The 144179-nt window shown below is 40.4% G+C and overlaps 3 protein-coding genes across 5 annotated transcripts; all 3 read left to right on the top strand.

The window, feature by feature from the left end:
- Nucleotides 1-18052: 18052 nt before the first annotated feature.
- On the top strand, nucleotides 18053-21051 carry klf17 (Kruppel like factor 17). The gene is made up of 3 exons (XM_085255335.1): nucleotides 18053-18212; nucleotides 18366-19491; nucleotides 19601-21051. Exons 1-3 carry the CDS (start codon nucleotides 18147-18149, stop codon nucleotides 19774-19776), a joined length of 1368 nt encoding a protein of 455 aa, XP_085111461.1. The 5' UTR covers nucleotides 18053-18146; the 3' UTR covers nucleotides 19777-21051.
- Nucleotides 21052-32804: 11753 nt separating this feature from the next.
- On the top strand, nucleotides 32805-112806 carry slc6a9 (solute carrier family 6 member 9). Of its 2 annotated transcripts, XM_085253308.1 has the most exons (14): nucleotides 32805-33127; nucleotides 48399-48738; nucleotides 90286-90442; nucleotides 95809-95940; nucleotides 96096-96369; nucleotides 99454-99586; nucleotides 99697-99831; nucleotides 99953-100056; nucleotides 101286-101523; nucleotides 103949-104083; nucleotides 104257-104356; nucleotides 105374-105474; nucleotides 106008-106178; nucleotides 107569-112806. In XM_085253308.1, exons 2-14 carry the CDS (start codon nucleotides 48709-48711, stop codon nucleotides 107827-107829), a joined length of 1971 nt encoding a protein of 656 aa, XP_085109434.1. In that variant the 5' UTR covers nucleotides 32805-33127; nucleotides 48399-48708; the 3' UTR covers nucleotides 107830-112806. The 2 variants fall into 2 exon arrangements, with proteins under 2 accessions (XP_085109434.1, XP_085109433.1); XM_085253307.1 differs by lacking the exons at nucleotides 32805-33127; nucleotides 48399-48738 and adding an exon at nucleotides 65810-66096.
- A 14775-nt stretch (nucleotides 112807-127581) lies between these two features.
- Nucleotides 127582-143713, top strand: LOC146554161 (leucine-rich repeat-containing protein 24-like). 2 transcript variants are annotated; one of them, XM_085254562.1, is made up of 5 exons: nucleotides 127582-127714; nucleotides 137249-137443; nucleotides 139069-139347; nucleotides 140353-140521; nucleotides 141622-143713. In XM_085254562.1, exons 2-5 carry the CDS (start codon nucleotides 137282-137284, stop codon nucleotides 142866-142868), a joined length of 1857 nt encoding a protein of 618 aa, XP_085110688.1. In that variant the 5' UTR covers nucleotides 127582-127714; nucleotides 137249-137281; the 3' UTR covers nucleotides 142869-143713. The 2 variants fall into 2 exon arrangements, with proteins under 2 accessions (XP_085110688.1, XP_085110687.1); XM_085254561.1 differs by lacking the exon at nucleotides 127582-127714 and having other exon boundaries at nucleotides 129992-137443.
- Nucleotides 143714-144179: the final 466 nt, after the last annotated feature.

Genomic DNA, 144179 nt, shown 5'->3' with positions numbered 1-144179 from the left:
CATGCTATCATCCACAGAAATACAGTGACAAGGTTAGCAAACTGCATCAATAAAGTGCATGGCTGGGCACAGCACTAAGTAAAAGACCTTTTTTTAAAATCATTTTTGATGTTCTGATATTGGATGGATTATATGTTAGGACCCTCCTTTTATTTTATTTCTTTCCATGACAAAGAAATTGCTAAAGCTAGACAAATTTCTGGTGAGTTGTGTCAGTCATGCAATTTCCTAAGCATAAGGGCAGATTTTACGCAAAGATGCATTCAGACAAACAGACAGAATTACATCCACCCCATCTTGTGAGAGTTCTGCAACTAGGTTCAGTCCATATCCTGTTACAGTGGTTTATTTCCAGTATATTTAAGGCAAGCCTAATTTATCTTCTTAGAAAGCTCTTTGTAAGCTAACACACTGTGCAAGAAAATTCATGTTTGTATCATTCTTTTCCTATTTCTTACTTGGGATATTTACCGAAAATAGTGACTTTCCACATACTGGATGACTCATCACTGACAGAGGAAATGAGATAGACGAGATAAAACGGGGTAGGCATTCATCAAATGAAGAGTCACAGAGTGTGAGAGAAAACTGTGTTGTAATTTAAGTTATGAAAGGTAACATAACAGTGCCGCAGTGACCTCACAAGAAATCTTCAATCCTTGTTTGGTATAAACACTGTCATTTGTTGACCAGTAATTCTGTGAGCGACTGTCATCTAAATGTCTTTAAATGAAGTGACGGCTCCTTTAAAAACATGAGAACACTTTGTGAGACTTTGTGCAGGTGCAAAAGCTTGTGAGACTGCTACTATCTTTTTGTGTGTGTCATTCTAATATGCTGTTAAGATGTTGTGTTCCTTCACTGCTAATGGTATAATTGACTGTCGGTTTTTTCTCTTCATGTGGTTGCAACAAGCGACGCTATCAGCAAACCATCGGCGCCATTTCAGGACCCAACCAATAGAAGGGAAGAAAAAAAGAATAGGGGGAAAAAAGAAAAGAACACAACACCAGCAATGTGCTTTTTAGCAAAATGTGTGGTTTGCTCTTGATGTGAGTTACGCACCGTTGAACTGGCAAAGATGGTTGTCACTATTAGTGTGTGGGTGTGCAAGAGAGTTGCAGTATATTGCTTGAAAATAACATCAAAGACCACAAAGTGAGCCAGACCCCACTCTGGATAAAATAATTAAGTACCCTGTATATCTCAGCAGGATTAAGAAAATAAATGATTAAATAAGTATATAAACAAATAAGGCAAATGCAGTTTATTTAGAACGTAGCTGTGCACTATTTCCCACACCTTTACATTCTCTTCCCCGTGTGGTAAAGACATGCCTCACACGAAGCACTCAGAGCAGAGTGCTGCTCTGCCAAAGCAGCTCACTCTTTGCCCAGTATGTTGTATATATGTATGGAATAGTATTGTATTTTCTATATATTCATTTTGTTTTCTTTTAAACATGCTTTAAGAATTTTACAGTGCAGTAAAAATCAGGAGCAGCCTGACAGATGTTACTTTGATTACATAAACATTATGTAGGAGCAGATAATGGATAATTGGTTGAGCTGGTGTGTAAATGAACAGACATGAATAATTTGATCTTATTATCTAATAATATACTACAGTACATTTCTAATTAACTTGACAGATCATTCTCTTTCTCACAATTCCTTCTTCAAAGATTCATACAGTCAGTCTAGTAAAACTTAGCAATTGCTGTAAAAACTTAAAAAACTTAAAAAATGGAATTTACCAAATTGAAACAAGCACCATAAACAGTTTTTTGGCTCACTCTTCTCTTACTGATTAACACTACAGTGCTGTTTCTTTTATGCACACATAAATTTTTAAGTAGTCAGATCAGGCAAATGATGCACATTTCTTGCTTTAGTGTTAGTCTTGTTCTTAGGTGTTGCTACAAGTGGCTGATTAAACACCAGACAAATCCCAAAATGTTAAACTGTATTAAAAGATTTTCATCAAGCCTTCATATTGGTTACATAACATTGTTTCATTACAACCATCACTGTGCAGCTACACCTATGAACACTGGGCAAGGCAGCATAATTACTCTGATACATTCATTTGGAATCACGAGATTGATTGTGACAAACAGCCTGCATGTGTAGCCAAAACAATTAGACATGTCCAAGCACATGCTGCAGTACAAAATCATCCCATCAAAGTGACAGAAACATGTCCAAGAGAACTCAAGCATAAAATATCATTTAATTTGGTTTAGCAGCCAAATTAAGTAGACAAGTAAGAAAGGAAGTAACGAAGAATTGACATAAAGTTGCCAAAGTTTGCTAATCACAATAACCACCATCCTAACTACTCTCCAAGGTTTTGGAGACTCACTATCATCTTCAAAACTGAACTCTCAGTTTAAAAATAAAGAACCCCTTTACAATTACAAGAAGGCAAAACCCAAATAATAACACGTGAAACATTTGCTCACAGGAGAAAGACAATAGTCACTTTTATGTTCAAATCTTGTGATATCACCATATTTTCAAAAATGAAAATCTTTCAGAGAATTCCCTCTAATGATAGGAAGCTCTGGGTGAAGTGCAAAACTGAGCTGTGGAAGACTAAAGAAAGAAAGAGTAGAACAAAACCAAGCAGCGCACAAATAAAACTAGAATTCCAGCAGCCAAAAGGCCGACTGAGTACGGAAGAATATTTGTAAAGTGGAGTTATCTCCACTAATCTGTGGTGGACAGACTGGACAGAATAGAGGGCTAGGTGAGATAGTGCCTTCTCTCTAACGGACACACAAGAGGTCAGAGTGTGATAAGAGCTGTGAGGAACTGTCCAGGCCTCTACGTGCACCTCATGGATGAGGCGATAAAACATCAGCACGTACGAATCTTAGAAAACATGACAGAGCATCTGCTCACAAGCAGAAACCTTCTAACCTACAGGATGGTCAGAAATCCAGTCATACTGTGAAGAATTACAGGCCACAGTTTACTATTGCACTTAATATGATGCCGATCGGGCACATTTAGCACATGCAAGAGAGGAAGATAACTGTGACATCACGGTGTTTGATGGAAGCAGTGCGGCTGTGGGAGACAGGAGAACTGCAACCAGGAATCTAATTAAATAAATATTTAAAAGCTAACTAATTAAGAGACAACTTTTAGAAAAAATCTTTGTGTACATTCACAGAACATCACTCCATCAAAGGAGACAAAACAGCTCTTGTTTGTATAGAAATAAATGAATAAAGTAAAATTAGACTATAAAGATATTAATAGATTTTGAAGAGAGTAAGAATTGAAATCTATAAACTGACAGCTAAGGAACTGCTAAACGCTACCAGTCAACGACCACAAAAATCTGGAAAGTCGAACATGGAAAACATGGGCAAACCCAGAAACGTTACAATTGAAAGTTCAATATTGTAGCAGAAAAAATGCAGAAATGTTACCGATAATTAATTATGATTCTGTGCTTGTTCCTGGGAAGCATTGTGCAGGTATGTCGTAGCGCGGGTAACCTCTTTGTTCAAATTTGTTTTGGGTGCTCTGCTTGTTAAAACAGAGGTATGAGACAGACCTGGTCAAACAACAGTTATCTCAAGTGGACCCCATTAGCCCTCTGCATGTGACAGGAGAGCAAGGGTGAGTGATTTAGCAAAGTCAGCGGGCACATATGATGATAAATTAGAGGGAGAGAAAACTTGTCAGCCTCATTTGAAAAGCCAAAAGATGAATGCGTGGCAACTAAGCCCCGCGGAAAACATCCAAAGACCACCTGAGGGTTCTCAGGGAAGTTCACAGAGGCAGAGAGGATTTAGCCTGTCTGTAGAAAATTACACCATTAACCAAATATAATGACAAATTAAGACTAAACAGCTGGCTTTTCAGAGAAAAACAAACAGATAAATGAGCTCAGATACCAGAAGATGACTCCACAAAGCAAGTCTCTTTTTCATGAAGTGGATACATGTTTTCTCTCAATGACAGCGCACATAAAAGTCTGAAATTTCAATTTCCTCATGGCAAACACAACAATGGGAGGTATGGGAGCTGCTTTCTGTGAGAGAGGAAAAATAGCACTGAAAAAGCTTTCCCCATAAAACAGTCTAGACTTGGAGGGAGCAAAAACTCCAGCAGCCGTGGCTCTGTGCCATGCTATAAAGATGCATGTACACGTCACGTGAGGTACATGCCGACTGTCTACCAGAATGTGAAACATCCTTTCTACTGGTTGAGATTGCATCTAATAATATTTTATTCATACACATGCTTTCCTAGCATTTCATGTGTGCATAATTGCACCACAGTAGGTGTTGGATAAGTCATCAGACAAAAGTGACACTACAGGGGGGACAGTGGAGGGGACACTGAAAAGGGTGGTGATGTGCAGTTTCAAAAATTCCTCAGAGATGGCTGCACGACAAATACCGAGGCTTTCAGCCAGCAGCTGGTCCTGTTCTTCTGCTCGCAGCCTCCTCCCCCCACATACAATATAAAGATGCAAGTGCAGGCAGGTTATAAATGAGAGGGAAAAAAATAGAATAAAGGTTAATAAAGATCAACCGTCACCAAAACACCAAAGGGTGAGGAACATTTTGCGGGAATAGTGGAGTCCAGAACCTTTAAACAAAAGGATCCAGAATTTTGTGGTGGACCAAAAGGCTCTTTATAATGGCAATTTTTTAAATGTGCATTCTTATTTTAGCAGCATACTTTAAAATACAAAGCATATGAGCCGAGACACATGCAGGACTTTAACTCAGGTGACTGAGGTTCTTGTTCTGTACAATAATATTCTTTAATATTTTTAATACAATTTAAAAATTCTTACTTTTTGATTACCAACTTGATGTTTGACTTGATTTTACCTTTTCTTTAGGCCCTTACCTTCCATGGTATATGTGTGCATCCATACACAAACACAGAGATGCATGCCTTTATGCATTGCTCTGCATTTAGAGTATCTTTATTTGCATGTGTGTGTGAGAGAGATAGACTGGATGCGTGTCAGGATCCCTCCTTGCAAGAAGGTAGGACTTGCTCTCTTTGATCGGGGGCCCTGCGGCTGTTCGGTCCTTTAATCTTATAATGGCTTCAATAACTGCAACGTTTCGTCACTTGGATGAGCGAGGAAACATTTCTCCCACTCAAAACACAGAACAGAACAGAATCAATAACGCTTCTCAATGGTCTGGCATCTACGTAAAAGATATTCTACTTTAGTGTTTCATCTGTTCAACTGAATTTTTTGTCGCGTGTAGAAAAAAAAAAACCAACCCAAAAACCACAGCTGTTAAATATACGCAGTGCTGTTAAAACCACAATGTCAGGATGTTGTGCAATGACAGCAAAGTTCCTTAAGTTCATCCTTTAGATAATGTTTCAGACGCTGCCTTAAAGGCTCAAGTCAGGGTTCAAAAAGATGCTGAGATCAAAGTCATATTTGTCCGTTGCTATTTTTAGGTGGATACAAGGTAAATCCCTCTTTCCACGGGGAATCACACGCTGTACGCCAGCATGAAAACACCGCTGCGCCTCAGCAGTGCCGTCAGATGTGGTCTTTTGTCTCGATATCAGAGCAGAAATGAAATGAATTGATTTGGGAGTAACAGCGTAGACAGTACTCCAAACAGTGTTCCCTATCACTTTTAAATTGACTCAGTCACTATTTGTTTGTTTTTTTAAATTGATCTTTAATATGACATTTCATTGGCAGGCTTGCACAAAGAAATGCTGCACTCCTTAATTGATGATGCGAAAGTCTTTCGCAATGTTTTTCTTGGATAGAAGTCACAGCAATGCTGGCATGGACTGAACGATTGCTTGCGTCAAGCTTTCGAGCTTTCGAGAATCACGAGAGTAAGGAGTGACATCAGGTAAAAGATGAAAAGTTACTTCACTAGATTTTTCATCAAAATATACATTTTTGTTTCTGTCTATGAGGTAAAGTGTGAGCACCATCCATGCGGGCGTGTGTGTCGTCCACATAAATGCTTGCGTGAGATTAAAAACAAGCAGATTTAATACCAGTTTCGGGGTTAGGTGTTAGAGTATTCACATGATTTCACAATCACAGCCACACACACACGCCACTGAGGAGGGATCTGGATTCTCTGCCCGATTTTTGTATGAAATCGCACAATGTGATCTGAAGCCAGCTGACGCCTGCAACAATGCCAGATCTGTGAGTAAAGCCGTTCAGTGCAAGTGCTTGAGGACGTGCTCGAACATGTTCACGCACCTCAAGGCATAGAGGAATGTCATTAAATGCTTGGATGCTTTTATTACTTTCAATTAAATGAAAGAAAAAAAACAATAAGTATGTTCTTTTAAGTTCTTTAAAGTTTCAGCTCCTTTCAGAAATTCCTCCCTCTCTGTACTCACAGATGTACACACCTGACCCCTCCTCCGCTAATGAAGAGCCTCCCAGCCTGGTCCCGGTCACTCATCCTACTCGACTCCCCTTTGTCTCCGTTGGTGGCGCGGGGGTGCGGGGTGGGGGTAATTGGCCGAGCCTGCTCAGGTGAAAGCAGGCCTCTTGTCTGGGGACACAAAACCGTCTCTCTGTGTGTGTCTGCAGTGCTGCAAGGTCAAAAGGACATGCCATGTTCAGACACACACACCACACACACACAAACACACACACACACACACATACATTGAGGGACCTCTTCACTCATCCACTAACGCCCGACAATCAGTGCAGCTACCTGGGAAAGGTAATTATTTGCTCTTGTGTCTGTCTACTGGCTTTCAGAGCGCTCAGCTGCCGGCTCTGAGGGGAAACAGAGACAGTGGCAAGTTTGTTGGATTCACTTTTACTGGGTTTTACAGTAATATTACCAGATTATCAAACAAACATGATTCCACTCCCTCAAACATCAGATTTTAATAACTTATTACAGCTGACTGATATAGATCAGGTGAGGAAACGTAGGTGGTTCCAGTCACTTTTCTTCTTCCTTTCCTAACCCACAAGCAAAGCGTGTCATGCTCACTAGCTGTTGCTCAAAAGCTTCTCTGCTATGTCATGTATGTGTCTATTGTCCCTGAGGCTAAGTAACCATAACATTTTAGTAACTTCAAGCCTTAAGTTCATCATAAACACTGGATTGCCCAATTACTTGTATGCAAATACTTCAAATATTTCCCATCCATCTTATTTGCAAACACATTCATCAAAGAAGTAGGTTGACTATTTCTGTTTGCAAGTAAAAACATCAACTTCACTGACTATTTGTTTTCAGGGTCTTTGGTTTCAATAAAAATATGCATTTGAAATCATCTCAGTGATGATCACAGTCCACTGAAGGCATCTGTAAAGATAAAGATATATCACCAAAGAGCTGCTGATCTTTAGAGACCTCGCTCTGTTTCTCAATCCAACAACTCTTGCCTAAAAACCTCAAGGGGCTTTATATGTAACAAAGACCCTGCCATGTTAGAGAGAAACCCCAACAATCAGACCAACTCCTATGAGCAAGCACTTGGCCACAGTGGGAAGGGAGAACTCTCTTTTAACTGGAAGAAATCTCCAGCAGATCCAGCCTCAGGGAGCGGCAGCCATCTGCCGTGATCCGCTGCAGGTGAGGGGAAAGAGAGAAAGGCAAAGCAGAGCGATGCATCACATTGCATCAGAGTTGATCACAGGAAGTCCCACAGCAGCCTAAACCTACAGCAGCATAACTATTGGAAGGTTCTGGGTCATCTGATCCAGCCCCAACTATAAGCGCTATATTCTGCTTTTAAGATTGTAAGCCTCATCTTGAAAGAAGAGATGGCATTTGTCTCCCAAATCCACACTGGGAGCTGGTTCCACAGAAGAGGTAGATGAAAGCTGAAGGCTCTGCCTCTCATTCTACTTGGAGAAACTCTAGGAACCACAAGTAAACAAGAAGTTTGAGACTGAACTGCTGTATTGGAGTTATGGTACTATAAAGTGAAGATAAGAGGGAGCCTTGTATGTGAGAGAATACTTTTTATTCATTTTGTGGATCTAACAGGTAGCCAGTGAAGAGAAGCCAGTATGGGATAAATATGCTCTCTCTTTCAAACATTCAGGATCAACTGAAGCCTTTTTATGAAACTTTTATATCAAATCAATAACAATGAATTACAGTAGTTCCACTCAGAAGCAATAAATGTATTTAGTAGCATTCCTGCATCTCTCTGAGATGCTGTAGTTTTAGAGTTACTGTGTAAATGCACAAACAATCACTGGGGTTTGGGTTTGTTTATAGTTTCTTACATACATGTCAGTGACTCTTTAACAGTTAAAATGCTCAGTGTTCACCCTCTTTACTTTAACATGGGCCGTGCGTTACTCATTGCAAACCATCCACAGATGTGAAGACATTTCAGCTAAAATATCCATTACCATTCTTGTGGAGATGCCAAAGGAAAAACCTCTCAAAAACTCATCACCGTCATTTGGGTACATTCTCAGGAAATCTTGAATGTTGGAACAAAAATTAATGTCTATATGGTCAGTGTTTAAATGTAATCCTGGTTATGCTACGAGAAGTCAGGAGATCACCAAAGTCATTAGCTCTCTCTTCTCTTTCCCTCACCCCCAACCAGCCACTGAGAACGACTGCCCCTTCCTGAGCCTGGTTCTTCCTGCTTGCTCACAGGGGGTCATCTGATTGTTGGTGTCAGTGCGTCCCAGGGCAGCTGTGGCTACAACGTAGCTTGCCATTGCCAGTGTGTGAATGTGTGTGTGAATGGGTGAATGACTGAATGTAGTGTAAAGCGCTTTGGGGTCCTTAGGGACTGAGTAAAGCGCTATACAAAAATGCAGGCCAATTTAAATCACCTTGCAACTGTTGGTATGACTTGATTGATATATAAATGAAATTGAACTGAACATGGTTGCCCAGTCAGCCTTATAATGCCACAATAATCATATTTTAAGCATAATTTAACAATTAACAACTTTTATCCTCTCAGGACTGTGAACATCTTGAACAATCATAAAGCCAACAGAACTGATATAGAATATGGACACAAGTACTGGGCAGCCTACACATTATAATTACAGGAGCTATTCAGCCATGGAAACCCATGCCATGTAGCTCAGATTTCTTTACTGAGTCAGCAGAACCTCTGTCACCTTTCGGCTCTATGTGCCTCAGTATGATTAAAGATTCCACTGTAACATTATGTGATCTTCATGACTGAGTTTCTATAGTTCCTAAACACTTCTTAGTACTACTTAGAGCTGATTGTTGAATATCTAGAAAAGAAAGAAATTCACAGACTGACTTCTTATAACAGAGGAATCCCATTACTGTACTAGGTCCTTGATTTTATACACCTGTGGCAATGGGACTGAAAACTGAATTCCAGGATTAAGTGAGTCCCAATTCTTTTGCCATCATTTTAGTACGCACCAAGGAAGTGGCCTGATAACATAGCTGCACTGCTAGTATAGCTAAAAACAAGCACAGCACTGTTTGCTTTTTGTCAAAACTCATACCAACGAGAGTCTTGCAGTGACAAAATTCTTTTCTCACAGATTTATGGTCTGCATGGGTGGCCCCACTGGGAAACAAAATCAGCACGTTACCATGAGACACTATACTGACACTGAATACACAAAGTTACACACAATGCATCACCCTTTGGCCTCTCACTCGCCCTTGTGGAGCACCAGCTTTATTTAGCTTCTCCACTGGCCGTGACAGAAGGCAAAGACCTGAATTTTTTTAGTTCTCACTACACCACTTGACATCCATCACACTGAAGCTGATCAGGTTGAATGAATCATTTCTGGTGAAAACACAAACCCACAAATTTGGTTTCTGATGCCTCATGTCAGAGCAGAAAAAATTGCTGGTGTGAATATGAAACTGTTACACAAACAGTGGATCAGCATCTTGTAATCTACCGTAATACTCTCTCAAACGAAATCAACACTGTGATGTGTCAAATAATAACCAGGAATTTTAAGCATCATATGTTTTTCTTATGCCTCTTTCAAGAACATAACAATGGGTGTAATTTTGTCCCTTTTGTCATGTCTCCGGCTAGAGTATCATTGCTGGACAGGAAGGTAACACAGCTTAGCTACAGAAAGACGAGCTAAGTGGGACAGGCAAACTGGATGAACTATCGCTTATTACCCAAGAGCACAGTGATTGTACCTAAACATATCACATATGCATCAACAGCAACACTACACCATCTTCTCGTTTTGCACTTTTTCATATTTTCATATAACTTCTTTAATTGCGTTATTTTACCAAATGCAATTTATTATTTTACCAACAGCAATAATGTAGCTGTAGCGTAGTTGTTATTATTTTCACCTGGTGAGTGTCTGTCGTTATGCTAAAAAGTGGACCTGACAGGTGTTTGTACACCTGTGTGCACTGTCTTTGTTAACACCGCAGTGTTACAAGCTGCAGACATAACTACACCGGCATGCTGTGGAGGCCAAAATAAATGTTCTTTCCCATTACATTTCCTGAAACCTTCCATTCTATTTAAAAAACTTTAAAAACTTTAAATCTGAAAGATTTCAAACTGCATTCAACTACTTTGCCTGTGCTCAAAACCACATCATGTTGTCAGACCGTGCAATTAAAATAATGAATGCTAATGAGCACTGCAGCGCTTTGGTTTGACAAAACTGAAAAAAAAAAAAAAAAAACTGAAGGACAAGCTGAAATAGAAGGAAAACATGCTTCTATGTCACCGTTGCTCAGATTTAAACTGAAGTTCCTGCTCTTGCACTTCTCCCCCTGCCTCTCAGGTTGTTTCCTGAACAAAACAATGCTTAATGAACGAAATAACCAACACTGGCACAAACTACTGATCAGAGGTTCATAATGTTGCAGACTAATAAACAGACTGAAAGAAAACAAAAATAATCCTTTAGTTTGTGGCTGATTGCAAAATTGGGAGAAAAGCAAAAGTTCACCCACAGATAAAAGCCAAAGGACTCCACCACAGGCAGGAAACACACAAAGGAGAGGAGCAGACACTCAGACAAATACTAAAGTGAAAGGCAGGGCTTAAACACTCACACATGATGTAATAAAAAGAAGGAGACACGTGATGATAATGAAACATTGATGAAACTGATCAAATCAACACAGGGAACTAACAAAATAAAACAGGAAGTAACTCAACAGGTAAACACTGAACAAAGAGAAAAGGGCATCACAAAAAGACTAGGGAGGTTAGCACAATACATCAAATCACTCTGGAATATTAATAAATATGAATAGCTCAGTGTACTAACAACACTCATTGTGTTCAAATAATCGTGGAAATGACATCAAAATCAACCAGTCATAAATCATAAAATTAGGAAGCGTAATAAAGCCAAAGTAAAAGTCTTCAAGAAACACAAAAAGCTCTAATCAGGAGGTCAGACTGAAAAATCTAAACTAAAGACTCAAAACAAAACTCACAGACCATGACACTCACCCTGAATGGTTGAGCACTCTGAACTGGCCTATATCAGTTTCATCACATCATTAGCAACAAGTGTGAACAGTTTTAAGATGCTCAGTTTACCCTCGCTCTGTGACAGCTGGGATGGGCTCCATCCTGCCTGACACACAGAATTAGATGAGTGATTAAGAGTATGGATGGATGGGTTCATGGAGACTAATTTTTATTTTGATCATGAAATAAAAAAAGTTGAAAGGTGTGGGAGACGATGTAACGGTGTGATTGGACTGCAAGGTTGCCTCTAGTTTTTAACACTGCTTAACAAAAAGATACTTTCTCCCCAACCAGTTGCTGCAGATGGCCCCGCCCCTCCCTGAGCCTGGTTCTGCGGGAGGTTTCTTCTTGTTTAAAGGGAGTTTTTCCTTCCCACTGTCGCCAAAGTGATTGCTTATAGGTGATCATATGATTGTTGGGTTTTTCTCTGTATGTATTATTGTAGGGTCTACCTTATACTATAAAGCGCTTTAAGGCGACTGTTGTTGTCATTTGGTGTTGTATAACTAAAACTGAATTGAAAGTGAATTGAACACCAATCCAAACGCAGTGATATAAACTGGGTTTTTTGGCAAGAGAACAAAAGTTTTTTTGGTTTAAGATCCATAAAAGTCAATAAGTAAAGAAGTTATCATTTATTATTATTATGTTTATGAATTAAGTATCCTTATAGGACTTGTAGGAATATTTTAATCTTAGCATAAAAGGAAATAAACCTAAAAAAATAGACATGAACATTTAGAGACCAAAATAGTTCACAGGAGCTATGGTAATGTAAAAATATTGGCTAAATGATAATAAAACTAATAATAAAACCATCATTTTCTTGGATTAGTAAAGGAGCACACTACAAAGCCAGCTAAGACATTTAGGATACAAAGGGAAAGTAAGTCTCACAGTTTAAAAAAGTTGAACTTCGTAACTACTGGGTGAAATGTATATATAAATGATGAGTTTCAGTAACGTTCTCTGTGGTTTCTGATCTGGGTTTTGATATGTTAGCTGTATCAAAGCCAGCAGACAACTTGGAGGACAGCTTGAGAGCCTGGCTGCCTTCCTGTCTCACATACCAGGAAGATGCTTGAGGTAGATACAAGTATCAGGAGTTAAAAACACAGAGGAAAGCTTATTCAAAAAAAGAAACTCTTTTAGTTTTACTGCCACTGACTTTTCCTGAATCATTCCCTATTTACACATTTGCTGAATTACTTCACAGTGTTGGCTTTTGGTACAGTTATATTGTTTTGGGAGTGACTGTGAGGTTTTTTTTTTAAATATATATAATTTTGGCTCAGAACACCACCGCAATAGATTTAAAAGGAAATAATCATATAATATATTCATAGAAACAATAATCTTATCAAATACCACAAACTCTGTATTTTTTAACACATGTCATACAGCCTACTGATTCTGATTGGCATGACTTTACACAAAAGTGATCTCAACAGGTGGAACGGGTGAATTGCCCTCGAGGCACTGAGTGAATTGGTAGCTGACACTCAGCTGCTGTTACAGGCTGAGAGACATCAGCCTGAAACTAAGACGAAAAGAAGTGAGACCGGTTCTTCCCATCCCACATGAATAAAAATGCGAGGATTATAGATGACGTTAAATAAAACCTGCCAGCCTTTAAGTCAGCAATTTAGTTACTCAATCAAAACCTGTCCTCTTTAATCAGACTCACTGTGAAGTCTCTCCATACAATTAGTTTCTTTCATAAATCGTATGAATATTTTCACATTTTTCAGAAAGTAGATAAAACTTTCTCTCTCAGAATTTTAACTTTTTTCCTTTTATTGTGTCCAAGATTTTTAAACACCACAAAAGTTCCACAGAAATCAGAAGCTTTCAGTTACTACTGAGCTGGATCCGTTTTCTCCACAATATCAGAGGACTGATAATTAAACCATGATTAATGAAAGAAACGTCAACTGTGATATCACGGATCAGCGGATCATCATTACTACTCAAGTTCCTCATTACATCTGATCCTGAATACACACAAAAGATATGTAATCAGCCAATAATCTGCTCAAGAGCAGTCAAATGTGGAGCACCCTTATCTCATTAGGCTGTCACCTTGATGCAAATGACTTCATTAGTCCTGAATGCTACTAAACCATTTAGCTAAAATGAGTGTGAGTAAACCTTTTAGCACTGCTGGTAGCTAAATACTCTAATACAGCAGGGATGTAATCTTTTGTTTCACATAAGGAGTGCCTAAGTGGGGTGATGCTGGGCCGAACATGCGATTCAGGCATTTCCAGATTTGTAACAAAATATAAAAACTCTTTCAGTTTAGGTTTGTGTCATCTTAGAGTTGCTGTGTTTCTGGATTTGAAAGGATTCGGTGCTACGGTACTTTAAAAAGTCCCAGTCTAGCCAGGTCAGAGGTAAAGAGTCTTCTACCCTTGTAATCAGACTGTTTAAGCCAACAGGCGTCAGTGTCTGGCCTCAGGAAGAGCAGAATTAAAGATTAGAGGGTCTCGGGGCAATGTTGTTGCCATACCTCTTTCCCATGATTCTCCTTGTTGGTTTGCGTTTGTTCTTATTTCCTCTCCTCCCCGACTCCTTTAGATATCTTTCTAGAATATAACTAGCCAGTCTCTGTGCTATCGTTATGCTTTCTTTTTTCTCTCTAACCACTTTGTTGCTTATTCATGCCATGCATGGCAGCGTATTTATCCAAGATAACAGCTGGGTTTCCCCTCAGTTTGTGGGTGATGGAGGATAATTGCTGTTAGTGTGTGTGTTTGTCTGTCTCTCTCTCTCTCTCTCTTTCTCCCTCTTGTGTGTGTGTGTGTGTGTGTGTGTGTGTGTGTGTGTGTGTGTGTGTGTGTGTGTGTGTGTGTGTGTGTGTGTGTCCCCAAAGACTACATAAGTAAATTGTTCCTGGCTGCTCTGAACACAGCTACTGTTTGGACAGGAACAGAAAAACAATGTGTATTTATGGTCATGCGTGCGCCTCTAAATGAGAAAATGACAGTGATTGTGAAACATATTTTGTCTCAAGCCTGACTGCACTCAATAGCATAGAAGAAATGTTTTCAGAGGATCAGGTTTTGATATGATCTTGAAAATCTATGTCTAACATATCCCCCATAGGCTGTCGATCAAAGATGAACTTCAGTATTCTTTTGGCACATGTCATTCTCTGAATTCTCGGATTTTATGTCACACAAAATTAACAATAATTGTTCTTTTTTAAAACATATCTACATTGGTCTTTTACTTACTGTTGAAACGTTATCCTTTGCAGCTATTAACTTGTTGTTGTTCTTGTTCTTGTTGTTAAATCCTTTACTTGTGGCATTAAACAGCTGTTCAGAGTTATTGCAACCATGCATCAGTTTATTCAAGCCAACTGTATCGACTGACATTTTAACTAACTGTGACAATTTAGCTCAAACACAGTTCCTTTAGTTATTGCAGATCGTTAACAATGGAGCTACTTTCAGTGAGTTACTTCCACTGTCAATTTAGTGAAACTACTCCTAGCGAGAACTGTGGTTTCTTTACTGGACTATCTTAACAATTTTTGCTTGTTAGCAGTTAGCGATAATTTGTTATCAAATCGATCTACATTTTACCCAAACTGAGAGCCAACAGTTGCTATGTTTGTCTGTTTTAATGCTGTTCCTTGCTTGCTAACTAATTTTAAAAGATCAAGCTTATAGTCAGGACTGGAACAAGTGAGTCTGAACTAGCTGCAATAGGTTTAGGCTGCTGGGTGGCTTTATGATGCACTGAGCAGTTAACCCATTATCATTCACATACACCACTATTGCATTAATCATTACTAATTATCCAACTCTGGCTGTCTTCCATAATGTGTCATCCCCCAACCCCCCGTCATGGTTCTGCTGGAATTTCATCCTGATAAAAGCGAGTTTTTCCTTCCCACTTTGACCATGCGCTTTCTCACAGCGAGTTATATGATGTTGAGGTTTTCCCTCTAATTTTCTATTTTGAGCTCTATCTTACAATATTAAGCACCTTGAGGCGACTGTTGATGTGAATTGGCACTAAATGAACAAAACTAAATTAAAATAGTCTGTTATGTGTATTTAAAGGACGCACACCCACAGCACCACACCACAACAAAATAAAACACTTTTCTAAATGACAACAAACAAAATGAGATATCCATCTTTTAGCAATGTTTTTAAATCAAGTAACATGACAAACCAGACACAAACAAAGGGAAAAGAGGACAGCTTTGAACTTAATTAGAAACGCAAAGAGCTGACAGTGAAACAGCTTTTTGTGTTTTCCGAGTTAACATGTTTGTGCATCCAGGGTAAGATCTGTCTGTCTGCTCAACTGTAATCTTAAGTAATTGTGTTTAGAAAGCACTCAAACTGAAAGACTTCCTCCCTTTTAAAAACCGTGACAAAAGAGAAACCTGAGCCCAGGGCAGTTCTTTATCTGTATCTGTCTCTCTAGTCTCTGTTACTTGTATTTTTCATGACGTAACTGTAATAAGGTCTTTGAGGACCCAAGGTAAATCGCTGATTTTTGCACATCGTGTGGGTTTGTTTTTTATTGTTTTTCTTAAGCAAAATTCAGCAGAATTCAGTGTGTTAGTGTTATGGACAAATTCAGTTATATTAATCAGCTATAAACCTCTAAACATCTATCATAATCCCACAAAACACAAAGTAAAGCAGACATACTTTTCTTTTCCAGCACAGGAACATAATAAGTGGTTTAAAATGCAACAGGCCCAGAGCACCTCAACACGTCTGTATGCTTTCAAGCATCTGAAGGTGATTGAGAGTGAAAGCAAGGGAAGCAAGTGTGAAGTTTTTCCTCAGGAAACAGAGTCCATTTCCACTTGGCTCACAGACAGAACCGGAATTTGTTTTGCGTAAGCTCAGCAGGTCAAAAATAACAGAGTATAAAAGCAGAGTGCTGCAGGACGCCGCCTGTGACAACACCTGCAGGAGCGGAGAGGGGTGGAACAAAAGTAACACTGCTTTGTGTGGCTTAGCTGCAATTTACGAATTTACAGAAACTAAACCCAATATCTGAGATACGGGCAAGTGAAATGTTGTGCTGCAATATCAGTTATCTGTAAGAATATTAGACTACTGTTATCTTAACATCAAATCATGTAATGTAATCTATGCATACAGTCTGTATTTATAAGTGTCTCCACACTTACTGACATACTGTAACGGACGCATGCAGCCACTGAACATACTGCTGTACCTTCTTCTTTCTGTGCGTTTCTTCTTTAAATACTGAGTAAATTTCATTGGCTTTGTATCAGTTCTCTGCTCAGTGACAACAAAACTGAATACAAAAATGTAAAAACATTTTTTAAAAACATTTTTCAGTAGACAAGAACTCCTTTTCTATATATCTGCAGAGCAAACTAAAAGTTTGAAAGGTGAATTCATCCTCCCACTCGAGAGGGAAAGGAATATAATGTGTGTATATCGTTTGTAATCTGTATCTCAACATTATTTTAGAAAGTATGCAACTAGTTTGCCATGGAATATTACTCTAATGGGGTGATAACAGGCATGCAAAAAGACAGAGACAAATGGTGGTTGGAGGGGGGGTCATTATTCATGGATCTGTTTTCCTTCTTTTCTTGGAGTCTTCAGTTGTTTTTTTTTTTGCTTTTCCCACCACGAAACCCAGTCAACCTGTGCATTATCATAAGAATGACTGCAGGGTGCCGTATCGTGCCCTTTTGCGGGGGAAGACCGTTTCGAAACATGTAGCCCTTTGTTTACCATCAGATTAACCGGTTGTTCGGACTGGCCTCGGGAATGAGCAGCTTCACACGCAGAGATCAATGTAGGACAAATAAGTATGTCAGAGATTGGAAAGAAACTGGTAAGATGCCAGATTTGCTGAGTTTAAAGGCACTCAATGTTTTGTTCTCGATTTCAACAATATCAGTTATAAAACACACAAACACATTACTTTAATCACTTCATTGTACTGAAGGGCACCTCAGCAAAGCATATATGCCAAATATATCTTGGAATATTTGATACACAGAGTTAAAATTCCATTCCTAAGCTGCCCTCTGTAGCTTCCTCACGGGAAATGTTCGGCTTCCCTGGGAGATACACTAGATTTACTGCTGTAGAGGTGAACTCGATGCTTTTCCACGCGTTTATGTTATGTTCAAGTAGGAAAGTCATCGCAGAAAGCTGAAGAATAAATAAATAAATAATCTACAAGCACAGTGAGAAAGGTTAGTTTTATTGTTATTAAGCCTCGTCATTATTTACCAGCATATTTGTGATGAGTGAAAACAAACCAACATATTCACCACATTAAATCAAAAATTATAAAATCCAGTCAATTCAATCAAAATAATTATTTTTGGTTTTGGAATTTATTTAAGTTTTCATTCATCTTATTTGTTTTCCTCTTTCTGTTTTACATTTATAGCAGCGGTTACCTGACACGAACCCGTGCTTGGTTTAACCTGTTTGCACTATTTGCTGTGTGAATGTGCAGGTGATGGGGGAGGTGTGTACGTGTGTGCGCGCAAGAGGAGGGGTTAACCCACACTTCCGTATGCTCAACCGTAGACCACTATAAAAAGTCCATCAGTCGGGCTGTTACTCATATCCTGAATCCTGGTTTCACTCAGAGAGCACACGGACGCGGAGGACAGCATCTGCAGGACTTCGGCGTTTTAAACTCTTTTTAAAAACGGTCAACATGGCTGTGGCTGAAGCAGTGATGCCTGCCTTAATCTCGTTTCCGAGTCTCAAAGGACTGGATAATGTAAGTAGAGAACATTTAAGTATGGCACATTGTGGTAACTCTAGTGTGTTATCATAATATGTTTGTAGATCTATTTCTCACTGTTGACCGACTATGCAGCTTGGCTTTCTTCTAACTTTTTTTTAATTTTGCGCTCCTTTACATTTCTAAAAGGTGGATGAGGGAGTGCAGAACAGCGCAACAGGTGATGCAAATAACCCGCCGTGGGAAGTGGAGTTCAACATGGTGCGTTCTCCTGCTTTACCCTCCAAAGAAGACGACGAACTGGGAAAGTTTTTGGATCTTGATTTTATTTTGTCCAACACCATCGGCCGCGATGCTCTAAGCGACAGCGACGGCAATGGGAACATCCCACCAACGCAGCAGCAGCAGAACTGCATGTATTCTCTCCCGGATTCGCCGGAAAGCTGCAGCGGTGGTGCTGTGACGGAGTGCAGCGATCATCCTCCCTCTCACCTGGGCTGCCACGGAACTGCAAACGTCGCAAAGTCGAGCCCAGCTCACAGTCTTATGGTGGAGCTTCTCAGGCCTGAGATAGGTTACCCGGCTGATGCTTCACCGGACTGCGCGGGCAAGGAGAGAGATGACCGGGAATTCACCGAACTGCGAGCTTTGAATTCAGCCTCAATTCCATCGGCTCCCCTTCACCGCCCAGCTGCCACCGCACCGATCCCGCTTGGATATAAAATCAAAACCGAGTCTGGGGGTCCATCTTGCATGATGGCCGCCAGCGGTGAGAACTTTATGGAACACGTTCACGAGAAAAACCTAATGCAGCCAGTAACCTTTACGCACCACCAGGCTGCATTTCATGGTGGGTTGCAGGCTCACGGCACGCATCCCATGCAGCACGCTGCATCCCACGGACATACGGCACACTACCACTTAAACGCGCACATGAGCTCTCACCATCCCAGTAATCAAAGCCATCTCCAGGGTCAATATATGAACGCGCCATATCACTCGATTTACGCACACCAGGGTGTGCCATCGTTTCAGGGACACTACAACGCGCAGAGAGAGCAGGTCCACGTTCACCAGCAGCAACAGCAGCAGCGTCCACTGTCGATGCAGGGGATGGTGCTCACTCCTCCCTCTTCTCCTTCTCCGGTTCTGCTCGAGTTTTACTCGCAGGATGAGACCGGGTGCATGAAGCAGAAACGAGCCCGCAGATCGTGGGCTAGAAAACGCGCTGCCACGCACAACTGCGAGTTCCCCGGCTGTGGAAAGACTTACACAAAGAGCTCCCATCTCAAAGCGCACATGAGAACACACACAGGTGAGAATCTAAAATCTAATATAATTTTTGTTTTCTTCTGCTTTTTTTTGTTTGTTTTGTGAACATGTCATATAAAATATGTTAATATGCTTCTGTTTACATCTTTCAGGTGAGAAGCCCTACCACTGTAACTGGGAAGGATGCGGCTGGAAGTTCGCCAGATCAGACGAATTGACCCGCCACTTCAGAAAGCACACCGGACACAGACCCTTCCAGTGCCACCTCTGCGAACGTGCCTTCTCCCGTTCAGACCACTTGGCTCTCCACATGAAGAGGCACATGTAGGCCACAGTTCTTCTGGACTCTTGCATCCATAAGAATCCACCCCTCAGAAGAGGACCGACTTGGTTTCTCCCTGCTGGACTGTCCAAAATCAGTGTAGCATGAACTGTTTCCCCCTGACAGACAGTTGCAGTTGTCCTCTTCCACTCCACTCTTATTTTTTTATTACCACTTGTATACTGCCAAATTAAGTGCCTCTGGTGGTTACTGTACATACAGAATCTGTGCATACATGTATAACACTGCCTAAATTCTAGTTCAGTAGTATTTAAGACACTTCCTCACACTGTCTCTAAAATAAGTTATTGACGTGAGTGCCTTACCAGAATTACATAGGCCTATCTGCTCATCCTGAGCAGTTTTTGTATTTTTGTAATGTTTACATCTTGTATCTTTGATACTATAATCAGTCAGGGTGGTAATTATTATTATTATTTTTTTTTTGGTATTCTGTTTTCTTATCGTAGATTGTAAACATTTGCTAAGCATTGTAGACTGCTGTGGATCTTTATAGTCTGGTTCAGCAAAGATTCAGGTACTAAATTGTTTATAGGATCCCAAGAAACTGGTGCAGTGTGAAATGTATTTTTTTTTTTGTTAATGAGAGTTTTTGGCAAAGTTGTCCCTGTGGTTTTGTTTTTTGTTATGTTTTTATGTTTGCTGTGAGAAAGAATCCACTGCAACCAATGGTCGATTTGGTGAACTTGAAAAGTGTCATTCTCCTAACATGCAGTTGTTTTAAATTGCGCTCAAGGGCTCCAAAATAAAAGTTTGTTTACAAATGCACCAAGTTTGTTATTGTGCATTTCTCACTCATGTAATCTCTCCAGAAGCAGGTTTGTCTGGTCATGGTGTTTTATCCTTCCTTCTGGCTTGTGTGTTCCCACAATCCCAAGAACGGGCAAAATATTAGTAGGTGCATGTGTTACTCTAGTCCATGGTTGGAAATGTAGGGGACAAAGTTTGTGCCTAACATCCCATCAAACATTAACAAAAAAATAAGAATCAAGGTGAAATCTTACTGAAATTGCTGGATGTAGAAGCATCAGTAAGCTCTTGTTGCTTTACTTTACCTGCACAAAATGTACTCATTTAACTCTGCTTTACTTCCTGTCTCCTGGCTTCAAACCCCACAGTTTAAAACCATGGTTTACCCTTAATGGCCAGGTGTTCCTGTAATAACAGAACACATGTTATTGAACAAGGATGTTGCTACCATATTTTTCAAGTTGAAAAAACTGAAATGCTTTCATTTATTTTATATGCTTAGATATCCTGACATGCTCTGTACTGAGACCTGAAATCACAAAATTTCTAACTACAATAAAGCCACTTTTCATAGAGGATTAATGACTCAAACAGCTTTGGATCACTACTTATGAAAGACTGCCATCTAATGTCATTTCAGATAATAACATTATCTTTAACAGGGCGTTCAATGTCTTAAACTATCCTCTTGCATGTATGTAATGTTCATCTGTCTAATATTTATTTAGAGATGGTGAAATCTGGAATCAGGAATATGTTCCACACTGCTTTGTGATACAATGACTTCTCTTTCCTTTGTGATCACTGTTATACTTAAGAATCAGAATATTTTAATCCCAGAGGAAAATTATGTTTAGAAACGACTTTAGAGTCAGTTGAAAAGATATGAAGAGAACCCAGAGTAAATCATGAGACAGAAATTCAGCCAGGACAGTCACAGCACTGTGCTTCTGCCAAGAGGAAACTTGATATACAACAGTATGCTCAACGTGTTCAATTTACAACCAACATTCAAACGGACCACTACTTAGCGTGGGAGCAATAAAGGACCAAACGGTCAAAGAGGACTGCTTTGTTGTTCCACCTCAGTTTCATTGATCAATTAACCGTGTGAAAACACTGGGGACTGGGGTCCTGCTTCTGTCTGCCCTGGAACATGTAGAGAAACCTGTTTTGCACTGTGCAGGTATCCATATGCTAATTCCCCACAAGCACCCGTGCTTTACAGCTCACAGGTCCTCCTACACAGGAAGGCGGACCTGCCCATGTATGAACTGGGGATCTATTGTGAAGCGATTTCCTGATAATAAAACCAACCGTCTACAATAAAAATGCATCCCAGGCGCCGGCGCACTGTCACCACACCCGGACATTTCACGAGCTTTTCATGTCTGCTTAAGCAACACTGCCCTCTATTGTTAATGTATATGATAATCTCCATCTGTTTGTGGGCGAAATGCGACGAACTGCCATTTACTACAAATATTTAAATGTTGGTTGTGAATGGGAAATGGTACTTAAACCATGAAAGGTTGCCGGCGAAGATAAAGGAGCCAAGCTGTTAGTTTTCCCACATCAGGCAGTTGAACAACAGCGCCCGTTGACTGTCTCACTCGTCCCCTGTTTTAATAACCTTTCAGTAAAAATGTTAGCAAAGAGCCAGTTATGCCACCTAGCCCTCACGGACTGATTTTTGGGCTTCTTAATTAAACACAATTCATTTTCTGTTGTAAATGTTTATTAATTGTTCTCCTTTGTCGTTTTGAATCATACATTGCTAAATTGAGGGATTTTACACATATGGAATCAAGGTTATTATAGTTCATTCAAACTAAACTAAACTAAGACTAGATGTGGGAAAAACGTAACATAAGTTAATCGCATTAAAAATAAAAACTAGACTTTAGAATAAAAAATATACAAATTGAAAACTAACTAAAATAAAATAAAGTGTTTTAGTATCTGTTATCACTCTACAAGTCTCAATAAACATGCTTACTGTGTTGACTGTGAGCCAACTGCTTTCATTTCATGCTCCTGATGTGTATAAAAGACTAAAACTAAGAGGAATTAAACTGAAAGTAAACACGTTCATAAAAACCAGAGTGAAACAAGAAAATCAACTATGGAAACTAAACCAGATTAAAAAGTCAAAATGAAATATGAATAAAAGCTCATTAGAAAATACAAAATTTAATAACTCAAATAAAATCTACGTGTACCAGTACTTTAGTTGCAATTAAGACATTTCCTCACACTCTTTAAAATAAGTCACTGACTTAAAATAAATGTTTTACCTGGATAATAAGCTAAGGAATTTTTGTAATGTTTATTTCTCACATCGCTGATACTCTTATCATGCATTATATGAATCTGTATTCTTTGCCTGCAGATTACTTAGTGGATTATTTCTGGTTTGGCAACTGTTTTCTTGTTCAAGACCAAGAAATAATGTTGCTAACAATTATTTTCAGGATCCCAGTAAGGAGGCACGGTGTGAAATGGATTTCTTGTTTCTGACAAATTGTCTTTTTACTCATTTAAAACATAATTCAGAATAAAGAAATCTGTATAAATATTCTATGTGCTACACTTTTCTCCTGAAAGTTTTTAAAACTGAGCTCAAATATATCTGCAGGACAATGAAAAACAAAAACAAAACGTATAAATGATTGGTATTAAGCCAACAAACTGAAAGATTAAAGTGAATTCTGCCCTCACTCCAGAGGAAAAAAGAAATGAAATCTCTGCACTAACAATTTGTATTTCCAAATTGTTTAAGAATATACACAACTAGTAAGTGACTATCTCGAAGATGATACTACACAGACAAAAAGACAGAGCCAAAGGGGGACTGGGGGAAACATTATGTAACCTGCTTTTCTTCTTTTGGAGCCCCCTCCTCCTTTTGTTATTGATGAAAAATTATGTAGGCAAAGACTAAAACTGGAGCACCGCTGTTTATTTTAAAATGAATACATGATAGTTCAATAAATTTCATCCGAAATTGGTGCACTGTACATGTTTGCAAAACAAGGGTAAATAGTAGTAGGGAAAGTGAGAGCACAGGTAAGACTGGAAGGAGGAGAGAGGGTAGAGGTTGGGGTTTAGATCCTCTGCTCGAGCTAATCTCTTTTCTTCTTTCTTGCTGCTTTGCGTCTGCCACCTTTTCTCGTTTCTTCTCAGCTGTTATTTTGATCTTCTATGTTCTCATCACATCTTTCTCTCACTCTCAAAGTTTTCTTCACTTTCTTCTTCTGTTCTTCGTTTTTCATCCTTTTCCTTTCTGCTTTCTTTTGTCCTTTCTTTCTTTGTTCATTTCCTCCTCTTCTGCCTCTCTGATTTTCCAGTTTTTCCTCACGAGAACTTGTTTCTAGGGTTTGTTCCTGATGTTTGGCATTGGGTGCAAGCTCCTGGGTGGAAAGACTACAAATTATTTTGTTAAACTCAGTCTAAAAAAGATGTTAAGACCAAAAATGACATTATGATGGAGTGACACAATCAGCTAACCTGAAGCAAGGTTTCCCATTCAGCCTCATTTTCCTTTAATTTCTCACAGAGAAGGGTTTTCTTAATTTTAAGCTCATCCATAGGCCCCCTCAGACGTCTGGTAGGTGCAGCTCCAGTGTTGTTTCCTGCTGTTCATCTTTGTGTCTTTTTTAGTTAATGCTGGTCTACGCAGGCTGGGGTTTGAGCTCTCCTTTTTAAGGCATCTTTGAAAAGCCTCATCCTTGCGCTTGAGACAGTGCAATGAAAAACATCCATTTGTTCATATGAGTAAATTAGCCAAAGCATAAGTAATTTTTTAAAGACCCCTGTAGTGCATCCTTTTGTCAGATTAGTTTTATCAGATTAACCATTTGTTCTAATGAACAGCTTCACACCAAGGTATTTGTGCTTAGACTGCCAGAAATATTATTCACCAGATTTCTGGGTACCCAGTTGGGGTTTTTTTTTTTCACATTTGTAGTTTCAGAAGATTTCAAAAATCTTTAAGCATACGACACACAAATTTCAAAAATTTCCCGAAATCAATTTCGGAAATCAGAAATTTTGTTTTGGATAAAACGTGATGATTACACTATGAAATAAGTCACTATCTAAAGATTTATAATTAAAACAACCTACATGGATTAAGCTACAGTACTACAGTGAGAGCCAACACCAAGTGTAGCAAGAAACACTCAGCAGAAAGTATAATTAAAGCAAATGTTGCACAAAAAATCATTTTAGTCATTATGGATCAGAGAAAGTGTCTAGGTATAAATAAACCAGTCAAACGAGTCACAAGTTTATACATTGCAATTGCTGCCAATTTCAACTGCCATAAGACTTGACTGCAACGTAGATTTAAACTGTTTTTACCATTTACCACGAAAGTAACAGTTGTTAAAGGTTTTAAAAGGAACAAAAAGTACTAGTTTTTAGCTCTGTTAGTACTTTTCATGTTGTTGGAAACATCTTAGAATTAGGTTCTCCTTCTGTTTCAGGCCCCATGCAATAAAACCTGTTTTGCATTGTACAGGTATGCATATGCAAATTCTCCCCACAAGCACCCGTGCTTTACATCTTTAAGGAAAGTGTTGAAGGGTGATTCTCACATGTCAGCATTGTAAACATTTGCCAGTTTAGGAGTGCCTGAAATGAGTTCTTAACAAGTGATCTGTTTCCCAGCGAGCAATATCACTGCTGCAAGTCCAGCTTTGTTAGCTTTGTTTGGAGAATTAACTGCCCCATCTAACCTAATGAGATATATAATGAAATAGGAATGTAAAGTTGTTAACTAGTGTTAAGGTTTATTCACACAGAATGATTTATCATTAAATACAACATGAGGATACTTGGAAAGTCTGTCAATCCAAACTTCATATGCATGATTGTTTTCCTGATCCCTGGTACAAGCCCCTTTGCCACTTTGTTTCTCTACCTTTAGTTCTGAGCCAAACTTATGAAGATCATTAGATTCATTTTGCCTATTGTGGGTTTGTGACTTCTTTTTGGTTTTAAAGCATGTTAAAGCTCCTTAGCTTCCTGTTTATGATGTTACTTTTACTTTCCTTGTACTTTTAAATTGCTTGTTTCTCTCTGTCTTTAGTTCCTTCTTTAGTTCTCTTTAAATCCATAACTGTAACATTAATTACACAGAGTGTTACACATTCTACCTGACAAATAACCCTTGCCACCAGGGCATTACACTGATATAATGATGCTGAGGGCGTCAGCATGCAGACACACTAAGTGAAACGACTTTGCAAAAATACTGGGAAGAATGGCTTCATTTCAACATAGCAGACTCAGTGTCAGATTTGATAACTCCAGTTTTAGGTGTATGAGTAATCTTCATGGAACAATAGGGGTAAGATTTTCCCTGTCAACTGGGGAACTGTTTTTGAAGTCAAACACAGAAACAGAAAAATCAAAACATAAAAGAATGTCACTGGAGGGAATATCATAGACCAGGGGCTTCAGGATGAGAGATTCAGACTAACAAAACTGATTGCTACACTCCTGTTTTACTCATCTTTCTACCATTTTCTGCAGACACATTATCAGTACAGTCATTTAAATCACAATCCCTCTCATCTATAATTGCTTTCGGATTACTGACTGTTCGGCTGCACTGTCTAGCCACACTGCTTGAAGGTGTTAACCTCTTACAAACCTGAATGGGAAACGTCATTCCTTTCACTTGGCATGTTAGAATAAATTTTACAAGATCCCAGCTCTCCCGCTAGCTCTTCATAAACCGTGATTTCCTTCTCTTACAAACAGTAGTAATAGTAGTAGTTTGTAAGAGGTTAACACCTTCTAGCAGTGTGGCTAGACAGTGCAGCCGAACAGTCAGTAATCCCACCACCTTTGTTAGAGGACCTGACATCATATTTAGGAGGTAACAATGTTTCGGTCCTTAACACACAGTACTCACCCATCAGAACTAAACCATTTCGGACTTCATGATTGAGTTATTTCATGTCATTGAGATTTGGTTTATTTTGTTTGAGCATATATCTGTGTATGTGTGTATACATATGCAGCTATCTATGTATATATTGGTTGTTTGTTTTATATGTCCAAAATAAAAGATTATCTTCATCATCATCATCATCATCATCAAAAAGGCTGAGTGAAGAAGAAAAACGCAGCAGACTTGTCCTATTGCAGTGTAACTAAGGGATGATTCAGGGTCACTTGAAGCTTTATCAGAGAGGAAGGTTTTAAGCTTAATCCTAAAAGTAGAGTGGGTTTCTGTCTCTTGAATCAAAACTGGGAGCTGGTTCCACAGAAGAGGGGTCTGAAAGCTGAAGGCTCTGCCTCACATTCTACTTTTAACTACTCTAGGAACAACAAGTAAACCAGCACTCTGATAGAGAGCTTTGTATGAGAGGAGAAGGATTTTAAATTTGATTTTGGATTTAACAGCTAGCAATGAACAAACGCCAATATGGGAGAAATATGCTGTCTCGTTCTAATCCCTGACAGTACTGTCACATTTTGGAACAACTGAAGTTTTTTCACAAAGTTTCTAGAAGAACATGAAAATAATAAATTAAAATAGTCCAGCCTCGAAGTAATATATGCATGAACCGTCTTTCAATGGAATGTTGTGTACTTGAAATAAATAGCACGTGATAAAACCCACTGGTATCCCAAAAGCTCTTCTGTAGAGAGGAATAGGCTGAAATTCCTGTTAAATTAATGTTTAGCTGAACCTATTACTGCAGTCACTCTGAAAACAAAGGCTCATACACTGCAGCCTCTCACAGTTGTGTATTATTGGATTTTTTTTTCCTCAGATCATAAATGACCAAGTCTAAATTACTTTGTCATGTGTTGAGTCGAACTTCTCTTAAGATTCTTCCACCTGGACATTACCATAATAATGGGTGCATAACAAAGTAGAGAAATTTTATGTGCTATGAGGTTGTTTTCTGGATTTCCAGCAGCTCACAAATACCTAAAATATATCACCAGAAATCCATGTTACTAATATCGTTTGTGTTTTTAAAAAATAAAAATGAATTTGATCCAAACTGTAGTTCAGTTTCAAGGGTTTTCTCTGCACAGCCATGTAATGTGTGTTTGTATGCAGGAAGAATACTGAAAGTAACCCCAGTACAAACGTCTGGGCATCGTGCTTGTGTTGTTTTAGGCTACTGCCAGTTGAGGGCAGTGTATCAAACATACTGTTAGCTACTTCACTTCAAGTTTTTACTTGAAGTGTTTACTTTTGTTGTTGCTTTTCCCATGTTACTAAGAAGACTAGTTATACAGAGAAAAGGCATGCTGGGATTCAACTAATGCTTGTGTGCAATTATCCAAAAAGCCACAACTTGCAGCTCATCACATGTACACTAATCTGGTGAGAGCGAAAAGTCAACAGATAACTGCTAATCATTAGATTTATATCGCAGGCTGACTATGCTATTACACTTGTATGCAAAAATACACTGCACCCAAAATATTTTGCAGCAATACTGATCTTTTTATTTAAACCTTTAGGAGAACTTTAAATCTTAGTATTTAATAAGTAATTTAAAATGCAATTTTATACTGATTTCAAAAACTCTTTGGTTCTGAAAAAAGAAGTGCAATATCAGCACAAAATGTTTATATTCAACAAGTTCAAAAAAACAAGTTGTAGACTGGACCCTTTTATACTTAAAGCTTAACATAAATAGACATCCAGAGTGGAAAGCAGTGCAAATAAATGAGAAAACAGCTTCATGACACTCATCTTTTATCAAGATGGATGTCAGTGTAAGCTGTTTCTATCACATTTAACCTGAGACTGAATTTTGTGTAATTTCTATACAAAACTTAACACAAGTATGAAAAAAAAGTGTTTTTCATAGTTGTTTTTTTCCTGAACCACAAAACTGTTTAGCCTGCAGCACATTTTTTTTCAAAGTATAACTTGAGTCTATCCATTGTATGGTCAGACTTAGCAACAACAACGCACAGACCTCCGAGCTCCATATATCGGTTGTTAAGATTAACATCAGAATGCTTTAAAAACATTCAGAGATGAACTTAAACACTTGCTTTACTTCTCTGGGATAGCTTGCATGGAGATGTAACGCTGGTTTGGCAGCACGTAGCGAGGCTCCAGGTGCTTTCAGTGTGAAAGCAATATCCCCAATATCCGATCCAGTAATTTAGGTCAGGATCGGACAGATACTCTATATCAGATTGGTCCATCCCTAATAAGAATTCAGGTGAATCTCCAAACTTTGCCATGCCCATAAGTGAGACCAAAGTTTGAGCTACACTAAGGTTAGAAGCTACTTTACCGTTGCTTTGGTAGTGACCAAAATAGTGACTTTGCAATGTACCCCATACAGAAACAGTGTGAGAAGCTCAGACACCCAGAAGGAGCTCAAAGTAGCTGTGGGCATCCATTGCAGATCCCAGATAAAAGACTTCTATCATTGTTTTTTGGGGGCATGTCAAACTCGATAGAGATTGACTGGTAAACTCACAGAACACCCACAGAAAGTGCTGAAAATATTCATCGTGAGAGGGATGGGTGGGTAACCTTCGGTCTGCTGTTACCATGATCCAACATTGTATAAGTGGAAGAAAGTTAATGAACTGATGAATGAATTTAATTATAAACAGAATCCCATAACCTACAGCAAAAAAAAGGACCATTTACTTAATGATACACTTCCTGCGAGGGTGCTCTTATAACTGTATAAATCTAATAAAGAAAGATATGCTCAAAAGGAGCAATGTATGGTGTTGCAAGTCCTCATGTTTTGAAATAAACGATCATGTATTTAAAGTCAGTCTCACTAATTATAGGTTCGTTTTTCAAACATGAGTCAACAATATTATGTATTGAGCCACTCTGTAACACAACTCCTTGCTAGTTCACTTTAGTGGAATATTTGCATTCTGTGTGAGTGTTGTCAAGGAGGTTAAACTATGTATACATCTCTGGCTTTGTTTATCTAACCCAAGGGATTCTGGGCCTTGTCAACTGTCACTAGGTCAGAAGTCACTACCCATCTACAAATGCTAGGCAGGAAATGGTTGATAATGGTAATGAATTCAAATTTTTGACTACTTAATCTTATGTCACCTTTAGTTACACTTTGCCTGAAATTATTGAAGCAGTGAAAAAGTTGTAAGTCACTTATTTTTGTATTTTCTGAAAACATCCTTTTTGACAGGGTTTCCTTTCAGACATGCCATTCCTTAAACACTTAGATGCTATCTTTTGGGGTCAAAGGTCATGAGAAGACTCATCCTTCTGCACCATTCAGTTGAAATAACTTTCAGTTTTAACTAGTTGAAAAACAGCTTAGTTTTACTTACTTTTCAAAGTGACTCACAAAAAAAAATGTCTAAATCTATTTTGTGCATTCTATTTGTCAGCTGAAAAAACTGCACTGTAGAAATCAATGAATATTTAGTGGCTGTACTGAGGTCGTAAAACCGCACTAGGCAGTATGTTTACAGTGGCAAATTCACAAAATCACATAACTAGATAATTGATAAATAAAATCAACATTAAATTAACCCATTAGTGCAGTTCATGAAATATCCAGATAAATATTGTCACTCATCGACACTTTCTAAACGCTTCATACATACATATATATATATATATATATATATATATATATATATATAAAATGGCACTCTGCACGATTCCAGTTTCTTTTTTAAAAGTAACAGACAATAGAAATGCTTTAAATGTCCTGACATAACTTTTTTCCCATTCTTAACATATGTAACCGGTTTTATTTTAAGCTATGTAACAACCATTTCTACGGAAGGCGTGTTTCTTTACAGCAAAAAAAATAACTTCAAAAGCACATTAGACCAAAGAAATTTGAGGAACTGTGATAGACAAGAAATGGAACAGAAAAGTTTCCTCTTGTAACATCTTGTAGAGTTTTATGTAAGTTCCTGTTGCAGAATTATAGCCTCTTATTGTAAAGTATGCTGCCCCTAAAAAAAGAAGCACAAAGCAAGAAGTCTCTCTTTCCTCCTCTTTCGGTTTGAGTGATTTCACACGTGTTTGCATCGACAGGTTACTAGATTTATTTCTAAGAACCTTTTTAGTTGATAGACAAAACATATTTTCTAATGCATGTTTAAAGTACGTCTTGAGTAATGAGTCCAAAATTGTTTGTACTTAAATACAAAGTGTCCAGTACTATTCAAATGGGCTTTAGAGATTGGTGATATTAAGTGAGTGACAAAAATTGTGCTATCCTTGTCCACATTACATACAGATCTACATAGTATAGATTTAAAAATATTTACATCTCTAGGCTAAAGACATGAAGGCTAATTGAATTCAGGAGTTAGCAAGCCTCAAGTCTAATTCACACATCACACCTGCTGATTGAACCATATCTTCCAAAAATCTATTTTACAAGGCTCATGATCATAGAGCTGAAAAGTCTCAAAGATAGAAATGCATAGAATATGTAATATAGACTCAAAACACACAACTGAATGTTTAGCAGAACAGGCCACCAGAGCAGAGCAGACCAAATCTGCAAATGTATCAGATCACAATTTACAAATGGAGAAAATCAATAACTTCATGTACAGTAATGTGCAAAAGTCTTGCACTCACTGCCATTTAAAAAAATATTTTGCAAGGACAATGGGAAATAAGTACAGCAATTTTTCAAAACTTCTTACAAGATACATGGAAATACAGTGTATACGGTAGAAACTGTTTGTATAATTCTAGCACGGCTGAAAGACTAGATTTTGTATGACCACCTTTATTCTTTAACAAAGCCTGAAGTCTCTTTGGCTGGTTTTCTTATAATTTCTTTAAGTGGTCTTCAGGAATAGTTTTTTTAGGCTCTTGTGAATAATTCAGTGTTAGGTGGCTTCCTCTGAAACGGGTTAGGCACAAAGCAGTCAGCATTGAAAGAAAAATTATTGAAACCTTCGAAAACCTGAAGAACTACTGCTCAAAAGTACTTGGAAAAAAATGCATAATAAAATGTGTTTCCTTGGACGCAAATTATAAAGAAATGAGGGGTCGTCCAGTACTTTACTTTTTCTTGATATTGCAAGACTGAAAAGAATTTTTTTTGTAATATTATCAGTACATTGTTGATATGCAATAGATGTTCATATATTTATATATTCTTATGGGTATATATGTGTATTGTTTATTTCCATAGGTTTAAGGTTTATGTCCATAGTGCTCATTCAGCAATTTGATTTTCTGGAAGAAATATAAAGATAAATGAAATTGTCAACTTCAAACTTATCTTTAACTTTACCCAAGAGCCAGCTGAGGTAACTGAGTTGCTTAGAGGTTGTCAAAGCCCACAGAGATTATTCCACAATCCTATTTTGTTATACATTAAAAGAAAAACTTCCGAATCCCCATAATTGCCATATTATTAATTTCTAGATTATATAGTGTTGAAAGAAAGAAAAATGTAAGCATCTATTTGTGGATCCATTTGCTTTCATACCTTTATTGGCATTATAGATAGACATTATTATACGGCGTTCAACATGAACACCTTCACCATAATGTTGTTTACCACCCCGACTGTAGGAAAACCCTCACCTCCCTCCTCTCACTCCAGCCTCTGACCAGCACCATGCCGGCGTGCCTGCTTTCTCCTCGGCGTTAAACCTAACGAGCCTCCAATCTGATCTCTCCAGAAGCAAGGTAGAAGGTAAAGCCCATATCTGCATGCCATTCAAAAAAACCCTCCGGAGTATTATCATTCATTCTTCAGCTGCGTCTTATCATCCGCCACACACCCATCATGTTTTCTGTGGACGCCCAGAAGCTTCATTCTATCAGCAGTGGCTTACTGCACTACACAGCCTATAGGCTACCGCACCTGTCTGGGGCATCGCATGGACTCATTACCTCTGCCTTTATTGGGCTCAATTCGCTTCTTCATCAGAGCACACTAACCCATACCGGACATACAAAATGTCAGAAAACACGCACATGCGGTGAGTCACAATCACACTGATCTGCGAGAGGAACCGCTGCAGTGTAACAAAAGAGAAAGCGTTCAGCACACCGCTGAACACGTGTAGCTTCACTAATTATGCATTATGTAGAGGGGGAGGGAGTGACAGGCACCTACATCGTGTCACAGCAGTTTAAATGCTCCCGTAGTAATCTACAATGTTTCCATGGCACCCAAGTTTGGCTTCTAGTCACCATATAAGGGCTTGTATTCATATATAGAAAAGGCACGTGCTGTTCGGGATCGATACTTAAACGCGTAATTGGTGAGTGTCTGAAGGTGGCCATGCACTACAGTGAGCAGATACAGGGTAGCACCGCCAAACTGACGCAGTAACCCGCATCAATAAGAGCCTCTGACAGGTCTGTTCAGTCAGTGTGCCCCACATGGTCGCCGATTTTGGAGTAAAGCGAAAGAAAGAAAAAAAGGAGGAGCTGCTGTTGGCCAGGCGGTGACAGACGCCGGGGGGTGGACGACAAAACCAAGGTGATGCAACTTCCAATAAGCCAAAACTGGCGGAAAAACTTGTACACAGTGCAGAGTGCGACCAGGTGGCAGGATCACCTCTACACGGCCAGATCTCCTAATGACCGGCAAAAGAAAAAGTAGGTTGTGTTTCAGTTTTTCACCTCAGTGGTCTTTTAACGCGGAGTCATTAAGGAGCAACTTTGTCTTTTACCTCGTTGCGCGTCGAGCGGCTGATGTTAAAGGGAGACAAAGCGTACAGCCGGCGGTCTCGGTTTGAAGTAAGGGTGATGATTGCTCTGGTAACTAAGTGATGTTGAGGAGCTGTTATTTTAACGGCAGCAGGGAACACGTGGCACTGCTTGTAAACCCTCCTTGTTACTACTTGAAGGGGGAAAGGGAGCATTTTGGGGGGGATGCTTGGAGATGATGTGGTGGTGGTGTTTGGGGGCGGGATAAAGAAACTGAAGGGGGAGGAGGAGGGAGGGGGATTTCCGCGGTAGAATGTTCTTACGTCCTCTCCCCTTTCTTCCTGACAGATACTTTGTCTCAAGGGTGAAAGGCTTGTATCACTAACAGAGACACTGTTGAATGAAATCAAACAAGCCCACGTTTGAACTACAGAAACTTAGTTGTAGCGATCTAACATGCTAGATAGGTTTAGAGTTGGCCTCAATCAGCAATTGTCCAACTTGATCAAACACATTTTTTTTGTTCTCATGCAATGACATTGCGGTGACATGGTTGTGGCCTTTGTCAAAGTGGGTGGGAATCAAGTGCAGCGGTCAGACTCTTTTCTTGGCACCGTCTTGATCATTCCTGACAGCTCTGTTGCTGCTATTCTTCCTTTCTTACTTTGATGCTGTCTACCATTACATATCTGAAAATTGCTTGTGCTCATAGTGAACTTCTTTGAAAACTTCACTTTTAGTTACATGATTTGTTATGTACCTTAAAGTGAATAACAAATTATGTACCTAAGGTAAGATGCCAATGTTACATTTATTTAATTCAAGTAATGGTTATTGAACTTCTAGTGTTATTACTGATGATAAATGCTGTAATGGCCTGAAAATCACAAAATTATGCATTTCTTGTAATATTACAGCAAGCCAGGTTGTTGTTGTTGTTGTTATTGTTATTATTATTATTATTATTATTATTATTATTAGTGGTAGCAGTAGTAGTATTTACAGAGAATTTCTATACAGAAAATTAAAAGTATCAAATCCCTGATGATGTTAATTGAGACAACTTTCAGTTTTACATAAACAAAGATAAACATCAAATAAAGAGTTGCTGTTTCATTGATGATAAAATGAATCATTGTGTCATCAATGGTGATTCTCTAGTTTTTCAATGCAGTCTAAGCTTCCCACTGATCAGTAAAGAATTAATGTGTTCTGTATGCTTCAAGTGCATCGTCACAACTTATTCAAATTGTTTGTTGGGCTGAATGATAAATGTGTAGTATGTCAACAGAGACTGTGCATGCATTAACAACAGTCCAGCCCACTATAAAAAGACATGCCACCCTTTTCCATTGAATCTTTACTCCCACAAAAGAGTACTTTTCTTTAACATTTTCTATTTGTTTTCCCGAGGCACTGCTCTCTAGGCCACATGGGTTCCTTTACCGTGATCACAAGTCCAGCCCTCCTTTGAGTGTTTTAAAAGCTAGTGAAAAGTAAATTACCAATAAGAGTGTTATTTCAACAATATAATGTGGTAATTTAATGCTAGAAAATGAAAATTAAGCTTTTCCAACTTTGTTATGTCTCCAACACATCCTCATAGCTAAATAACAATGTTTATAGGTAGTGACTACTGAACTGTCAAATCTAACCATTTACATGAAAAACATCAGTGAGTTGCTCTTGCTCACATGGTTTCATAATGCACTTCCTGACACACAGTCTCATTCTGTTAAAGAGTTCAGGTTTTCTACAAAACATGTGTGCATCTGAACAATCCAGGTTATACAAAGTGGAGAAGGGGTCTAGACAGGGCTGACAAACCTGTTTTGATAGCTTAATTAAGGACATTTAAACTTTAAAATGAATAGCTTTGTGTACTTAAGCTATTATTCAGTGGCTTACCTGCAAGTTTCTTGTTGAACATTGAAGGGGAAGTGGTAGTGTAGGAGGAAGCTCTAACATTTGCCAAGTGGTAAACCAGCTACCAATAGTTAACACGAGCCTTCATTTTTCCTACTTTATTAAATAGTTCATAAAGTTATAAGTGATAAAATTTGTTCCCCATCACCGGTTCTGTAAAGTTAAACCCTACCTGTAAGTTGTCACATTGGTTCCTTATGTTTTCATATATGAAAAGGAAATCCTACCCGTCTGGAATTGGAATGCCAACATCCAAAGAACAGTTTCAAAGTTAAATGCATTAGGCCTTGGTTGCTGGGGGCTTTCCATGAGTGTTTTTTTTTCTTCACTCGCCTCTTACCACTCTCCATGTGTTTATACACCACTCGGCATTTAATCATTAGTTATTATGAATTTCTTTTCCACAGTATGTGTTTTCTTCTGTCTCCTGCCCCTCATCCCCAGCTGGTCATGGCAGAGGGCTGCCTCTCCCTGAGCCTGGTTCTGCCAGATGTTTCTTCCTGTTGAAAGGGAGTTTTTCCTTCCTGCTGTCACCAATTGCTTGCTCATAGTGGGTCGTCTGATTGTTTAGGTTTTCTCTACTTGAGACAACAGTTGTTGTGATTTGGCACAATATGAATGAAATAGACAACATGAATTAAAGAAACTGTCAGCTGGATGTGGAAGTAGTTAAGTCTTAACACGTATGCCATAAAAAAGGTTATGATAATATGTCAATGCTCTGTTTTAAAAACATGTTGTTGCTCACTTAATCTTTAACTAAATGGTAACTCTGGGGTTAAAAGTGTTGCAGAAGAACTGCATTGTAGTAGGTTATAAAAACTGAGCAGGGCTGGCTCCAAAAACTGGTTAGTTGCCGTGGTGATGTTGGTGCCTTTTTGGATGTTATCTGACAAACTGTGTGACAGCTTGAGAAGTCTGTGGTCCATTCATCTATGTTCACTCAATCATCATCCATGTTTCACCTTGTTACTTAATCATCAAGTTATAGAAAAACTGTATCCTTTGGCACTGATTATCAGTCCAGATGTCAGTCATGTGTCACAGAAGGGTTTCATGTGCTTTAAGGTATCTTGCAACACATTTGTCTATAGCTTTGAATACCTGTAACTGTGGAATTTTCCCATGGCTTGCATCAGACAGTTTTCACAGAATGCTCTCAGATATTTCAGTGTTATTTTTGTGAAGCGTTGGGTCGGACATGTCCAGATGTCTGGAATGCCCAGACAACTAGAGCAGAAGATGAGCTTTACGCACTGAAAGACATCAAGACAAAAACAAAAGAAAACTGAGCAAAGGTATGCAGAGAAGTAGCAACACAACATCAGCGGGTTAGCTGTGGTGTCACAGATCTCTGTAATTAATAGCTGTAATTGCAGCTGCTTTGAAGTAGGATCAAAATGAGTAATTGATGGTACCGTTAAGTAATGCATAAAAGCTTTCTGTTAAACTCCGCCCTAAAGTGGAGGAGATGACACTGGACTGGTTTAAAAGGGTGGATGGATTCTAGCCACAATATATGTTACCACCACTAGGGGGCACCGAAGTTCCTCTTTACTCTTGCTTTGTGGTATTTGTCCTCAAAGATCATGTCATGAAAAACATCAGGTGTTTTTTGTACAGAGCCCAAGTGGATCTGGTGCAAAAATAATCTGCAAGGAAATCAAAGGCAGCTCAAAGTGGGGGGGAAATTACTAATTATGGCGACCCTGCTTATGTCCTGCATTTTTTGCTGGACTGACATATTTTCACAAAATCCACAGCAAAAACCTGCATATTTTATTCAACTTCCAAAAGAATTTGACTTACTTTTCATTTTAAAGAAAAAATTCTTTCTGAAATGACAGCAACTGTAAATTTACACTGTTTTGGATTTTTTTCCACTCTTCTTTGCAGAATTTGTCCATGTTCGACAGGTTTTGAGCACAACTGGCTTGTTTATGCCAAAAAATCTCAATTGAACTTGTGTCCAGATTATAACTGGGCCTGTTATGCCTTGGTTCACTGACATCTGACCTAAACTCTGTTAAGCTCGGTGATATCTGAGTCACGATGGCTTTAGTTTTTTTATCTCTTACTCATGAGCAGAGGGAGGCACAACTAGCATGAGGGATCTTAGTCTGTGGACCCCTGCCCTGGCTGGAATTTAAACGCTGACTTATTGTTCCAAAAAGAGTAATGCCACTACGCTATTCAGCTACTATTGGAAGTCCAAGGTGGTCACAATGGTAATAGGAGTGTTCGGAGCTGTAACCTCTAAAGCTTCATTCGAGACACAACATCAAAGGTCTCTGTGCTAAGAAGAACTCAGATACACAGAACCCCCAATCTCTTACTCAAAAATGCTGATGTAACAATACAAATTTTTGCAGCTGATAAGACATCAAATCAAGCAATAAAGTTTCATCAAAGGATATACAGGGTGGGCCATTTATATGGATACACGATAATAAAATGGGAATGGTTGGTGATATTAAAGCCCTGTTTGTGGCACATTGGTATATGTGAGGGGGCAAACTCCTCAAGATGGGTGGTGACCATGGTGGCATTTTAGAAGTCAGCCATCTTGGATACAACTTTTGTTTTTTCAATAGGAAGAGGGCCATGTGACACATCAAACTTATTGGTGATGTCACAAGAAAAACAATGGTGTGCTTGGTTTCAACGTAACTTTATTCTTTCATGAGTTATTTACAAGTTTCTGACCACTTATAAAATGTGTTCATTGTGCTGCCCATTGTGTTGGATTGTCAATGCAACCCTCTTCTCCCACTCTTCACACACTGATAGCAACACCGCAGGAGAAATGCCAGCACAGGCATCCAGTATCTGTAGTGTCAGGTGCTGCACATCTCGTATCTTCACACCATAGACAATTGCCTTCAGATGAACCCAAAGATAAAAGTCTAAGGGGGTCAGATCGGGAGACCTTGGGGGCCATTCAACTGGCCCACGACGACCAATCCACTTTCCAAGAAACTGTTAATCTAGGAATGCTCGTACCTGGCACCCATAATGTGGTGGTGTACCATCTTGCTGGAAAAACTCAGGGAACATGCCAGCTTCAGTGCATAAAGAGGGAAACACATCATCATGTAGCAATTTCAAATATCCAGTGGCCTTGAGGTTTCCATTGATGAAGAATGGACCCACTATCGTTGTACCCCATATACCACACCAAACCATCACTTTTGTTGTTCCAACAGTCTTGGTGGGATCCACCCAATGTGGGTTAGTGTCAGACCAATAGCGGTGGTTTTGTTTGTTAACTTCACCATTCACATAAAAGTTTGCCTCATCACTGAACAAAATCTTCTGCGTGAACTGAGGGTCCTGTTCCAATTTTTGTTTTGCCCATTCTGCAAATTCTGTGCGCCGATCTGGGTCATCCTCGTTGAGATGCTACAGTAGCTGGAGTTTGTAAGGGTGCCATTTGTGAGTAGCTAATATCCGCCGAAGGGATGTTCGACTAATGCCACTCTCCAGTGACATGCAGCGAGTGCTACGCTGTGGGCTCTTGCTGAATGAAGCTAGGACAGCCACTGATCTTTCTTCATTAGTGACAGTTTTCTTGCGTCCACATTTTGGCAAATCCAACACTGAACCAGTTTCACGAAACTTAGCAAGCAGTTTGCTAACTGTAGCATGGGAGATGGGTGGTCTCGTAGGATGTCTTCCATTGAAATCTGCTGCAATGACCCGGTTACTGCGTTCACCAGATATCAACACAATTTCGATCCGCTCCTCACGTGTTAACCTGTTCAACATGTCGATGGCTGTGAACAAAGAGAAACTTGTAAATAACTCATGAAAGAATAAAGTTACATTGAAACCAAGCACACCATTGTTTTTCTTGTGACATTACCAATAAGTTTGATGTGTCACATGGCCCTCTTCCTATTGACAAAACAAAAGTTGTATCCAAGATGGCCGACTTCTAAATGGCCACCATGGTCACCACCCATCTTGAGGAGTTTGCCCCCTCACATATACTAATGTGCCACAAACAGGGCTTTAATATCACCAACCATTCCCATGTTATTACGGTGTATCCATATAAATGGCCAACCCTGTATATTTCATCCACTCATGAGGGATCAACAAAGACTTACTGTTTTTGCACTAATGTTTGAGGGGTTTTCCAGGAATGGTGATGCTATTTTCAGAGAACTTGATGGTCAGTAGGTAGGGCTTTACGATTATGACCAAAATGATTATTTTTGATCAATATAGAGATCATGATTATTTTACAGTTTTGTTTTTTTTATTACACTTTCATGTAAGGATAACACTGCTTTCACACTCATGTTGCGCAACATTCCTAATAATGTAAAACCTTTTCGCCTAAAAAATAAAAATAAAAAAAAAATAAAAAACCCTTCTTATTCATCTAAATTCAGTGCAGCTTGTAGAAGAAATATAACAAATAGAAAGATGTTTCAAGGCTTATCACAAATTAATTCAACAGGGCTTTTACCTTTATACTGTGCTGTGTTCCTGTTCATTAATGCATGTTTGCAAGTGAGTTGTTTATTCACCTGGCCTCAGTGCATCTCCTACAATCAAAATGTAAAATATTTACCTTCATTCATTCAGGAGTCAGACTAAAGCACTTTTTGAAGCACTTTTTACGCTGGGAAGTAGTAGAGACTGAGTTTATTTATTATCATAAACTGCTTGAGATGTACAATCACAAGGAGTCCCAACATATAGTTACTGTATGACAAAACACAGTTGACAGAGTAAGTAAGGATGGCTACAGTTGCTACAAATATCTCTACACCAATAAACACACAGATGACGCAAGAAGAGATACAAACTGAAAATTCAGAAAATGACAACTCAGAGGCAGGAGTTCAAGTTGTATCAGCAGTATAATGCAGTTGTTTCCGTCCTTGACGCAGTTTCCATTTCAGCATTGCGTTCTTATCTTTTAGTATGATGCCAGGTCTCTCTTGGAAATGACATTTTTAATCTCAGTGAGATTTTTTTTTTTTACCTGGATAAATAAAGGACTAATAAAAAATAGTATAGTAAAAGTAACAGCCATTCCTCCAATCCTTAAACGCTGTGGCCGCTCCACCATTTTCCACCTCCCAGCACATATAGCATTCCATAGAGGTCTGGGAACTGAGGACACCGCTTGCTGGAGCTTTGGGAGGGGAATGTTTTCCTATTCTTGTCTGATAAAAGATCCTAGGTGCTCAATGGTTCTTCGTCTTTGTTATAATTATTGTTTCATGATAATCCAAATATTTTTAGCTGTGAAAGGCCTAGACTTCTGGCAGGCCAGTTCAGCACCCAGACTCTCCGACTCTGAAGCCATGCTGTTTTAATGGGTGCTGTATGGGGTTTAGCATTGTTTTGCTGAAGTATCCAAAGCCTTCGCTTAAAAAAAAAAAAAAAAAAAAAAAAAAAAGTAATTTGGATGAGAACGTGTTGCTCTAACACCTGCATATAACTTTCAGCATTAATTGTCAGTGGCTATCCACCAGATGTGTAGGCTGCCTATTCTACAGACTCTAATGCAGCGGTCTTAACCTTTGTTGCCCCGTGGACCGGTTTATGTCCGACAACATTGTCATGGACTGGCCTTTAAGGTGTCACGGATAAATACAACAAAATAAAACCAGTACCGGTACCAAGAAAAAGAAGATTAACAATAAAAACGATTTTAAAAAAAAGAACAATAAAAAACCTGAAAACCATAAATTTCACACCCACCTCAACTCTCGCGGCCCGGTAAAATTCGACCAGTCCGTGGCCCGGGGATTGGGGACCGCTGCTCTAATGTACGTCCATACCATTAGAGATTCAGGCTATTAAACTGAATACTGATAACAAGACAGATTGTCCCCGTCGTCCAGAGGATGTGGCCTCTGTTTCAAATAGAGATGGCACGATACCACTTTTTTATGTCCGATACCGATACCGATATCATAAATTTGGATATCTGCCGATACCGATATGAATCCGATATAGTGTTTTTTTAATCAACAAAACTGTTTTTTAAATATCTTGCTGCATTTTGTATAAGTTCATACTCAAGTTTAAAACAACAACTACACTAAAGCTATTCTGTTATACCTGTATGCAAAAAAAAAAAAATTTCCTAGTTCAGCAATACTGATCAATCTAATAAACTTAAACCTACACCATCCTCCCTATTCTGGTATTTTAAAGAGTACTTAGCATAAATATTAAGCAACCTAACTAATAGGGTTCCAACTCCCAGCAACAACAAAAATAAATAAATAAAAAATAGGGAACCACCCCTCACGCTCCACCTCATGATGCTTAATCGACGTAATCAACCTTAATTTGATGCAGTGTGAAAAAAAAAAATGCACAGAAATCAATTATTTTTCAAGAAATATTAGATTCAACATCTTTCTTCAACAAAATTGCAGACTGCACAGATGGTACCTTCCCAAAGGAAAAAGTACTATAGCTTACTAGGGTGTGTGTGTATATATGTGTGTATATATATATATATATATATATATATATATATATATATATATATATATATATATATATATATATATATATATATATGACTTAATAGTTACTATATACAGTAATTGACTTCTATTCATTTTACATCAAATTAAAACTTTGGGTGTCAGATAATTATTTATTAAAAGCTAGACATTTTAAATGAGAATAAGAAAGAAAAGTATGTCTTTGTGCCCCCTTTTCCCTGTTAATGCCCTATCAGCCCCCCTGGCTAAACTTTGCTAGATCCGCCCCTGCACAGTTACCAGCCGTCAGCTACGTAGAAAAGATCCTGGAGTAGAAAGTAATATTAAATAAATTCTAACAACAGCTGATCAAGCTTAAATGTGCTGCTGTTGTTCAGCCGCTGGTTTCCTCTTTCTGGTGCAAAATAGGCCAAAAGCAAACTAGAGACACGGACTCGCGACAGAAAAGCCGATCAGCTGATCGTTAAGCAGTTTCATGATTGAAGTAGCAGCAGGAGAGGCAGTCGTTTGTTAAGCTTAACGCAGGAATGCTTTACAAACATTCAGAGATGGACTTACACACTTGCTTTACTTCTCTCGGGATAACTTTGTCGGAGATGAAATGCCGGGTTGCTAGCGAAGCTCCAAATGCTATCCAGACCACCGACAGGTCCCGCATGCCACAGCCGCTCTATCACGTGATGCATACTGCTCCGACGTGCTAACGTTCTGACGTGAGTTACCGCGTGTTGCAAGTTTTGTGAGGTGCTTTCGTGATATTTAATGGATCGGATTACATTTTTTAGTTTTCTCCGATATCCGATCCAGTAATTTAGGTCAGTATCGGACCGATACCGATACGTAATATCGGATCGGTCCATCTCTAGTTTCAAATTTTAATTCATCTGACCACAGAACCGTTTTCCGGTTTTTCTTCAGTCCATTTTAGATGACCTTTGACCCAGCGAAGATAGCAGTGTCTCAGGATCATGTTCACATATGGCTTCTTCTTTGCATGTTAGAGCTTTAACCTGTGTTTGTGGGTGGCACTGTGAACTATGTTCACAAACAATGAAGCGAAAGTGTTCCTGAGCCCATGCAGTGATTTCAGTCATCATGTTTGTTTGTTTGTTTATTAAATGCAGTGCCACCTGAGGGTGCAGAGATCATGAACATTCAATACTGATTTTTGGCATTACCTCTTGCACACCAAGATTTCTCCAGATTACCCAAATCCTTTGATGCAGACATGTATGCTAATGATGAGATATTTTAAAGTCCTCACAATCAAGGGAATTAGAGAAAGGGGCATAAAATTTATACTTTACTGTACTGGAATAAGTGTACCTTAAAGACACTTAATAGATCACAGTAATTAGAGTGATATTTAATTACCCACTGATACAACCTTTCTCATATGACATGAGATCATGTGAGCATTTTCTTTTGTGGCATATGTCTGTAAAGCGATGTGTATTTGTGGTCCTTTAAATCGTTATTATCTCTGGGCCAAAGTCTCCATTCCATTAAGATAAGAGAGGTCAGGCCCTCTTCAGGTATGTATATGCCTGTGTGTGTTTTTATTGTACCAGCTGCTTCTCACTGATTGTCGTCAGAAAAGGTTTTCTCTGCTATCTGCATTTCTATATTTAGCACTAATTTTACCTGTTGTCTTGGCAGGAGATTTGCTCCTATTGATGATATGTTTCTGTGTTTTTGCAGCAGTCTCCTTCCACTCAAACTAGTGTGCAACAGCAGACGATATAATTTAAATGCCACAATACAGAAATAATAAATCACGTTGTGTGCTTCACAAATCCCATATCTTCTCATTCCCAATGCCATTGCCTTATTGTGAGAATCCCTATTTTTTTTTTTTTTTTTCTGCAGTCCACAAGTAATGCATAGTTTGCTGGCTCGATTTACTGGATGCTGAACAAAGGCCCAAGCATAGTTACCGCTGTTTTGAGTACCCTCACAATGTCTTAGTTGTGAGGAACAGACTGCCTGCTATGACAAAACGGAGCTTGTGGAGCTCCAATCATTCTGCTGCATATTGACTTTATTGAAAGTAAACACGGCCGATTTGCAAAAATATGATGCATTCTAAACAATAATAATGGGTGCTGTTTTGTCTTAAATCCACTGCGTTGTACGTCGTGTCTCACAGTGCTACAGTGTAGATGTGTACAAATCAAGTACAGGTTGTGTGACTGTTTCACGCAGGAGGCTGGTGGTGCATCTGTCTGGTAAATAAAGGAAAGTAATTCATGAGCTCTTCTTGGATCCACCTTAGCTCTTTTATTTGCTGAAGCGATGGCTCAGCAAAAATGTAATTACAACAAACTATCTGTCATTTGTGAACCTCATTCCTTCCAATTCTTTGACTCAGCAGGCCGTTTTATCCCCAGATCAATGGGGCCCCAACAAAAAAAGAAAACTGCCTATGCATAGTGTTTAATGTGTAACTATCCAGGGCCATCATGGCTTTTTCCCCCCACCTTGATAAACAGCATAATTCTAATGCAGCATTTAGGATAGGTGGATTAACTTTGAAATATATTAACTACATTTTCTTTTGCTTTGTGAGTTTGATGGAATTAACTTGAAAGCAAAGAGCAAACCCTGAGCCTTGACTTTTGAACCCTCTTTATTATTACTCACTTGTTGTTTTGCCATGACCTCTGTCATAAGTCGTCTGTCACTTTTATGAACTTATTTAAATTTAAAGATATGGAAAGTCAAGAGGTCATAAATCAAGGCAAGGAGAGGCCCAGAGTGTCGGGTTTTGTTTGAGAAGGATTTTGTCCCAACCCAACGCTTTAAGGCAAACTATATATTGCACAGTTTCAGGCAGCCTCCTACTCTTTTACATTTGGGGATTCACAATGAAATCCAGATTCTTTTTCTTATATTGTTAATCATGTTAGCTATCTTAGTTTCATGTATTAGCATGCATTTGTTTTCAACATAAAAGTAGTGCATGTACTTGGGCACAAGTGTGAAAATCTTTGATTTTTCTCTAATCTTTGCAAAAAAAGAAACATTGGACTTCATCCTCTGACAGCAAAAATGCTGAGGTATTTTATTCTGGACTGGAGAGACGGGCTGACACTGCTACTCACCAGGGTCTTGTAGTTGCCGTCGCTGAAAAGTGTCCATCCTCAGCTTCTACCTCTATTAACTACTTATTAATTTACTCATGTTTTCATTGATTAAAGACTCTACTCACGCAATAATATGAACACAAAAAAACTCTATTAGAACTGAAAAGTAGCCTTGTAAAAAATCGAATAAGACTTTTAATTTTGTAAGTACTCGCTCAGGAGTTTGACCCAAATGCAGAGCTGAGCAGGAGGATGCTTCTGAGGGTCTGTTTGGGGCCCAGCGTTGAAGACCAAGCAGTTCAGGAGGCTGGCCCGCAGGTGGGCAGCGGCATCAGAGGGACCTCTCCAGAGGTGGCCAGAAGTGGTGACTGAGGTGTTATGGGGGCTATATCGCCACTTCTGGCCAGGTGGCCAGTGATGGAGACGAAGACCCTATAGAGGCTGGCATTTACGAATGAGGGTGACCCCCTCATGGCAGGATACTAACAACAGAGGCAGGGACCATCTGAAGTCCAGTAGTGGTCAAAGAGACCTTCTGGAGGCCAAACAGATGATCAGCAGATGACTCTCAACAAAGGAGACTGTCAGGTGGATGAGCTGGAAGCCGCTCACAAAAGAGTCATCCTGGCTCAATCTTAGTCTGTTCAGACTCGGGGTCAAACAACACAATTCCCTTGGGCTCAGATTCTGGAAGCTGGGGCTGCACAGTGCACACAGTCTCCTCTGGCTGGGATTGTGCAGGGCACACAGTCTGCACTGGCTCGGGATCTGGCAGCTCCTGCTCAGGCTTCGGATACACCAGAGGCTCGGGACAAATGAAAGTCACCAGCTGAGGCACAGTCTCGGAGGCATCCTGCACAGACTCTGGATTATCCACATAATCTGGAGTAGCACAAACTACCCAGTTAGTCTGGATCTGAACATCTTGTTTCTTTTGGGCGGTGAATGTAGAAAACCATTATCCATGGAGCCTGGCTACCTAACAGAAGAACTCCTCTAATGTAAACAGGTTGTGTCTGCTGGGGCTGTGCCTGGTCAGACCATACTGTCACTGTCTGTAGGTCCTGAAGACTATGTGAAGTTGAGGACCCAAAATGCAGGCTGGTTTCTACAAAAGGGAAACAGTTTATTTGATAGAGGCCAAAATGCAAAATATAAAATGATTTTAAGAAATTAAGTATAAACAAAACTATAACTTGGAACAAAGCTCAATTGCAAAAATAGGAAAACCTGAGAATGTAAACCTTGAGAAATCAACCAGGAACCATGTATTGGAAACCGACAAACAAACTAAGAGCTGTTGATCTGTATGGCCATGCATACAGATCAGTTTGAATGGTACTGAAACAGCTTTTACAGATAATTCTGTGCCAGAAATGATCTCTTTTTATGTTTTATAAAGTTGACCCCTTTTTATTCTGCAGGCTTTTGATTCTTTTGCTCTTTATAGTAACTTCCTATGCATTTCTTCATACAACATCTCAGTACTGTAGGCTCGGATTGTGATATGTCGAACTCTTAGAGAGTGTTCTTTATTTGGACTTGATGTTGTGATGCATCCTGCAAACAACTCCTGACCTGTTTAATTTATGAAGAAATAACTAAACAATAGCACTCACCTGCTCACGAAATGGCTTTTCAGTCAACTTTCCAATTACTTTTGGAGTGCTGTAATTCCTAAACCCTCCCTCTAATTTGGTCGTGAATAACCTCAAATTAAAAATGTCAGTGTAATAAGCTCATATTCATCATTATAACTGATTTTTTTTTTTTTTTTTTAATATTCCTTAGATGTCCAAGTAATTTTACATACAAGGGTGGAAGAAATGAGAGGTAACCAGAGGCTGAGGAGCTCATTCTTACCGGGTTTATCATTAATGCTGTGTAAGCAGTCGGCTCTGAAAATACTTTGCATCATCCTTGGCCTTTTGTGGTGTAGTCGGGGCACGTATTAGTGTTCAGTCTGCAGCCTGTCTTTTTACTAAGGGAAATGTTTAAATTCTCTAAATTCTCCAAACCAAAAACGTTTTGTTTTTTTATCTTCAAGATTCACCTCCTGAGCCCCTCTTGCCAAGCTCATTGGTTATGGATATTTCTGCTTTTTTTCCCCTCACAAGCAACTTAGTGGTGAATGGGGCAGGAAATAACATAATTCTCATTCTCAGTTAATCCATTAATCCGCTCCTCTGTGGAAAGTAATATAAAGTTCAAAACCAGAAAACACTTCATGTAAAAAAATAAATAAATAAATAAAAAAAAAGTTCTCACATTTACAATAATCAGACGGTTTTTGGCATTTTTTTTTTTTTTTTTTTTTATTGATAAGATTACTTCATGTTAGGGACAAGGCGGTACCGTGGGACATTATGCAGTCTGTGCTTGGAAGCTACTTACCTCACAAGGGCCAACAGACACGTCAGGTTTCAGAGTAAGTTGGACGTAACCTCTTGCTGACACGCCTCCCCGGATTGCCCAATAGGCTTGGCTCAACTCTTACCTTATGTACATACATTACCCAGCCAGTGAGAAGGAGCCAGAGCACGGTGATTTGATCAAAGACTTCAGCCTTTGTGTCAGTGAGTTTCTCACGGCCGAGCTGCTAGCCCTTTTCCTCACGTACAAGGTTGTGTTTTGGTTGTGTGGTTTTTCTCTATTCAGACATCATATTGTGGATGGTAAGGATCCGTTTTTAACCTCGTTTTGTTTCTTCCCATCTTTTTATCAGTGAGCATCATGATGCGTATGATGGTTGACCCCAGGGGGAGGCATTTTTTTCCAGTCCCTGTAGGCTCCCGTGTATGTGACATGTGTACATGTGTGGGGGATTTTTTTTTTTTTTTTTTTTTTTTTTTTAATGCCTGTAACAGTAAAGAGTGGCTATATTTGGCCACCTTTTCTCTCCTTTTTTCACGAGCGCTTTTAGTATACTGAAGTTTTTTTTTTATTCCCTGAGCCAAATAAAGGGAGACATACTTCAGATTTGAGGGATGTCTAGTTTATATCTGTTTGTGTTTTGGACTGTTGGAGAAATATAAGCTGCTGGGAAGACTGGCTTTTTCAGGTTTGGTAGACCAAATCAGTAATTAATTCATGAGCAGAAACAGCTGCAGATGAATCTGTAGCTGTAGTATTTATAGGTGTATATCTATTATAAACTACTGTTGATGTTGTTTGCTCTCAACATGCGTGCAGGGATGCAGTGAAAGGTAAGTGCCCAGATGCACATTTCAGAAACTTTTCAATCCAAAGTATTTTCGGCCACTTTTCTTCCAGATCCAGGCTGAGTGTTCTTTTCCCAGTCTGGCTTCCATACAGCAGTAGTCAGTGGGCAGTCTAAACGTTTCCCTAACAGTTAATCTCTTTACACAAAAGGGCACTTTGTTATGGCAGCTGCTTTGCTAAAAAAAAAAAAAGCAAATCTGTCACTACATGTTTTCTGAATTGTTTGCCTGCATCCTCACTAACTGACGCTTTACCAGTTACATTCCCACCTTTTCTTTAACTCTCACCATAAACAGTTGTGTGGTTTTAAAAATTTTGACCTCAGAGCAGGTCATGTACTAAGACTGACAAACTGTTTTGAACATGGCCAAAGGGGACAAGAAACTAAAAAAAAGTGTTGCTTTGCCTCCCCCCCTATTCCCCACTTACCCTACCCCTTTCTCCCCCCCAACTCCTGTTCTCCCTCCACCCCTCTCTGCCTGTCACGTGTTCTTTTCACAGCATAGAAAAGTTTCTGGATTAGGGCAGAATTAGCACAAAGCAGCGACGCCACTTCAGCTACACTTGCAAGCAGCACAGAAGAAGGGGGGACAGAGACGGAGAGAGCGACGCGACGGGGGTGAAGACGCTCCAGCGAACCTCGACCACCTCAGAAAACTCCAAACTTTGCTGGGCGAGAGGCAGACGAGTCCATCCCAGACACAGGGAGAGAGAGAGAGCGCGCGCGAGAGAGAGAGAGAGAGAGAGAGAGAGAGAGAGAGAGAGAGAGAGAGAGAGAGGCAGGGGATCTTTGCCGACGAGGTCCTGAAGGATGGAAGAGAAGCAGTTTGCTGGGATCCTGGTAAGTTTCATTTTTGTTCAGTAAACACGTGTGCGCACACTCGTGTTTTTTTTTAAAAGCAGTAACATGCGGATGCAAACACATCTCAGCTGTAGGCCGCTGGTGGGATGCAGCTGCTGGACCACCAGTTGAGTCACCCTCTGGCTCCCCTTTGGAGGCCAGGTGGTTTGGCTTCATTTCACTAGGGGATCATTCACAGGACTCTAACCTGTTATGTGTTCAAAAGTAGGCTGTTGTGCTCATACTTTCCTACTTTTTCTCCCGTTTTTATGTTGAAATTTGTAACCTGGGATTAGGATTCACAGGTTTTTCGCTGAGTAAAAAAAAAAAAAAAACGGCCGCAGTTTCCCCACCAGGGTGATTATCCTGTCGGTGTTTATGTGCAGGAGACGGAGCTGTCACCCCCTGCTGTTCACAATGGCACTGCTTAACTACACATTAGCAACTAAACACGGTCCCAAAAGCCCCCAAAGTTCATTTGCAGGCATAGAAGCTCTCCTCTCAGCACACTCTCACCAGCTATCTGATCTCTGCAAGAGCTGAAAACAGTAAAAGTGGATTCACTTTTTTTTGTTTTGTTTTGTTTTTGGAGAGGAGGTGGCTGCTGATAAAACATGAGGCCAAGAGGTAAATGTGTCAGTGTCAGGCCTACACTGTTGGGGAAGCTTTAAATAGAGGTTTGGCGTCATTGGCAGTCCGGTCACCTCTCCTTCCGTCTCTCTCCCTCTCTCTGGCTTTCTCCCTTTAGTCAGTCTTGAGACGGCGATAACTGAGCTCCAACTCTCATCTGACATTCTTGCCTGTTTGAAGCCTTGCTTTCCTCCCCGCTGACATTTTTTTCTCTCTCTGTCTCTCTCACTGCCGCATCCTTTTAAGATGTATATCCCCGCTAAAATGCAAACACACCGTCTGAAGTTAAGAGGGCGCCGTTATCAGCGTCTCTCCCGCACAAACATTTGAAGGTGCTTGGAGGATGGAGATATAATTTTGTATTTTTTTTGGCTTTCAAAAATTGTTTGTTTGTGTTGGAGAGTTTACAGCTCAGTGACAGATAGCCAGTCAGTTGTTTGATTGCTTTGGCACTGCCGGGTATTTGTGGGGGGGGGAAGAAAACCAAAAAGTTCTGTGTGTTTGGCTGTAGCTCAACAGGAGATTTTTAAATGATTGTGTCAAGAGGTAGATGTGAATACTCTTGGCTACATGTGCCTGCATTTAACTGAGATGTAAGTGGCACTCTGTGGCCACTAGGAAGTTACAGACCTCACGCACACAGCAGGCAAGTATAGAGGAAACAACTGAAGTATCAATCAAGTGTTTCTGTAGTTACTCCTCGCAGCCAGCAGCGGTTTGAAGGCTAATAATAATAAAGTAAAGTGAATGGATCAATTCAGGATATTGTACTGTTTCAGTGCAGGCTTTAGCTATTCATCTCACCTGAGAGAAGTTAAAATTCTATCATTTGTAATCTTTAAACTGAATTTTGTCGACCCAAAGCGTTTGAAGCCATTCTGCTGTACTGCTCAGTGAGTGCTTTACTTAAACTGCTTCTTTATGATGATTTAACACATTGAAAAGCGTAATGGAGGCACAGAGCTGCAGGTAGATCGTACGCCACCTGCAGCAGTGATGGCAGACAGCAGCTAACACACACACAGTTTCTCATGGCTGGGATTGTTGTCTTCAGCATTTGTGGACAGTGATGCCAATTGTGTCTTAGAGATGGCAACAACAGATAAGTGTGTGTGTATCTTGCTCTCCCATCGCCAACTGTCACTTGTGTTTTTTCCCTCCCTCCCTCCCTCTCCTTGAGCTCTTTTTTTTTCCGTCTCTCCGTGTTAGACCATGTTCTCATCCAGAAGATGATTTTGAATTTATGCAGTTATTTATCATGTGACTCAGTCTATTCATCTTTGCCTCTATTCAGAGGGCGGAAATGGTCTTTCCTCCTTCATCGTTTGATTCCACTCAGCAATACCCGTTTTTGAATTGTCTGGTTAAATTTATTTATGCAGGTCCAGGTGGTTGGTGGATGGACCAGTCACCGTAAATCTCAGGACACACAAGGCGCTCGCTTCCTGCTACTGCTTGGCTCGGCTGGTAGCCTTCTGCCGGGACTCTTTCTGTTTCAAACTTTACTCCCTTGCTCTTTCACAGCGGTCAAAAGGGAGCCCCGTCTCCTCAATCTTCCTGCGTTGTCTTTGACTGCCCTGGAAGTTACCACTTCCACTGAGCGGATGAGCAGATGGTGCCCTGGCACAAGGTTTTGTCGCATGGATAGCTGTCTCTTTGTCTTTACTCCTTAAAGCGTCTGCTGTTAAGATGTATGTATGTGGATGTGAGAGTAGGGAGGGGAAGGAGGGGGAGTTGGACTGAGGTTTTGCTTATATTTTCTGCTGGGCGCTGTATTGATATGTCTGGCCGTGCTGGGCCAGAGCTGGCCCTCCATCACCATCAAGGCCAAAGGAGGAGGAAAAGGTCAGCGAGGACTGGCTCCTGATCAGAGTTTAATGTTGGCAAGCCTTTAAGAGTTTGCTTGTTACTTTTCGTCCATAATTGCTGAGACATTTGGACTTGGGAGGGATTATCAGTGATTCTAAGTTCAGTTTCTCAAATCCTGACATTCTTACATGATAAGAATTTGTGTTTCCCTCAAAACTGAAACTTTCTGGCACTCTGTGATAAGATGATGTTAAGTCCTTAATGTCAAATTGTTTGTTGCAGCAGATTCTTGAAGCTACAATGTGCTCTCAATGCAATTGTCAAGAGATTTCTTTTTTTTAAATGCTATTTTTCATCCATGTTTAGTTTAAGTTACGAAGTAACCAAAAACTACAGAACATAAAGGAGTGATTTCCAGGTTACAACAATGCCTCCCACGTTTGTGCATTTAAGGATGCACATGCACAGGTTCAAACAAAGGGTTTTACCTTCTGACAAAACTTAAAAAACAGAAAAATAAGGCAATGAAAAACTGCATGAAATTAGATGCAATGCTACCCCGAATCATACAAGACATATTTCTTTGTATATGTAACTAATGTGTTTGAATGCTGCTAATTTGCAACATTTTATAGACTGTAATTCCTATTAGTGTGGGATGTGGACAGTAGCACAGAAGGTCCTTGGAACAAGTTATTTCCTGATCCACTGCATTCTTTACACAGATTTATACTGCCAGTAATGTAAAAAGTTGGCCTATACAGTTATATACGCATACATACATTTGGCATGTACAGTTACTCATTTAATCAGTCATGCAACAAAAGTTATGTCACTTTATTATACAGGAATGTGTTTTTCTCTGTGCCCCCCGAGTGGGGTGTGTGTGTGTGTGTGTGTGTGTGTGTGTGAGAGAGAGAGTCTGTTTCTCACTATGTTTGTGCGCGCGCCATTTCCCAGGGGTTGTGAGGCTAATGTGTGCTATAGGCTGTGAAGTGGAAACTAAATGGAAAGAAATAGTGGGACCCACAGCCATAACCTCCCTGAGGTCAGGATACACACAAACACACACGCATGCCTCCACGCACACACGAGGCACTGACACAGTTTAGAATACCACATAAACATATTTTAGATATGTGAGCAAGCGCTCAGATATGAAACTCGTTACCACCACCTGGATAAATACAGATGCACACCCACAAACAATCTGGGTATTTGTACATACTGACACACGCAGAACAAAACTCACACATCCAGTCTTTATGGCTCTCCTCTGTGTGTGGAGTAAAGGCCGACCAGGCTGTGACTTTTGGTCTGAAAGTAATAAATGCAAGCCCAGAGGATATATTTGGGAGTTAGCAGGGATGTGCTGAGCCTTTTAAAGAAGTGTTTCTTTTTTTTCCTGGCACATCACTTTGTTAATAGCCCTGCTTCATGTGCCTGAGCCTGTGAATGTTGCTAAATGTTGTTTTTTCTTGTAGTTTCCGCCCCATGGAGCTGCCTTTTGTGAGTACAATGTTGACCATGTGCGCCGCATACTCCTCATACACTTATTACAGGTGAAACAGCCTCTCTCCTTCTTTTTCTCCACTTATGTAAGAAACATATTGAGTTGCCAGTCAGCCGGTTTAGTTAACAGCAGTGCTCAGCAACCGTGTTGACTGCCTTTGGGGCGAAGGGCCAACAAACAGATGTGAACTAAGAGAGACTGATCTCTGAAGGCAGGTCGGGGTGGAGGAGAAGTCAGACATAATTTCTGTTTTTGATTTCACTCCACCCTCCAACTGATCGGCTGAATGAGGACTGGGAGGGAAAAAAATAAATACAAGCATCCGCACGGGTCACAGGCGGCGCCCAGATTCAGCTGCTGTGGCGAACATACAATTGAGCAACAAGGGCCGCAAATGCCAAACACGTCCACTGCTGGGCACTCTTGAAAAGGTAACCCACCACCAACCAACCTCCTATGTATGTTCACACACACATAGCAGAGAGGGGGGAAAAGGGGACTCCATTGTGTTTCAGAGCTTTTTAGATTTTGTTTGGAAAAAACCACTCAGGCTGAAAATTTTGTATTCTGATTTTCTTCCTCTCCACTTCTTCCACTTTTTCTTTCTGCTCCTTCAATAGATCCCACTCCCTCCCACTGCACAAAAGGGACGAGCAAGTTAAAAAGCAGGGACTTAACACTTTTTTCCATTTTTATCCTCTGTAGTCAGTGAAATTATGGACAGGTTTGTGACATTGTGTCTGCACAGCAGAGCCCCTAAATTTCCCCCCTTTTTCTTTGAGCGTTATTATCACTTTCTGCAGTTTCCATCAAAACCTTTTTTTCTAAGGCCTTTTCACAACCATATTTAGGTAATTTGTTGCGCTTGAACCCAACCTGACCCCCCAAGGGGGGTCTTTTCTGCATGGCCCTCTAATGCGTGGTTCCACCCCTCTGCACTTTTCTTCATTTCTTTGTTTCCCCCTCTCTTTACCCCTTTTCATGGGATGGAATCTATAGTATCATTGGGTGCATTCCATCACTGCCATCTGTGTTAGCCATGATGTCACCAGTGGGATGGATGGTGGATGGCTGGTTTGTATTGTCAACATATAGAAAGTACCGTATAAAGATTTAAAATATCACATATTTTAACATATCAGAGCAAAGATATAAAATGTCCCTTTTGACCTCTGACCGCTACCTGAAGGTCAACAGAATGATTTGAAGGTCAAAGTGATAATAATGCCATGTAGAGCTTTTTAAAACTATGTTTCTTTCTTCTTTTGTTTCTATTGACAACATATATTGATACAGCGAATGATATATGGGGACGCTAAATATCCCGTCACTTCAGCCCTCTGACCTCTTCAAGGTCAAATAAGGTCAAACCTTCATAAAATGTCTTTTACCTTAAAAACTATGTTTAAAATTCTAATGCCTTTTGTTTGGATTGGCAACATTAACGAAATGATAATGTATAGGAGGTATTCTGAATATCCCGTTATAGTTTGAATCCAAATATCATGTCACATCTGACCCTAAAATCTGTTACATCAATAAAGAAAGTATTGTTAAGAGAAAGAGTCTAGTCAGTCTGATATCCTGTAGTATAATAATAAATAAATAATAAATAAATGCTCAATTTACTCATATGCAGTTATTTACAAATCAATACCTATTATTCATTATCTGTTCATACATAATGTTGTGTAATTATCATCTGTCATGCTGCTGTTATCCGTTTTTTTGTTTGTTTGTTTTTTACTGCACAAAATACAATACTGTTCCCTTAAAAGTAAATGCTGAAGCACTCCGAGAAGATTGCGCTCTCGGAGTGCTTCTTGCTTAGTATCTGTATCAGGTTGTCCTAATGGCTCCCTGAAAAGTCTTAAATGGATACAAAATGCTGCACAGAGAGTACTAATGAGGACTAGAGAGAGGGAGAGAGACAGGTCCTTTTTCTCCCATACTTGCCTCTCTTATTGGCTCCCCGTTAAATCAAGAATTGACTTTAAAATCCTTCTCCTTGCATACAAAGTCCTGAATGAACAGCTCCCAGTTTAGCTTTAGGAGTCAGACACCATCTTTGCCTTAAGATTAGGCTTAATCAGTCCTTTTTGGTAAGGCTTTTTAGTTGAAGCTTGATCACTTGACCCTAAATCATCTCGAAGTTATACTGCAATAGGCTCTGAAGGAACATTCTCTTCTCCTGCACTTCCCTCTCATTCCTCCAAATATGTTCATCTTCCACTACTACATGTTATCAAACAGCAGATGAATCCTGTCTGAACCTGCTTGCTTGTGCTGGAGGTTTCTTCCTGTTAAAAGGGGGTTCTTCGTTCCCGTTGTCGTTAAGCGCTTGCTCATAGGGGACTGTCAAATCAATAGGGTTCTCTCTCTAATATTTTGCAGTATTAAATAGAGCAGTGAAACAGAACAAAAAGCAAATGAACAATACATTACAACAAGGCCAAAGCTTATTTTAAAGCATAATGAATAACAGGAGGGCTATTGTTGTCCCTCAAACCACAGGTGCTCATAGAAGGGTAGTCAAGGTGGCTTTAATCTCTAATGCTCTAATCTTCAAGTCATTTCTGAAAGATTTGTGTTGCTTATAGACTCAGAGTAGAATATGTAGTTGGTGTACAGTGTGCATACGCTTTTGCCATAAAGAAACATGTTTGCCTTTTTTGTTCGAGTGGCTGTCTTCGAAGACGTTTTTTTAGCGAGTGAAGATGTCACGTCTCTTCCTGGCCGTTTGCCGCTCTTCCTCTCTCGCCACATTTTAAGCGCGACAGTGACTTTTGCCACGTGAGGCCAACTTCACTCACATGTTTCGCACTTTCATCCCCAGCAATGGTCCCATATGTTTGTCAAAATGTGTATGTTGTGTGCTTTTTCCAGCCCGATTTGTTCCCGTGCCTTCTCTCCAATGAGCCCCGCGCTCCCCCGGGGTCCGAGCTAAAGCCTCACGCTATTTATACAGACCGAACAGCTGGGGCCCTCCCAGCCAAAGCAGAGCGATGAGGGGTCAGGGGGATGGGTGGAGAATTTATCATGGAAACTTCAGGTTAAACCAACCGTTGGAAATGTCTCTCTGTTCCCTCTTTCTTTTTCTTTTTTTTAACTCTCTCTTCCTTTCCTTCATTTGTGTTTCTCTCCTGGGTTCTCAGGTGCTGGCTAGGCCAGTTTGTGTTCAGGTCAGCTGGACGGCTGGACAAACATCACTCACTAATACCCTATTCCATTTCCCATCTCCCTTCTATGTTTTCTTTATCTCCCCGCTTGACTTTTGTTTTTTTTCTTTTTCTCCACAGCTGATGTTTTTGCCCCCCCCCCCCCCCCCCCCCCAATTAAAGAGCTAGCTGTTTTGGACTGAATAAAAAAAGGTTGATTTTCCCTCCGACTGCGCTTCAACACATTTTGTCTTTTGTGGCGCCAGACAAAGCCAAAGTGCTGTTGCAAAACTGATCTTTTTGTGTTTTCCTCCTTTTATCCCTGCTCTGCGGCTCCTGCAGCGCTTGTCCTATTGTGAACCTCAACCCTGTGAAGTTCTCTCCCCACTGCTCTTCCGTGCACTTATGTCATCCCGTCTTCTCTCACAACCGCTCGGGCCTAAACGCTGTGTCAGATACTTGTCACATGATCCGCTCAGGAGGCAAGAGAAAGTCTGGGCTTATCGATGCTTCAGCTGGAGGTCTCTATCACAGTCAGACGTCCCATCACAGGCGTGCTGAGCTAATGAGAGGTGAAGAGATATTAACCTAATTGCTGTAAGGGACAGATATATAGATTGTGGAGGATGTAATAAGTCTTGACATGATGTTGGCTCCCTGTGAGATTAGCGGTTCAGTGCGAATGCATGTTGATCTGTGAATGCTAAAGGGCAAGGAGACATGCTGTCAGGCAGTGAAAAAGGTATTTATTCAGTTAGCTAAAGCCCAAATTGCCAGAAGCACATAGTTACACTGAGGGTTTTTTTGTTTATTAACCTCCTAAGACCCGAGCTCTTCCACGGCATGCATTTTTAATTTCTCTTTGATATTTGGGCATATTGGGGTCCGGTGAATGTAAAAACAAAGAATTACCAGATTTTTTTTTTTAACCTTATTTTTGCTTTTTAAGAAAAATAAGAACCACATATGAGGATATTCTTTTAAAATTTTGATAGAACAGTAGCAGTATAATGCCTTCGAAACTGGATATCAGGCCCATGTAGAGCAAAATTGAGTATTTTGGTCTAAATAACCCAAAATGTGATGTCCACATATGTGGACGCCAAGTCCTAGGAGGTTAATGGATATAATGGAAAGATTACCTATATATTAGGATTGCAAACAGTACTTAGCTCCAGGGTACACTGGATGTGGGTTTGCGACCAAAAGTCTCCAGTGTGGTTTTGTTTCCTCGTTCAAGTGGCTTCAAAGGACACAGCGAAGGCTTCGGAAGTGGATCTTTGAGTCAGCACAGAGCCCTTTTTTTTTTTTTTTTTTTTTTCTTAAAAATTCACTTGATGGTCTGTGCTGTTTCTTTGTGTAACTTCCTGCTCTTCTCATCTCCTCTGTGCTGCTCGAAGCAGTGCAAGTCAAAAATAGACCTATACTTAGACTACATGGACTGGAGAGATCCTTCCAAAGCGTGCTCTGGTCTGTCTGGTAGACTCCCAAGCACTGGCTTTAGTAGGCACAGTAGCTGACCAATACAGTGCAAATAGTGAAGCTACACTTTGTGGCTGCAGATTAAAACTTACTCGAATGCACGTTTTAATATAAAAATGGCACAGTGTCAGGCTGGGCTAGTATGCTCCAGCTGACAGATGATGACTGTTCAAAGTCAAAGTGATGTTTATTGTCATCGCAAGTAAGTGCAAGTGGCATTATGCTCTCTATATATTATATATTCATTACAGAGAGGATGGAGGGATGTTGGGATTAACAAACAGGGTCCTGAGTGTACCTACAGTACTGCGCTAGGTATGAGTTCCATGTGCAGATATAAATTACACGAGCTATATAGCTACAATGTCCAATATGGTTAGAATAGTGCTTTATTTATTGAATGTTTGCCTTCATCAGGGTGCACTGTTGTGTGTGTTTGTTCTCAAACTCACTAGTTTAGTATTAAGATTGCACCACTGTATGAGTTCAGCCACTGATCACCAACTGTGTTTGCTTGACCTTGCATTTGGAGTTTGCTCTTTTTCTCTTGTTCTTTTCATCCCTTTTGTTGTGTACCACAGTTTTGGTTGAGTCAACTCAGTTCAAAGTAGATACGTTGCACAAGTTGTGCGTTTGTTTGAGTTGACGATGTAGATGAACCAGGAAATTTTTAGAAAAAAAATAACTTGATATCAGAACTTGTGGAGATATTTTTAAAATAACAGAAGACATTTCTTGATTGCATTATAAATATTGTATGCAAGACAGACACTTATCCATCCTGTTAGCACTGGATGGAGGTCAAGGAAAAAGCAGCCGCCTGCATAGATATAGTGACAGTGCCATTACACCTATCGGCATCGCCTTTAGAGGAAACTCGTGTCAACTCACCTGAGTGAAAGAACATTTTGTGTGACTGTGCAGTTTAGTAACTTTTAGCTGAATATCAATTGTGTTGACTGGCCTTTAGGATTACAAAGCTTTTTTTTTTCAACCAACAAAAGAAAGGCATGAGTTATCTGTCATGATTATGCAGTGATATTTGAGTTTATTTGTCAGTGCAGATAAGAGGGCTTTCAAAAAGGAGAGACGAGAATGACTGCCGAGATGAAATGGAAAGCAAAATCAAATGGAAAGCGATTATTTCTGTCTTCACACTAGTGTTTTCATGTCCAAGTGGTGCATTTTTCTCACTTTCCTCCATCACGTGCCCTCCACTGTCAAAGCAACTTTCTCCTTTATACTTGGGAGATTATCAGAACTCTGTCATTACAAAAGTCAAAGTTTAACATACACAACATTACCACAGTAACCATAACTGTTAGACTACACTAAATGGTCTTTGTCAAATTTGATCTTCTGAAATAAAAAAAAAATAAAAAAGATTTTCCATAAGAAATAATGTTACATAAAAATTAGGTGAACTTTTCAAGCTATGAATTGGTGTTATTGATTAATATTAGGATTAAACATATGGCCAGACTTACTGAACATGTCACAGTCTGGTGAGGGCAGACTGTATGAATTGAAAAAAGGACCCAAAATGCAGACTCCAAGGAACAGGGAACAAAACTTGAATGTTAACAAAAGGTGAGCCGTTTAATATGGCTGGTAGAAAAGGTACAAACAAAGGGCAAGGCAAACTGAAGCAAAATTAACACAAACCTAAACTGGGGAATCTAAACAAACAATAAGAAAAACCTAGACAAGAAACTTGGAAGCATGGCATGGACAACAGACGACCTGACAATCACACACTGAAAACAGAGGACTTAAATACACAGGAGGTGATTAGGGGAAGTGGAGACACATGAGGAAACAGCTGACTAGGATAAACATAATGATGCACAGGCAAGAGTAAAACTAACCGCATGAGCACAGAACACAAGACCCCTTTTCAAAATAAAACGGGAAACATGCAGACTTAGACACGACAACCAGAACTTGACAACGTAAGACACAGACATGAAACGCATGAAGAGCAGGGGAGATTTAACATGGTTGGAAACGGAGGGGGAAATAATAAGAACTAGAAACACTTAGGCATGATAATACAAACTTGATAACATAAGACACGCAGCATGAAACACGAAGGGTGAGGGGAAGCTTAAATACAGGGGAAGAAAACACAAGGAGTCTAATAACCAAATGAACTTAGATAACCTAATGAACAAAATAAACTCAAACTTAAAACGCTGGGTCAAAAGACCCAGGACCATGACAGAACAGGGCAAAATAGCATGTGGGTGCAATCCCCAAATAACGCCCATCAGTGCTTAGAGTTTCACAGCTACAAGAGAAGGAAAGGTTTGACAGGAGCATCAAGCCTGATTGTGATTAAGTGGAACTGCCTATTTGAACATAATCCTGAGTATACAGTGGGGCAAAAAAGTATTTAGTCAGCCACCGATTGTGCAAGTTCCCCCACCTAAAATGATGACAGAGGTCAGTAATTTGCACCAGAGGTACACTTCAACTGTGACAGACAGAATGTGAAAAAAAAATCCATGAATCCACATGGTAGGATTTGTAAAGAATTTATTCGTAAATCAGGGTGGAAAATAAGTATTTGGTCAATAACAAAAATACAACTCAATACTTTGTAACATAACCTTTGTTGGCAATAACAGAGGTCAAACGTTTACTATAGGTCTTTACCAGGTTTGCACACACAGTAGCTGGTATTTTGGCCCATTCCTCCATGCAGATCTTCTCGAGAGCAGTGATGTTTTGGGGCTGTCGCCGAGCAACACGGACTTTCAACTCCCGCCACAGATTTTCTATGGGGTTGAGGTCTGGAGACTGGCCAGGCCACTCCAGGACTTTCAAATGCTTCTTACGGAGCCACTCCTTTGTTGCCCGGGCGGTTTGTTTTGGATCATTGTCATGTTGGAAGACCCAGCCTCGTTTCATCTTCAAAGTTCTCACTGATGGAAGGTGGTTTTGGCTCAAAATCTCACGATACATGGCCCCATTCATTCTGTCCTTAACACGGATCAGTCGTCCTGTCCCCTTGGCAGAAAAACAGCCCCATAGCATGATGTTTCCACCCCCATGCTTCACAGTAGGTATGGTGTTCTTGGGATGCACTCAGTATTCTTCTTCCTCCAAACACGACGAGTTGAGTTTATACCAAAAAGTTCTACTTTGGTTTCATCTGACCACATGACATTCTCCCAATCCTCTGCTGTATCATCCATGTGCTCTCTGGCAAACTTCAGACGGGCCTGGACATGCACTGGCTTCAGCAGCGGAACACGTCTGGCACTGCGGGATTTGATTCCCTGCCGTTGTAGTGTGTTACTGATGGTGACCTTTGTTACTTTGGTCCCAGCTCTCTGCAGGTCATTCACCAGGTCCCCCCGTGTGGTTCTGGGATCTTTGCTCACCGTTCTCATGATCATTTTGACCCCACGGGATGAGATCTTGCGTGGAGCCCCAGATCGAGGGAGATTATCAGTGGTCTTGTATGTCTTCCATTTTCTGATGATTGCTCCCACAGTTGATTTTTTTCACACCAAGCTGCTTGCCTATTGTAGATTCACTCTTCCCAGTCTGGTGCAGGTCTACAATACTTTTCCTGGTGTCCTTCGAAAGCTCTTTGGTCTTGGCCATGGCGGAGTTTGGAGTCTGACTGTTTGAGGCTGTGGACAGGTGTCTTTCATACAGATGAGTTCAAACAGGTGCCATTCATACAGGTAACGAGTGGGGGACAGAAAAGCTTCTCACAGAAGACGTTACAGGTCTGTGAGAGCCAGAGATTTTCCTTGTTTGAGGTGACCAAATACTTATTTTCCACCCTAATTTACGAATAAATTCTTTACAAATCCTACCATGTGAATTCATGGATTTTTTTTCACATTCTGTCTCTCACAGTTGAAGTGTACCTCTGGTACAAATTACTGACCTCTGTCATCATTTTAAGTGGGGGAACTTGCACAATCGGTGGCTGACTAAATACTTTTTTGCCCCACTGTAGGGTGTGTAATACCAGAGGCATTGTACTAGCTAAGTAGTTTTTTCCTGATATGTGATTAGTTTAACAAGTGGCCAATGTAAACCAAAGTTCTCCTGCTGTTCCAACTTATAAGCTTTCATCTCCCAACCCGGTTGGATGCTACAGCTGCAGGACATAAAATATCTTCTATTACTAATCTTCTATTAAGTCTAACTGAAAATGGGATCCATTTAATAGCTAACTGATATTTCTTTCAAAACATTAACATATGTCTTGCTATATGGATATTTTGAGCAAACCTTAATAGTGGGAAATAGTATGAGCAAATCAGTGAGCTGGTAGATGAAGGGTAGCAGATTCTGCCAATGGGCAGACCTTAAGATAATAACATTAATACTTTTTACCATATGATTATAACATGTGGACAGATAAAAACAGCTGAATGCTTGAGGGCATGGTCATAAACCCAAATCCATGTGCAACAGTTTGTACATGTACAATACTTTACATCTTCTATAGCATCCTCTTATAGTATATTCTACAGTACTGTCTTATGTCATTGCCAGCTGCCAACTATTAAGAACAATGTGTAAACAACCAATGCTGATAAGTCACACACCACACACGCATGCCATCTCAAGCCCACATTCTTCTTTCTTTTAACCTAAAATGAATCAAATAATGCATTAAATTAATGATTCATTTGTAAAATGTTCCCCCACTTCTCTTTGTGTGGCCCAAAGTCAACCTGCTTTCTTATTAGAGTTGGATGTGCTTAAAATAACACAGCAAGCACATTTTAGTACCTGCTTTACAAAGTCTGCTTAGTAAGCCTCCTAAAGAAACGTAAGACCCAGGGTACATTAATCTTCAAATTACTGCATATTGTTTAATTGAGATTCGGTGTGAAGCCATGTTTGGCTGAGCTGGAGCTTTAAAGTAATTCCTCTATTTCCATTGTTTGCTTTAAACATTTAATGGCAGAGTCCAGGATCAGTGTCTGTGTTAAAGCATTAGACTTACCTGTAATAGAAGCTGGCATGTGTTTGGAAGCTAAATAGACAGCCTTGAGGAAAAAAGGAGATCCATTCTGACCTTATCAGTGTTCTGCTGCCTGCCCCCTTCATTATTTGACTTTCGGCTTTTGGCCGTTGATGTTTCCTTGCTTATATTTGAAAGCTACTAGAATCCATGCCAGTGGTTTCCAGCCAGACTTCTCTTAAGTTTGAATGAATTAATCTACTAGGTCTCAGGCAGGGGAGCTATTTTCATTTAGTTTTTTTGGCAACTGCTTCCATCTGGAGTTAAAGTATGATGTTTTTGCTTCTTCTCCCTCTGCTGGCATTACAGGGTTTATTCTCTATGATCTGCACTGAGATATCTGTTTGCGCAAAGAAAGATATCCTCTCTTTGGACTTGTTGCAATCGAAGCAAGCAAACAGAGAAATTAAATGTGCAGTTTAACAAGTTGGCATTATTTTCAGATGCAGCATCTGTGCTTCTCCAATTAGAGTTAAATGACCTAACATAATGGGGCAATTAGTTAATGAAACAAGGACCCCCTCCCCTCCACAAACTGCAGCTACAGCCACAACAAACAATTGTTTTGAGATCTGTTTGACCCACCAGATTCATACTGGGTTTTCTTTCACTGATTACCCCGACACTTACTGCCTGCATGATTTATGTGTAGTTAAGTGTCAGTATGCGTGTGGGTGGGTGCACTTGTGAAGCTTTTCATTTTCTTTGACTTAATCTGAGGCCAACAGACTCTCTGGAGGCAAAGCTAGTAAGAAGTGGCTGGATCCCTGTGGAGGAACTAATGATTGGCCGTAGTTTTGGCCTCAAATGCGTGCTTGAATACCCAGTACGCTCATATGCACATGCACACATCCATATTGTTACAATAGGTTGTTATATCCCTTAAATAGCCCCATAAAAGATACTAAGATTCACTCCAGTAATCTCATATTTCACAATTTCAAAAAATTTGCTTTCACAAAAATGGTCTCTGACATACATTGACACAAAGCACTGGCTCAAACACCAAAATACGCAGACACATGCACATGCACACACTGAAACTTTTGCCTTGGAAAAAACAGCCGCCATTGCCTGCTCCACTAGTATTTGCCGTCATAAAAAAACCTCTTTGCATAAAAGCAGTGAGGCATTATCTATGCAAATGTGACTCTTACAACTAGAAGTGCATTCTACATGTTGCACAAAGCCAAACTGATACCACACTGTAGAGCAGTCCCACTGTAGGTGCCTCAGATGCAGAACTGTGATTATATATCAGATTTTTCCCCAGTGGTCGGACCACCCCAGCAGCAAAGGAGTGGGTCGCACTGACAGGCTGTATTGTGCTTTAATTATATGTTTCCCAGCTCGTCTGGATAGCTGCTGCAAAGAAAGCCGGAGCCTTTGTATTCATTAACATGAGAAATAATTGCATTTCGAGAATGTAGAGATTGCACTGAGCAGGCTTCCTGAGCTGGTGCTGTCTTCGCCCTGTGAATAATCACAGATAGTGATGTTATCTAATATGTCTCTTACAACTTTAAGTCTGACCTGTACAAAGACTTAATGCGTTTTATAAATTTCTATCTAGTGTTGGGGTAGCTACTGTGAATCTATGCACACTCATTAGCCATGGAAGTGGTTACAAAAGTAGCAAGTTGCTCTACAAGGTGCTAAAAAGTGCCGTAAATAGCAAACTAGGAGCAACCTCTGGGCTGAAACATGAAAATAACAACCACGGCTAGATGCTAGCAAGCTAGCTAATTTCAAACATTTCAGAGCATTTTAATAGAATTTATGAGAGTGTAGCAAAGATTTATTGTGTAGTAGAATTGATTCAAGAAGTCTGAGTGAAGTCCTAGAATTTTCTTTGCCTTTTACTGTCACATATTACCAGGTATCGGTCTCTGTGCGCTACATCGTTACAATTTACCGATTTAAGTTGCTAAACAAGTATGCTAGCACAAGCTGAGAACATAGCATTCCACCATATTCTCTAAATAAAGTCAGTTATAAAATAACAATGAAAAATGTGAAAACTACAGAGTCAATTTCTACTGCTACTATTGCTAATACTTCCTCTCAGCACACTGAGTAGGGCGGGTTTATGCTAATGACTCTTTTATCGCCTTCGTTCTTTTTATTCCAGGGGAGATTCAAATGCTGTGAACTGATAGATGAATGAACAGCATCCTGTCTGCAGTGCTTGTCATGTGTTAAATATAACTTGAGGGCTTCCACTCAAGTGGTGTTGGTCTACTATTGTCCACGGCTATCAAACACCCATTAGGCTGGGGGCCAGTTGCCTGTCAGCTGTTGACATAACTTCACATTTTGATGTTAAACCACATCCGGAGGTTGAACTGATGCTGAGTGACTTATTTAAAGACACCGTCTTATTCTCCCGCATGAGTGATGTTTTCTTCGACCTCTCAATCACGCCCCCATTTTGGATGCACTTTTATCCCCCCCCCATTTCTGCTTCCTCTTTTTGTTGTGGGTAGCCATTAGCCATATGGTGCAACAATGCGCGCATCAAAACAGAGGCTTAGGAGGGAAGCGCTTAAAATTGAAAGGGTGTTAGTCTGTGAACATGTTGCGGAAGAAGAGGAGGAGGAGGGCTTTGGCTTGGCCAGCCTCTCGGTGTGACCTGGTGGGTTTGGGGGGGCTGGAGGCTGGGTGGGCATTGGCAGTGTCAGGGTGTAGAGACGGACGAGGATTTGGAAGAGTCAAGTACTGCTGAAAGGGAAGTTGTTGGTGGTCTGCAGAGTTGCAGCAGCTGCCTCTGAAAACAAACGGAAGAAATAAGGGAGACAGAGAGAAAGGGTTGGCAGGGTGGGGGCGGTGGGGGGGTGGGGGTCCGGTGGAAGCCGTGTGGGCTCTTCACTTGTGGGCTCCTCACTTTTTTTTTTTTTTTTTTTTTTTTTTTTTTCCTTTTTTTGTTTCCTGGCTTTAATCTGTTCGGAGAAAGAGAGAGGGAGTGCTTGGCCAAAGCCAATGGGACCTCCACGGGTCCCCCCCCTTTCCAACTTTACTCCGGCCAGCTAAACTAGAAGTTCGACACCCCCCTGTCCTTTCCACCATCACCACCACCATGGGTCCTCCTCTCTCCCACTTACTTGCTCTGTATTCAGCCTAGGTGCTGGAGTGACAACGAGCCATTCATTGTGGAGGTAGAGGGAAAAGACTGTGGATCTCTCCTGTGCGTGGTTTTTTTTTTTTTTTTTTTTTTTTTTTTTTTTTCTGGGGAGGTGATGGTGGGAGATGAGGGGGGGGGGCAGTGGATGGCGGAGGAGAAGGTGGGAGGGGGCATATTCCTGAAATGGTGAAGTACGACAGAAAAAGGAGGAGGCGGGGAGTGAGAGAAAGTAAAAGAGTTAGAGGAGAAAGAAAGGGAGGGGTGAATTAAAGTAAGAGCGCAAAACGAGGGAGGAAGGGAGAGCGGGGTGGATGGAGGGGAGGCAGAGCTGGACTCACAGTGGGAAGGTGGGGGGGGAGGGAGAAGGGAGAGAGAGTGGGCTACCATGCCGAATGAGCAAGAGAGGCGGAGAGGAAGCGGAGCTCCATCAGATGAAATGAGGTGAAAGTAATTCAGGCATTAATCAAGCCAGGGCAAAAGGGAGGGTATACTGTGTTTCCCCCCCCCCCCCCCCCCTTTTCGCTGCGGAACTGAAAGCCAAGGTGTGAATGAAGGAGCCCACAGTGGCCAGCAGAGAAGCACCACTGGGTCACAGCATCAAATCATGTCCGAGTCGAACACCATTGCTGCTTCCACTGCGGACCAGGTCAGTTCAAGTTATCGTTGTTTTTTTCTGGGGGGGTTTTTTTTTTTTTTTAATTTCTTCTTTTTTTTCTTCTGTTTTAAAAATTTTGTAACAGAAGCGGGCACGCGGATGTTTCTTCTCTATCAGGTGCACCTGACGCTTAAGCGGAAGGAGACCGCTAGGAATACAAAAGCTGAATCCCCCCCCCAAAAAAAAAGAAATCACAGGTTCAGGTCAGATGTATATTATCTTTAGATCCTAATTCGGAAGTAGTTAGAGGGAGTTTCTAAGAGCAACCGAGTGAGTGTGTGTTTCTTGGACTATCAAAGCAACGATTGTTTTGCCCGGAGCTGCCTGGACAACGGTACAGGGTCCTGAAAGAATTGAATTCATCAAGACGAGCTATTGTCTGCGCCGCCTTATTTTTCGGTGATCATTCAGGGGGTCTGTGACGACTCAATACCCCCCGCACCACGTGAGGAGGGGGACGCAGCTCTTTAAAAACCCGACCACGTGTGGCAGCCCTGAAAAGTTTTATAAGTAATTGCAGTGGGAAGTCCGGGCTAGCGCTGTGAGAGATGGGGTTGGTAAGGAAGTGGGCTGGTCCGCCGTGTGTGTGAAAGAGAGTGACAGAGTGGAAAAGCAGTAGCGTCCAGAAAGGGACGATATTTATACCCCCCAGCCCCCAGCAGCCCCCCTTTCCTCCTTCGAAAGCGCCTTTAATTGCACACTTTGGCACATACATCCTTTGCTCCGCTTCCTTTTATTAACTCTCGGCTGACTTTGAAACACTTTGAAACAATTAAATCCTCGGATCTGCTTAAGATAAGATATACAGTTATTTCTTACAGCAGGTAGAGACAAAAAGACGGGGGAAAAAAAGATGTGTGTGTTTTGTTTTGGTTTTTTTTTTTTTTTTTTTTGTGTGTGCATGTGTGTGAGCATTTGACCTTGCTGCTGGCTTGTGTTGTTCGCCAAGTCCTTGTCTCCTGTTTCCGATTGCTGCTGTCAAGGCTGACTCAGCCTGCTGTAGCTGTGCAGGCATATACACACGCTGAAAAAAACACATACAGACTCACACCTGCGGGCATATGCACACAAATGTTTCAAGTTATATGTGTTCTCATTCAAACAGGTACTTAAATTACTCACGTACACATCCACGAAAAAGGAAAAATCCTGGAGTGTAAGGTTTTGGATCAGAATTCTGAAGAAATCTGGACCGTCACAGTGTGTATGTGTATGCAGGTGGAGGCTACTTGGGTGGATGTGTGTGTTTGCTTGTTCTTACTGTGAACAATTCCCTGAAGTGGCATTCACAACTGACAGCAGTCCACATGCTAATCCGCTGATTCTGGACAGTTTAGGTTTGGTAGCACAAGCGCCACATTTCTCCCAAAGCTTTGACTGACAGGACTTACTGGATCTTTCAGGACTTCCAAAGTAGGGTTGCCTGTGCATATAAATGCAGATTTCACTCCATTGCCCGTCGAAGTTAAATGCTGGCATCATTACCCGTGGAGTGCGAACTGAACTCTTAGAGTTCTAATTTGTGCATGTTTGCAGATCTGCCTGCTCACATTTGAAGAGAATTATAATTATTCATTCAGTTTTGATGGCAGACTCACTGTCATATTTTTTTTTCTTTTTGAATAGAGTTTGCAGATGCTGCTTTTTGTCTGCAATAAAAGCTGAGGAGACGTGGTTTGAGTGTTGACTGAAAAAAAAATGAAACAAAAAAACAACAACCGTGACCTCATAGAAGCCCCCCAAAAATGAATAAAATACAAGTATGGTATCTGTTCATTGGAGCAAATGTGTTTGGGGTTTTTTCATTCTTTTTTTAATCAGCAATTAACAAGCCTACGAATGAAAAAAACCTGTTTGAATGTGATGTTCAGTATTTTATCTTGTATAAGGTAACGTCTGAAATGGACGATTAAATTTTAAAAGACGAACAAAAGCCTGTTAATGGTAGTTTATTAACAGTGTTCAGGAGATCGTTTTTTTTTTTTTTTTTTGCAAAGGCAGCCTCCACCACCAAAGTTGTGGTGCTTTCTTGAGCTGTCTGCATGTGCAAAACGGCAGCGATAGCTCAGTGCTCACACAATGACCATGTCATTGTGGATATATCCACCAAAATGTTCATTAAAACCCATTCAGAGATGGTGCTACACATGTTACAAGCTATTTCGCACACTGACTTGGTGACCATTCCCTCACCTGAACCCTGTATTTGGGAAGGCAGGTGTTGGAGCGCTAACATTCCCGCATTTCACCATAAATTGTGGGGTATTTGTAGTTCCTGTGAAGATTATGCATGTATGTAACTTTTTAAATCATTATTATAGCCTGAGGCTTATTAAAATATATGCAATATGTACAACCTGAGGTTGTGTTACCAGCTTGTAAATGCTTGTCATGCTATAAGTGTTAATTATATAGTGCTCAAAAAATTGAAGGAAGGTTTGAACCATGAGCAGGTTTTGCTTTCATTTTGGGTGTGATTTTGAATTCGGCCCTCAAAGGGTTGATGATTTGTTTTCAACACTGTCTCCTTTTGTATGTCAGTAAAGATTTTCAATTTGAAATTTTTATTCACGAAGTTCTGATGCGTGATTAAGTCATTTTTTAATTTCTTGAGCTCTGTGTGTGTGTGTGTGTGTGTGTGTGTGTGTGTGTGTGTGTGAGAGAGAGAGAGAGTAGTTGGCTTTTTAATATAAATTATGTGTCAGTTTTCTACTAGTCATTGCTTTTTTTCCCCTAGAGGTGAAGGATATAATCAGGAGGTTTGAGGGAAATCTCTGTGCCGGTACTGTCTGAGCTGCTTACTGTGGAAAGATTCAAGTGCTGGCTGAGCTGATAAAGTTCATGAGACAGACAGACAGACACACACACACACACACACACACACACACACACACAGTGTGACACGATCAGAATATGAAACAAATAACATCTGCTAAATTTGGCAAAGGCATCTGTGGATTGTGTTACAGACATATTTACTGAAGTTTGCATGTTAACTAGGTAATCTCAACAGGTACTCGTAGGTAACTATGTAATCCAACCGTCCTCTCACCTCTGTCCAATCTGAGAGGAGAAGAGTAAGTAGTGCATCCCAGAGATTATATTCATCTTTGCTATAGTTTGTTATTCTGACCTGTTGTCAGTCATGTTGAAGGGCAGTGACTCGATGAATGAATCATGTGATGTGACATCCACCCACTCTAACACTAATTATGTGGTAAAGACAGAACAGGGCATTTCTGACACAGGAGAGAAAAGAGTGATGCACCGTGGGCATGACACCAGTGAGATCATACATAACAGTAAATGGTTTAACCAACTGCAATCCCCTACTCAGTGGCCTTTAAGAGCATCGGTATGAGAAGAACTGAGCTGCTCTTACATGTGTACAAACAGTAAAGTGGAACAATAGGCTGGCAAAGTATTTTAGTTAACTTAAAGGTTATAGCTTTTGTTTTAAAAAGGAAAAAAAATAATACTCCTTTTAATTTAAAGTTACATTTTTAAAAAATGGGTTACATGAGCTTTATTTGAATATTTGATTTCAAACCTAACATTCATCCAACGGCACCATTGATTTTATTTGGCTTTCCTTTTTTCTTTTTTTCTTTTTTTTTGTCCAGGTGCCTTTTAGTCAAACTCGTGACTGAAACCAGTGTCGTTGGATTTCCTCACTTCCAGACAGTCTGCATGTAGGAAAAAAAAAAGAGTTCTGTTCTGGCACAGCCCTTGCCATTTTCCTTATCGTTATCACAGTCTTCAAATACTTCTCCATTTTCTAAAATCATCCAATATCCTGTCTCAAAAGTAGCGTGGCTGCCCAGCTTCGATCAAAACTGTGCTCCTTCATTTCCGCTGTCATTACACGGGTCACGTCCTTCCTCATAGACTATTGTCCCAACACGGCAAGTACGATCTACCGCTGAGGTCTTGTGTGATTTCAAGGCACGCTTGACTAATAATTGCAATAATAAGAAGTTCAGATGGATCTGGTAATTGCTAAGTGAGTGCTTGTGATTGGTCTTGACACACATCCTAGTGAAAGAAGAGATGAGATAGATCAGAAACTATTTCCATATCCCGAAAATGGCTCTGAGTGCTCTGTCATAGCTTTGACTTCATATTGTTTTGAGAAAGTGATTCAGCCTGTCGTTACTTTAGCAATCAATTATATATATATATATATATATATATATATATATATATATATATATATATATATATATATATATATATATATATATATATATGCGCGTGCTAATCAAGTAAATTTCATCTGATAAATTCTGTCAAATTTACCATTTTACATTAGACTTGTATAGCAAAGTTGCATGTAATCACATTACTCAAAGGCAACTTTTTTTTGAGGCTTTTGAGTCTCTTAACTTTTTTTGTTTCAGATTTTCATAACTCAGAGTGCATTTATAGCTTCAACAGCTGACCCAGATTGTTGCTTTGCAGATTTTCACACAGTGCTTTGACAAGAAGCGCTGTTGTGCAGAAAAGTTCTTCCACTGTGGAGGCATTCATCCAGCGCTGCTGCACTCCAACACCGACCTTTTCTGTTTATGTCTGCCTTCACGGGCGTACGTCGACATATTTAGCCTGTCTGCCCTGCAGGCGGTCACGGTTTTAGTGCCAGTTGATGTTCTAAAACAACCCTTTTAGCTTAAACATCACAAACGGATTTTTTTTTTTTTTGGCCACAGTATTGGAAAAATAAACATTATCAGGAATTAAGAACCATATTGGAATGGAATCAACTGTGAAACATCTTTGGATGTCACATATAATGTTATGGTTGCTGCTAATACAGTTCAGTACATTACATCTAGCGTAGGAAGCCAGCAGGGGCCCACACATGAACACACACACACACAGAAAGAGAAACTCTGCCCATCTGGGGGCAGGTGTTGCAGTTTATGGAGCGTAAGTGCAAAGTAGCCGTGTTCAATCACCGCACCAAGGCTTAGCGAGTAAGGGAACAGACACATGTGGAAGCGAGAAACGAGAGAGGCTGAAACAAATTTAAAAAAAATGTATGTGTGCGTGTGCCCCTTGTCCATCTCCCTGTGGTGGCTCTAACCTTCGGTCTCATTCTGACTTCACTAAGTTGGGCTTCCGGGCTCACAGCTGCTTTGCAGAAGCACAGCCTCATACTGCATCACACACAGCAAACTGATGATACATGCATGGTTCAACAGAAGAATAGAAGAATTAATGATGGATAGTAAGTGATTGGCTTGCTAAAAGGAGAGCTGTGTAACTGATGGGAGGGATAGAGAACTGTGGGGAATTGTTATTGCTCAGCTGTTTTAACGTGCAAGTCCAGTTTTCATGCTGAGATATATAAATTCACACAATAGATTCATTTTTTGTTTGTTTCTTTGCTTAAAAATGAAATGCTTTTTTTTTTTAAATTTGATTTGATTTGATTTGATATGATATACCTTTATTAGTCCCACAAGGGGAAATTTTATAAGGCTGCCGACCTATTGCACGCAATGGCGGCGCCATCTTACCCTCCGGCCATACATACATTACACAAAACATCACATGGGGAAGACAGGTCCGAGAGGTATAACAATGGAAAATGCACCACATTAATTTACTACAAGTTTGTGCTTTGACTTCAATTTGACTCATGAATGTAAAATTTAGTGTAATAGCTTCTCCTTAGTGTTTAGTGCCACAGAGTTTCAAAGTTTGTATAGCGGCAACCTTCGGTCCTCCTTTGCCGCTTCTGCAGAACGTAAAGTTTCTGACTCGTGCTCTTGTTAAGTCGCTTGGATGCCTTCCGGTAGCAAAAAACGAGGCGAAGGAAAAAAGGGGCAAAACATTTATTTTCCATACAAATCGAAAGGTACAAAACAAATGCCTCTGGTGGGAGCTCCGTTTATATTCCCTTTATGTTACAACAAAAAATAACATTAAAACGGCGACGGTCAGAAAACTGTTGCTCCATGTCCTGCTTCCTTACCTAACCTTCCATTTCCCATAGGGCTGCCACAGGAAAAGCCTCCATATATTTGATTTAGCACAGATTTTTACACCGGATTCCTTTCCTGACGCCACTAGGGTCATCTGTCTCTGGGGCAACACTAGCTTGTTCGCCCCTGATTCTACAGCTAAATACTTTGTCCCTCCATGCAAACTCCTGTGGTACAAATTATATGGCAATTTTGGAATTTCTTTTGAAAATTTGTTGAAAAAGGGGGAAAATAATATTTCTTTCTTATGTACCTTACTTAATATGCACAAGGCTCAAACATTACAAGATGTATTTGCAATGATTTGTGTGTCATAAAACCCAAAGTTTTGCTCACAGAAGCCAAACCGCTGAAATAAGAAACTCTGGGAAGACCTTTTCTAGAATGTGTTTCACATGCCAGAGATACCTAAAATGACAGGGTTTGGGCTTGAGGCAAAAGGAAAGGTGGAAGCAGGCTTTGACCTAGGGGGCCGGACCATAAGGTAGCTTAAACACAGATCATTTTGTTGTAGTTATTATCTTATTATCTAATTCTATCTCTAAAAGTGGTCAGGTTTTTTTCCCTCCTGCTTTGTGAAAACTTGTCGACGTCATGCCATGTTGTAGACATACTGTCAGTTCAAGTGATCTTTTATTATCATCCTTAAAGTTGTTATAAATAGTATTGATGGATAGATGAAAGGGGCTCAAATGTGAAAATGCACTCTTGACCATTTTTAATAAAGGGTAGGGAGCAAAATGTGTGTATAGGTGGGTCAGTTAGCCCTGCTCAAGTTAGCCCTGCTAGAGTTACCATCTTCTTCCAAAAACACCCTATTCAGGAATGTTGGGGTCATGGCAAGGGTGAAAAAGCCTGAAGCTTTTAATGTCACTGGTCAGCACCTTTCAACCTGGGGGTTTTAGCCATTGGGATTGACATAAATCTTTTTTTGTCCTATGGTAGCATTGATATTTATCGTTGGCCTTTGATTTTAGGCCAAAAAAATAGAGACTGAATCTAAAAGATGTTTGTGGGGTTTTTGTACCTTTTGTGTTTGAATTCATTGATTTTGACTAATTATCATTATATTGGTCCACATGGTCACATTTTCAGGAAGCCATAGAAGCCCTTGACCTTGGACTGTACAACACTGTGGTGACCACTGATTTATTCAGGTTCATGCAAGTTTTTAATACAAACTGGAATTAACTGGATCATTGTGGGGAAAATCTGCCTTTTTTGGTTAAAGTCAGTCTCAGGCTAATCAGGTACTACCGTTAATTTTGTCATTCTGGGGAATTAGGATGGAAGCTCCTTTTCATCTCGACTGCTGTGATAATTAGTTAACAGTGACGGATGCTTTTACAGTCTGTCAGGCTGAGAATCAGACTTATGCAGCGCTTTTACTGCTTCACATGCAGCTGATTAACAAATGCTCTCTAAAATACCACACAGGCAACATGGTAGAGTTAGAAGTTTGTATTTATTTAGCATTTGCTGCCAGCATCTCTGTCCAGGACAATCTTTGGTATGTTAAGAAATTGGACGTCCAGTTTAATGTGTCCATATATCAAGTATATTTGCCACATATGTGATGCAACATCCTAGGACTTTTTACAGTTTAGCTTGGTCTTATTTTTTTAATTTTGAAAGGCATTTGTTTTGATGTCTCACTGTGGGATGTGCCTCCCTACGTATTCCTCATAAGCATTTATTTCTTTCCCACAGTCCTGATTGGCTGGTTATTACAACAACTACCGTATGTTGGGCAGAATCACCCATCCTTAAGTTGCACTATTCAATAGCCGTTAGTCAAACGGCTCTATAATTCATTTGAGATAAGATTACAGTTATCTGTAAATTCATCCAGATGCCTCCTTATTTATTAGTCATTTCTAAAGTAATTAAGAATCATAGCCTTTCCACCAACAAAAAACACTCCAACATTAGTTACCCTCTTCTGTGTTGCATCAATTTGGGTTGTCCAGACAGTCATTCTTCTTTCTTCAAAATAACTTACAAAACAGCAAGTCGGTGGCTGCAGGAGTTGCAGCGCATATTTAATTCCTATTCAGACCACATGTGCTTCCATTCTCAGCTGGTGCAACTCTTCCCTCCATAGACTAAAACAATAAAACAATATCTTTTGGATAACAGCTGAAGAACAATGTTTCAATTTTCTCTGTAGGTATAATTACGCCCTTACTAAAGTTAAATGTCAGTGTGACAACTTTATATTCCAAATCACACTGTAGTGGTGCCTTTTTCTTTGTTAATGGTTAGGCTGTAATGTTGCTATAGGGATTTTTACAAATGTATCTATCTAAATGCATCTAAAGATATAAATTCTCAGTATATTGACATACATTTTTTTGGCAGCTTTTTACAAAACTGAGTGAAAAAGTTCATTATTATATCGATAGTAGTAAAAGTATAAAGCATCAGATTAAGCAATGCTTCAGACTACTGAACCCCTACTACCCCCCCCCCCCCCCCCCCCCCCCCCCCGAATGTTCAGCACAAAGTTACGCCGATGAGGGAACACATAAATGGGGAGGTGGAGGTTATGATATTTCATAACGTCGTACTCATACTTAAAGAGAAGTGAAAAAGAATAATGAAGGACTTGTTACTGTTTTTTTGGGAGGGGGATTTGTCTGGGTATTTGACTCAGAGCTGATCAGGAACAACTAATAAAGGAAGTACATAGACTTAAAGAAAGTCCCAATCAGGAGTAATAATCAGGAGACAATACTGTCAGACCTGCTGAATCAACAAATCACATAAACAGACGAAGTGGAAGTAGTCTAAAGATTCACAAAAGGCAACACATCACGCCAGGATCTAAAGAGACTTGAGAACAAATAAGAAATAAAGTCATCAGCATCTATCAGTCTAGAAAGGGTTAAAAAGCCATTTCTAAACCAAACCATTACCCATAAATGGAGAAAACCTGGAACAGTGGTGAATCTTATGAGTGGCCTACACAATTACTGTGAAAGTGACTCCTGACTCATCCAGGAGGTCATAAAGAACCCAGAACAACATCTAAAGAACTCAAGTTATTGGCAGTGTTTATAATTCAATAATAAGACAGAGATTGGGGGAAAAAATGGCATCAATGGCTGAGATGATTTAAAAAAAAAAAAACAAAAAAAAAAAACACGAACCCTAATGCTGACCAAAAAGAACACAAAGGCTCATCTCACGTTTGTCAAACCTGTATTTTATATTTACACAAGTTATATTTGTCTAACATTAAAATTTGTTCAACGATCTGAAACATGCAAGTGTGAGAAAATGTGCAAAAAAAAAAGAAGAAGAAAAGAAATCAGAACTAAATTATGTATTTACTGCAAAAGCCCACATTGTTCAGCAGTGGAAGGTGCATTGCTGTAACCTACATGCTTCACATTTACATTACGTTGCACTGCAACTTGCAGAAAGAAGAGCAAGTTTCAAGCAAAACTCTGAAATGGGCTGAGGAGAAAAGGCTGATGAGGCTTATTCATCAGCTTTGTCATGGATTTGTAGGAAGCAAAAACCAGGGGAGAAAAGAGCTGATGATGGGGCTCGTTGAGGCAGCATGTTCACCGTGTTAGCAAGGAAACACAGGAGGGTTTGGGGCTGATAATGCTTGTTGAGGCTGCATAAGTGTGTGCGTGTGTGATTTTGTCCATGCACACTCTTGTTGAAGCAGCACACTTGCTGTGCTGTTCGAGGATTGAGGGCGACTCTATTGAGATAATGCTTGTTAATTCTGCCTCAAGTGAAGAGGGCCAAAGCAATGATGGAAAACAAGAGCAAATAAGAGAGACGGAACAAGATTGGCCCCGGCATTTTGATGAGCGTTTGCTTTTGAAAAGGAGGAAGAAAAGCAGATAAATGTCAGCGATGCATCCATCAGTGATGGCACAAAATGATAAGTCGCCAAAAATCAACTAAATATGTCAGAAATAAATTTTGATTTGCTTAACAGGAAATTCAAGTGGCATAAAATGTTGACTAGGAATAACTGACCCCCTTTTTTCCATTAGCTTTCTACTTTTAAAATCTCTTTGCTTTATTTGAATTTTAGGTTAATCTAGAAGAACAATACATGGATCTTCTATTGTGGCTGTTTAAAAACTGTCTTTAAATGTAGTCTACAGTATATCAAACAGTACAACCCTAAGCAAATGTATGGCAGGTATCACCAATGTCACAAATAACTCTACTTCAGGTGACTCAACAGGGTTACGAAGCCCTAAACCATCATCTGTGAATTTTCAACTGACCAAATGTTGTTTAGTGAACTCTGTAAAGAAATAAGCCCATCATAAACTCTCAAAATCCAAAGGTATTCAAATTTAAATCAAAGAAATATAAGATAAGTGTAGCCATGTCTGAATTTTCACTGTTTGGGAATCATTTCAGCAACGCAAGCCAAAAACAATACTGCCCTGCAGCCCAAGTTGTAGTAAACACTCCGACTTGAACACACTGTTTACTCACACTACTGGCATCACTGGATGCCATGTCTGTGCTCTTGCATAAGGATGTGTGTCCCTACATGTGTGTGTGGGTGCGTGTGGGGGTGTATGGGGGCGAGATGGATGCAGGTGAACAGCTTGCAAGGGCCAACAGTTCCGCAGGCCAGTCTCGCGCATCACTTGACAGCCATGCCCGATGAAGTCCTATGCACAAATGAACTTGTTAAGCAAATGAGTGAACAAGCAAGGGAGGGGTGTGGGTATGGGTGAAGGGTAGCGGCAGGAGTGTGTAGGTGCACATGGCTACAGCAGCCCCTGCTAGACTTGCCTTCCTGTCTGCGCATATCACCCCTCTTTTCCTTTTCCCTTTCTGTCATTCTATCCTCTCAGAGAGCTCTCGCTATGCGACTCTATTTCAGTCTGCCTCTTCCCATCTCTCTCCTTCACTCAGCTCATGTAATACTATTGTTTTATTAGAGAACAGCCTATTTCTGATTTGGATTGGGAGATTATCCTCACAATGTCTTGACAAGGTACTGTCATCCCATATTCACAAATAATGGACCGTAAAACAGACTGTCTCAACAGATCAGGGCTTTGCGTGAGATGGTAATGGTCACGCAAAATTTTCATGGTATTTACATGCATCGGCATGTGGCTGAGATACACAAACAGGGCTGAAAATGTGGAGACAGTCGGAGAGTTGGTGTTTATTTCCGTCCTCCTTCCTGAAATAAAACTCTCTGATCACATCACCTGTACTGACTACATACATGTGTAATATTAATGTGCGGCACATAAATGAAAATATAAAGGTCCACTAGCATTCACTTTTAGAAACTCGTGCAGTCAGTCATAATGACAGTGCACTAACCTTTGTGCTGACCACACCCATCTTCCTTGCCCCTTCTTAGACCCAGCCCCCACCATACTTATAAAGATGTCAACACATCTAGCCCCCCCTCACCTTCCTTGTCCCCCAGGGAAGCCATTTGGGGATTCCAGCATGGTAAGTTTAGTTCTATAAGTATCACAGAGGTAGAGAAGTTGGCCATTCACAAGAACGTTGGGAGCGTTTGAGGGGCTCATGCTGCTTTTCCAAGTTCCCCCACCATGAAAACGTATCTCAAGGTAAGGAGGTGAATGACATAGTCCGGATGTTTAAACGTGGAGGTCCTTTTCAGTTTTCAATGAGCTACGCATGTGAGTTGTTTAATACAAGAGTGGCTAATCAATTTGAGCTTTAGGGTAAACAGTTGAAATAATGTAAGGGTAAAATAGGTTCCCAAAAAGATTATTTTTAGTAATATCCAGGTTTTACTTTGATAGACTAAACACTGCTTTTTGTTAGAGTTTGTGCTTTTGAGTACAGATTAGATTAGATTAGATAGAACTTTATTAATCCCTCGGGTGGGTTCCTCTGGGAAATTCGATTTCCAAAAAAGCACAGCACCGACAGAAGTTACAGAGTTACAGAATATTATATTATATATATATATATATATATATATATATATATGAGACAATATAAATAAAATATACGAAGGGGATAAATAGAATAAATAGGAATAAAAAATACAAGTGAATTGCACATTTCAAGTATTGAGTCTATTGCACTGTTGACTATTTACAAAAGTATTGCACAAAAGGTATTGCACAGTGAGGTGAAGAGGCACTACAGCTTAGTTGTTCCCCCCTCCTTTGTCCTCCTGTTTCCCCTCCCTCTCCCCTCCAGAGAGGAGTTAAACAGTTTGATGGCGTGTGGGACAAAGGAGTTTTTAAGTCTGTTAGTTCTTGTCTTTGGGAGAAGCAGCCAAGCTTCTCCCAAAGCCACTGAGTACAGATTTGTACTTGCTGGTCTTGTTTTTTTAAACAGCCACATGGTTCTACTTTGTGGTTCTATTCACGCAGTTCACTAGATATCATCTTACCAATCAACTGACCAATCACCAAGTGGCTGACTTGGTTGTTGTTGTTTTAGCAAGCAAACCATTTCACAAACGCCTTCCAGAGTAACCTGAGGATTTACGGTGTCTTTTCTTTGACACACTGAGCAACTGCACACACCGTCTTATACTTTGTAATATGTTTGAAGCAGAATTGATCTCCAAATATCATTACCTCACGTCAGAGAGAAACAGTTTTGGGTTTTTTTGTTTGTTTTTTGGGGGGTGGGGGTGTAAATGACTCGAGAAAGGTAAACTAAAAAAGAGACCTCTCTAAACCGATTCATGTGAGAATGTAAATGTCTGCTGCAGCTAAAAAGACATTTCTAAAACAGGTCAGTGTCATGTTGGACTGTGTGAGAGTGGAATACTGTGGACAATCTGCCAACCTGATTCTTCAGAAATTGGATATACTGGGTAGAGACAGCAAGTGGAAGATGATGGCACATACTTATGGGCAGCATTACCACATATTTATGGTGTTGTACTTGGTTGTACATATGTCAGAATTGCAAAGAATTACAAAAAAATCCCACAGACATTCTTCCTTTCTCACATTATTTGTTGGAAACTTGGAAACAGTTGTGAAACTGAAAAGAAGCATGCTGATGCTTTAAATTTATCCAGGTATGTTCAGCAGAATTGTCAAGACACTTTCTAATGGGTTTTCAGTGCTGTAGAAATGCCTACCAAATAACACCTCAAATCAATCTATCGCTAACCAGCTTAATCACTGAGATCTCATGTTTAATGTATTTTGGGAAGAGTAACATGCATTTAGAGCTTCCTACTGATCGGCCAAGCACTTGCTTTGTAGATCATGAAAGGAGGTTTCCTTTTTATTTTTCTATATAGCATTTCTGGACAGGCTGTAGTAGGTTAGGCTTTAACTATGCCATTGCTCATACTCTTTGACTAGCTGTTGTGATATTTTGATACACTCCTCTTAATCTATACTGTGCTTAATTTCATTCACTTGTGAACGTGTCACTCCTAAATATGTGCACCTGGAAGCAAAGCTGAATGTTAATACATCAGCACTTTTTAAAAGTGAAATAGAGATGCCTGACCTTATGAAAGACACTCAGCAACGTAACCTGTAGGTGACCCTAGCTTCTGGGCAGCCATCTATCCACCGTTCATCTGACAGTGCTTGGTTTTCTCTCATCCTCCTCTCTCCTTCTCACAACACCCCATCCATTGGTTTCAATTAATCAGCCATGGAGCGGAATTTATTCAGTCCCTGCCCAGTGGGATTCTTTGGTATGTGGCCCCAATGGTAGCAGGTTGAGAAGCCACGGTCTGCAGTGTCTTTAGGCCTATTACTCTCACCTCACAGCCCACTCATAAAGAGAGCTTTGAGCAGACTGTTTTTGCGGGGGGATCCGGTAGGCTTTTTGTACCATAATAACCAATTGGATTGAGTCACTGCAGACAGACATGTTTACTAAGCTTCTGCATAGGTGGAGTGAGAGAGATTACATGTGCCACAATCAAACACCAGGGCCCTGATTACTGGCTGAAGGACAGTCTGGGAAAATGATAATGTTTCTTCCCTAATCACCTAGAACTGGTGTTGACATTTTATTTCACTAGTAGTATCAGGACTGTATATGTAAAATGGTGAGCAACATGTTGGGTTGCAAAGTGGATTGCAGTGGGGCAGGAACTATATACATACTGAAGTATCTTAAGCAGCATGTTTGTTGTAAGACTAAAATAGGATGCACAGATGGAATCGGCTGAGGCCCCAGGTGGTGTTGGCCAGCATTTACATATAAGCTGTTGATCTGCTGGGATTGAGCATGATCTTCTTGAACTAACATAGGTATGCAAAAAATTTGTACAATTATTTAAATGTAAAAGAAGATTGAATGAAAAGCACAATGAACTGATGGGAAGGAACAGAATATACTGTTAAATCCTTCTTGAAGAGTTATTCTTTTAACATTTAATAGCCTTTGATTTCTCATAGAATTTATATGGTCATGAATATACTGAATACTTTCTCTAGTTTTCCTCTTTGAATGACATTTGACCTTTGCTTTTAATTTCAAGAGACTGAGTGAGTTATTCTGGTGCTAGAGAAGTACCGACATCAAAAAGCCATTCTGGTGCTAGAGGTCCTCTTTAACTGAAAGCTCTACATAGTGCCCAAAATACAAGACTAGTGATTTAGAGATCTGGTGTTACATTTGGAGCTGCTTGTGAGATTGCACACAAAATACACCTGACTACCGATTTGACAAATAGTGTGTGAGACAGTTATGTGGTCTAATTTTCACTTTTATCTCCAGAAACAAGAAAATGTGTTTTCATTGCATTTTGAGGTATAATAAAAGTTTCTCTCCCTGATTGAGTAAAAATCATCGACTAAGCAAACCCTCTTCAGGTAAAGCAAATAGCTAAAGCATTTGTAGATGTTCCAGAAGGATCGTTTCTTCGACCTCTTTTATTTACTCTGTAGACAAACAATATTATCTCTGCCACCCAAAACTGTAATGTACATTTTTATGTAGATTACACTATTTTATATGCCACTGGCTCCTTCCTTGATCAGCACATGTACAGTCTGCTTATGATACAGTATATTTCAGAAATCTTTTCATCAGACAAAAGCTGTTTTAAACTCTGATGAAACTAAGTGCACGATATTCACCAGGTCACCTGAAAGTATCCAGCCTACAGTCTGTATTCAAACCCTCCACGGTTATAAAATTGAAAATGATTACACTTGATTAAGGTGATTTTGTTTACATGAATGTTCATCCACCTTGAAGCCTCGTTATTCTTTGTATCTGTCTGTTATGATTTATCACAGCCATTCTTTTCTTACTCACCATTTCATCATATAATGATGCAACATGGCTGTACTGCAGACTGGCTGCTTACCTCCTTGATTGAATTTAAACACAGAACTCACAATGACAGGTCAAAGGACACTTTAACATTAGCTGTGCCTCTTATTTACACTAAACCTGCAAAAACTACATACAATTTATGTTTATAATAACAGCTATTTTATTTCTCTTTGCACTGCTGGTCGAATCCAGATTGGTGAGTCAGTGACTGTAACGCTAATGATAAATTTAATCTATACAGTTTTAACTGGATTAGAAGAAAACCTTGACATTTTTTTTTAATCAACCCACATATGCACACTGATTTAGACAGACCTATTCCCAGTCTCCATTTCCTTTATCTGTCACATTTATTTTTCTCCCTTATCCAGTTCCACTTCAAGTTCATAAACCCAAATGAGGTATTAAGAACTAACTGACCCAATTTGAATTAAAATAGTTGAAGTTACATAATACAGCAGCATGAGTGTGCACATGCTAATTATATATTGGATATATTGGATCCTGTGTGGGTTTTCTCTCACATATATGACAGTATGTAATGAAATGGTGACCAAAAATGGTCACAAACAAATAAAGTAAGTAAAATAATCACAGCTAATATCTGGTACGTTTGATTAAGGCAAAGCCCACATGTAAAAAGGCCATCTTTCACTGGCTGCTGTAATAAAGCTCAATCTTTACCACTGCTTCAGATCTGTTTGAGATTTGAACGGACAAAAGCAGTCAGACTGATGTTCTGGCAATTTGTTTGAATGAGTGCTTCGTTAAAAAGGCTAATAACGGCACCTAGGATAGGTCTTCATTTGAAATATGCCTTCTAGAGGTGGGAATCACCATATATCCCACGATACGATATTATCACGATACTTAACGCACGATACGATATTATTGCAAAATTTAAAAATATTTTGCGATATTCAGATTCTGTACATAAAGGTAAACTTTATCAATATTCATTTTATCTAATATCAAAGTCTCACACTCAGTCTTTCTCTCATTTCAGTCAGTTTTATTGTTGACAAACTGAACAGTTTGTATTACAGTCTAGTCCAACTTAACTGAATGCAACCATCTGGTACAATTATAGCTATTCTGAACTATGCAATTTATGATAACTATGCAGCCCATTCAGCAACTGAAGAATTTGAAAGTAAATTAAAACAAAATATAATTTTACATTAAATAAAAGTTTTAAACTTAATTAAAATAAAACATGTCTTAAATTAAAAGAAGTAAACTGTCATGTTTATTGCTGCCAAAAAACAAGTTAAACACATTTGGACAGTGAAGGAATGTCAGGATTCTTGCTCACAAAAAGGAGCTGATCAACATGCTCTGAAGTCAGAGTTCCAGTCCACAAAAACTTTTTTTGTAACAAAATATCAATTTCTGCTGTCCCTGTATCGATACATTATTAGCAAACAAAATATCACGATACTACACAGTATCGATTTTTTTCCCCCACCCCTAATGCCTTCATGCGTAACCACAACGAATGTGTGCTTTCTGTAGGGCTCTAACACTGTAACATAAAGTTCCCCTCCCATGTAGTGTTTTCAAGCGCTGGAGGATGATTTGCAGAGCACAACTACAACCACGAATAGTAACATCTGGATTTATAAGAGGAAAACAGAGATTCCGGTCACAACATCTACAATCACACATAAGTAACCCGAGCGTCTATGAGCGTTTAAAAGACATTTTATGTTACAAATGAATCTCGATTTGTGGCTGTTTTTTATTCAGGTCACACCCAAAACTACAAGTGTTATTAGGCAACAGGACAAACATTGTAAACTCATCCCCACGTGCAAAAAGGCAGATTAATCAGTGCCTGTGTGAAATTAACAGCTGTTGTTACTCACCTACATTACGGCATCTGTAAAGAGCTTTGCATTTACTGTGGAAACCTTTGGTACAGTCGCCCCACAGTGCTGTTACATGTCATACACATATGAATTATTAGCAGGATGATTCCAGTTTATGGCATACAAAAATTATTATCAAATCCTATTTAGTTGAATTGTTTTTCTTACTAAACCACTTCTGTCCTTGAATATACATATCACACAACTGATGGTGTCTCTAAAATGAACATGGATGTAACTATTTGCTTAAAGAAGCCATTTAAACTTTCACTGGATGGAACTTGCAGATGTGCATGGAGAACCAGCTTCCCATGTGAGACCGCTGAACTGTCGGTAAAATGCCATCGCTCTACAGGAGACGTCTCAAAAATACATTTCTTTCAGATAGGAAATGACACGCACAGTAAGCAGTTGCACGATATTAACAAATCACATTCTGTTAGGAGAGATTATCAAGTCTTTGCAGAGCCCAGCACTGTGCTCCCCGTGACTATTGAAGTGTGTGAGAGAGATGGAAGTAGTACAGGGAATTTTCAAAATAAGAGAAGCGCCAGTACACTGTGCTCTAAGAACATAGTGTCCTAACCACATTTGTGGTTGTAGAAGCCAAAGTAAATTTTGTGTGCGTGTGCGCGTGCATGTGCGTTTCCATAAGCTGTAAGGAATTTTGTTGTTCTTGCCACACTCCAGTGGACAGTATCTCTTACAAACATGGCTGCAGCTGTCAGGAGATGTCGGTTTGAAGGTTTGTGCTGCTGTCTGTCAAATTGACCCAGTGTGTGCATTTAAACGCATGTGTGTGTGTGATATTGTGTATAGTCCACAAAGCTGAAGTGCTCTCTGTGGGCTGTGAGAGGAGGGAGGATGAGCAACAGCAACTTCAAGAGGAAACACATGAGGGGAGAGGTGCAGCGGCGGGATAAAACTGAATTACTTTTGCAGCGAGAACACAAACCAATAAGGTCTATTACATTTATTTAATATTTATGACGGGTTTCCAAAACGAGCAGGCGGTGATACTTGACACTGATGTTGAATGTGATACATCCTAACATGCTTTTCATTTATTTACACGTCTATGTTTTTTTTGTTCTGTTTTTTTGATAAAGCATTACCTGCAGCAGACATGTGACATGCTGTGAAAAACATCTTAGTGAGTTTTTGAAGGGCTATACATCCGTCCTACTGGAGAGCAGTTATTCTCTTCACAGAACACCTGCAAGCCTTTAGAGTTACGCATGTTTGTGTAAATCGCACTGATTCCACCTTATGTCACTTTCCATTCTAAGCCTGCACAATGCAGATCAGCAGTTCTCGTTTCATTTACATTTCAGGCACTGAGCTGACAGTCTTTTCAAGTTAAGCTTCTGGGAGAGAAGAGTTAGATGGTCTTATTTTGTCAGCTGCAGTTTGACAAAATGTTGGAGTCCCACTGGTGAGATTACTTTTGCAGAATAGGTAACTAATGGTAATATTGCGAGTATCGATGTATTGTTACTGCTAAGTGCCCATATGCAGCAGGCTCTGAATGTAATTAAACACTGGCTAATCAGAAATGAATCAGACACAAGCTGAATCAATACTGGATTTCAGCTTGTGAAAGCAAAAGTACAAACCTGCCCCAGCTCCATCTATTCTGTTTATTTGGTGCTGGTGCAGAGCATTCAGCTAATCACACTTCCTGTCACCTTGTTTAGTAAACCATTTAGTAAAATGATAGTGATGCAACTTGTGTTGTGCAGCCACAAATGATGTCATTTGATATTTTACTGAATGTGTCTAACAGGTTCAGTGTGTCAATGGTTCAAAGTCATTTTTAAATATATTTTTGTATTTTAGTTTCTGTTTGGTTGCCATCTTTTTTTGGTAGTTTTTATATTTAAGGGTAGATTACTTTTTTTTTTTTTTTAATGTAAATAATGTTTTTGTATGTCTATGTTTCATTAAACTATTGCTATAAAACTCCATTAAGATATTTTGAACTCCACGAGTCAGTTTCCTCAATGAGGCTGAATAATAATTTGTTATTCTTGTAGTCTCTGTTTTTTAACAACAAAGGCTGTAAAAATGAAGCTATTATGGAAATGTCTTAGACACCTCTGGTTTAAACATAACATGAGGTTGTACAGAAGTCTATGGGACTCTGCAGTTCCCTCAATAGTTTAATGTCTTAATAAATACAACACAATGCTGATGTTGTAAATTTTGGTTCCACATTAGAGTCAAATAGGAGGATAAATCAGCTATGCTTTTCTTTGTAGCTGACAAGTAACTAGCCTATGAGCGTTCACCGTCCCTTGGTTTCTTAGTCAGATCTACTTCCTGTCTTCTTTGTTTGACATAATGATAGTAATGGGCCTCAGTCACACAGGCTTAAAGCCCAGCTGGTGACCAACTGACCACTAGTTGCAATAGAAAATGTGTATTCCCCAACCAGTTGTGAATGCTTGCTGTTGGTTGCTGTGAAATCGATTGTGAAAGCCATGTTCAGGGAGGCCTACATCAGGTCAGTGAGCGCCTGACAAACAACCAGTCACTAAGAAAAAAGCATATTTCCAGACCGGTTGACAAGTGGTTGCTGGAGATTACTTGAAGTCTCTAGTGTGAAATTAGTTACACAGAAGGTGCTGCACCAAAAACGTCCCTGTGACTGGTTTGACTACAAACTGTGGTTTGTATGGGAAATGATAACTTGTCTGCAGATGCTCGCAAGCTTCCAAGTGAAAATTCAAAATGTACATTGGAAAACAGAAATGGAAATTATTTACTTTCAAAGTAAAAGTTGCCAACTATCTTTTCTTTGAAGGCAATTTCTGGTTTGCATCACGCTTTTTGAAGTTTAGCAAGGGCTCGGAGGGTAAATGGCAAATGTTTGCAGACAAGTCGGCGTCTTCAACATACAGCGCGGGCGACGACAGTAATCTGCTTTCAACCAAAGTAAAGTCACAAGGAGGTTTCTGGTACAGCACGCTCTTTGTGACCCTGGTCAGGAAATGCACTCATTATATGAAGCATAATGTGACACGATTTAAGAACTGATTTAAGCTGAACAAAATTTAGTGGTTCTCATTTTAAGTCTTTATGAGCAGTTTGGAGTACCGAAGCAGCAACTGAGATGATACAGTCATGAGTCTCAGTGAAGTCACCGTCACTCGAAAGAGACCCTGGAAAGAGAGAGAATTTTAAAGCGAAACAGAAGGAGAGCCACGGGGAGAGGGCACGCGTGGGTCTTACATAAAGCCCAGATGGTTCTAGGGAAGCGCATGATGGGGACATGGAAGGGTGGAGGGAAATAGAGAGCGGAATCTGTGCATCTGACTGAGTGACCGAAGGCTACAACACCTGGATGGAAAGATACAGATATTGGGGTCAGTCAAGGAAGCAAGGGGGGTCATGAAAAACACAAAGTGTTGCTTTTGCGCAGTGCAAACAGATGTGTGTGTATATAAAGTAGTTAAACCTTTTGTTTTTTACTACAGATGAGCCTAAAGTCAGCTTCAGTAAGCCCAACAATGATCTCCAAACACTATACATTTGCCTTATACGTTTTCTGATAAAGCACTTTTAAAGTGACGTATCTCAGTCTGCTCGTCCACATCTTCAAACAAATGTTGTGTTTTCCACATAGTGTTAATCCAACAATTGCTGCTGCTGGGCATCCATTTCTGGACAAATCCAGCAAGCCACAGGACCCAACAAAGCAGATGAAGGAGGCTTTACTGCATCTAAATGAGCAAACGAGTCTGGAAAATGTATGCTATTAAAGCCCAACCTCTAAACATCTACATGTTAAGTGCTCTCAAATGGTTAATTTAGCTTTTGAGAGTTTAAGATGGTGACATCTGACATTTAATGTTACTTTTGGGAGGGTTTTATATTCAAAATGATAAAGGTACACTATATAAAAGTTCAAGTTGCCCAGTTAAAACTATAAATGCTCCCACAACTTTTATATGAATTGGTGGACTTGGATGGATGGAGACTGCTGCATGAAAAATAGTTTCTCATGATGCAAAAGAAAGATGGTGCCTCATAATTATCCTGCTGTCTGATCGATGAGGACTATTCCCTGTGATTAAATAGTTGCCTGCTTTTTCTTCAGAGTGATTTTAGGTGTGACCTTTAATCTTGTCTTGATGATACTGTTGTGTTACTAAGCAACCAGTCAGGTCTGGTTGCATGTTTCAGATAGCTGCAAATACTCTGAAATTTAATCCCAAGCATGTTGTTTTTATGCGCCCAGTCTCTCCTGTTTACAGCAAGTTAGCCAAGCTAAGCTACTGCTGGCTGTCCGTTTGCATATGGCATACGTTAGAGCAGTATCAGGTTTCTCATCTGACTGTGACCAAATAAGTGTGTTTCCCAGAAAAGGTCTGACCTAATTGGATACCAATTCATTCCAATGTATTTTATTGCTACAAGAATAATCAGGTTTTTCACAGTACATAATGATTTTTGCATTTTAAATGTATGAACTTTGCACTGACACAGTGTCTGTTTTTCAAAAGATTCATGTCCACTGCTTGTTTTCAACTTCAAATTCACTGTGAGAGAGGTGCGTGCGTGCGTGTGCGTGTGTGTGTGTGCGCGCGTGCGTGCGTGCGTGCGTGCCTGTCTTAAAACATCAGGTTGAACTTTTGAAGAGCTGACACCTAAGATTTAGGGGTCAGTACTATTCCTAGTGTTTTGTCTCTTGCTCATGTTTGTCTGGTCTCGGACACACAGCGTGTGTCAACCTGTGTTCGTGTGCATGTGCCTGTGTGTATCTTCTAAAGGCCCACACCTGGTTTCTAATAGGGAAAGACGTACAAGAGGCACAGCAAGAACACGCAGCTGTCTCGCATGTTTCTTTTCCTTCCAAAGTCAACTCCAGACGGAGATGTCATAATGTGCGACACGCTGCGCTGGCAGGCCCACCGCTGATGGTTTCCACTTGCACGCCGCTGTGGCCGTGGTTTTCACTGCGAACAGCTCCTTGTCCACGACACTTGTGTTTGCTGATCTTCCTGTGTGTCCCACCTGCAGCCTTTAGCCTAGCACGACGAAAGGTCAAGGATGCTAGGGGAAAAAAAGGATCTTTGTTTTGCTCTTCTAACATGCAAGCACAGCTAGACTCAAAGACAAACTACAGGGCTTTGGGGAAAATAGCACAGCTGTTTGTTTGTTTTGTGCGGTTGTTGCTGTTTTGTTTCTGACTTTAAAAAAATTCTATTTGTAATTTTCTGTTTATGAACAAGATGTCTCGCCATATTCTGGAAGCATGAAGTGTGAGGCTCGTGGTTCTTTGTCTGTGCACAGTTTTCTCTCCAGAACATCGTGTCCTGAAATATTTTTGTAATGTTAAAACCAAACATGCAAATCTAAGAAATAAAAATATATATTTTTAAACTTTTATGGCATTGCAGAAGAATTACCAGTTTGCTGCTGCACTGAGGGGGTGTGTTTTTATGACCAGTATTCCTCATTTTCGTCAGATTCAAAGCCAATCGCATTGAAAATACCAGGGTATTCATGCAACGAGTCTCAGAGAGCAGCCTCTGCCGCACATAGATAACACAGGGAGCCCAGATGAATGAATGGTGTCATTCATACAGCAGACTGCAAGAGCTTATAAGACATATATTTATATTGGCCAGAACCAGACTGCTGTATAAAAGCATCTTAAAACAAGGAAAATTCATAAAAAACTGGCAAAGTAAATCCTAATGTAATAGTCCATCCAACCATCTTGCTTTTAACACAAAGGTAAAAAACTTAAATGTATGAAAATGATGCTTTGTCAGGTCAATATCAAAAAGAAAGTTTCCACTTATTTCACATTATGAATCTCATACAAATCTCTCAAAAAATTGTATTCATATATATATACAGTACCAAATCCCTCTACAATAATACAGAGCAAAGATCAGACGACTCACTGTGAGCAAGCCCTTGGCAGCAGCGGGAAGGAAAATCTCCCTTTTAACAGAAGGAAACCTCCAGCAGAACCATACATAAATACAGAAATTTTACCTCTTGAAAACTTAGCAAAATTTTTTAATAGTTTTGTGTTGTTGTACTGACCAAGCCTTTGTCTAACTCAGTGGTTCTTAACCTTGTTGGAGTTACCGAACCTCACCAGTTTCATATGCGTATTCACTGAACCCCTCTTTAGTGAAAAATAAAATAGGATTTTTTTCAAATTCAAGACATAGATATGTTTTTTACTGATGCACAAAATGAGCCATGCATGTCATGGCGGAGGCTCTGCCGAACCCCTGAGACCGACTCACCGAACCCCTAGGGTTCGATCGAACCCAGGTTAAGAACCACTGGTCTAACTGAATTACCAGAATGAAGGCAAATCTATGTAAAACCCCAAGACTTCGTAGATCGTAGCGAGGCAGGTGAAGGAATGCATCTCTGGCAGTGCTCAAATTTCACTAAAATAAAGTACATCCTAAATTAGCAGCATTTATTACACTGAAAGAGCACAAGTACCTTGCTGTGCACCCACAGACAGACACACAGCCAGACACAGCTGAGGTTATAGAAGAGGTCAGGGGAGAACGACCATCTGATGCCAGCAGATGGAGGGATGCAGGGAGGGAGTGGAGGAAGAGGAGAAGCTGCAAATCAGGACGACATGACCGAAAGCTTATCGGCTGTTCTTAAGGCACTGATTTCACTTCTCATCCTGTTTGCTCCAGCGCACCCACCTTATGTTTATGTTAAACTTTGCAGTAGACGAGATAGTAGCTTACAGAGCGGGAGTGCAAGCAGTGAATAATTAAACTCATGCACTCCAAGATGATTGCTAACAATCCTTTCAATCCATTTGAATCCGATGGCCAAATAAGTTTTAAAAAAGTAGAAAAAAGAGGCTCTCAGGATTCTTCTCTCTGTCATAGCATCCATTTCCCATTCATGCTTCTAAATGAGATGGGTTTTTTTCCCCTTTTGATTTTTCATTTGCCTGGTGCACTTGCCGGACCTGCTGCAGCAGCACTATCTCAGGAACACACTCGCTTCTGTGTCACCTGAAGTCACCTCTATCTCTCTGTGTGTCTTTGTTGTAGAACGGAGCAGTTCCAGGAGAGCCAGTGAAGAAGGATGAAAACTCCCGGAGAGGGAACTGGGGAAACCAGATTGAGTTTGTCCTCACCAGTGTGGGCTATGCTGTGGGCCTGGGCAATGTCTGGAGGTTTCCATACCTCTGCTACAGAAATGGAGGAGGTAAGCATCACAATGACGACCTGAGCCCATTATCTTTGCATTGACAAACTAAACTACAGTGTACCCATGTTCATAATATGATACAGACACTGATTTTTATGAAACATCAGAAGCCGCATTTATTATAATTGTTCTATTAATGAGGTCCAGATATGTAAACGAGTGGCAATCGTTTACAGGCTGCATTCATTCATTTATTTATTTATTTTTGTACATTTAAATGACAAATTACTGCACTGGAATACTAGAATGAAACTGTGAAGCTGAAAAGAAGCTTACTATGTATATATCATATATAATTTAAGAATGAATTCTAACTAAAACAAAAGAAAATAGACTTGTGAACCTTTAGACTTGCTTCCCTCTCATACCTTCCTAGCAGGTGTAATATTTCCATATCAGTTATGTACTATTGTTCTGTTTATCGACTTTTATAAACTTATGATGAGCTGTTAATATCTTTAGAGGGAGTGTATTTCTCCTATATTGGCTCCTCATTGGCTCCCTGTTATTACAGGCTCGAAGTTAAAATCCTCCTCCTCACATACAAGTACTGGAATAATGATATCATATTTAAAGACCTCCATAGTACCATGTTATCCTAACGAAGGAGTTTGCTCTCCGACTGCTGAGTTACTTGTGGTTCAGAGGATATTCAAAAGTAGAATGAGATTTCTTTCTGTTAAAAGGGGGTTCCTGTGCATAATATAGGCATGCAGATGGACACAGTCTACTGAGAAAGTTCGGGTTTTCTCAGGGTTCTTTTTCTGGTTTTTTTGTTGTATTGAGATTGTACTTTGCCATTATATTCTCTACACTGTATATATGATCAGGTGTGTGTCAACTTAGAAATAATTCAGTCGCTCAGAGGCAATACCACTGTTATTTAATCAGATGATGTTAGACAGTGTTTTATTCTTGGTGGATTCAATAGATATGTTTCCTATCATGGCAACTACTGGGTGTTTTCAAACTTGTATTTTGGGTTGTAACCCTAGTGTAGTAAGATACTAAGAATTTATCAGCTGCTGAAAAATCCTCTGTTTGAAACAAGATGGCTCCTCTCCCTTTAAGACCCCCCTTCCTTTAACTTCCTAGGACCTGGCGTCCACATACTGTATGTGGACATCACACTTTGGGTTGTCTAGACCAACATACTAAATTTTGCTCTACAAGGGCCTGCTATCCACTTATGAGGCCGTTATACTGCCACTGTCCTATCGAAATTTAAAGCGAATGTCCTTATATGTGGATCTCATTTTTCTCAGAAACAAAAATCAGAAAAATCACGTAATTCTTTTTTTTTTTATATTCAACAGGTCCCAATCAGCCCAAATAGCAAACAGAAATTAAAAATACATGCCATGAAAGAGTTCGGGTCTCAGGAGGTTAAACCTATTTTCTTCTAATTGGTTGCAAAGCCTTCTGTTCTGACTCACGGAAACTACTTTTACATCGTTGTTCGAAGCGTTGTTTAAGTGTTGTTTAAAATGACAATCCAACGCTGTAATCGGATATACAGTTCCAAGAAAAAGTGTTTGAGTTCCAATTTGTTTTGCAAATTAGCCACTCTTACATGTTTCAGATGATCAAACGCTTTTAAATATTAGACAGAGTAAATCCGGGTAAATACAAAATCCTTTTTTGGATTGATGATTTTATTTATTAAGGGGAAAAAAACTTTCCAAACCTGTCTGGTACTGTGTGAAAATGTAATTACCCCCAAACCTAAGAACTAGTGTTTGTGCGTTGGTGATGACTGGGAATGAGTCTTTCACATCGCCATGGAGAAATTTTGTCCCAGGGTTTTTGAGCATGATTGACCTGTTTAAGGTCATGACAAAGCATCTGTATTGGATTTAAGTCCGCACTTTCACTTGGCCACTCCATGTCATTTTGGGTTTTTTAGCCAACTCAAAACCCACTTGTACAAAATAGCTTATCCCACATAACCTTTCCACTCTCCTATTTTATTTGTTTATGTCTTATGCTTTTATGATTCTGTAAACTTCTTGCTTTTATGTTGCTTTTATTCTACTGTGTACAGCGACCTTGAGTGTTTTGAAAGGCGCTTTCAAATAAGATGTATTATTAAATGTATTATTATTCAGAGGTGGTTTGGTTTACTGTCCTGCTGCATAACCCAAGTGTGCAGGAGCTCCAGGGAACAAACTGATGGCCGGATATTCCTCTTCAGGATTTTCAGTAGAGAGCAAAATGCATTGTTCCATCAGTTATGGCAAGTTATCCAAGTCCTGAAGCAGCAAAGTAGCTTCAGACCATCACACTACCACTGAGTGGTACAATAATCAGGTCAGCTCAGACTTTTGAGTAGACTCACTAAACACTCAGTTTCAGTTTTGTGTTTTGTTTTTTCTACTTTTGGCTCCGAGTGATTTCATATAGAGGGGATATAATAATATTGTCTATTATTGTCAGCATACAGCTCTAACTGTAAGCACACAAGGCCCATCCAGCTGCTGTACAAACCTTCTGTTTATGAGGGGCATCCAATCAGAAGACAGTTGGCTTTGACAGAGTTAAAGCAGCTTGTTCCAGACATTGGACGAAATAGGCCCAGCAGTAGATGATTCACATTTAAATCGGGATTCATACTAAGCTACTCTAGCAAAATCCATGAATATAAATATAAAGCTGAAAACAAATATGACTGTTGGTATGATGTTCTTTATATGAAATGGTGGGTTAGTTTTCAACTTTTGTCTCGTCAGTCCACAGAATATTTTCTCACAAGTCTTGGGGAACAGTAAAAAAAAAAAAAAATTGTTTTGTTTTTTTTAGCTAATCTGTGGGTAGTTTTCTCTTGGGACATCTCCCATGGATGCCATTTTTGCTGAGACTTTTTTATTTTTGAATCATGAACACTGGCCTTACCTGAGGCAAGTGAGGCCTGCAGTTTTATAGATGTTGGTCTGGGTTCTTTTGTGACCTCCTGGAGGAGTCATCTGTGTACTTTCACCGTAATTTTGGTAGGGCTGCCACTACTGGGAAGGTCCACCACAAAGTTTTCTCCATTTGTGGATATTGGCTCTCACTGTGGCTCCCTGAAGTACCACATCTTTAGAAATGTCTTTGTAACCCTTTCCAGACTGAAAGATGTCAATGACTATATTTCTTAGCTTTCGGATGATGTGTTGCTTTTTGATATCTTTTACCTTGCTTCATTTTGTCAGACAGGTTCTGTTTAAGTGATTTTTTGATTCAGGTCTGGCAGTTATCAGGCTTTGGTTTGGCTCGTGAAATTGAACTTAACTTTCCAAACAAATGTGATTAATCACAGTTAATTCATGATTAACAAGGGGGGGAAGGTAATTACTTTTTCACATAGGGCCAGGTAGTTTGGATAGTTTTTTCCCTCTTAATAAATGAAATCAAAATTTAAAAGCTGCATTTTATTTTATATATCATATATGCACAAAAAAGGAGAAATCTGGAAAGGGGGAAATACTTTTCCACGGCACTGAATACGTGCCAGTAAAAAGGAAAAGAATAATAGGTCTTTAACAGTTAAACTGGGGTTAGAATCTAAAAAAAAAAGGGAAATTTAGCAGATATGATTACTTATTTGTGCTAACATTATTAGCAAGATCTTTTATTGTGTGTATTTGTTTGAGATATAAAGTCAGATCATTGTGCAGGCCGGATGTTTCAAACATATTTCATAGACCTATACTCGGTGCAGCTGTCTTTTTTCCACAATAGCTCACACATTACGTGCTCAACATCAATGCAAAACATCTTTTTAGGCATAAAGGTTTGCAGTTATTGTTTGTTGGGCTGTGATTGCTGTCAAAATATGTCTGAGCACATAGAACAGATCCAGGTGCTGCTGCTGTTATGCTGCTTTCATAATAAAGCTACCGTATTCAGTGCGTAAGAACATCGTGACAGCAAAATAAGCTCTTTTGTCAGTATTTTGCTCCCTACTCTGATGCATCCTAAAAGCTGTGGATTAAACATTAAACAGCCTAAATTGTGTTTTAAATACCTTGCATCTTCCTTTGAAAACATGCGCAAGAATTGTACCAACGTGTAGTGAAAAGCAGCAGTGTTGGTCCAGTTCTCCTCACTCAGTGCTTGATTTCCTTGGCATGACCCCAGCTGCAGATAATAAGCCTACAGTGCAAATATTTGGATTTGTGTCATGCATGCAGGAGCCTTGAGTTCCTGCGCAAGGACTTTGTATATGGAGGCCATGCATTAGCTCAACACACAGCTGCAGATACTGCAGCAGTGACCGTTCACTTTATCAGCAGTGAAAAGGTTTGGACAGTATCAGCTGGTTGCACCAACATAGTTCACATGTGGAGTATCTTATGAAAGCATACTAGCACGTGCGCACACGCACAGATTGTCCCTCTAGTTGACCGTCTGGTTTTTGGTCCAGTCTGAACCACCAGAGAGTTGCTGCACTGCTGAACAGACATTTAGTGACCTCTCTGCTCACTCTAGGGAGGTTATATAACAGATGAAATTCATTTGCTTTTTAAAAAAAAAATAATAATAATTTCAGGTTCAGTTATAAGTCTGTATGGCATGGGTCCAATTCATGTAAGACTTGATTTGGTTAAGTTTTAAATTGCACGTCATTGCTTACACGTAAGTATTTTAAACCGTATAATAGCACAGCCTGTTTTTAATGACAACATATGGTCCATTGTGCCTCTCTGGCTTGTAGCTGGAGAGCCTACCTATGTAGAATACTTATAGACTACGTCTGCCAGCTTATATAATGTGCCTGATTTCTTTTGTCTGCTGGTGTCTGTGGACTTGGCATCTCTGCAGTAATTATGCTCATCTGGCTCCATGGTAGTTATTATCTTTGTCAGGTAACAGAATAGGAGGCAGCTGACTTTTGTTTGCCTCGTAGGTTTGGATATTTTTGTCACGACTAACACAAAAAGTGTTCTCACAACAACACAGTAATTTGTACAGACCATGCATCTAGCTGTTTAAGAGTTTGCTAGCAACAAAACACTGAATAGGGCACCATTTATATCAGAGGGGACGAGTTATGCTTGTCTTCATTTTCTCTGATATATCTTAATAGCTCTAACTGTAAGCACACAAGGCCCATCCAGCTGCTGTAATCAGAAGACAGTTGGCTTTGACAGAGTTAAAACAGCTTGTTCCAGACATTGGACGAAATAAGGCCACCAATGCCCAGCAGTAGATGATTCACATTTAAACTGGGATTCATACTAAGCTACTCTAGCAAAATCCATGAATATAAATATAAAGCTGAAAACAAATATGACATGTCCCTTTAAATCAATGTGTTCGTGTATCCTTCCCAGTCTTTCTGGACCAGAGAAATTGACTTCCTGGTTAATTTTCTCCTCCAGGTGCCTTCATGCTGCCATACTTCATCATGCTTGTGTTCTGTGGCATTCCACTCTTCTTCCTCGAGCTCTCCTTTGGTCAGTTTGCCAGCTTGGGCTGTTTGGGGGTTTGGAAGATCAGCCCCATGTTTAAAGGTAAGTATATGCGTGTGTATGTCTTTGTGTGAATATTGATTTTATTGTTCATATGAAAATTTAATTAGGCAGCAGTAGTTACATCCACTTCACATTTTAGTTTCTAATGTTCTCTACCTGGTTATCTTTTTCTCTCCATCCTGTCCTACCTTAAGGCGTGGGCTACGGCATGATGGTGGTGTCCACCTACATTGGGATATACTACAATGTGGTCATTTGCATTGCCTTCTACTACTTTTTCTTGTCCATGACAAACCTGCTTCCATGGACTTACTGCAACAACCCGTGGAACACGCCAGACTGCAGCGGTGTCGTTAGCAGTTACCAGTTGAACACTAGCCTGGCAAATGCTACCAGTAGCTTGGTAGCTGGGGTGTCTGAGGTAGTGAACCGGACCAAGAGGACCAGCCCAAGCGAGGAGTACTGGAAGTAAGAACAGGAAGTATATGATGCACTTAGGCTGACACTAAAAATACAGTTAAACCAAAAGTTTTTCTCTGCGAAGTAGTACTATATATAAAATAAATCAGGAATGCTTGCTCATGCAATGATTGAGTTTTGTAATGCACTTTGTTTTGCCGAGTTATACCAGTAACCTCTTAGAACCTGGTTGTGTAGGCCTATCATTCTTAACAGAGGTCGAAATTGACTCAGACCTATCAGATAAGTTTGACTCAAAGAGGCCTCATGTTTGCAGAAAGTATTCAAATATTTGGACTAGATTTGACTGGACTAGCAGAAGTTTCTGTACAGTGTTGGGTCTGCATCATCTCAGCTGACATGCAGGGTGTTTACCATACCCCTGCGCACTCTGTTGTGCAGCACAGTCACAAAAATCTGCATAAAGTAGGAGATCTTTAAGCGGATATCCAGGTACATCTACTGTTTAAGTGCAGGCTTTGCTATGTTATGTAAAAGTGAGAGTGGTGTATATGCATCAATTATCAGGGATGTGACAATGCTAGAAATTTGGTGGTTTGCATTGTAGAGTGTGCATAAACCATGAGGTTAGTAGCTGGCTTCTGGAAATTGCATTTTGTCTCAACTTTAGCATTTTGACTCTTACTATGTTAGAGGCCGTACCGTACTATATATAATATATATTATACTGGCAGATGCTGCTTGTGTAAGAACAACTATCAGTCACAGTAGCCATCGGTACCCAAAAAGATGAATTAAAAAAATAAACTCAAACAGCATACATAGAGCTGGGCGATAGAACGATAACGATATGTATCGCGATATAACTTTGACTCGATAGAGAAATTAAGCTATCGCGATAGACCTCGCCGCTCTTGTCCTCAAGAAAAAAAAAAAAAAAAAAGGTCAGCCAATCCAAATTAAGTAGCGCACAGCCGAAACAATCACAGCCGCAGCATCACGTCGCGTGACTTGTTACGTACAGCACAAGTGCCAAGCCGCACGTGTGTTTGTTTGGGAAGCAGCCAGCGGGTAATGGAGCCAGCGCGTAATGGAGGAAATGAGTGTGCCGACTAGAAAAATCAACCGAGCGTGACCGAAGAGAAAACAGATGATGGTTCCAATGCCGGAGAGATTGTCGAACGGAAGAGCCATAGAAGTTCCGTAGTGTGAAGGTATTTCGGCTATTTCAAGTCTGACAAAAAACAGAGTAGCGTGCACTGTAAATTGTGCCGAAAGCAAGTCTGGAAATACAATAAACTGGTGCATGCGTCACACTGTGCGCCACGTTATTGTTTCGGTGAAATGAATTTCTACAATACTGTTAATTCTACTCTCTGCAGTGTTTAAACGCTTACATATACACACAGTTACTGTCCCTCCACACATACGACTCTGTTCTGCTTCTATGCCCCAGCTTTGTTTACTTTTTCCCACCGAGGCTTCTAGACTTCTGATTGGCCAACATTTCGGCACGGTTAGGAATCTAGCGCCACCTGCTGCTTTGGCATGTTCATAGCAGCGTTTTCCTTCATTTCTGCCTTTATGTGTGGACGGGATTATTTTTTAAAACGAAAACGGAAAATCTCCGTTTTCAAAGATACCCGTGTACGTGTGGACGTAGCCTCAGTCTCTGACTGGAAGCGCTAATTCGTCATTCGGCTTTTGTCAGACTAAAGTAACTGTTAAAACTGTTTGAAAAGCTCAGCTATACAACAAGGAGAGATTGAGAATTTCCTTTTAGTTCTCAGTTTATTTGATATTGACAAAAGTTAGTCAGTTTTGTCTGTTCTTCTGTAAAACAAACTAAGATTTATTTTTAGAATTAATATTTTGTTTCTAAGTGGAATTGACAATTTAGTCTGTTTTGTTTGTTCCATTTTGAAACTTAAACGCTTTAGTGGCTGCCTTTTGTGTAGTTTGCAATATTTGCCTTTATTTATCTGAAAAAGTCTCATGTTCCTTAACTCATTCACTGCCAGCCATTGGCAGTGAATGAGTTAAACCCATTGACTCATTCACTGCAATTGACGGCTATAGACGTCAATGGCAGTGAATGAGTTAAGTACATCTACCCTGTTGAACTTATTATGGGAAATAAGTATTTAAATAAAAACAAGCTGCTGATTATTTCACATTTTACTTGTGAGCAACGGCACATTTAAATCTTACAAATATAGTTATTTGGCTTATATCGTGATAGATATCGTTATCGCCTGAAATGAAAAAAACATATCGTGATATGAAAAAATCTCATATCGCCCAGCTCTAAGCATACAGTTATGATGGGGAAAGGCTGGAAATGTGCTTTTAATCCTATGGTGACTGACTTGACACTCCAGGAACTACAGATTTTGGCACTTCCGCGTTGGCTTCAGTTTTTGCCCTCACAGTTTGTTGCACAGGGAGCAAAAGTGTAAGAGAAATATCACGATTTTAATTACTAAAGTTGAGGTAGACCTGTCCTGCACCTGCCGCTGCCATTCCACATATTGTTATTGTACAGGATCTCTAGTGCTTGCAGAAATCTCCAAAAACATTGGTACTTTCAGTAGCATTTCACTGTCAACTTCTTTAGAATTTTATCATCATTTTTGTGCCAGTGTAGCAGTTCCTGTGGCATTCGCATCACTTAACATCCATAATTAGTAGCATTAATATAGGCCATCAAAGTGGAAGTCAGAGTGTTGTCATTATCTGCTGCCTCTTATTCAAATGTGTTGCAGAAGGAGCAGCCCTGTAACTGCACTCCCTGATGCTTTTCTTGGCATTTTAATGACAGAGGGTACATATGATTATGTAATGTGGGACTGCTCAGCTTGTCGGTACAGACTACCTGTTCATTACTAATTACAATACCACATATAATACCATTTCAGATTGATGGATCTGTTTGATCACAAGATACAAGGTTTTTGTGGCTCTGCTTAAAGTTTTCTATTATCTATGTGCTGAAGACTGTTGATAGAGTGCAAAGCTGGGCTTTTTTTCCTCTTTCAGAGTTTTCTTCTCTTGCACAACTTTAGTCAGACGTGTAAATGTAAAGTATTTCAAGCACCTGAAACCTTCTCTGTCTGTGTGTCTGTCTATCAGACACTATGTGTTGAACATCTCTGATGATATTGGGAACTTTGGAGAGGTCCGTCTCCCTATCCTGGGATGCCTGGCTATATCCTGGGCTGTTGTCTTCCTCTGTCTCATCAGGGGCGTTAAATCCTCTGGAAAGGTGAGCCTAGAGCACACACACATGCACACACACACCCTGGCTTGATGGCATTTTAAGGCGCTTGTGTATAGGATGATTTTATCAGCTTGTGTGATCATCTGTGTGTTCAGGTGGTGTACTTCACAGCCACATTCCCTTATGTTGTTCTGACTATCCTCTTCATCCGTGGCATCACCCTGGATGGAGCCATCAACGGCATCAAGTACTACCTGACTCCACAGTGGCAGAAAGTCCTTGATGCAAAGGTATGCACTTCCATTAGCATGTAGATAAATGAGATGTGCTGGATGTAGAAATGTTTCTGAACTGGGTTTTTTTCCCCCATCTTTGTACTGCCTCTGACGGTTTGTGGGTTTGTTTGTGTAGGTGTGGGGAGATGCCGCCTCACAGATCTTCTACTCCTTGGGTTGTGCCTGGGGTGGTCTCATTACCATGGCTTCATATAACAAGTTCCACAACAACTGTTTCAGGTTGGTAAAGATGATGAGTAAACTCATTATAAGCTATGCTTTAAATAAAAAAGAATACACATTCAGGGCCAGGCGATGATGAGTTACTAAGGAAGAAATTCTGAGGAAAAGACTTTGCTTTGTCTAATGGGATTAAAATCCAACTGCCAGCACCTTAAAAGCACACCTATAAAAACATTACCACGATATAGGTTTGGTTTTGTCATTGTGGTGAGTGCTGTGCTGAGTATAACTCGCTCTGGGAAAAAAGCCTGACTTTATTTGAGTTTATGCATCAGATGACCTAATGAGTCAGAGCAAGAGCTAAGGAGCAACTATGAGCAGTGGGGTAAAATAGTCATTCGCAAAAAGAGAAGGTGAGGTAAGTGGGCACAGAGATAAATGCTCTTTTGGACTTGTATTAGGAGGCTGGTTGCCATGTGCTTGAACACCAGGGGAGCGTGCAAGAAGCCAAAGAGAAGGTGAAGATGGAGGAAAAAGGACAGAGAAGGAGATAAGGAGGGAAAACGATGTCATTTACTCTCCTGAGCTTGTCCACACATGCTGATGGAGTGAGGGTGTCGGTGGAGGGGGCTAAGGAGAGAAGCTAAAGATATAATGTGTTCCTCTGCCAGAAGCTTGAAGTTGTGCTATCAGTGCACACAGCTGCACGGCAACTTAATCAGCTTGTGTTCTGCAGCTCCATCCCTGGTGGAGATGCTTTTTGCACTCCTGTAACACCACCAGTTGGTGCGCATGCAGAAGTGCAGATAGAGTGGGATCGAACAGAATCCGTATGCGTGGGGAAACGGACTGGCATCAAAGTGATCAAAGACATCCTCTGCAGTAACCTTAACAGGAAATGTGAGAAAGGAAAGCAGTGTGGAAACACAGTATTCCCTTGTTTAGATCTGAACACGGTCAAAGTCCGAGTCTGTGTCGGAGGAAGAGAAGATGAAAAGGTGTTTCCCGGGCAACAGTCAGATGTCAAAAAAAGAGCAGAAAACCAGCACTAGTGTATTAGTGTAAACAGAGTAAATGAGCTTAGGAACACTATCGTGACTCATACATCGGGCCTATTAAGACTAATGAAGCCATCTTCTATATTAATTTACGGTTTTATTAAACACTGATATTTCAGCAGACAGATCGAGATCAGCTGATCCCATTTGTTTTTCTTTAACCATTTAAAATGTGTTCGGTATGTATTCATATAATTGGCTTTGTTCTTTGTTCCTTTCAACATACAGAGACAGCATCATCATCAGTATAACCAACTGTGCCACCAGCGTTTATGCTGGCTTTGTCATTTTCTCCATCCTGGGCTTCATGGCCCACCACCTCAATGTCCCCGTGTCAGAGGTGGCTGACCACGGTCCGGGGCTGGCCTTTGTGGCCTACCCAGAAGCCCTCACTCTGCTTCCAATCTCGCCGCTGTGGTCGCTGCTTTTCTTCTTCATGCTCATCCTTCTGGGACTGGGAACTCAGGTGAGAGCAAGAAACTGCAGCATCACGCACCGCTCAAAGATTTCATTATGAACTGTGTGAAATCATATAATTAACTTCTTAATTAAGCTTAGTAATCAGTATAAGTAATTAATATGCATTGACCTTGTGGATATAATTAATTAAACATTACACTAAATGTGTATGGAGACAGACGTATAGATAGGTGACTGTATATGTGCAGTCATTAGTATAGATTGTTTTTCATGTTTTCAGCTGGAGCGGTCTACCAAATTCCAGTTTACCTTCAAACAACAAAACAACGTGCAAATGCTGTCTTTAGTCCATATTTGTTGCATGCTGAGTGAACCTCCATGCTGATACTCTAAATAGACCAAATAAACTCACTGGAATGAGAACTGACTGGAATTGTTTGCGTGGGGAAATCAGGATTAGATCTGATCTGGATCTGCTGATGTGTAATGCTAAAAAGCTTACAAGTCATTTACAGTCAACAGTTAGTCTGCCTGTGTGCCACGTTTTTCATTGCTGACTCAGGGAGACTATAGGTGCTGTAGCTACGGGACCACAAGTAGCTACTTGTGGCCCCGTAGCTACAAAATTATATTCCTGCTAAAATGAGATGGTGAACATTATGTCCCACTAAATAATAGTGTTTGAATTTAATAGACGTAACCTCTCATAACCCTGATTCCAAGTTTGGACTTGCTAAACTGCTAAATATTTAAAATAAAGGAGTGGCACGCTCTGTGGTCTTCTGCTGCTAACCATTTGCATCTTACTTCATTATATATTTAGGTGAAACTGGGAAATTTGTATCTGGAATGATGTATTTGATGCCAGCAAAACAAAACTATCGAGTGGAAAGAAGCTGAAATGGAGTGTTTCAGAAGTAAAGATGGGCGTTCACCCTCCTTAACATTTCTCAATGTAAAGTTAATCAGTGACCGTGGCATCAGTGCTATTAATGCTAAAGGATATATTCAAGTTTGGAGCAACATATGCTGCTATCCAGGGGACATCTGTGGCAGGGATGGGCTTGTTTATTTCATCAAGATAACATGCACAGCACATATTACAGTGCAGCTCTGAACTGTTAAGCTGCTGAAATCTTATATTAAGCAATACACTCAACAGCCACTTTGTTAGGTGCACCAACTGCTCATTAACGCAATTGTTTAATCAGCTAATCACACGGCAGCATTTAGGCACGAGCACATGGTCGAGACATCTTGCTGACATTCAAACCAAGCATTCGAATAGAAAAGAAAGGCCATTTAAATTACTTTAAATGTGGCATAGCTGTTAGCCAGATAGGCTGGTTTGAGGATTTCAGAAACTGGAGATCTGCTAGGATTTTCCAGCACAAGCATCTCTGCAAAGGATGGTCCATAAAAAAGAAAATATCCAGTAAGCAGCAGCTTTCTGGGCAAAAATCCCTTGTTTGATGTCAGAGGAGATTGGGCAGATTCAAGCTGATGGACAGGCAACAGTAACTAAAATAACTACTCATAACAATCATGGTATGCAGAAGAGCGTCTCTAAATGGCCAACACATTGAAGCAGATGAGCTCCAGCAGATTGGCCAGCACAGAACTGGAAAAATAGTCTGAGTCTCATTCAGTCGGTAGTGTCACAATTTGGTATAAACAAGATGAAGGCACCAGCATCCTGCCAGTGTTTCAGGCTGCTGCTGGTGCAGTAATGGTATGGGGGATATCTTCTACGCACACTGAGCATTGTTTAAATGCAACAGCCTACAGTAGTATCATTGCTAACAATGTCCATCCCTTTATAGCCACAGTGGTCCATCAATGTGGCTATAGTCAGCTTACAGTTAGTTTCTTAAACATGAAATTGAGTCCACTTCACCTCCACTGAGTATTTCCTTGTTGAATCTGTGCCATGAAAAATTTAGTTGGTTGTGAAGGGAAAAGGGGGTCAAACCTGATACTTACCAGTATCTGCCTAATAATGTGGCCACTGAGTGTAGAACAGGAAAACATTTGGCTGTAGAAATTGCTTGTGTGTACTTGACTTTTTCAGAATCAGGGTTGTAGTACTATTCTAACCTTTTAGCCAGTATGAATAAGAGGTGTTTTATTCTCAGACATTTATTTGACTTTCTGCGTATTTTTGGTAAAATATAGACATTATGCTTCATAGGTGGATTTTTACTTCCATATATTGAATATTTACAGATCAAATTCACAGTACAGTGGATATATATGTGGCTGGTCTTAAGGAATGCTGTAATAAACCAATTGTATTTCATTAAAAAATACATTTAAATAGACAGGACAATGAAATTGAGGAATTTTTATTCTCACAATTACTCAACAATGGATTATCCCTTTGGTCAAGATTCCTTTTGGTCTGTCGTCATGTAAGCAGAAGTTTGATCAAGAATTCATCTCCTGTCAAATTCTTTTCCCTGTTCATGTAGTTCTGTCTGCTGGAGACCTTAGTGACGGCCATCGTCGATGAAATTGGTACAGACTGGATCATCAAGAACAAGACCGTAGTCACGCTGTCAGTGGCCATAGCTGGTTTTCTACTGGGAGTGCCGCTAACGACACAGGTACAAACATATGGAGAGCACATCCTTAAACACAATCACTCTCTCACTGGACTGATGTTTTTTACTCATTCTTGTGTGTGTGTGTGTGTGTGTGTGTGTGTGTGTGTGTGTGTGTGTGTGTGTGTGTGTGTGTGTGTGTGTGTGTGTGTGTGTGTGTGTGTGTGTGTGTGTAGGCAGGAATCTATTGGCTTTTACTGATGGACAACTATGCTGCCAGTTTCTCTTTGGTGATCATCTCATGCATCATGTGCATCTGCATCATGTATATTTACGGTAAGGAGGGAAAAAGAGTGAACATGGTGCACTTTCTAAGTGTGGTAGTTCAATTTTACAAATATGTAATCACACAGGCACAAACTGAAACACACCTAAATAAGTGTTCAAGCTGATCTCAGATATATGACCAACACTCAGTGGATGATGGAAAAAGGTCTAATTTACTTATGGATCCAAGTTATAGATGAGTAGCAGGAACAGTGGGGTGTCATTCAGAATATGAACAGGAGAGATAGTGATACCACAGTGGACCATACCCACAGTGAAACCTGGTAGTAGGTGTTGTGCATTTTGCCTACTCAGGAATAGGACACCTGCACTGATTAATAATAATAATAATAATAATAATGGATTGTATTTGTATAGTGCTTTTGGAGGCCCTCAAAGCGCTTTATAATTCCACTATTCATTCACTCTCACATTCACACACTGGTGGAAGCAGCTACAGTTGTAGCCGCAGCTGCCCTGGGGCAGACTGACAGAAGCGAGGCTGCCATATCGCGCCATCGGCCCCTCTGGCCAACACCAGTAGGCCAACGACCAAGACAGACAGAGCAGGGGATCGAACCGGCAACCTTCCGGTTACAAGATGAGCTTCCCAACCCCCTGAACCCCCTGATTCAACTCAACACTGGCCATGGGTCACTCCATCCAAGTATCACTCCATCGTTTATAGATGGCTTTGTTCTCCATCTGTGTGTAGAAGGGGTCATGGTTCAGTATGAGCCCAAATACACCAAAGGGCTTTGAAAGAACTCCTTAAACAACTAATTCAACAGTTACCTGACCTTTATCCCTATGACTCACCATTTATAGACAGTATCAAAGACGGACGTGGTCACTGTGATGTCACCCAGTGGTTTTGGACTCCATAGTTTGAAGTGCTAAGTTAACAGACCTAATAAAAACTAGAATACCACTTACCACAGCGAGTCATAATATTAGTCACATAATCCAGTACAAGTAATCAAAGCTGATGATGATGACGAATGCTGGGTTTTTGTTCCTTTGCAGGCCACAGGAACTACTTCAAAGATGTAGAGATGATGCTGGGCTTCCCTCCTCCTCTCTTCTTCAAAGTCTGCTGGAGATTCATCTCGCCTGTGATTATCTCTGTAAGTGAACACACACAAGCACACTGATCTAAGACCAGACATAGTGACGAAATAGCTTGTCAATATTTTGCATAGTCTGCAGGATGTTGAGTGGAAGGTTCTCAACTTCCCTGTGCTGCTGACACATTGTTATGGACCCGACCTACATTTGAGCTGCCATCAGTGCTAATCTTTTTGGCTTTGTTTCCAGTTAAAACCTCCAAAAGCAAAGCTTTCTGACTGGGAAATGGACACATGCAGCTGATATCAATGGTATTTCCCAAGCAGGCGTATTAGTCCACTAAGCTGCTGGGCTAACCAAGAAATTCATTGTTGTGGCTTACTGGTCATTTTCCTCTCTCTTTCATTTCTTTTGCACAGAGTGCTGCCCCAATCATCTGCAACTTTTAAATAAAGCTGTCAACGGTGGTTTCACCTGCACTGGCTTAATTTTCATGCTTTTACCCACCCATGTGACATATGTCTTTATTACTGTGTTATACATGCATTTTGCACACATTCAGGCTCTTTCTATTCTCTCTTTGTCCCTGCAGTTCATCCTGATCTTCACAGTGATCCAGTACAAACCCATTACTTACAATGACTACGTGTATCCCGGCTGGTCCTTGGCTATTGGCTTTGCCATGGCTCTGTCCTCGGTGGTCTGCATACCCATCTACGCCCTCTACAAGATCTCAAAGTCACCAGGAGCTACCTTTAGAGAGGTACAGCTTCCCCCGAAAGTCTCCTCTCCATTCAGCTGACATAAACAGCTCTATAGTTCAATACAAAAGGCTAAATTTCCCTCTGAAGCATTTAAACAAATTTTCAAAAAAGTCAACGTGTTAAAACATTTTTGCATGCAAGAGCTGCACTACAAATTAAAGCACTTAAAGTTTTAACATCATCTGAGCAACTGAAAAGCTCTCAACTGCATATCAGCTGAAGTATGTTTGCCGAATAACGGAAAGAGCTCTTTCCATAATTCAATTGCCCGTTTGCATTACGTAAGCTCTAAAAGCAGACGAACTATTAGTTTACACCATAAACGACGTTTAAATATCAATCCAAGCATCTCTGCTTTTGGCAAATTAGTTTGAGGAGGAAAGAATTTGTTGCTGGTGTCAGATAGTGATGACGTCACTTGAACTGCCGGTTGAAATTTTATGATCCTTATTGCCGATAGCTACACTAGGAGGGAAAAGCTGGTTGTCATAGAGACTGGGAAAACAGAGGAAGGACCACATGTGTTAAGTCTTCGTTTGGGGTAGAGAGCCTAAATGCAAACATTGCAGCAAACAGGCAGGCAACAATGAACAAAACTGAAAAAGCAAGAAGATATGACGAGATATAAACAGAAAAATATGACCTCACAGTGAATACATGGCTAGCTTCCTTCTCGTTCTTTCTCCTTCTCTCTCTGCATGTCTGAGTCTGGCTCACTTCCTGTTAAAGGGAAGTTCTTCCTCCCCACTATCGTCAAGCATTTTCTCACAGGGGAATTTTTGGTCTACTGATGTTCTCTCTCTAATACTGCACCACCCTTACCTTACAATATAAAATGCCTGGAAATTATTATTATTGTGAACTTGTGCTATATAAATAACACTGAATTAAGAAACGCAAGTGAAGTGCCATATTTTTTTTAAAAAGGAACAAGAATAACAAAAAACCCACACACATGAAAATGAGCAGGCTATAACAGTGCACTTTTTTTATACAATCTTTGGAGGACATTGTAACCACACTGATGCCACATGTTTGGTTTTATAAAGACCACAAGTGCTGCAGAACTGTTAATAACAAATGGGAGAAAGTATAGAAAGTATAATGTGTGTCAGCACAAAGCTGCCCTGCTGTTGGAATGCTGCAATTTCTGACAATTAGACAGGCCATAAATCTTGTTTAAGAGATGTGAATGTGCAATGGCAGCTGCTAAATTATCAGATGAACTAAAAAGCATGGAGGGAAAATGAAAGTTAAGTGGAGTTTAGTCACAGTGGTTATGTGTGGGAGCAGCTGAAGAAAGGAAAGCGTCACTTAATGAAAACCTAATTTGACTTCATAAGTCTTGATGTTTCTGCTCTAAAAGGCGCGTCTGTCTTTCTCTCTCAGAGGTTGAAGGCAGCGTGCCGAGCGCATCCAAAGTGGGGTCCTGCCCTCCAGGAGCACCGGACAGGCCGCTACGCCCCTATGGCCTCCGAAGACACTGTGGAGGCCCGTCCCTTAAAGGAGAGGGATGAGCTGAAGGAAGAACAAAAGGAGAAGGAGAAGGAGGAGGGAAAGGAGAAGGAGAGGAAGGATGAGATTAGCCTCACCATCCAGGGAAGCAACGGCTCCACCAACACACACAACAACCCCAACCCCAGCGCATAGACGGCACTCCGCTCTATCGGCATCAGGGGGCAAAAGCCTCACACCTTTCCCTTTTCCTCCCTTCTCCTTCATCCTCAACCCCACTTTCCCACAGTCCTCTGTGGGGGAGATCCCATTCACTGGAGACCTTTACATATTGTAAGGGCTTATTATATCTATCCTAACCTCTTCTATCTATCTGTGTGTTGTCTCCACATAAGTGCAGAAAAACAAAATGAAAGGAAGAAAAAAAGAAAAATTGGCTCATCACCCAAAAGATTTGTGCATATGGCATCATGTGCGTGAGTGAGTTTTTAATTTGTTCTACATAATTTAATAATATTGGGGGGGGGTTTCCTTTCATTTTTTTTTTTTGTGAAACTTGTATACGTCATCTTCATATGCCATTAGAGGTACAGTAGATTGTGATGCTGCATGGTTATGTTTTTGTGCATGCAGCAGCATAGAGACACACACTGTTCTCCTTTATACCGTTAGCTGGTTCTGTTTGGGATGGGCGACTTTGTAGCGGCAGCTGGAGACTTGTTGTGGTGCTGTAACATGGAGGAGAAGGGTAAAATGTGCCTGTACGGGCCATTTACAGTCTGACAAAGATGGTAAAAGGCTCTGTTGTTTAGCCAGACAAAAAAAGAGGCGAATACTCTCATTCACACTCATACAATCTGTATATTTTACAGCACACAGTGACCTCAACCGTAGTTGATCTCAGTTTAAGACTAAGCCTGTTGTTTTTTTTATGCTGCTTCTTCTTATAAAGGAAAAAAAATCGAAAGAGCACAAATATTTAACAAACACCCAAGATGACAACTGACACTTAGGGCTTATTTTCTCTGGAAATTTTCTCCACTGGTAACTTTTTTCCTTCTACTAAAGCTGCTTAAACCTTAAGCAGAGAAACATCAGTGAACTGTACTGTAACTCTGCATTCGCATACATGTGCACACATAAACAGACATGCAATCATTGTTTTTAACAGAAGAGGTCCCAGTGCCCAATTCTCTGGATCGAAGCGAAGGTGAACTTTGTGGTTCCTCGCTAGTGGAAACCTTGCTTCGACTGAGCTGGCCTGTTCTAGATTTTAGGGACTTTCCTTGTTGTCCAAAAACGCATACGCATACACATACACATACACGCAAACCAGGTCAATGCAACTCCGTATATACAAGTATATAAATATATATATATAGAAGTGCCATCTCTTATTAAGTCTTCCAGAAATTCTGTTTGAGTGAAACTCATCATGAGATGTGATCTGTGAAGGAGAATCCAGGCTAGGAAGTATTAAAAAGTGTGCCGTAGTCTGTGTGTCCTATGGGTCGTAGCAATCTGCCCCATTCAGGCATGTTACCAAAAACATTTCCTAAGTTACCTGAGTCCTACACATGTTTTTGGTAACACATGTTTCTCAGAGACTGAAACGTCAGTCACTTACAGTCAGTGTAAACCTTTAATGTATTTACAGACATTTGTTTTTAAAAGCTCTGAGCCAAGCTGTGCTGTAACTGGCAGAGACGGAAAGCAGAGAAGATGCTGCTTCTTTCCAGAAGGAAAACCTTTTCATTGATGTAGTTTTACATGTAGCTGCATAGTACTGTCTCGCTAGACGTCTCTTTATTACCTCTCATTCTTGTAAACTTAGTAAATAGTAACGGCCGCATATGTTTATTTTGTACAAAAGAAGTGACACTACGGAATCACCTTTAACCGTGTTTACCATTCCTCATCTGTTACTTGACTTATTGTGGTTATGTCGGAGGGTGACACGCATTAGGGAGTGGACTCTTTAGCATGCAGGGTCGGGCTTCCCCGGAGACCAGAAGGCCTCTGGTAGACTGCTGTATAAGTGTGATGTCAGAGATTTATATGGTGGTGTGAAGGAAGAACAAGGCAAGGGTTTTCTATTCACTCCTCCTTAGATGTTGTGAGATGCTTTTAGCTTGAAAGGCAAAGTTGTCTCTCCAGGTTCTTATAGTTTGTCAGATTATCCAGACTGGTTAAATGAGGGCTGTGATGTGCAGGCAGTGAACATGTTAGTATAATAAACCAAACTGTCTATTATATTCCCCATATTTATTTGTAGAAACCATATTCACTTTTTTGCTCAGAATTAGAGTAGAATATCGATGCCAATCTCATAGCTATAGTTGGCTTACATTAGCATAACAACTGGACTACAGCTAGCCCAGCGCTGTGCCTTGACTGGTGTCTCAGTCATTAACAGGCAACTTATTTCATTTTCGGTTTTAAAAAAAAAAGTAATATTAAGAAGAAATATAGCAAATTCATTTTTAATTAGTGGCCATTTGAAGAGCAGGATGTGAATTTTTCTACACAGTCACAGTTGCCTAAGCTAACGCTGTAAGCTTAGCTAACACAAGCTGTAGTGTATTCAGTCTTTAACTTTCAGTAAGAACTTAGAGTAAGCACACTCCCAAAAATGGTAAATGATTCAGTACATACCTATATCAGATGTATTTAAGCACAATGTCACCATGGACTTGCACATATTCTTGTGACTCTAGGAAAAGCGCAGAAAAGCTACATACTGCTTTATTGGAGGGCCTTCTTTTGACCGTGCCAGAGCACTTTCACAGCTTACTTCTACTCTTAATGGAACTGAGCCGTCATTAATTGCATCTGTGACCAATAAAATGTCAAGAAACAAGTTCAGGTCCCCACAGTTGTTTCTTCAGAAGCAGAAAGTGTTTTTTAGTATATCAGCGCAGTTGCTCCAGTAATCCACAAGATGGAGCACAAGATTGGGGGGTGGAAAAGTTGGCTGAAGAGGCTAAATATCCTGAAAGAAACATTAAGAGAGCCCAATAAGCACAGTGATCATTCTAAGATGAGCACAATTCTACTGATCGTATTTAAGGAGCTTTTGTACAGGAAAGGAAAGCTGATAGGAAGCTGTTCTTGTAGATGAACTTCAGTTAGTTAGCCGACTGTTTGGACCTTCTGGTTCTGATTTACTCCTAAACTATCAGGCTACATGTGGTTTTGTTTTTTTGGCAGGGGGGTGATTAGTGTTTATTTCTAATTAAATTACTCCAAAACCAGGTGCTCTGTGAAACAATACATTATCACCATCTGCTAACCTAGCTTAACCTACCACGTTGGATAGGTTAGAAAGTCTGCTTTGTAGGTAAAGTCGTGCTTGCTGAAAAAGATGATGAAGAACTTGATTATTCTCAGTGTATGTCGGGACAGCTTGTAGCTCAGACCACGTCCTGTCTGTGATTGCCTGCCTCGTTGTGTTCATGTTGTAATAAGTGAAGATTAGCCAGCCTGCTGCAATGCTATCTCTATATATTTCAACCCTGGCCACCTCTGCTGGCCCCCGCATCTCCTCCTCACATTGTACAGTAATGTAAAGAAAAACGTATATAATCAGACTGTGCGTGTTTTACTTTGCTTTTATTTCTGGGGTGGGTGTTCATTTCTTTTCTTTCTTTTGGGGGGTTGGGTCTTGAGGGGCAGATATCGACTGAGGTTTTTTGTTGTTGTGTTTGTTGTTGTTGTTGTTGTTTTCAGTTTTTATTTGTTTTGTTTTTTTGTTTTTTTCCCCCTGATTTGTAGTGTAATGTAGAAAATGTCGAGTGTACTGTGTATTGCGTGTAGTGGATTAGCTCTAACTGCTGAGCCTGCATGTAGAGCAGGCGTAGTGTCAGTATTGATGTCCATGTACCTCTAATCTAGTCCTACTCTGCTAATCATATACAGTCTATCTTTTGTACTAAAAGAAGGACAAGTACATATTTTATCCTCTGATTTTAACCGTCGTTTATCCACGTTCAGTGACGCAACTTTTTGTTGGTTTTTGACACTGTATCCACAGAGAAATTCCGACGAAGCCAGCTGGTATTAACAAAAGCATTGCCAAACAAAAAGCTTTGTATTGAAACTTGAACTACAAAAGAGTGGTTAGTTTTTACTGTGTGCTCTGGTGTAGACAGTGGCAGCCACTACATGACAATGCTTTTTTTTTTTTTGTTTTTTGTATGTGTGTGTGTTTAACAGTATTACATTGACTTTCATCTGTGCAGTGCCAACAGTCATACATCACTGTTTACTTTTAATATCCTGTGGCCCTCAGTGTGAACAGTTTGCCTTTTTTTCTGTGTAGTCCTTAAAAACAAAAAAAATTTATGAAATCAAAACACCAAAATTACTCAGCAACCACGATGGAATCGGCATCAGGAATACACAGTTTTTATTCTTGCGTGTAATGTTGTTTTGTGTGGAAATGTAGGCAAATTACATGGCATATGTTTCAGAAATGGGTCCATCTATTGTTTGGTTTTGATTAACTATGATTTCTTGATAACTGCATGAATAGAAAGATAAAACTTGACTACTTACCATCGCTTTCCACTGCTGGCGGCTGTGCAGAAAGTCACTGGTGTTGATGAAGAACATTAGCTAGGCAAAGGTTTGCAGGACAACTGCTCCACTGTAGTGAAAAAAACAAAACATTTTTTGCATTTTGCATTGCTTTCTCTGTGAATTACAAAACATTACCTCTTGTATTTCTTACTACTGGTCATAAAAGCATAATGTCATGTCACAGCACTTTAAAGAGATCATGAGTGTTTATATAAGCAACACAATGTATAAATATATAATTACAATAATAACTCAAACTTCCATTTTTTTTAAAAATTAAACAAAACAAGAAAAGTAAATCATGTCCGTTCAGTGTTCTGGCTGAAGGACATTGCTTTGTTGTTGATATGCCAATGTGAATTGTTTCATGGGTGGAGTGGAGGGGGAAAAAGCACAAGTAAAAAGAAAAAATGAAAAGAAAAGAGCACAGTTCTTCTGGTACCTTCTATCATATCTGTCTGTGTATCTAACCATGTCTGTTCTTCGTGTTCTTCAACCTTTAGGGCCAAAATTCATTGAAATGTCTTAGTCCTGTCAGCTGTGTATCGTAAACTGTTACAAAATGATAAATAAAATCTATTTTAAAGATCACTGCTCGGTGTTGTCTTTTAAACTTTTGTTGATTTTAATGCACGTGCATTAAAATAATGCACGTACTTTATATGTATGGAAATGACTTGAGCTACAACCCCCCACCTCCCACACACACAAATCACAGTACAGAGGCTACAAGATTGAAATGTTCACATCTTTTTGCGAGTTGGGATGGGAATTGCTAAGAATTTAGCGATTCAGATTCTATTATTGATATCGCTTAAAGATTCAATACCTTATCAATTCCCTTATCGATTCTCATTGGCTCCACTTTGAGAGTCACCAGCATATCAAAGGCATTCATACAAATGAATTACATGCTGCGTGGTCAAATGTTTGAACATGTTGGAGGTATTTCCCCTCTTTGTTGTGATCAGCGTTGGGGTTATTACTCAAAACAGTTACTACACATGTTATACAGAACGCTCTTCTTAAAGGTAATGCAGTACATTATTTAATTACACTAAGGAAAAAGACATTCGTTGTACTACTTTTTTCGTTACTTTCATGTTACTCTGTAAAATGATCTTAAACACACTGTCTCATAATTACCAATTAACCCTGTGATCTTTCCCTTAGTATTTAGGTATGAACATAAAGCCGACAACACAAACTTTAAAGCGATCGTCACAGTGATTCTACTGCAGAAACATGAACAGTTAGAAACAGGCTGCAGCCTTACTGCTCATCCGCTTCACTGCAAATGAAGGCTCACTTTATAACTGTGCTGGGCTTGGGTTTACCAATCACTCAGCTTTAACGTCACTCTGGCTTCTTGGCCAGATGGATGTTCTTGGCTAGCTTAGCGTTAGCATGCTGTCTGTACAGATGCTTGTGAAGAGCCGAAGTTATGTTAACAATTTAATCTAGATTTTTCTGGCCTGGAGCAGTCTCCACTTAATCCATCGCAGTCTCATCCTTTTGTGCAATATGGACTAAAGTTAAAGTTGATAGCATGCAGTGTAAAATGCACCTTTACTCAGTTTGATACACTGTATTAGGACTAATGTTAGTTTTACATCTTTCTGCTGACAATTAGTTTGGACACACTGTTTCTGCTCATCCTGTTGCATCATATTTTGAAGATGTACAGATGGCCGACCAACTTTTCTTTAAGTCTCTGAACACAACAGCAAAACTTAAATCTTCCTTCCATTATCCTTGAACTTCTCGCGGTATATAGCTAGCCTTCCCTGAGCCTGGTTCTGCTAGAGGTTTCTTCCTGTTAAAAGGGGTCTTCCCCCCCACTGTCACCAAGTGATTGCTCATAGAGGTCATTTGATTGCTGAATTATTGTAGGGTCTTACCTTACAATATAAAGCGCTTTGAGGCAACTGTTGTGATTTAGTGCTATATATGTAAAATTGAATTGAATAGAGCCTTCGTGTTTAAAATTACAGTGTACAGCTACTAAATCAACACTTTGATTCAACTTGAGATATCATGTTTGCTTTATTTTTCATGAAATAGTAGAAGGTCACAGATCTAACCTGGTCATGAAACTACTTGTCCCTAAATTTTAACTTTCAGCCTCTTAACATGTAAAAGAATTGCTGCAATTCACTAAACACTTGATACTTTTTGTTGTTGTTCAAAAACCCATTTAATTTAAGCTGAAAGTCTGCACTAACTGTTTGATTTAAAATCCACTTTGGAGGTGTACTGAGGCAAAACTGTAAAACAATGTTACAATTTTAAGAACAGAGGACTTGTATCAGGATGAAAACTTTCATCACAGGAAATAAGGGGTTGCTCTGTAATTATTTTGAGTGGGATCAAACCAATCTTCTCCTCACTCTATGGGTCAAAGGGTCAAGGTTTACAATACAATGCCTAGAATTAAACATGGTGACTTAAGAAAGTCTTGGGAAATAAAGGGACTTTAAAGGGAAAGGGTATTAAACTGTAATTTCCACTGTTAAGCAAAATTTTCAGTCTTGCTAACCTCTTAACATTTAATTCTTTAACACGGCTAAGCTTAGATCCATTTTCTTCTTCACGCTTTTTAAATAGTGCATGTACAGTGATTCAACATATATGCACCCATGCCAATGAAGCTGCACAGGTGATCACTTACTCCACTGTATGTCCTGGATGCTGGACGTAATGATCACACTACCCATGTGGAGTCAGAAGAGGGCAGTATGGCTGTAAATATAAAAGAAAATCATCAACACGTAGGCAAAGCTTTACCCTTCTTAGTCAGCACTGATGTGAAGAGTACAAGCAAAAGATGAGCAACAAAAAGACACATTTTTATTCATGTGGGGGGAAAGATTGTAGCTTTCACTTCTCTTTTATTTGGATATGGATATTTTAATATCTTAGTTGAGTCCTAAAATGAAGCCATGCGTGGTGGTGTAATGTTCATCGACACCTAAGATACAAAAGAGATGCCTTTAGAGCCTTCTGTCTTATTTATCTTCACTGGTACAACAGCCCCAAAAACCATCCTTGATATATAACCTGTATTACTAAGTTCTCATTCATCCATTTGTTTCACTGGCATAAAAATATCTCATCATTGATCTAAGGAAACTCATAAACACAGTACAGTGCGTAACTGATTAATGGCTCAGGGATTGTAAGGTTTCAGAATTAGCCTGAGGATATAAAGATTTCTTCAGTGTTAAATTAATTACATTATAGTCATCAGTAAAAACCTTTCAAAAAAACCCTCAGTTAATAGCTCAGTTGTAATATTTCTAGATTCTGTTTCAGCATTTTTGCTAAAGTTTGTGCCTTTTCATCCAAATGAAGGCTTGTAGTGTGAATGCTTCCAAAATGTTTTTTATATTTATGCTGATATTCATTGCATTATATCAGATACATCCACCGCTTCTGTCCTCTTCCAAAACCTTTGTAACACATCAAGATATCATAAATATCAAATCTTTTTTGTACACATCAGACAAGATTCTGAGATAAGCAGCCCAGTAGTCACCATAGGTGCAGTATGTAACCTCGACAGCACATTCTCTTCATGTGTGAGGCATCTTGTCGCAGACCAAAAGCATTAACCCCACTGTGCTAAGAGACCAAAATCCAAAGGAATCATCGACTGAGACTGATGACTGCCGGACCCCGCAGCAATTTGGGCTAAAGTGGCTGAAATGTCACGTAGGATAGATGAATGGACACATCAGATTCATCATCCTTAAAATGTTCAGTGAGGTCCTTCATCAAGTGTAATCAGAAAAGGGCAGTGAGAGTGTGACTGTAAGACCCAACAGACTCTTTTACAGGCACAGCAACTGCAGCCAAGCTATTTTATCACTGGGTCATAACATCCATCATGAGTACCACCAGACTACAGGATTAAGCTACATAATGAACACAACTAGATGTCATTGGCTTGTTAGCCGCTAACACACACACACAAGGCTTGTTATTCTCTTTGCTGGTGAACTATCAGGTCTGCTTATAAGTTCCAGAATCCCATCAGTTACAGCAGTTTTGTTAGAAAAACAACATGATGCAATGAAGTGCCTCATAGCTGCTGAATTCTAAGTACCTTTCTGGACAGTAACAGACAGAGGACAACTGTGGAGGCGTAACTGCTGATTGTTATCCACGAATACTTACCATATTCTACTGAGAACAGCAGTGGAGTGTTGCAGCCTTTGTTTTGAGGGGTGGCTGAAGGACATTTCCCAGACTGAGGTTTTCATTTTTGACAGAAAGTAATTTTGCTGCTTGTGGGTCTATTGTTGCTTGTTGTTTGAAAGGTGACTTTAGTTCTGGGAATCCATCTTACGAGAAAAACAGCCTTCATTCAGGGTCACAGGCAAGCAAGCTATTGGTCCTTCACCTTTGTCAGGAGTAATATATGACATACCCACTGCTGTGACACCTTTATAATACTGCGGGCCACATGAGTAAGTTCAACCTTAAGTGTTAACCTACAGTATATTTTGTATAATGGATCCATTCTTTAAATCATTTGTCAAATAAAAGCATGCAACTTTTTTCTCCTTTTTTAAAAGAGAACTCTTTTATGAGCCTTTTTATTTCAAAAACCTTGGCTAACCTTGGCTAATTAGCATAGTTATATATTCTGTTGATTAGCAGCAGTTGCTGACCTCAGAATAAGTTCCACAAATATGACATATGGGAGGAATATAGAAAGCTTAGTTATACTAGTTTAGCTGATGTTTTACAGCTTGATGTAGGAACTGAATACTGAAGTATTGAATGCTAGCATGAAGTTAGCATGAAGCTCACACCACATTTTGGCCCGATTTTGTAACTTTTTGTTGGTTACAAAAGGTCAGGGGTCTAGAATCGAGCATTCCAGAGTGGGACACAACTCTTTATGTACAAAAAAGTGGCCAGGTGGAAATGAATATGGAAATGCCATTTATCCCTGCTGGGCTTAAGCCTAGCTATCGTGAAACATGTACGTCTCTGGACCAGGAGAGAAACCTAGAGGACATGCAAACTCTAGATTGTGGATTTGAACCCAGTGGTCTGTTGTTGTGAGGTAAGAGTGCTAACTGCTGCATCACTGTGTTACCTAGTATGGGAATGCATGATGTTTGCTCATTTATTCACTTAATAATTTATTAAAAAAGACAAATTTGCTGTAGTTCTGTGATGTTGTCTATGACAACATGTTACCAGAGATCAGGGTATGCTGAGAAGATCCTGCTGTGGAGAATGTGGTGGACAAGATGACATTACTGATGTAAGGGATTCTATATATTCTCCAGTAGTAAAAGTGAGTAAGTCTTACAGACAACTGCAACAAAAACATGTTACTGCAATGAAAATGTGATGCGAAAGTATCAAATAACCATTCAAGTTCAGAGATTTAACAGATGGAAAGGTTTTTAATTATTTACACCTATACCTATTACACCTAATACTAATGTTGACAGGCCCATTTATTATATTTTGGACCAAAAAGAAGTCCAGCTGCCTTCATTTCGAGCCCTTAAGAATATTATGACCTAAATTACTGTGGACCGACACAGAAATCAGTGACTATGACATCAGTGATTTGTGGCTCAAGGATAAACACTGTAGTTGGTGATTCTAATACATAATTATATTTATGAATACAAGAATGTTGCTTTCATTGAGCTGTTCATGAAACAAGTCCCTGTTAAATAGCTGATCTGTCATTTGATTTTAAGTCATAATTTGTTACATGGCAATATCTTTCCTAAATTAATTGCATTATATTTAAAGCCTTGAACTTTTTGAACTCTCACAAGCTAAAATGAAAATAAACCTACCCTCAGATAAATCTAGTTTTAGAATAAATAAAATATTAGAAAAAAAATAACATGTACTGGCTACCATGACTACCTTGTGAAATCCATATTTGAATCCCCAATATTGACTTTCTGGCTACCTCCATCTTGGTGTTTTGAAACCACATGTGAGAAGTAAGGGCATAGATCTGACTGGGAAACCGAGGACACTCCACACTCTTAAGGCAGGGACTTGTTGTTTACAATCAGAAATCTTTTTAACAACCAGAGAAGTCGCCCCCTGATGGTTGTTAAAAGAATACAAGTTTAAGACACTCCAGCTTTGGCTCTGAATATTTCGATCTCAAAAACTTTGTTGTTCTCTTGTTATTTTTTACAAATGACCACACGTCCATTTTCATAAGCTTGGTAGTTGTGGCTAGTAAACATGTCAACCCGATGACTGCACTTGATCATTACGTTTGCCTCTTTTTAATTAGCTGCTTTGTATTTATAATTGGTAAAAACTACTGATTTAATTGACGTAGCACTTACTTTGTCTGATTCATTCAGTAATGTAGTGTAGCCTTGTTCAATCTGTCTGTGTTGCTGACAGATTTGAACACTGTCTGAGCATTATGTTGGCTGAGCTGAATGTTCAGCCGCAAACCTGTCAGTCTCCCAGTAATTGCTTTGCCACTCTGTATTTCTTTTCGGATTACCAAAAGATAGTAGAACATGTCAGCTGTTAAATTGAAGGAAAACAGTCTCTGTAGTAAGCTAACAACACAGACTTTATTGAATTAACATAGTGTTGTCTTTGCCAAGGTTTTCACAATATGTCCATCTCAGGAAAAGTTAATTCCTGTTTCCTGAAGGGTGACTCAGCATATCTCTTATGAATTAAAGAACAGCGAGTGTTGTTGTTGGTGCTGATGCAAATATTTATAGAGCATGTGGGGAAATGTGTTTTCTTGGCACTGCATTAGCGTTTAAACCCCACATGTGCCAAGTCTGTTGTTACCAAACCTCTGATGCCAGAATAGAGTGAAAATAATTCTTCCTAGGGTTTTTCTTGCTCATATGACCTATTATTTTATACAAAAAGAACATTTAAACCACTTAACATCTTGATATCTTCTGAATATTGTTGTTTGTGGGTATAAGTATTCATGTTGTACAAAAACCCTGCAATGCAATGGTCTGGTGGATGTTACCTCCCAACTTTTTGGGGGTAAACACCCACTAGTAAAGTAATTAACTTATTTGCTAGGCCGAAGTTTGAGAAAGCCTTGACAGTGCTTAAGTCAACTGCATTAAGGTTTAGGTTGACGGGGGAGTGGGTTGCATAGGCCACATGTGGAAACTGAGAACTTGCTTAGACTTCCCAGGTCAGTCATTCTCTTTCCCTTTGCCGAGGTGTTGGGCTGTCATGCCCACATTGACTGATTCGGATCAGTGGGTCCTGCGAATTATTCTGGACTGCAGAAGGTTGGAGAAACGGACCGTTCATCACCTTAATGGAAGAGTATTGATTGTGGTGCAGAAGCACGACCCGTCTGCAATAGTAATGGACTTCCTGAAATCACAAATGAAAAGGCATCAGGGGATATCGAGGAAGATGGGAGACACTGCTCCCATGATTGTTAGCACCTTGTTATCTGTTTGGATGTGTGAGTGCCAGGCAGCACCATTTTGTCTAATAATGTGCTCACATAGATAAACCTATTAAGGGATCAGTTCTCCATAACATGAAAAATCTAAATCTACCAGACTGGAAGCGAACCCTATCTTGTAGTGCTGACAAGATAATTACCTTCTTAAACTCAATAGGTTTCCTTTAGCCTTCAGTTGGAGTCAGTCTTCTGTTAGTGCAATAATCATTTGTTGATTTTTTTCTGTTTTTGGCCATTGGCCCGTGAGCAAATATTTCGGTCATTAGGTGCTCACTTCTAGCTCGCCTTGAATTGACTAAAGCTCCTTAGAGCTCCAGACTCATGGTTTCTAATTCACAAATGGAAAATGGAAAATTTGGAACCTAATCCAGAGTCAGTGGTAGACATGTGCTTATTAATATAACCAAATGGTGAGAAAGCTGAGGTTGAGTACCCCAAAACCTCATGCATTGCCTCATGTTGCAATGTGCTCATTGCAACATTGACCTTTACCAAAATCTTAGCCAAGTGTGTTTTAGCTGCTTAAACTTAACCATGCACCGATGCACTTTAGATGGCCTAGCTTTCAAGGCAAGAAGACACTCCTTAGTGGACACCGAAAAGGAGAAGTTCTTCTTATTGCACTACTAGCCATTGGAGTCTAACAAAAACTTGGGGGACAGGGGGTCCATAACTACAAAGTCTTATTTACAGCCTCTGATGATGACATTTGTTTAAAGTCTTACAATCTAAAACTGCCTTCTAGTTTTTTGTTCAGCACAGATTTTTTCTAGGATCAACTTTGAGGATCAGTATCATAGTTTCAGGAATGAAACGGCACCGATTCAATGCCTGTGTCATAGAGTAATGAATGTTTCTGCTAATTTACTGGAAAAAAGCTATAAAAATTGCACACTGGACAAACGCTCAAGGCTCATATCGCCATATGGGTTAGGGGGTTGGTCAAAACAAGTTATAGCATATGAAATGTGTCCTTTGACGATGTTGAAAACTCGATTTTGTTGCCCTATAACTAGTTTTTTATTTTATTTAAATAGGTTTAAGTCTTTAATCTGCAAGCTTGTACAATCCACCGCTGTTTACTTGATGTGTAGCCCATGCTCTCTGATGTATCTGCTTGAAGCTCTCCTTTTCTCCACCGGTCAGTGTAATCCCCTTATTCTGTAATGTCACGTGTCAAAATCATTGACAGCTGTTAAGGTGTGAGGGCCAAGGCAAGGGATGACGGACTGCACACTTGTCAACAATGTACATGTATGTTTGTGTTGTGGCGTTCCGACTGCAGAGCCTAATATCATAAGACTCTCTTGGCCTCCATTCGGTCGCATTTGACAATCCCCTAAGTGATTAGTGGAACAAATATCTGCCTGTCGTATTACAACTGTTGTTTTGCCGGCCATTTGTAAAGCTCTTGTGTCTTGCATGTTTTTCATTGGGAGATCATCTCATTACACAGCAGAGTGTGTGTGTGTGTGAGTGTGTGTGTGTGTGTGTGTGTGTGCATGCAGGTCTGCCTTAAATCGCTGTTATCCCGGCATCTGTTCTGTGCATGTTATTGATTCTAACCTTTGTAGACCACACCACAAACAAAAAGGCGATTTCCTCACCTGGATATTTTCTTCCCCGCATTTATATGGAAATTGCGCTCATTTATAATGCTCCGTAAAATATGTAAATGGTAATTATACTGCCCCACTGGTAATTTGGTTTCGTCTGTATCGCTCCATCTCCATCTGCCTGTCGGACTGTGAGTCGATTCGTCAGACTTTATCTTTGCCAGCCATTTTGAAAATTGCTCAAACCTGTCAACTTTAGTAACAAAAAGATGAATGATTCAGTCACAATTATCTTTCTTGCAGTGACAAAGAGCTTGTGTATTTTTCTGTGCCAGTTTGCATGTCTTAATTTAAGCCTCCTCCGCATGCTGTGAGGGAAAAGGAAAAACAATGTTTCATTTTTCTACTTGAATTTTCTCGACTACAGAGGAAGCAAAAAGCTACAAAGGCCCGTCATTGCAAGATCAGAGGTGGGAAAACCTCTGTAGCAGGGTTGTATCCAACGTGCTCCTTTGATATAGAGGTGTTTTCATTTACAAGGCAAGTTGAGAAAAGAGAACATTCCTAATTACAGTCAATCCCTGTGGGAGTAGCTGCAAAGGGATGAAGGGTTTTTATTCAAGCACACACACACAGACATGCCCACATACCTGGAGACAGTCCAGAGAACCTCAGTCTTCTAAGGCTGGACTGAGAGCAGCACTAATGGAAGTGTGACTAGTTCAAGTGCACTTAGACAGTTGAGCAATATAGTGAGTGGGTGTAGTGGAGTGATTTCCCTGCAGATCCGGGGATTCATGCTGGCAACTATGACATAAGCCAGATTGTCTCACATTAAGCTGTTTAATAAGGCGTTTTTGGTTTTTATGGCTGGAAAACACAACTTGTTGGGGAAGTTTATGGAGCAATTAATGTGCAAATAAAATGTGTATGGGACTTTGCATGCATACAAATAGCCAGCGGGTTGTAATTTAGCATTTGTTGCTTCTCCTGTGAGCCAAAAAAAAGAGAGATGAGTTAAGAGCAGCAAGGAAGATGGTGAAAGGATCTCTGTGCTCGTACAGACATTTGAGTGTGATGTTAATTATCCAGATGTGGGTCGAAATAGGCTCATCCTGGCCCAGAGGGGGAAAGAGGAGATCATTAAAATCCAAGCCCAAACACACAGTACGGCGCGCTCAGCATCACAAAGACACGCAATTAGGCACCAGCTAATATACCTGCTTAGGCATGGGAACCTTTTCACATATGGCTATGCATCAGTGCACATTTAAGTATGAGCGTATGCGTGTGTGCTCGAACATGCACGCACAAGCTGTCAATCAAGCAACGCTAAATATGGGTCAGCACGGATTTAACTACTGTGTGATTAGCGTGCGATCAAGTCAACATCAAAGACACACAGGAGCATGTGTGTCTTTGATTCACAACCAGGTTTGGAAACTACAGCTTACACCAGGTGGACTTGAGCAGTGGCAGTGGGTTTTATGGTAATATTTCAGTGCAGCATAAGTACTTAAAAAAAATAAAAAATACACACCCTAACACCTAAAGGCATGCCACCTGTTGTAACTAAGAGTGTGAAACTGGCTAGCAAGTAAAGAAAGTGATGTAAACTGTTAGCTAACTGCTATATAACTGCTAGCGTAAAATTATATAAAAAGATTTTGGGAAAAAAATGTACAAAGACTAACTAAGAGAATTACAATAACAACGGAGTGTCAAAGATAGTTTACCTAAAAGTAATCAAAAAAATAGCTAAAATAATTAGCATGACTAAAACTGCTAGCTTAAATTAGTAGGTAATATGTTCAGTTAAAACAGCTAAAAGCAGGTTTATCTAGCTTTTAACCATTAAACAGTTGGAATAACTAGAATTACTAGTGATGTACGATACCACTGATTTCCTTTCCGATCTGATACCAAGTAAAATTCAGGGTGGTATCGACGATACGGATCCGATACTTTGTGCAAAAACTTAATGTTTTATTGTATTTCAAATTATAGCTTCATTATGATTACAGGGCATCAGACTACTTGTTCCTATTGTTTAATAGGTCTGCCCCAGGGCAGCTGTGGCTACAACTGTAGCTTGCCTCCACCAGTGTGTGAATGTGAGAGTGAATGAATAGTGGAATTGTAAAGCGCTTTGAGGGTCTCAAAAAGCGCTATATAAATGCAATCCATTATTATTATTATTAATAATGCAGAATTATCATATAGAAATAAAAAAAACCTGAAGTTGTGAGCTATTTGAACACGCTGCCTGCCTGCAGCACTAAAGGACTCCAAGAGACGTCTGCCTCACCCTAGCAGCACCTGTCCCTCTCCTCTCCTCCTCTTCAGTTCACCTCGTCATATTCTGTGATATGATTTACTCTGAGGTGTTTGACAAGGTTAGTAGTGTTGCCACAACACCTCACTGTCTTGCCACATGTATCGCAAACCGCATCTTGGCTGTTTGTGGAGGAAATATACGTCTACACACAACTCCGTTTATGCTCAGCTGCTGTTGTGAGTGCACATGCCAAGGGGCTGCCACACATTCATACAGCTGTAAGAGAAAGTAGTTCCTTCCAAATGATATAGTTTCTTTCCACTGTGTTCCTGTTAATGATAAACTACAAATTTACCCCAAATTACTAAAATATCGATATTTTAATATGAGAATCGATTCTAGAACATAAATAACTGGTATCAATATCAATCAATATCGATCCGCACATCACTAAGAATTACCACCTCACAGCTGAATGCCCCCACCAGCCAAGTCTGTCCAGAATCCCAACTTACAGTGAAGACTTGAAAAGGACTGGATCAAATGTGCTCAATGTATTTATCCTTGCCCAATAAAGCTGATTCTGACAGAACACCAAGCTGAGACCGCTGGTGTAGACGGTGCTTGAAACGTGACTGTTGCTTCAAAGATGCTGCAAATTCTAACTAGTGGATGACTCACACATATCAGTCTGGCAGGTTCAAGCTATAGGGAGGGCACCTAGTTTTAGTGACGAAGCTGATTCAATGGCTTCCCCCAGGTGAAATATAGTTACAACCTCCCTGTTTCTGAGTTATGGCTTTGAATAATGACATAATGATATTACAGTGAAGAGACGATCGACCCATTGGAAGAAAAAAATGTGATCACATCGTTAATTTCATCCTGTTTGACATTTTGCATAATTAGCATTTGGAGCTATTTATTAACAAAAACACTGAGTCAACCATTTAACTGTATTTTATATATCCTATCTGTTCAAGTTGAAGTTTAATGGATGAAAGAGAAAATTAGCTAGAAGAGGTGGATATCGTTAAGTTGAAAGTTATGGATAAAAGTGAACCCAATTTACAATTTGACTGACACTAGTGATTTTCATTAACCTCCAGACATGTCTGTTTGTGTGCCCCCTGACACATGCAAACTATGTTTTTTTCATTCTTTGTAATTATTTCAATTAAATTTCTCACAAGAGCCACAGTATACGTACATTAAAGTGTCAGAGGATAAAGAGTCTAAATGACCATATTTTGTCAATCTAAGGAGTATAATGCACATCAACATTAACATTAATTCTGTATTCAGTAATTGTGTAGGCTGTTTAAACCTATTTAAAATGCGATAAATCGAGTGCTGTTGACATCAAGCTGTAACGTCTTTGGATAAAAAATGAAACCAAGTTCTTCTAACGCTCATTTGAGGCTGGCTCCAAAAGCAAGTCAGTCCCCATAGACTCTCTTTGTAAGATGGCCAACTAAATAGCATTATAAGTTATGTTTACAGCCTAGTTAAACTAATTGTTTTGGATAGTTTATGTCTAACGACTGTACAGAGGGTGATTTGTTTTCAATAACTCATGCATCATCGATACTGGTAAGACATAAAATCTAAAAGTGTGGCTGCTTTAATCGACAGGACCCTGTAGCTGATTGCTGTCTGTTAGGCCTCACCCCTGCAAATTTTGGCTCATCAGACTGGACATGTTGACTGTGTTTGTACTGTTGGGTATTTTTTAATGCCGTTATAAGAAAAATAATCAGGCTTGCTGAGAATGGAACAGAGCTGGTGAGTATAGGATTAGACTGTTAGCACTCATTAGCAGATATTCATCAGATCGCTAACAAAGCTTGTCATCTGGCAAATATGCATGTCAACCTTTCATCTAGATATGGTCACATCTGATTCCTAAAAAACAATATTGTCATGGTTCTTTTCCAAATGCTAACTTTACAGTCCAAACTCCACGGTGGCTATGTCTATCATTTATAAACAGTCTATGGTTGATACAGGAGCTGGGAGCTCATTGAGTAGGACACAATATGTCCAATATACGGTACTGTGCAAAGGTTTTGAACCACCCCTCAATTCATTACAGTTTCCTTCCAAGAAGCCAGAGTTTCATGTTATTTTTAAAAAGTGGTTTTAACCCTTTCATGCATGAATTATGACAACCTCAATCAGGATTTTTTTTTCTTAAGTATTTTTATTCTTTAGGCATGAAAAGATGAATAAAGAAAAAAATCCTGATTGAGGTTGTCATAATTCATGCATGACAGTGTTAAATAACAATAATTACAGTGAAACACTTTATACACCTATAGTAGCATTAAACGACCAGTGGGTGGCAGGGTATGAAGCGTCACATCAGTCCAATGTAGTGGTTTATGTGCAAGTATGCCATCAACACTGACGCAAATACAAGAAAACACCCTTTGAATAGCTGTCCACTGTAGTGACCACTATGAGTGAAACGGTCAAGGAAATAGTTGTGTAGGCTTTCTGAATGTCTTTCAATTTTTTTTCTTTGGACATTGGTTGCGTTTTCACCAATTTTTTAGTCTGGTCCGTGTTTTCAAAGAATTTTTTTAGGTCACCTAACACTGACCTATGATTGTTTAAGAATAAATATGGAACCTAACTCAAAGGATGGACCAGTGTTGTTTCCATGGCGATCCAGGGTGGCTGTAAATAAGCCTTTCCTAAGGAAAGGCAATGGGAAGAAAACTTTAAGGAATGCCAAATTCCATGAGAACTGTCCACTAATCAGACCATATTTAAATTACCTGTCTAATATTTTGTAGGTCCCCACCATTCCAGGATATGAACAGAGAACCTCTGACACCAGGGCGTTGGCAGCTGACCTTCTGAGTTCTGTGGGTTTTAGAGTGGGACCTCCATGGATCTGGTTTCTTCTTGCACGTCGCATACAAACTTGATCAGACTGGGATCTGGGAATGTTGGAGGCCTTGGGCTGTTACTGGTGTTCTAATACAATAACTGTTTGTGAAAATTGCCATTAATAACAGCATAGCAGGGACGTTTTCCTGCTGGGAACGACTGCTGCTGTTGAGTGGATGGCACCTGTCAGAGGAGCAGAACAAATTGATTTACATTATTTACCTGTCAGTAGCTTTAAAGTTGTTTGTATTGTGCCACAGTACAAGACAGCAGACTGCAAAATGCTGCAAAATAGAATGTAACCTGTGCTCAAAATCATCCTCTGCCACACAGCCGGTAATGAACTGTGTCTGCAGTATGACTGAGTAGTGTGGTTTTTCAGGATATTGAGAGGCTGGCGGTTCAGCTTGGATTCTCTTGCCCTTGGCCAGATCGAAATAGGACTTTTTCAACTCAGAATCTCATTCCTGTCGTCGTCACAGCCGGAAATATATGATGAGCGTCTCTTTCTCAGCAGTAGACCATGGATGATCACATTTTACACGCCCGTAACCTTTCACAATAAAAGACGAGGCCGCTGTCCGTGGTGCTGAAACCACTCTGATTCCCTCCCTGCTAATGTGTTGTTTCACAGTAACGTGGCGCTTTTTCTTTAGCGTCCTTCCTGCTGCTGTGGAACTGTCACTTAAAAATAACTGTAACAAAAGGTTGACGGCGGCAAGAGGATCACCTAGTGTGTTATGAAAGTGAATAAATGAGAGTAAAAGGAGTGAGGGATCTCCATCTCTATTGCTCTCTCACTCATGCACACAGAGCGAGAAGGAGAGAGAGAGAGAGAGAGAGAGAAGGGGGAGGGAGTCCGTTCAAGCAGAGATAATTAGAAGAGTGGGTCACTATTGGAAGAAAGCAACCGATAAAGTCAGGGGGAAAGGGGGAATACGAATCAAAGCCGCATAATAATATGAGAGGAGGGAGACAAGAGTCTTAAGTCTTAATGGAGCATCATCAGCACTGAAGTCCAGCCCTGGCAGACGCGAGCAGTTTCCTCCGGCTCGCAGCGTCCAATTACAGCAGAGCAGCTCAGCCTGTGTGGACTCCTCAGCGCTGCCCAGCCAGGAGCGAGCAGGGCAGAGGGAGGGAAACAATGTTCCGACGCTTTCCCCTGCTGTGATTTCAAGTGGAATTCCTCTTTTTGTTTTTAAATTATTGTTATTATTGTTAAAAATTCTTATTATAGTTTTTCTTTCAAGTCGCCCGACCGCTGCTGCCGAGACCAAGTCCGTGCACGCAAAGAAAAGGGTAGGTTTTAAATGCGCTTTCCTTTCCTTTCTCGCCTGGGATAGTGAGACTGAGGTATCTCATACTGCCGGTTGTTAGCGACCCCGTTTGACGTTTGATTTAAATCCACATTGGTTGATTTTGTTTGTTTGTTTGTTTGTTTGTTTGTTTGTTTTTTCCTTTTCTGTGTTGAAGTAACAGAAAACTGTGCAGCCCACTCACACAGATACCAGAAAGGGAGTAAAACAGAAGAGGTGGCTTGTTTTGGGAAATGTTATTATTATCATCTCATAGTTGAAGCTGGGGAGAACACCATTTTTAATATTTTTATTCCTTTTTGGGGATTTTGTTGTTGTTGTTTTTCCCCCTGTCTGTGAGTACGTGTTACTTAAACTTATAGGTGACATATAACCGTTCCTAGAATATGTTAATTGAAGTGAAAAAAAAAATAAGACCCTTTCGTTTCTGTATAGTGTTAATACTACAGCAGTATCTAACCTGGTCTTTGTATTATTTTTGTGAGTGTGTGTGTGTGTGTGTGGGGGGGGGGGGGGGGGGGGGTAGTAACACGCCCTACAGACTTCAAATTCAGCAGCCTAGTGTAAAGTCCTGACATGGAAAGTCTGTCTAACTGTGTGTGTGCTAAATCACTTGTTATTGCTGTGTATGCTTGTGTAGTTCAAATCAATCTGGTGCATCTGCTCACTTCTCCTTGCAAGATGCCAGATTTTTGTTTGTTTGTCTTTTTTGTTACAATGATTGTACATGAGACGGACAAAAAATGTAAATACCTCCCGGTATACAACACATATAACACACATATCGAGTACAAATACTGCAAGTCCAATTCCGTACTGACACACGCATCACTCAAAACTCACCTTTGTATACATGACTACTATAACAGGGTTATTGCATTGCACAACATTATACTTTGCAGGTGTACCTAACAAATGGGCCAGTGAGTGCACATAAATAAATAATGACCTATACAGCTCAACAGCAGCACAAAAGGCAGCCGCCATGAAACAGAATCAACACCTGTCAAAGAGAAAAGAAAAGAAAAAAACTTGAGGAATGATGAGCGTCACATATTCTGGGTTCCGCTGCAGAGTGGTTGTATCTCACTGCACTGGGTCTGCCGGATAAACTGGGTCATCACTGTTTGACCAGCTGTCAAAGGTTCTTGCTGTTTGTCTTGACACAGAACTCCAGGCGTGATTAATTAGCAATCCGGTCACAGCAGTGATTTGGAACTTTGTACTTTGTGTCCTCATGTGTCAGCGCTACGATGCTTAAACAGTTCTCTTAGACTGTAGAATACCTTTCAGACAACTTACACTAATGTCACTGCAGACAGAGCTGCAGCATATCCAGATTATCTGACGAGCTGCTGCTGCTATTGGAGATATTTTAAAGTGAGGGACCAAGAGTGATATATGATTAGCATGCAGTAGTGTAACCCTACAGGAAGACCACCCTGCTTTCTTATTTGGAATTTTAGACGTCTCTCTTCCCTAATGTCAAGAGTTGTAATGTGCTTGCCTCTGCTTAATTGCTATTCTGCACATGAAGCGGTGTGGAGCCAAACAGCAACCCCCCCCCCCCCCCCCCCCCCCCCCCCCCCCCTAGATAGGACCTCGTTTGTTTAACTCTGAGGGTGGGGAATCTGTCTTCCGTGGACATATCCATACAGACAAGTTGACTTCTTACGGCTGCAGAGATGTTTAATTTTTCATTGGCTACTGTCTGCCAGACAATGATGACTGAAATGTCTCATGGCTGTAATTGTATAGTACCCTCAATTCTGGCCTGACTTGATACGGGCAGATGGCAAAGATCAGCTGAAATAAGAAATTCATGAGCAAAAAGAAGAAGCAGATTCTGTTAAAGTTTCATTAATTCCTGCCTGTATGCCAGACTGTACAGATAACCACAGTATAGGCTAGGTGTCAGAGTGCAATTTGACACACACCTGACATCCATTACTTGGAGTCAGCAGATGCTGTCACTTCCATGGCAACAAAGAAACATAATTTATGAGGATTCAGTGGCTCCTACCGCAGACAACCACTGCACACCCAAGTATTACAGAAGTGCAATATAGATGGATGATAAGCAATCATTATCGGAGCATTTCATTTCATTTCTGGACACATACGCTTTCACACACAGTTTCACTGCTGCTTGAGTAATACCTGCACTTTCAACTCGACTGCTATAAACAATATTTACAATTCAGATTCGTCCATCCAGAACAATGGGGGAGGGGGTGGGGGGGCAGCCGCTTAAAAGAAAACAGTCGCATAGAAAAAGAAAATCCATTCAAGTTAATGCTTCTGTCAAATCCAGGGAAATATAAGAATGGAAGGGATTGTTCTGCTTTGCCATACAGGATGATCTGTCTTCCCAGCATTTGCCTTCAAACTTGTCTGATCTCATCCATCCTTAAACCTTCAAACGTGAGTGGTGTTTGTCAGTGTCGTACTGGGCACAGCAGAAAAACAAGAGGTTTGAAGCCCGACTGATGAAAACGGACCAAAATGTATATAAATATTAAAATAAATCAATCAGTCAAACTGCTTATTTTAATCTGGGGCAAATTAGGCAGCCTGTCAGATGCGGCTACTGTGAGAGAAACGGCTAGGACTGATCGCATCCACCAAGCTTGACAATTAGAATGGACAGTGTGCGACAGAGAGAGGCTGGAGGAAAATGTCTGTGAAAATGGAAAAAAGTTGTGAGAGAGCACATGCGTATGTGTGACGTTGTGTTTGAAAAGGTGACACAGCCTGCTGCCAGCAGTGTTTACTAAGTGAGTAATTGAGGCACGCATACACAAACACACAATTGGCTCATTTATGTTTATTGTTCTCTCAAAATTTGCACTTAACTATAATTTCTTCAGGCAGGAAGACTGACACCATGCTGTAAAGATGAGGTTAGAGCCAAAGTTAGTTTGGCTTATCATAAGGACTGGATACAAGAAACAGCTCGCTCTAAGTACCCACTCAGTTTTGGCCGCTCAGCACATTTAGGAATGCAGATATGATCAAGACGATCTGCTGAAGTTCAAGCCGAGCATTAGAGTGGGGAAGAGGGGTGATTTAAGTGACCATTATAGTGGTGTTGTGAAAGCCACGGGGGCTGGTCTGAGTACTTTAGAAACTGCTGAGATTTTCCTGCACAACCATCTCTAGGGTTTACACAGAACGGTCGAACAAAGAGAAAATATCCAGCGAGTGGCAATTCGCTGAACCAAAATGTCTTGTTGAAACCGGAGGTCAGAGGAGAATGGCCAGACTGCTTGGAGCAGACAGGAAGGCAACAGCAACTCAAATAACCACCTGTAACAACTAAGGTGGCAGAAGAGCATCTCTGAAGCCACAACTTGAAGCAGATGGGCTAGAGCAGTAGAGGATCACTCCAGGTGCCACTCCTGTGAGCTGACAACAGGAAACTGAGGCTACTATTCGCATGGGGCCACTGAAAGTAAACAACAGAAGATTGGAAAAATGTTGCTAGATCTGATGAGTCTGTTTCTCATCCAGATGGTAGGGTCAGAACTGGGCATAAACAAAGTGAAAGCATGGATCGATCCTCCCTTATGTTAATGATTCAGGCTGCTGCTGCTGCTGTAATGCTGTTGAGCATATTTTCTTGGCACACTTTGAACATTATTTAAACACCGTAACCTACCCGAGTATTGAACACAGTGTACCCATCTCCTGATGGCTGCTTCCAGCAGGATAACACATCGTGTCATAAAGCTCAGATCATCTTATACCGAATGGTTTCTTGAACATGACAATGAGGTCAGATGGTCTCTACAATCCCCAGATGTGGTGGAAGAGGGGATTTGCATAATGGATATGCAGCTGACAAATCTGCAGCAACTGTGTGATGCTATTACATCAATGTGGACCAAAATCTCTGGGGAATGTTGAATCTGTGCCATAAATGATAAAGGCGGCTGTGATACAGTTGCTGCACTTGTCTAATCATTGTAGCTTAAACCAAAGCAGGTGCCGACTCCTAACCTAAAAGCTAGTCAACTCAAAGTGAAAACAAAGCTCAGCTGTTAGTGAAAAAAGAACACGAAACATGGCGTTCAGGTTAACAGTGTGGTGATTTATGTCACTGACAGCCCACCTGTTTTTTTAAAAACAAGTATTAAGGCCGTCCAGACAACGTCCATCTGCTTACACACACATATACTAATGTTGGTTATTACAAAGTGCTGTAACTTTGGAGCTTGTTAGAAAATTTGTAAGAGATTTAAACATGGTGTTCACTGTTTGTGCAGCGTCTACAAGCAAGTGTCTCCACATTTGTATTTTGCTTGTTTACATTTTTGTATTTTGCACAACTCTGTTGCTTGTGAAGCTCGCACACAAGAATTTCACTCACATGTGCTGTACCAATGTACCTGCACATGTGATGTGACAATAAAAGTGATTTGATTTGATTTGATTTGATTTTGAATCGGAAGAAACGGAAGACAATGGGCCAAAGTTTTGCTAACTGAAACTGTCTGCATTGTATTTGTGGTCTGAATCTGACTTAACCAATCATGTTTGAGCAGATAATCCATCACCAATCCATCAAATAGCAAGCATAGACCTGGATATACTGATATCGTGGCTAAAGCAGAAGATCTGGAAATTTGGCTCCTCCTCCCAGAGGCTAGTTAGTGAGGTTCCCAGACTGATGTATGTGTGTTTGCCTCTTATTATAATCATGTAGTCTGTTAGTAAGTGGGCAGCAGTTTCATGCTCTGTATTCTTTTATAAAAGGTTCCTGGTTAGTGAAAATGAAATGCTTTTGCTTTGCATTAAATCCATCCATGGTCAGTATACAGTATATAGTGGACTGTGTACAGCACCTTCATGGTGGTACAAATACAATGACTGATTTATTACTTTGTCTGGTTTCCTTTGAATTGTTAGCTGTGTGTACTTTGTCAGTTAGGGTCGCACTCTACACCTGTTGTCTGAGTACAATTTAATTGTCTAAAATAGCAAAACAGAAGCAAAAGCACACCCTAGAAAAAAGGTTTAAAATGCATTTTAAAAAACTATGAATTTAAACTTGTTACATTTTTGGCCACATTAGTTTGTTCTATTCATATATAATAAGATATACATGTGATATAGCAGCAGCCTTATTTTTATGTCAGACATTTTCTGACACACTGCTTTTGCAGTGTTGCTTGTATTTCATCATACTAACCAGATTTGGGGGAGAAAAAAACGAAAAAGAAGGCATGGAGCAACAGAAAACAAGTCGCAAGGCTAAAACGGGTCGAAAACCTTCTCCTGAGCTGTGAGCAATTATGACGTGATGTTTCAGCCACCCTTCCCAGACCACGAAGGCATAAATATAAATCTTATGTAGAAAATGGAATGGAATATTGATTATGCACCGCTGCAGTCGCCGCTGTGCTTTTAGTTCTCAATTATCAGTCGCAAATCAAACTGACTTGCAAGGATTCCAGCACACAGACTTGTTGAGCCTGCGAGAGACACCGTACGCTGATATTTCTAAATTGCTCCGCTCATGGTTGCAGTTTCAGCCAGAGCAGCAGCCTGTATAAAGCGTCGCATGAACCTCAAAACAAAATCAGAGTTTGTGGGTTTATTCGAGGCTCCGTGCAGAATATGTCAATACCTTCAGAGTCTATCTGCTTGCCAGCTTACATTAGCAACAACAGCCTCCACGTCACAGACAGACGTGTCACAGCAGTTTATCATGTGAACTCTTAAATAGCAAAGATTTATCGAGTTTGTCTTAGTACGCGGAGAGGGAGTGAAGGTTTTAGAGTAAATGCTCCTCTGGGAGTGGTGGCGGAGTGCTGCTGCTGCTCAGAGGGTGATTTGGCTCGAGGCAACCTGACAGTGAGCTAGACACACACAGACAGGCACACACACACACAAGTAACCCAGCAATAAGCAACATGCAGTCATTTACTCTGTTTCTCCTCAACACAGACATTCACAAATGCCAGCTCCCCTCCCCACTGCTTTCACGGTGAAAATCAATGGTTGCAGAGCCCAACTGGACGGAGTAATAGTGGAAAAATAAAGAAATCAATGCAGACTTATTAACTGAGCAGAGCTTCCTTTACCGCTGACACAAAAATATGTGAGTGTTTGACTTGTCTGTGTCTGTGAATGATGATAGCTGCTGCTGGTTGTAGACAAGATGTGCGAGCGCATAAGCATATGAGCGTCTTCCTCCATGTGTGTGTGCGTCTGCCAGTCAAGAGTGTGTGTCCCTGAACGTTGGTGGCTGGTGCTTGTATATGAGTGTTGTATTGTAGGCGTGCTTTGCATGTTCATGAGCGCTCCTGTGTGTGTTTGTGCATTTTGGTGCGCACCAACAAGACTCTCTCTCAAAGTCAGTGTGTTACTCTTGGGTTAGTGCCACAGTGCACTGCCGGAGCCTTGGCCCTCGGTTTATTTGTGGACAAAAGGATGCTCGGAGACAAATGATTTAGCACCTGTCAGTCAGAGCTGAAGGACAGGCGATGAGAAAAGAGAGAGGTCAGAGACTATGGAAAGGGAAAATGATGGCGGCTTTTCAAGGAAACTGTGAAGGGAACAAGGAGAGAAAGAGGGAGGGAAAAGTTGAAGCTGGAAAAAGAGAAAGAGATTCAGAACCAAAAAAAGAGAGTGAGAGAGAGAATTTACAATTTAGCTCTGGGTCATCACATAGCTCAAGTGCCTGTGAGCAATTTTCCCCTGGAAATGACAGCTTCTATTTCTGCAGAGTTGTTTGCCTAACAGCAGCTCACAGGAACTGTGGCTGGCCTTCAGGCCCTGCAAGCAGAAACTTCCCTGATTGCGAGAGTTACCATAACAACGGATGAGGCCGACCTGCACCGATGGCAACGCGGGAATGTGAACTTTGATTCCCGCCTCCAGCACTCTGGCTAGTCTGCTGCACCTCTGACTTATCAACACCTACCCTTCTTGGCAAAAACAAGAGCGAGCTGTCGGCGCTGTGAGTGTTTGGTCAGCCAGAATGTAACTGTTCACCAGTGGGTGATGATTTTGTTTGCAGAAACAGATCATTGTGTCAAGAGCAAAAGAGACATTTGTAATTCAGAAATGCCCAAATAAACAAGTCCAGTGCAAAATAATGTTTGCAGAGATGTGCGTGGGCGGACGTTAGGAGCTGCTGGTGAATGCTGAGCAGGGCTTTGTGTGATGCCAGGTTTATTAGATTTCCTTTGGCATTTGTTGACTGACATCTGCCCTGGCAGGTCTCTGCGGCCGCTCTCTCCCTGACTCTTGGCTCGCTCTACAAACCAACAAGCCTTAATCATCTTATGTACACTTTCCCACGTGGTCAATAAAGATATATTGCTGACCTCGTTTTTTTTTTATGCCGAACAAAGCGCCTCCCTCCACAAAAACGTGGACAGCACAGACAGAGGCTTAGCTAACAAGCATCTGATTGTGCAGATTACCGCGTGTTCCGCGAGGGATTACCGAGACAGAAATGAACAAATTGACCTCTTACCACCAAAATCCCACATCAGCAAAACAAAAGATAAGAGTCAAGTCTCTGCTGAATCTAGAAAAAGTGGAGTATACATTGTACTGCAAAACAAGTGTCAGCAGCATTATTTAAAGAAGCCTGCCCCCGCCCGTTGTGTTATTTTTGTCACTGAGTCCTTTCAGTTTGCAGAACCTGATGACTCCATGGGTACCCTTTGTGTGTGGGCCATCCAGACTCTGTATGCGTGCGGTTTTTAAAAAACTGAGCAGCCCTGGAAGCAAGGAGAGAAATGCACGAGCTGTATTCTGGCAGTGCGTCGTTTGCATTGATGTTGGGCTCATGTTCTAACAACAAATATCTGACTGTGCACCCTGTTCTGAGTGTATTCTTAGCCGAGGGCAGGCGTCTTCCTCTCCGGTTCCCCTTCTGACACTTTTCAAGTTAAGTCAAAGCTATTTAGAAGTCATCTCACTGTGAGAAGTAACAAAGGCTCAATGACAGACCAAGGCCTAATTCAGAATTCAATTTTTGTGCTTTCTCTTCCCAACAATAGAAATACCTAATTTCTCTGCATGCTTGTTTGGCGAGCTCCAGAGAGGAAATGGCATGCTTTTGTTAATAAGTGTTTTTTTGGTGAGAGGAGACGATTGAAAAGCTTATGTAGGTCACATTGTATTAATCAAGCTGGCTACCCTTGCAAATGTGCTCTAAATGAAACACACAATGTTAAAAAAAAAATAATCCAGTTTTATTTCGTATTTGCTTAATACTGCAGCGTGACCGCACTGAGAATTACTTCTCAGCCACTGAAACAGCAATCCCAGTACTTTTACGCTTAGGCATTTCGTCTGGATTATAACGCTGCCTATGGCGTGGACAGGCTTGATATCGGTCCGACAGAAGAGTTCAAACACCCGGCAAATGAAATATTTATCAGTCACAGTTTATTTCAGGCACAGGACCCTTTCATCATTTAGCTTTAATGAGAGCTGTGTGCATTCTGATGATTAATAGACTAAACAATCTTCAGATCGTTCCGAGCAAGATGCAAATACTATCAGTTATCTGTCCGGGAGACTCTTTAAGTAAACTAGGATTTTTCACAAGTTAGACAAGCTTAACGGGGGCCGGGGTACGAGCGAATGTTTTCTAACAATGTGAGATTTTAGATTGGATCAATGAGACATCGTCTTCTCTGCTGGAAGAAGCTGCTCCAGGACGAGGCAGGTGGCACAGTAAAGCACGGTAAATCAACCTGCTGTCACGGGGACAGAATGACAGGCTCAGTGTGACATTTCAGTGCATATTACATCTCCAGCCCTCCGGTATCCTTGTGTGACCTGCTGCAGATTAACTATTTTGAACACTGCCGGCCAGCATTGAGTTTTGATGTGAGCAACCAAGCAGAACAATAAATCCCTTCTGGACCGTATAGATGCAAAAAAAAAAAAGAAAAAAAAAAAAAAAACGGGCGGAAAAAAAGAAGTGCATGGATGAGTTGCTCTGCGATGGGTTTATATCAAAGCAAGACGTTGCTGTAAGGTGCAGCGAGCAGCCGATGCTGATGGTTTTGATCAGATGATTAGAGCTGGTTACCACTGGAGAGTTGCTTTGAGGAGGTAAATGTGCTTTCTGAGATTACAGAGTTCAAAACAGAGACCGTGACTCTTTGCTACACATTTGTGTGTGTGCGTGATTGTAAGACAAAGAAAGAGACCGAAAATGAGGGAGAGTGTGTTTGTGCATGCATTAAGCAGACAAGAGAGAGGTCCTTGAGGCAACCTGAACATCTTTTATCACATCTTTAATTAATTGAAGCCTATAATAGAAGCTGCTGCAGTCCCGCAGAATAGACACAGTTGAATGGATAATAGCTGGGGATGAAGAGATACGCTTGTTTTTGCTTGCTTTCTTGTCAATCCTCCCTTGCCATTTCACAGTTATATGCTTTAACAGCACATCTGGAGCTGCTGTCAGTCTCCGCTTTGAGAATAAAGTGCATTAACCAAGAAGAGAGAAATGTTTTCCCCTTTTTTCCCATCTTTTCAGGTTCTGCCTCTGAAGACCTACTGTAAAGCCGTCATGGGCCTCTTGTGGTTCTCCAGACTAATCCTGATCATCCTAGTCCTCATCCCGCAGCCGTCCCTGGGCTGTCCCTCCGGCTGTCGCTGCTACAGCCTCACAGTGGAATGCGGATCTCTCGGGGTCAAAGAAATCCCACAGGGCATCCCGTCTGTCACCGAGGTCAGTTGGACTGTATGTTAGAGCACTAGTTGCCTGTGCCCCCGCCCCATCCAAACACACACACATGCACACCAGAGGTTTTCAGTTGACTTCCTCTCTGATCCATTCTTATTACCCTGAAATGATTGTGGTTAATCAATTCACCGTGACCCTCTTTGATGTAAGCCTTAGGGAAGGGCTGCGCTGTTGGCTGTGTAATTATTCATTCTTGCTCAGAGCGCGACTCTTGCACAGCTCTGATCATCTGTTGCGAAGATGTTTAACATTATGCCGTGGTTTTTTTTTCCTCTTGGGTTCAACACCCCCCCCCAACATCACTGCAGCTCATGAATATTAATGTAAAGCATGCCCTGCATAAATTGTTCCATTAACCTCAATCAGCAGGTCTATCTCGTCCATCACACTTTACCTCGTGGCCCCCGTGTTTTCTTCCAAGGAAGCGTCACAGATGAATGCATATTACCAATCAAGCTGCAAAATTGTGCATGCCAGATCCAACGCAGAAAGCACGTCTCATAAAAAAAACTCAGTCTAATGTTCTTTTTTGGGGATATGCTGACTTAAAAGACCTGTGATTTCTGACTAAGACACGTGAAACGCAACCAACTACCATTACTACCACAGTGCTCATTCAGGCAGAATATAACCCATGTCCTTCTCAATTTACAGATGGCCCCTAAACACATCACATGCAGGTAATCATATACTGACAACAAGAAGGTTGCACTTGCAGAATGTGCGTGGGTGTCACTGTGCCGGCTCAAAGTGGGGCTCTGCAGAACAGGCAGATTGTTGGCTGCAGCTAAAAGATGTAAATAAAAGATGGACCTAGCCACTGTGACATCACTCATTGTGGAGGCTCAATATGAAGCCTGATTTTGAATGTCTATGTCTTCACCCGGTGTTTTGAAACTGAACGTGTAGGGCAAAGGGGCAGATCTGGTTCAGAAACAGAGGCTCGAAACTTTTCAGTAACATAGTAAAGCATACCCTCAGCCGTCTCTGGGCTGTCCCTCCGGCTGTCGCTGTTCCAGCCTCACAGTGGAGTGCAGATCTCTCAGGGTCAAAGTTCCGGTTTGTTAAGTCAACACATTTTACTCAATTAAAATCATGTTGTATTCATTATGACTTGAAATTAGTGATGGATCCTATTGGGAGAGTAGGATCGCAGACAAGTGAGCTGATATGAGAACCACTCAGCCAAACCTATCTGAAGCTTACATACTTTGGATGTTATTTGGATTCTCAGCAACACATATGCCAGATTTGAGAAAGAGCAGATGAACAATGATTACCGATGATAGGTTTAGAGCATACAGACATCATTAGAATTAGTAAGATTATCATAACTGTGAACTAGTTCATTCTGCGGTATATGGAACACCACACATGACTACATTTAACATGCACAGCCCAGTGAGACAGTGTTTCAAGGTGGATCTGTTTCTGGTTTAATCCATTGTGTGGTTAATTTCTACCCGCTGAGTGCAGCACAGCTATAAGCCACACTCATTTTCTTGTACAAAACAAACCTCAGATGAAACCTCACATCCTATCTTCTGTTTCCCTAATGTAATCAATGTGTGATCACTCTGCTAATTTCATTTACCCTGTCGTCCATAAAGACCATTTTCCTCCAGGACAACGCGATAGTGCAGATCCGTCTTCAGGACCTGACTCGCCTTGGCAGCCTCCATTATCTATACCTGCAGAACAACAGCATCTCAGCCCTGGAGCCCGGGGCTTTTCTCGGGCAGGGGCAGCTGCTGGAGCTGGCCCTTAATGGTAACCTCATCCACCTGGTTACCTCTGATATGTTTCGGGGTCTGGAGCACCTAAGGATCCTGTATCTCGCCGGCAACCAGATCACTCGAGTCCAGGACCACACCTTCAGAGGACTACAGGTTAGGTTGTGTCAGCCCGAATGTATTAGTTGGAAATAATTAATGCAAACTTTGAAATAGGTGTTCTAGGAAACAAATATAGAATGTTTTTACAGAATGATGTCTTCAAATTTAACGCTACGTTCACACTGCAGGCGAAAGCGCATCAAATCTGACTTTTTTGACCCTATGTGACCCATATCCAATCATGGTATGACAGTGTGAACGGCACAAATCCGATATTTTCAAATCCGACCTGGGTCACTTTCGTATGTGGTACTGAATCCGATACATATCTGATGTTTTAGAAAGCGACTGCTGTTTGAATGGTCATGTTGCATTAAATCCAGACGCCAATTATCAGCGCCGGAGAAGCGCTCAAGAAGACATCGCGAACGCTTCCTGGCCATCCAGTGAAACTGTTGGGAAGACAACGTTGGAGAAACGTGAACATTTTATTTGTACTGTATAATCTGCAGATTCTGACAGAAATCTGCAACTATCCTTTGAAGCACCGCTCCTCAAAAAACAGCAATAAGGATAATTATTGGGCCATATGTAAATAACAAAATAACTTTATAACTTAAAGCAAAATTGGGAAACGTAAAGTCCGAAACAAGTCTTTATATTAAGGGCCATCAGTCAAACAATACTGTTTGGTCTGGGTCTAAACAGAGCGAGTTGTGTGTGACGTCTTCTTTTGCACATGCGGGCCGCTTTGAGGGTTAACACTAGAGCGCATTTGCTGTCGCATTTTATTTGTAGTGTGAACAAGCAGACAAAAAAATTGGATTTGATCAAAAAATCAGAATTGAACATTAAGAGCTGCAGTGGGAACGTAGCCTAAGTCTTATTCGTGACTGATGTCTCCTTAATCCCTAGCATGTGGTAATACAGTACAGACTGACTCAGGTGGAGCTGAGACACCCTCCTGTCACTATACTGGATAATTCTATCCCTTATGAACTTGCACATTTTATACTTACCTCTGCTTCCCCTGCTTTGTGCCATTTTTGCTGTCTGCAGCGTCTGCAGGAACTCCACTTGCAAGAAAACAGCATTGAGCTACTAGCTGAGCAAGCCTTGTCTGGATTGTCGTCTCTGGCCTTGCTGGACCTCAGCAGGAATCACCTCCGCACCCTGGGAGCTTCATCACTCAAACCGCTTGTCAGTCTGCAGGTGCTCCGTGTTACAGGTGGGTAGAATTCCTAGATTATATTAAGTGTTACTATAATATGATAGAATCATCCAACACTGATTTTAATTCAAGGTGCCTTGAAAAACTTCTCTCTTTCCACACTTCCGAATAACTCACACCCCTGCAATAATGTATTTCCAACCACTGAAATTCACACTCTACCAATGAAATTATAACAGCGGGTCACAGCAGGCAGACTTCCGAGAATTAAAACCAGAGGAAAAAGCCAACTAAATTAACAAAACAGCTAATTAATGGGACCTCATGTGGAGGAGCCTGTTTACTCAGATAAAATCTGGTAATCCCTCCTCCCACACTTTTCTAAAGTTGGACTGACCCTTACTGTAACTTCCAAGAAAGCAACAATCCCAACTTCACACTCATTACATTTAATGACAGAGGCATTAATGGATTCAAAGAGTGAACTTCTCTCCAAGTTTGACATTTTTGTCACTGTCTATATGTCCCAAAGAGTGTAAAAAATGTACACAGTCTGTTTTTGTTATTATTTAAACAGCTCTATGATGTCTCTGTGACTATAAACATGAACAATGATTTAGTCTTGATTACTAAGGCCCATGGTCTTGCGGTGGGCTCAAAAGAACTCCACAGCACCACAATATGTTTTTTGTCCTGTCTCACTCCCATTATCCTCAACTGGTCACGGCAGAGCCTGGTTCTGCTGGAAGTTTCTTATGTCCTGGGTTTGAAATCTTGGTAAATCTAAATTGCCCACAGGTGTAAATGTGAGTGCAAATGGTTATCTGTCTCTCTGTGGTAGCCCTGCGACAGGCTGGCAACCCGTCCAGGGTGTACCCCGCCTCTCACTCTACAGCAGCTGGGATAGGTTCCAGCCCCCCTTGACCCTGATTGGATAAGTGGAAGAGAATTGATGGATAGATTAACTGAATTGAATTAGAAAGTTGATATTACATGAACAAAAAAATATATTTAACAAATCCACTTCAGTAGATCATGCAGGTGGCCAGGGTTACTTTCCACCATGCTATCAGATTTATGCTAGGTTAATTTTGACCTTGAAAACTGCGTTCCGTTTATGTCTGTTTCCTTAACTGCTTTCTTTCATTCCCCTATAGAGAACCCATGGCGCTGTGATTGCGCTCTTGGCTGGCTGAAAACCTGGATAAGCGAAGACGGACAGCGTCTCTTGAGTTCTGCAGAGCAGCGTCGGCTAATGTGCTCTGAACCTCCTCGCCTCTCCCACCTCAGCCTGGTGGAGGTACCTCCAAACAGTCTGGTCTGCATCCCTCCAGTAGTGCAGCTCGAGCCAAGCCACCTGACCGTTCGCCTAGGAGAGAGTCTTCGAGTCTCCTGCCAGGCCTCGGGATACCCTCAGCCTCAAGTGACTTGGAAAAAAGCCTCCCATGGTAAACCACAGTTGTCACCTCGAGGCCTGGTTCAAGAGCTGGGACCCAATGGGGAGCTGTTTAGGCCTGGGGCCGGTGGAGCGGTGACAGCCTTACCAAGCAGTGGGGGGATCAAGGTGGGAGGTGTTGGAGCAATCCACGGGCCTGTACGTGGAACTGAGGAAGGTGGTGAGAGGGACAGCTTTGATCCAGACATGGGCAGCGGCATGCTGTTTCTCAGCAATGTCACCGTAGCACATGCTGGGCGCTACGAATGCGAGGCCTGGAACCCTGGTGGTGTGGCTAGGGTTACTTTCCACCTAGCAGTCAACATGTCTTCTTCCTCCTATTCATCTCAGTTTTGGCCTCGTTTGAACACTCACTCCTATGTTTCATCTTCGTCCAACTCCTTTTACCAGCCTGAGGTTGTGGATGTTAGCCAGGAGCCTCTGTATGAGCAAGACAGCATGGACTTTAATGCCCTGGGCCCTGCCACACAGACTGCTATTGCTGTTGGCATCTCCTTGCTGGCACTCACTGCTGTTCTCCTCTTGATTATGATCTACACTCGTCACCAGCAGTATCAGAAAGATGACACTGGCTCCTATTGCACGAGCAAGGAAGAGAGCATCCTCTATGTGAACGACTACTCTGATGGACCCACCACCTTTGCGCAGCTGGAGGAGTACCGCGATGACCATGGCCACGAGATGTACGTACTCAACCGAGCCAAGCCGGTCCTGGGTTCCACTTCGTCTGCATGTCCCATGATGAGCGGGTTTGTCCAACAGAAGGGCATGAAGGAGGCTCTCCTCGATCACGAAATGGTTCAGACTCTGACACGATCGGGGGGATTGGGACTACGCAGAAACCCAGCGGATGGGGGAGAGGGGCCCCTAACAACAGACCCAGAAGAGCTCTTCCTCAGTCAGAGTCTCCTGTTCGGATCACAGGTTGCCTATGAGATCCATTGTTAAGGAGTCATTATTATGCTCTGGCATGAAACAATATGTTGATGGACTTTTAATTAAAGACAATAATGGAAATCACCTTGGTGCAGTGATTTGAAGCATCAGATTATTATCTGGCCTTTTAAAGAGGGGAGATTGTCAGTCAGTAATTTCTGGGGGAGCCTGGTTCACAAGTGGCCTCTGAGAGAGCTTCTTGATTGACTGTATGACACTCGTGATGGGTTAAGAAGACTGACGATTGAAGGGGAAATAACACATGAACCACAGCTTTCTGTCTCAAAATCAACCCTTTAAGGATAACTCTAGGTGGGTAACCTCGTCAGAAAAGTTTAGTTACACTAAAAAGAGGCTGAAACGATGCAGCACACAGTGTCTGCTTTATTCTAATTTCGTTCGTTACGCTTTACTTTTCGTGTTTCGTCTATGTTTTGTGTAGTATATTACAAAGTTAATTCTCAGAGTGAAGTACAGTTGTTTTGTGAATCCTGCTACACATCCCATTAGAATTAGGCCTAAAGCAATCCTCTTACTGAAACTACATTAACATTACCCATATGTGCGAGTGGGTGTGGGTAGGTGGATTTGTTTATAGAGGTTCATTCTGAATGCAGAAATCTAGTCTTTTTTATGTTTGTATCATAGCATTGTTTTTCTTGATGTTAACATGTTGTGTTGTTTTATACCTGCTGACTGCAACACTAGAACAAGATATTAGCATTTCTAATGTGTGAAGTCGACTCTCTGAAAGAACTCAAGCTTCATTAACGTCAGTCTGTGATTACCATTATGATGTTAATAATGTACATTTTGTCTTTGGTTTCTACATAATAAAATGTATTTTAAAAGAGAAAGTTTTTCCCTTTCCCCTCTTTTTCTGACTCTATAGACCATATTTGAAGTGTGTAGTTTTTCCCTGTGGTCTTCCCTTCATTCTATGAGATGTGAAAAGGGCTTTATAGAGAGACTGTAGATCTGAGTCACAGTGTAGAGGCCAGTCTGTGAGAGGTCAATGGTTCATAAACCATTTATTCTTTCCCTTTTCCGCTAAACACTGCAGATATCAAGTGTCCTTTCACAGCTACTTGTGGACTAAGATAGATGGTTGCAACTGAAAATGTGTTGAAAACCCAAATAATCTCTGCTGCTTTACACCAAGACCCAGAGCTGTATTGATTCTTGTTCAAAAACATGTCAATATTCTTTTTAAACTGGCCTCTCTGTAGGTATTTTAAAGCTGTTTATTACTGAGTATTAAATGTCATGGTTATGCTATGCAGCTTAATAAGGATTACAGCCAAAGGACATGTTTTAAAAATG

Source organism: Mchenga conophoros, linkage group LG18 (genome assembly GCF_057382185.1).
Source record: "Mchenga conophoros isolate Kocher_MC1m ecotype Shallow Benthic linkage group LG18, M_conophoros_male_GT1.1, whole genome shotgun sequence".
Classification (NCBI taxonomy): Eukaryota; Metazoa; Chordata; class Actinopteri; order Cichliformes; family Cichlidae; genus Mchenga; species Mchenga conophoros.
Note: the sequence above shows the minus strand (reverse complement) of the source record. Positions and strands in the feature narration are given on the sequence as shown.

Coding starts and splice junctions, on each gene's coding strand:
- LOC146554161 (XM_085254561.1), top strand. CDS start 137,219: ATGTTTTCCCCTTTTTTCCCATCTTTTCAGGTTCTGCCTCTGAAGACC. Junction 137,444..139,068: donor GCATCCCGTCTGTCACCGAG/GTCAGTTGGACT, acceptor TCGTCCATAAAG/ACCATTTTCCTCCAGGACAA. Junction 140,522..141,621: donor GCAGGTGCTCCGTGTTACAG/GTGGGTAGAATT, acceptor ATTCCCCTATAG/AGAACCCATGGCGCTGTGAT.
- klf17 (XM_085255335.1), top strand. CDS start 18,147: ATGGCTGTGGCTGAAGCAGTGATGCCTGCCTTAATCTCGTTTCCGAGT. Junction 18,213..18,365: donor GTCTCAAAGGACTGGATAAT/GTAAGTAGAGAA, acceptor CATTTCTAAAAG/GTGGATGAGGGAGTGCAGAA. Junction 19,492..19,600: donor GCACATGAGAACACACACAG/GTGAGAATCTAA, acceptor TACATCTTTCAG/GTGAGAAGCCCTACCACTGT.
- slc6a9 (XM_085253307.1), top strand. CDS start 66,055: ATGTCCGAGTCGAACACCATTGCTGCTTCCACTGCGGACCAG. Junction 96,370..99,453: donor CCAAGCGAGGAGTACTGGAA/GTAAGAACAGGA, acceptor TCTGTCTATCAG/ACACTATGTGTTGAACATCT. Junction 99,832..99,952: donor AGAAAGTCCTTGATGCAAAG/GTATGCACTTCC, acceptor TTGTTTGTGTAG/GTGTGGGGAGATGCCGCCTC.